The sequence below is a fragment of the Lissotriton vulgaris genome, chromosome 2_1, assembly GCF_964263255.1.
Source record: "Lissotriton vulgaris chromosome 2_1, aLisVul1.2, whole genome shotgun sequence".
Lineage (NCBI taxonomy): Eukaryota > Metazoa > Chordata > Amphibia > Caudata > Salamandridae > Lissotriton > Lissotriton vulgaris.
Genome location: NC_141687.1, coordinates 517,238,620 through 517,382,798, shown reverse-complemented (window position 1 = coordinate 517,382,798; position 144,179 = coordinate 517,238,620).

Below are 144,179 nucleotides of genomic sequence, written 5' to 3'. Positions count from 1 at the left end.
TTGGGGACTACACAGAGGGATGGTATACTGGGTTTCTGGAGGAGGTTGGGGTGACAGACCCCACAGTAGAGACCCGAGTGGTTCACTGATAAAATATCAACCCACAAAATATCCCCATACCAAAATATCATGACCAAAATATCCAAGTAAAAAATATTGTCATTGGGGGGCATGGCTTGCAGCCACTGAAGGAGGCCGCACTCTAGGCGAGCTGCGCTAACAGTCGGCTAATAATCACCCACATCCGTCACTATCCTGAGCAACCACGGCAGCCAGCGGTGTCGAAAGGCATCGGAAGACTGTGGGGTTCGCTAGAACCCTGAGGCGACCCCCCCGGAACACTCCAATGCTCATCCTCAGTGATTTGACCCGTCCGGCCGGCACGGCAAAATGGCGCCTGCCTGAGAGGCCGAAGATAGCAGGCCCGAGACCTGAGGAAGCTGTGTGCTGCACGGAGTTGACACTCCACTTCGGCGGTACGGGTGAGGGAGATGCCACTGACCGCGAGCTCCCTGCTGTCCCGCTAACGTCTGTGCACCAGAGGAGAGTGAGGCATCGGCCGGAGAAGTGCGCCCCGCAAACTAGCTCCGCCCATGAGGTCTTCAGGTGACGTGCCCCCTTGCTAAGGTACTGAGACAGGGGAGAAGGGCAATCGGGACCGGAATTGGTCCGAACTCAGCAATTAGTGGCTCCGGGCTGCAAGGGTCTGGTGCAAACCCGGGAGCGAGTGCCTTACGGATCGGCAGGGAAGGCGGGAGTGTTGCGGCTCACCTCGCGGCATTCTACATCCTGGGGATTCACCGAGAGTGGGGGCCTGAGAGAGACGGTGTGGCCCGGCCGGCCTGCGGGGGTATGCACACCGGGAGTGCATTAATAAGGGCGCACCAACAAGCCTATTTAGCGAGGAGGACGCAGAACACGTGAATTGGCAGTGTAGACCTACAAGGGAGCTGAGGAGATCAGCTCAGATTGGCTGAAGTGAAGTCATAGTAGATCTGCGATCAGCGCTGGAAGCGACCCCCCAGGGACTGGTGAACGGAGGCGGAGCCGGGGGCGCTCCGTATACCGCAAGAAAAAGGCCTGCTCATCCAGCTATGGGCCGCAACAGACCGCCAGGACAGGGCTAGACCAATCACATAGACAAGTACACTGTTGCCATGGGGAGAGATGATGGCCATACATCTGGCAGCCAACAAGGGGAGCAAGTTGACGACGACTCTGACCCGTCACTCAGAGACATCATGGGGGCCATCAGAGATCTGCGTGTAACCCTAGAGCCCAAACTGGACTCCGTGACGGAGGAAGTCAACCTCCTACGCGCCGACTTCCGGAAGATGTCCGAGAAGGTGGCAGTGGTGGAGACGGGGTTGCCAGTCTTCAGTCTAAAACAAAGAGGCTGGAGGATCAAGTGGCCGCCCCAACGAAAAACCAGATGGAGATCTATGCCCGGCTTGAGGACCAGGCGGGGCGGGCCAGGCATAACATCATCTGCGTAGTGGGGGTCCCGGAAGGCATGAAGGGGCCGTCCACAGACTGGTTCGTGGAGGACTTGATTCTCAACCATCTGAAGCCAAAGCGTCTGTCAAATTTCTTTTCAATCAAAAGAGCCCATCGTGCGCTGGGGGGCAAACCTAAGCCTTCTACCCCCACGTACTATCATTGCCCGGATCTTGAACTACCGAGATTGTGATGCTATACTACGGGCGTTGAGAGTATCTGGGGATCTCCAGCTTAACAATGCTACCATCCGATTCTTCCCGGACTTTCATGCGCAGAGGCAACGCAGATCCTTTGAAGGGGTAAAGAGGGCTCTCCAAGAACACAGTGTGAATTATATGATGCTCTTTCCGGCCTGCCTAAAGATCCTGGACAGGAGCATCTTACTTCTTTGAATCACCGGAGGAGGCAAGTGACTGCCTGGAGGGATCGCGGACGGAGGCCCACGCAGATTCGAACAGCGCCCACCGGGACAAGAGTGTGGGAGTGGACAGACGTGCTCCAGGCGGCCAAGGAAGTGTCCAGAATGGGTCCAGGTAATGAGAGTGGGCTGCGTGATTTGTCCAGAAAGATGAAATGACCAGAGGGGTTCCCTGTGACTGACAGCTGTATATGGCTGCCCTTGGATGTCCTGAGACATTGGACCCTGGGGTCTATGTTGGGCTTGACATTAATTCTCAGCTACAGTTCTCACATGGTCGATCTGTTACAGTATGAGGTGGGTGAGGGGGGGGGGGCTAGAGGAGTTGATTGTGAGTTGCTTGACTGCTTCTATTGTAATGGGTTGGACTTCCGTCAGATATGTATACCATCTTTTGCTTAGTGCTAGCGTACGCTTCTTTTTCAGGTTGATATTTATTTCTATTTAGGGAGTTTTGTAAAGCGCTTGGTGACGCACAACGGCGTGTCCCCGCGCTGAGGAGCAACTCTTACTGGAACCTATAGAAGCGGCATACCTTACTGAGCGAATAGTGCAGTTTTAAGTTTGGCTCTAAAAATTGATTCTGATGGCTCTAATCTCAATGCCATGGGTAGTTTGTTCCATCTTGAGGCTGCAAGGTACCTGAAAGATCTTCCGCCCATTCGAGCTCTAGACACCTTGGGAACGACCAGGAGTCCAGAGCCAGAGGATCTCAACGAGCGGGACGGCTCGTAAGTAGTCAGAAGTCCCTGCAGAGGAAAAGGAGATCTCCCATTGATGATCCGATGGCACGTACATAGGGCTTTAAATTCTACCCTGCTTCTGACCGGGAGCCAATGCAGAGATCGGAGGGCCGCGGCAGATGCGGTTCTTCTGGGTAGTTTAAGCACTAAGCGGGCAGCGGCATTCTGTAGGACCTGTAGGCGGTTGAGGTTCTTCTCCAAGGTCCCTAAATAGAGAAGATTGCCATAGTCCATCTTTGATGTAACTAGTGCATGCACCAAGGTTTGTCGGGCTCTCACAGGTAAAAACTTCAAAGTCTTCCTGAGACTTTTAAGGGTCCCAAAACATGATCCGACCACCTGATTGATCTGGGGGCTGAAGGTGAGGTCAGTGTCAAACCAGATGCCCAGATTCTTTGCTTTCTGGCACGGAGAGGGTGTTGGACCTAGGCAGGATGGCCACCATGCTGACGTCCACGCTGATTGGCAGCCCCCCACGACCAGCACCTCAGTCTTGCCTCCGTTGAGCTTGAGGCAATTGGCGGACATCCAGGCAGCTAGATCTTGCATGCAAGCTCTGAAGATGTCCGCCGAGAGACTGGGTGCACGCGACAGGGAGATCACCAACTGCGTGTCGTCGGCATAAGACACCAAACGGAGGCCGTGACTCTCTACTAAGGTGGCAATAGGAGCGACATAAAGGTTGAAAAGTGTTGGACTCAGGGACGAGCCCTGCGGCACCCCCTGGTCCAAAGAAATTCGCTCAGAGTAGTGGTCACCCTGCCTCACTTGGAAGCCTCGGCCAGTGAGAAATGAATAGATCCATTTCAACGCTGCCCCTCTCACCCCTCCTTTGTTCAGACACTGTAGCAGGATGGAATGTGCTACAGTGTCGAATGCAGCGCTGAGATCCAATAGGATTAGAGCCATGGTTTGTCCCTCGTCTGCACCCTGTCTGAGGGATTCGGTGGCCCTAAGAAGGGCAGATTCCGTAGAATGACGGGGCCGAAACCCAAATTGGGTAGGGTGAAGAATGTTGCCTTCCTCCACATACTTCATAAGCTGTTTATTTACCACCTTCTCCGCTACCTTAGAAAAATAAGGCAGCAGAGAGATGGGGCGTAGGTTATCCAACTTCTCAAAGCTAATGTTAGGCTTCTTGCGGAGGGGAAGCACCACAGCCTGTTTCCAGTCCTCAGGTATAGAGCTGGATCGGAAGGAGACATCCAGCACATGCCTGATATAGGGTTCAAGGGTCTCCAGACTGTCACTCAACCTTTTTGGGGATGCAGGGTCTCGGGGGGAGCCAGATTTAACAGATCTGCAGATTTTGACTAGCTCTACCGGTGAGGGGATGGTAAAGTTGAGAAGCAGATTTTGATCATCTTCCATCACTGCTAGGTCTGCAGGCTCTTCCGCTGCAGGAGGGATTTCGGGAAAAGCAGAATAAATTTTGGACACTTTATCTCCAAAGTAGTTAGCGATGCGGTTGCATGCTGCTACTGAGTAATCATCCTCTTGAGTAGAGGTTTTAGGGGTGGCCAAGGATTTATATATGCTGAACAGTTCCCTGGCAGAGTTCTCTGCCCCCTGAATTCTGTCTGCATAATATGTGGCTTTCTCTATCCAGATTTTGTTATGATAGGTGCGCCTCTTAATGAGATAGGCCTCTTTCATCCGGTCGTCGTATGCCACTCTCCATTGTCTCTCTGCTCGTTTGCATTCCCTTTTGGCGCAGCGCAACGCATCGCTAAACCAGGGAGCAGTTCTTTGTCTGTGGACATCTTTTGTTGGCCGGCCTAATGGGGCTGTGCAGTCCAGGGCAGCAGTGATGCGGTCATTGAGTAATTTGTTTGCCGTTGCCACATCATTGCCTCTTGGGGGCCCACCATCGATGAGAGCTTTGTTGAACTCTGGCAAGGAAAATCTTGCCCACCTGCGGCGGGGGTAGTTGAGAGGGGCAGGAGCAGTTACTTTATGCTTAGGCAGGTGTATAACAAATGGGACATAAAAGTGATCTGTCCAGGGTAGGGGTTCTGGGGAGGCAACCATGACATCCTCCCAATTGGCAAATATGGGATCTAACAGATGTCCACGGTTGTGTGTTGGGAGCTGCCCCTTGAGCTCTAGCTGTAGGGTGTGAAGTTCTTCCCGGAACTCCATCGCTCCTTTGTCTCGTGGATCTTCCAGATGTGTGTTTAAGTCACCCAGCAGCAGAAACTTGTCTCTTCTTATCGCTGTTTCAGTGACACACTCTAGAAGGTTGCCTTTAAATCTAGACATGGGTCCAGGTTGGCGATAGACAAGCAGACCTTTTATAGTCATGCTTCCGTCAATTGTTATGGTGAAAAAGCCCGCCTCACAATTTGCCAAACTAATTGGCTCTAGTTTGCAAGCCCAATGTCGTTTAAAGGCGATCGCAATTCCGCCTCCTCTGCCTATCGGTCTGTCCAGGCGCACCATCTGATAATCCTCTGGTAAGGCCTGTACGATATCTGGCTCGGAGTTGGTATCGAGCCAAGTTTCTGGGATGAACAGCAGATCAGGGTGTTTATCAATGAGAAGATCATATACATCATGTTTGTGACAGCTCAACGATCTAACATTGATAAGGCCACAAGACAGTGAAAGGTTGTTAATCTTGTTGTCTACTTTCGCTATGCTGAAGCGGAATTGGCAGTGACGACACCCTTCGTTCTCCCCTACTCTAACGCTGTGGAGCCCAGGGGTGCACACATTTGTAGCACAACTTAGTAGTACACTCCTGCTCCAGGTGAGTCTGCAGGCCGGGCCAGGGGTTGGGGTCCTGGGCCGTGTCCGGTCGCGGACGGGCGCAGACGGGCTTGGCTTAGGCGCGGCTTCGGCGCGCCCGCTGCCCCAGCCCGCTGCGCCGTCTGGCCGGAATGCACATTTTATAGAGTGTGAGGAGGGCGGGAGAGCGGCGCGACTAGAGCGCACCCCCAGCCCTACCTAAGATGGCGCCCGCCGCCGCCAACAGCAATTTACAAAAGACGGCTGGGCGAGGCAGGGATAAGAAAATTGAGCGTGAGAGAGAGGTGTCAGTGTGCCTGTAAAATTCCCCAATTTAAACTTGTATTTAGAACCCCCAAGTGCAATTCATAAAAAACGCTGTATTATCAGCTTAAAAACACAATTTCAACAGTTAAATATGCCAGCAGTTGAGTCCAGATAAAAGCGCTCGCAGCCCTAGTGCCTCTCGCTAGGGAGAGCTCTAAAACGGGCAGCGAGGATATCCAGTAGCAGCTCTAAATAGCCTGGGAGGGCGGGAGGGCGGCGCGACTAGAGCGCACCCCCAGCCCTACCTAAGATGGCGCCCGCCGCCGCCAACAGCAATTTACAAAAGACGGCTGGGCGAGGCAGGGATCAGAAAATTCAGTGGGAGAGAGAGGTGTCAGTGTGCCTGTAAAATTCCCCAATTTAAACTTGTATTTAGAACCCCCAAGTGCAATTCATAAAAAACGCTGTATTATCAGCTTAAAAACACAATTTCAACAGTTAAATATGCCAGCAGTTGAGTCCAGATAAAAGCGCTCGCAGCCCTAGTGCCTCTCGCTAGGGAGAGCTGTAAAACGGGCTGGATGGGACAACAGGCACTCTGCATGTATGGAATGTGGGAGGTTTGGGACCCACCACGCAGGGAGGCAGGGAGGGGGGAGTTGGACGGGGGAGGGGGGTTGTTTTTAACATGGGGGTACGTTCTGCTCATTATCGTTATTCTACTTTTGCATGTTGGGGTGTGACCGGATGAAGAGCAATGGGACGCCGACAAGCAGAAGTGGGGGAGGCAAGATATCTAGGTTGGGGGACCAGACAAGCATTAAAATATGGATGTGGAATGTGAATGGGTTAGGCAACAAGATTAATGCACATTGGTGCTACAATATCAGTAAAAGGCACTTGCAGGGAAACAGGTGTAAGGCCCTTGACAGATTTGGGTACAAAATTGGGCCCACTCGGGGTTCACATCGGACTCCAGGGGGGTGGGCATTTTAATCTGCAACTCCGTGCCGAAAGTAGTCTCCCGCACATGGACAGACAAAACTGGCTGTATGGTAGCAGAAGCTGGTAGATGGGAAGGGCGGACCATAGTTCTGGGCTCTTGCTAAATCCCGCCTGGTCTTCACTCTTCCACATACACACGACTGGGGTCCTTCCTGACTGATCTTCCATGGGGTACCCTCCTGTTGGGTGGGGACGTAAATGCTGTGATAAACGCTGATTTGGACCGGTCAGGTGGGCGGCGGGGATCCAGGGGGAAATATGGGCTGCATGACTTCGTTACAGCCCTGGGATTGAGTGACATCTGGCGTACGCACCACCCGACCCAGCGACAATACACCTTCTATTCGGCCAGACACGGGTCCTTCTCCAGCCTGGATCACTTCTTTGCGTGTAGTGATCAGCTGGGCCAATATATAGAACCTCACATCCTGGCCCGGGGAATTTCCGAACATTCCCTGGTTGGAGTCACGCTCAAGGGTCCAGTGACAAACAGGGCATCTTTCCCGAGGATTAATACATGGCGAATTCGGGATGATACCATAAGCGATAAACTCCGGTAGAGTTCCCAGTTGTATTTTGAAGAGAATAGGGGCTTGATGAAGTCTAATATCACTCTCTTGGAGGTTCTGATTGGGGCCCAAATGAAAGAGGAGTCTCTACGGATCAGTCAATTGGAGGATGAGATAGGAAAGATAGAACGAGAAGCCGGAATGGCGACATCCAACGATTTCCGGCATTCACTAGCACTTAAGCAGAAGAAGCTCAGGGCTCTGGCTGAGAGCGAAGCGCGTGCTTACTCCATTGCCACTAAACATAGGATCTATGACGTGGGGGACAAGGCCCTCAAGCTCCTGGCGTGGCTCGAGTGGCGAGACAAGGAGCGCTCATGGGTAGCCGAAGTAAGAGACAAGGCAGGCTCATTAGCCTAGTAGTGCAGATATAGCGGAAGCCTTCGCGTCCTACTATGAAGGGGTCTATATCCCGGTCTGCACCCGTTCGGAGCAAGATTGCTCGGGATTCTTACAGTATTTCACGCTGCCGACCCTATCTCAAGAACAAAGAGACCGTCTAGAGGCAGACCTTACAGGGGACGATATAAGAAGGGAACTCAACTCTCTCCAATCTGGGAAGGTGCAGGGGCCGAACGGACTCCCGGTGAAGCTCTTCAAGCACCAGGCCAACATTGTTACTGACCCTCTACTCCAGATGTATCTTGAAGCATGGGAAATGGGACGGCTTCCACCCAACCAAAGAGAGGCCACGATTGTCGTGAACCACAAAGCAGGGAAGCCAGCTGATCAATCTTCGTCCTATCGCCCAATCTCGTTAATCAACGTTGAGGCAAAGGTCCTAGCGAAGGCTCTAGTGGACAGACTGTTAGTGGTTCTGCCTGACTTGGTCCATGTCGATCAGTCTGGGTTTATGCCACGTAGGAGCACCCGACACAACCTACGCTGCCTCTATGGAGTGCTATACATGACAGAGGATGTGGGGACCGCCCAGACGGCATTGATGGTGCTGGACGCCTTAATGGCATTCAATAGTATCGAGTGGCCCTGCCTGTTCATGGTGCTTCAGCGAATGGGGTGTGGTCCGAAATTCTGCAGCTGGGTGAGAGTCAATGGCGCGGTGTCCAGGGTCTTCCCTTTGCGGAGGGGCACAAGACAGGGGTGCCCTTTGTCCCAGCTCCTGTTTGCACTAGCCTTGGAGCCATTGGCTCACTGGATAAGGAGGGGTGTGTCGTTTTGGGGCTTGGCGCTGAACGATGATTGGGAGGAGCGCAATTCCTTGTACGCGGACGATATTGTGCTATATATGGCCAGGCTGTATCAGTCGATAGCACAGGCCCTGCACCTTTTTGAATTGTTTGGTAGCTATTCGGGCTACACCATTAATTGGGCGAAGTCAGTTATCTTTCCACTCTCAGGACCTCCCCCGCGGATTCCGACCAGGTGTCCCGCTTCCATCGCCTTACACAGCTTTAAATACCTTGGGGTATACATAACGAGGGACAGGGTGGAGTTCTTTGCTAGGAACATAGAACCGCAATTGGCGCGCCCCCGAACCGACTTGAGCCATTGGAGGATGCTGCCGCTCTCCCTCATGGGCCGAGCAGCAATGTTTAAGATGCTGGCTTTGCCACGTTTGCTCTACATCCTGCAAAATAAGCCATACCCGATTCCAAATTAAATATTTGCTCAAATACAACATGCTCATCGGACACTTCTCTGGGATGGGGCAACCCTAGGATAGCACTCCGCAAGTTGACGAGAGGAGTTTACGATGGGAGGCTGGCCATCCCGGATGTCAAGCTATTTTATTGGGCATCACAGTTGCAAGTGGTGAATGATTGGGTTTACGCGGATCAGTCGGAACCTGCATATAGTGTAGACCGGCTGATTATGCCCGCTGGAAGTTGTGAGCCGCTTCTCTGTGCTCGGAGGTCAGGGAAAGATTGTCCGTCTCACACGGGTGTAGTGGTCCAGTGTTGGAGGGAGGCAAATAGATTTTTGGGATGGTCAGGCTCCCTGACTGGTAGAACCCCTTTGTGGCATGGAGATCAACTAAAGGAGGTGACTCGTTTGCCTTGTTCGGAGATTGGAAGCTTATATGCATTGAATACTTGGGGGATGTCTGGAGGGAGGATGCCCCACGATCCTTTGCCTATCTTCAACAAGAATATGATCTTCACGACTTCATGACTCACATTACCACTACATACGCCGCTCCCATGCCCTGCAGGCCCACATTTATGTGACGTCAATCCCGTAGTATTCCCCTATGGAAGACAGGTTGCTCCTGGACCCGATATCAGAGAAACCCACCTCTACAATATACCGCAAACTCAAATAATATGCTTACCCGCTGACATCATTGAGGGCATGGTGGGTGGAGGGCATCGGCGAATTAGAGGACGACGACTGGCAGGACGCCCTACAAAATGCATAAGAGATAGCTATACATTGTAGGTTCCGGTTGGTGCAGCTCAAGATCTTGCACCGGGTGTAGTACCCCAGCACTCACCTCTTCGCCTGGGGGTGAAGTTGGTCGGTCCTCTGTGCACGGGGATGCCAGGAGGAGGGCACCTTCTACCATATAATATGGGACTGCCTGGAGATAGTAACTTTTTGCACTAGGGTGGTAGACTCGATGCCGGCCGTGGTGGACTCACCGGTCCCACTTGAGCCCAGATGGCTACTACTGATGATTAGGCAAGATTCGGATTGGACTAGACATAAGGAGATCTGGCTGGCATTAGCGGCAGGGGTGGCCAAAAGAAACATTGCAAGTGACTGGGGATCGCCGACACCGCCACAATGGGACCAGTGGTTGCGTGATTTGGACTGGTGTCAAAAGGCTGGGGAAACTATTTATAAAAGCGGGGGATGCACTAAGAAATGGCCGAAAATATAGGGGCCATGGCGGAAGTACAGAGAGACGAGGGGTTGGTCAGGATTGTGATGTCAATCTTTGTTTGCCTCACCTGTACCATTGAAGATCCTGTGCCGTACTGTAGACTGCGATTCTACCACATGCACTATAATGATTGTCCTGCATTGTATGATGATATGAGCAAAGTGAATAAAAAGATTTGTAAACAAAATATATATATATATCGTCATTCTATACTTATAATGGTAAGTACAAACATATTGGGAAAAAAATATTGTTGTGTTAAATATTGTTTGTACATTTTTTATATATTAAAATAATAAATAGTAAATAGTAAAATTATTTAAAAAAATCTATTTAATATATATTTTAACAAATATAACAAACTCATTAATATATATTTACGTAAATCTACTTAAAAACAATTAAACTAATAATTTATAATATAATTTCAAAAAATATAACAGATATATATATGTATATATATAGATACCCATACACCAATAAAATTAAATCTTTAAAAAAACTAACATTAAGTTAAAATATTTTACATATTATAAACAGTAATAAATATAAATATTAAAATGTTAAATAAACGAAAAAATATATAAATTATAACAATATAAAATAAATTATAAAATATGTTATTTTTAATACATATGCTATTCCCTCTACAACGTATACAAAACTATGCAAACTATTATAGCAAATATATAAAACAATTGCTACTCCCTCTTCACGCAACCCCAAAAAAATTAAAACTGGGTAAAATTTACAAATCTTCGTCCAATAAATACAACAGTAGTGAAAGCATTAAATTGTGGATAGGTAGTACAACAGTAGAAAAACTGTTGAAGTTCTGAGGAGTAAAATCTGATAATCCCACTCCAATCAGTACAACAGTAGGGAAAGTATTGGATTCCGGAGGAGTAACATTTACTATTCCCACTACAGTCAGCACAACAGTAGGGAAAGTGTAGGATCACGGAGGGGTAAAATGTACTATTCCTACTCCAGTCAGTACAAGAGTAGAGAAAGTGTTGGATAGCGGAGGGACAAAATTTACTATTCCCACTCCAGTCAGTGCAACAATAAGGAAAGTGTTGGATTGCGGAAGGGTAACATTTACTGTTCCCACGCCAATGAGTGCAACAGTAGGGAAAGTGTTGGATTGCAGAGGGGTAAAATTCACTATTCTCACATCAGTCAGAGCAACATTAAAAATAAACCAAATATCTTGAACCAAAATAATTACTTAAAAAAACAAAGTAAATAAAATTCACAAATAAGTCTCATACAAATTAATGTTTTTATTTAGAAATTATTTATTAACGCAAGATATTTATTACATACATTTAATTTAGTTACTTTCCGTCCTAAAACCCCACAAAACCACAACCAGCACCTAAAACTTAACTTTAAAAAGCAAAATATTTATATTATTAATATAAAAATGTATTTACTTCCCACAATATACCCCCACAAAACACACAACACACTCATAAAATGTAACAGAAAATGATTTACACAATTAACATCATAAATTATCAATGTCATAATTAATATTATTTAAAATTAATAAATTACTTGCAATTAATTTACTCCCCACCCCATACTCAAACAAAACGCACAACCCACATCTAAAATCTTTAAAAATAAATTGTAATTGCACAATTAACATAATTAATTATCAATTATACAAATATTACACATTAAAAACAAATTATTATTTAATTTAATTAAAAGAATGACCATCCGACTAACGTTGCCATAGTGAGATTCTGACGACGAGTCCACGGTGTCTCCCCCGCTCTATTATGATGTATGCAGTTCTATTTTCCAACCGGGGAGGTGGACTGCGGCAGTCAAAAAGGCTGTAAATAGGGATTCTGACTCCACTAATGCATCTATAGTACTGCAGAGCAGATTATGATACTTCCAACATCTTGGCGGTTCTATGGCGGTTTGTAGGCCTCAAGCAAGTGTGCCTCTGAGCAATTAACGCTAAGCATCACAACACCAACCATAGTATGCATTGACAAAAAAACACAGCTGATGTCAATTTAAAGAGTAGACACACCTACCAATCCAACTATAAAAACATCCCGTACCAGATCATGATCCATTACTACCATACTTCAATAGACCAGGATTGACCGTGTCGCTTTCTTTAGTGTCACATCAGCCAGCCCTTACACACATTCATGCACTTTCATAGCACCATTCACTGCATATATTATTTATAATTAGTATCATGTACACTCCTTTCATTTCACACTCTCATTCACACTCACTAAGTCATCATCCTAGCAACAATAGCATTTGGAAACATCCTTAACTATGGGGAATAAATAGAGTAAGTAGTTACCAGGTATGTAATGCTAACCAGTTAATCAAGTAATCAGATCTGCCAAATGGAAAGGACTACAGGAAACAATGAGTCCATTACTGACACCATGCCAAATGTGTACGTCAAATCTCATAAATGCTGTGGGGTAAGGCTGTTATTCCAATGTGCCAGGTGATACATTGACACTGCACAGCATACAGGAATAACATCAACTAAATATTCTCTTTTGAAGTGTAAGTATGTCCTGAGTATAATTTGGAAATGTATTAATCCTCAAGTGTTGTCTACAGAGTGTCAGGTTCAAGTTACTGAGATTAGCTATATTCCATTCCATATTGTGAAAATAACCATAGCAGCCCAGATAAGGAGCAGGCCCATACTACTTATTGTGAAAGTGAGACAATATTTCATCTAATGAATACTAACATAATTGGAATAGGTGCTAATATTCCCATCTAAATCTGTGTTCTTATCCAGGCAATCATGTGTGTTTCTGTTGAGGTACATAGTAGACTTACATAATTAACTGTGTAATCTCTGTGCCAATAGGGCGCTCTGGTAACACATCATTGCAGAATGAGGAAAACACCAAGCCTCAGACTCCAACCCGGAATGAGCCCTCCAGCAATGATAGCTCTCCTGCAAACTTGACAGTGAAGGAGGAACCTGGCCCATCAGATTTGTCTGGGCAGACAAAACCAGTGAGTCCAGCTGGGTCCACTGCAACATCTCCCATCACAGCTGACCCCTACTGCAACAGCCACACAATCAAGCACAGCCCACAACATCTCCAGTGCACCACTGTCCACTTCAGAGTTGAGAATTTAAAAGCCACTCAGTGAGGATGGAGGAGCAGGTGCAAGTTTGCAGGCACAAAAAGTGCATGCTCAAGGGCGTAGGGGTGGTGGGAGGTCAAATGTGTTCCCATGTTGTCAAACAGCTAGCTGCACGAATGTCCAGACCAGCCTTGCCTGAGTCATGGATGTCTATGAGGAGTGAGAAACAGACAAAATCCGTGGGTCTATTATGTGTTAAGTATCAAAAATTGCCAAGGGGCACATTAGGATGGCCGACGCAAAAAGGGACCGTCCGCCATAAGGGCAGGGTCCCGTTTGGGCCATTAGGATCTGCCCGCCACAGTGGCGGGCGCATCCCGCATTTTCAACATTGCTGCGGGCGGTGCTTCGCAATGGTAAAAATGCATGTCATGCAGTTCAATGCACAATGTGACAAGCACTGCGCGGTTCCTGCCACGTTGTATATTGAAATGCAGGGGGGTACCATAGGTACCCCCCCCATGTGCACCCCTCACCCCCCAGAATCACTGGGGGCCCTCAACAGGCACCCACAAGGGATTCCCACATGCCTTTCCTTGGCAGCGTTTAAAGGATGTCTTTCCGTCCGCCGTGGTCCCCCCGCCATTGTAATATGGAGGGGGGAAATGGGTGGCAGGCGGATTGCCACCGCCATGCGGGCGGTGGCGATCTGCCCGACATTCTAATGGGGCCCCAAGTGTTTTAAGCCATAGACTAACCCCCACAGATCTAACTGTGGGGAAATCCCTTTTAAGGACGAAATCCCTCACTCACCAGAGGTGACATACTTCATCATTTGGGATTCTCTTCTCAAAGGAAAAACCTAGTTCATTTGAGGGATACAACCCCCTCTCTGAGAGGGAGGAGCTCGGGATGTTTTTAGACAAACAAAAAGGATACAAGAACCAGGCGTGTTCCGGTTTCCATTTATTCCAAAAAAGGTGAAATTACCCGCTATTGCTGGGTAAAGAACTCCACCTCAACCTGGAAACAGCTCAGGATGGGGGCACGCTCTATCCGTTGATACCCTAAGCTCTAGTTGAGCCTGTATCCTTTTTGTTTGTTCACCTGAGCACCGTAGCAGCAGCATCTTGTTAGGTCCTGGAGAAAGCCTTGCCTGATCCAGGGTATTCTAGGCTTAATCCATGTCGCTGGGGCACTGCTTTTAATCCTGGCAGAGGGTGTCATGAATAAAACATTTATTTGATGCACCCTAGCTAGTTATATCTACACTTCCTTCACATTTTGCATTTTCTTTGCGATGCGCCCTCGCTCACAACATTCTGCTCATCACATGAGGATTTAGAATATCCTAATTGAGTCTAAAAACATCCCTGAGTGGGATGTCACAATCATATGTCAGTGGTGTGGCACTAGCACTGTGTCATACAATGATGAGACACATCTACTGCTACATCCAGATCTCCCATATGGAGTATATAGGTAATGTGAAAGAGAACTTGCATGGTCTGTCGCCACAACCTCATTGTGTTGGAGCAAGAATAATTAATGTACTATTCCTACTCCATTATGTGCAACAGTAGGGAAAGCATTGGACAGCAAAAGGGTGAAATTTACTATTCCCACTCCAGTGTGTGCAACAAAAGGGAAAGCGTAGGGCTCAGGAGGGGTAATAGATACTGTTCCTACCCCAGTGTGTGCAACAGTAGGGGAAGCGTTGGACTGAGGAGGCGTTAACTTTACTCTTCCCACTCCACTGTGTGCAACAGTAGAGAAAGTGTTGGACTCAGAAGGGGTAACATTGACTATTCCCACTCCAGTATGTGCAATCTTAAGGGAAGTGTTGGACTCACGAAGGGTTACATTTACTATTCCCACTCCAGTACGTGCAATAGTAGGGAAAGTGTTGGACTCAGAAGGGGCAAACTTTACTAATACCAACTACATTCACTGGTGCAGTACAGAGAGAGTACTTCACTTCAAACAAATAGCATATTTCAACAACTTTACTAATAACCAAAAATATAAAATTCTAAATATACAAATTAAAAATCTGGCCACGGTCCCAACAGTTGGATAGAATGTTACATAAATTAATTATATTTGCATCTTTATCAATTAAATAATTATTATTTAAAAATTATTTCAATGAATTTTCTTCCCACCCTGTACCCCCTACAAACCCCACACCCTGCACTAAAAAGTTACTTAAAAAGTACATTAATTACTCAATGTAATAATTATCAATGAAAACATGAATAATAATTAGAAATAATTAGAAATATCGGCGGGGCACAAAGTGCCCATGCTTTTGCTATGTTAACCCTCCCAGGAGGGGGTTAATTCATAGACCTGAAATGCTTCAGCTGCAGTGGGAGGCAGGATGACTCCTCTGCTAAAACCTAAAGCAAACAAACAGACACGCTTTCGGTTTTAGCAGAGGAGGCTCCTTGCCTCCCACTGCAGCTGAAGCATTTCTGCTCTTATGAATTAACCCCCTCCTTGGAGAGTTACCTCTTCCCAAAGTTTCCAGGGACGTTTCAAGGCATGGGCGAGGTGGGTTCTGGGCAAGGTGGGCTCTGGCCCATGGCCCCAGCCTTTCAAAGGGGGAGGGGAGGGGTGGGTTTGGGGGGGGTTTGTACCCATGCCTGTATTGTTTCACGTTTTTGTCAGTAGTACTGTTGCAGGGCATCCCTTCTTTATGCATTTACTTTATGAGCCGATGGCCCTCACATGGGTTCATGTCACCTCTTTCAACTTTCTAAGATCTTCAACCATCATATCAGCCTTATTAGCCTGTGGATGATCACTCTTCCACAAGTATCTGCTTCAGTTTCCTTACTCAAGTAACAACATAATGGTGGATTTTTGGCTGAAAGAGCCAGCTCTGTTCTACAGAGTCTTGCCCTCATGACCTTGACATTTTTTTAAACACAATGTTGTAAATAGCGTTTTTCTATCATTAGTTTTCAATGAGTAAGAAACTATTACAGACATTTTGCAGACAAAATGTTTTTATGCATCATGCAACATCCATATCAAAAGTTTATTTTAGATCAATACAGGACCTCACATATGAGAAATGGGAGGGTGTGACAGAGATTATTTGCAGTAATATTAGTGAACTGCTGTTGTGTTACATACTGAAAACACACATCACTATCCTTGAATATCAGATGTACACACATTTAGTATTTGACCAAAGAAGCCATGAAAGAGCTGAGACTGGATCATAAAATCAAAGCTGGTCCGAACTGCGGCCCCCAAAATATATTTGGCCCAGGGCCCCCAAAATCCTTAAAACGTCCCTGAAAGTTTCTTTTAAAATTACACAGGCGGGCTCGCAAAATGCCAACCAGCCATGTGTTGCTTAAGCAGCCTGCAAATTGCCTGTCTTGACACTAAATAGTATGTATACATGGCCGGCTTTAGCGCTGGTGGCGCCTGGTGCAAGAATCGTTTTTGGTACCTCCACACCCCATGACTGCCTCCTTGGATTCTCTCACTACCAACAGGCATATGTGCCATTCATAAGTTATTGCTAAACACAGCGCCTCCCCATGAGGTCGGCGCTCCCTCCATAGGTCAGCGCCCAGTGCGGCGGCACCTGTTGCACTGCCCTAAAGCCGGCCCTGTACGTATTCATTTGTAATTTTACTTTTCTGTCTTTGTTCCCTTTTATTATCAGTCATGGATCATTCAGGCAGCTCTAGAAAACAATTAAAAGTTCTTTCTATTTAAATTTGCTTTTCAAAGTATGGACAGACAAGTGCTGAAAATTTAGCTTTAGGTGGCTGCTTATTTTTATACCATCTGTGACATCAAAATAATAAGCTGGGAACCCTAATCATAGGATTGGAAGTTTGTTGAGGGATGAGAACATTATTTTCTTCCACCACCCTGATCCCTGGTTACTGCCATAATAGCAATAGTTTAACACATTTGAAACCCTACACTGCCGTCAATAACATGCTGAGTTATTTCAAGTGTCTGGGATTGCACATTGCATCCAGACAACTTGCTCCTCATTCTAGCCATTCACTTTCACCCTCGCCCTGCACTCACACTGATCCACACTCACACCATTCACCCACTTACCCTCCACTCACAGGGATCACTCTGCACTCACAGCGATTACGATGCGCTCACACTGATCACAATACACTCACACCATTCACCCGCTCACCCTGCCCTCACACTGATCACCATGCACTCACATCATTCACCCCCTTACCCTATACTCACAGTGATCACTCTGCACTCACAATGTACTTGTGCTGTTCACCCTGTACCTCACCCTGCAGTCACACAACTCAACCTGCGCTCGTGACACTTCACTCACCTGTCCCCCTCACTGCTCAATCTGCAATCTCACTCAAATAAGCCCACCACTAACCATACATTGATTAGTCCCACACTGCACTAACATGCGTACCCAAATTCATATGGTGACCTCACTCACCCCTGTAGACAAGTATGGGAATGTTCTGCCCATCAAGGTTTTCGTCCTAAATTACAAAAGGAGACATCTAAATGCACTTCAATCCAGCCTTCCAGGGGCCCCTTGATAGAGACAGTTCTTTTTTTGCCCTGGTGACCTGGAATAATTCCTAAACAGATTCTTGCAAATACTGTTTTGTTTAATTTCTTTTTAATGTGATTGATGTGAGGGAGTCTATTACTATTTGCAGAGAAATGTGTTTGTTTCATGCAACAACCATAAAAAAGTTAGATCCAAGTGGGTCCTCACATATGAGAAATTGTAGGTTAAAACAGATATTATGCACTGTAAAATTAGTGCGCTGCTGCTTTGTTACAACAGTGAAAACACATCACTATCTCTGAATAATAGATGTAAACGCTTTTAAAATTTCGACTACAGTGCCTGTGCACCGTTAGTAGCCTGGCTAAATAGGATATGGCAGAGCTGAAAGTAAATCATTTAAACTCAAATCTGTACTGAACAGCGGCTCCCAAAATAGTTTTTGCACAGGGCACCCAAAATCCCAAACATGTCCATGCCATCACAAAGTCTGTCAGACAACATTGCTCTGAAGTAAAATAGACATCATTCATTTATTATTAGTTTTATTTTTTTTAAACATAAGCCTGACGTGTCCTAAACCCCCATTGCTTTAGGCAAGCAACTTATGGTACCACTAAGGAATTCTTAATTAGGTGTTCGTTCAGCACCCTCTCAGCGGACTTTCAAATGTCTTCGGATCCATAACTGGTTGGTGGGCAATTATCCCATTATAATGCTGCCTAAGACGCTTGTTAATGATTTCTAGAGATTTGTCTCTCGTGTATCAGCTCTGAGCTAGGGAGTGATTGAAAAATCTGACAACACTTTCTCTCTTACAGTCCCTGTCTTGGCTGAAAATATCTGCAGAATATTCAGCTTTGGGAAAAACTGCTATCAAAACTCTCTTGCCTTTCAACTCGTCCTATTTATGTGAGATTGGGTTCTCAGCACTTGCAATATTAAAGGCTAAGTACGGTTCAAGACTGGATGTGGAGCACAGCCTGAGGATGGCAGTAGCAAAAATCCATCCACAGATTGCCCATCTCTGAAAAACTGGCACACCTGTCACATTTATGTTGGTGGTGTTATTATCAATCTATGTCCTGTGTAAAACAAAGCATTCTAGTAAAAAAAATGTGCTCACATTTTATCATGGAAAGTGGTGTTTTGAGCTCTGTAATAAGCCTCTGTCATTTCACCACACCCACTCACAAACCTGCAGTTTACTAAACACTCTTATTGTATTGAACATTCTTTGCTGGATATGCCCGAATTATGCGCTTGGGGGTTGATTCCAGACATTTCCGTCAGGTGGTGGGGGGCCCAACATCTAAAAAAATTCAGCTGGTGGGGGCTTGACCACTTCCACACAGTACACTGTGGAGTCGGACAGAGCAGGAACAGTCAATGTAAGTTAGCTGCCTGGAAAAACAGCAGAAGACTGGGGTTGGCGCCCTTGAAATTGCTGATCAGTCATTGTGAAATAATACACACTATACCACCCTGAAGCGTAAAAGGCCACTTTCTTAGAAAAGGGTTGGAAACAGTCCCCTTCAACAACATAGCATAGCTTCAAAAGTTTTGAACTATCATGCCCATCTTCGCCCACTTTTCACATCATACCAAGCTTTACCAATTCCCCATACCATGCCTCCTTCTTTCCATTTCCATTCACTGACTTTCTTCCATTCCCCAATCTCTCTCTCTTAGTTCCCCTAACACACATCCTCAAATGAAGCCTCCTTGTCAAGTTCCAAGAATCCCCCCTGTCTTGCTTTGCCTGTGCTCTCCTCCACCTACTTCTCAACTACCACCATCCAGCAAAACCCTGTAGGGCTTTTGAGTGCGGCCCCTAACGTCTGTTTGTCAACAAGCTCTTTACTGATACACTCTTTTGTATCAAATCCAGTGGCATAGCTTGAACTTTAGCCGGCTGTCGCTGTCCCTGCATTTGCCTCCCCGCGACAGCCGTAGCTCAGAGCAGCGGGGGTGCTGGCGATCCCGCGCAGAGGCTACAGGTAGGAGCCGGGGTGGTGGCAATCCCTACGTTTGCCATAGGGGCCTCGGGTAAGAGCAGAGGGAAGACTACAATATGAGTTGCTTTTTATAAGTGGACCTGTCGATTCTTGTTACAAACACACCCGTTCAGTGCATTACATTTCTTTACACTCATTAGACCAGGAACAGTAGTAAACACAGGACATGTACAGTGACAAATGTGGTGAAAATTTGCAGTGGATGTAATTTCTAAACCATCATGATGTATTTGATCACATGAAATCTCAGATTCATTTGCGAGAATGATAACCAACATACCCCCATCACCCGGCTAAAAGGAAAGCAATCACTCACCGGAACATTTCCTGAGTGGGACTAGCCTGGATTGACCTCTCTCCGCCTCCAAAAGAAGAAGATACGAGGATCGGCGCAGCGTCACCCTCAGTCTGAAACGGACGCCCTAGGGATGTTGGGCGGCCTGCAGACCTCAAGCAATCCCAGGTCACCCATCTTGGACCACGCTGAGGGATCGCAGCCTATTCACAGGCTTCACTCAACTCCAGAAACCGGCCCCTCTCGATCTACCTGCATTGGACGACCGGCAAAGACTGCACTCATCTCCACTGTGTGCTGACCGGCGCAGGCAGCGCCCAAACCCTCAAGGAACCCGAGGGATGCAAGAGGGGACCATCGAAGGTGCAGCCTAGCCCCAGACTCGGACCGCTCCCATTACCAGATCATAGCAAAGTCTGCCACCCAAAAACGGAGCGGGAGCCCTCACGAAAGCTAACTAGTGCCTGACCCCAAAATGGCCGACCTTTTCGAGAAAGCGCTAATGAGAAGCTGTTGTTAACGGACTCCAGACATCTCAGGATCTCCCTGCAATGCTCCAGAGAAAGCCTCGACCCCTCCTAATACTCATTCTGTAAATTGTAAATTGTAAATTGATACTTGTATAGCACACTACTCACCCGCAAGGGTCTCAAGGCGCTTGTACGAATACCGCTGTGGAACCCATCCTGGCTTTCCCTGTGAGGCGTCCACTCCTGGGCACCCCCAAGGTGGAGGCCAGGCATCCTTAGCGTTGTGGGGGCCGTTGTGGAGATTAAGCAAGCTATTGCCCAGAGTTGCAGAGTGGGACTCCATGATTGGAGTAGGCACCGAGGCGAGGCTTATCAGGTCAGTGGAATTTTGAGCCCAAGACCCGCCGAGGCGGGGAATTGAACCCTGGTCCCGGGCTAGACCTCTGCATCAGGGTCTGCCGCTCTAATCATTGAGCCACACTTCTCCCCACTTCTGCCATAATGGGCACCGCAGGCAGCTCCATCGGAGCCACTGCAGAGCTCAGCACTGCCTGCCCTTGAAATGGCCGCCCCGCTTGCACCGAAGCAACGTAGTGCCTGACCCTGAAATGGCCAGGCACTCAGGACAGATCTGGAGATAACTCCCTACGAACGTTCTCCAGAGAGCGCAAAGGCATCCTGCTGCAGGCCAGAAAGAGCCCCAACCCTCCAGGTCACAGTAGCTGACATAATGGGGTCCGCATGCAGCGGCATAGGAGACACTGCTGAGTTATTCACTGCCTGCCCCTAAAATGGCCGCCTCGCCGACACAGCACCCGTGTTCCTGAGTGGAAGATACCCCCACGGCGAACGGACTGCAATCTAACTCAAGAGCATCCTGCTTTGGGCCAGAACCCATAAGCTGGCATGACGGTGACCGCTGCCAGTTGGATGGGAGCCACCTCAGACCTCTGCACTGCTTGCCCTTAAAATGGCCACCCCGCAGACACAGCTTCCGAGTTCATGAGCAAGGAAACCAAGGATTCGAAAGGCACACTCCCTAAGGTAACCTCTCAGCCTCTGAGTATCCAGACAGCCCCAAGCACAAATCATTCCCCTCCTAGTGTCCAACAATTTATAACAGCTATTAGAAAACCAGAGTGCAAGCCGCTCCAGAGTTACGCTTTCTCCAAAAATTGCCCCCCCTGTCTGATACTTCTCTCCAATCAGACATCGCACCTCCCCGGTCCATGTAAACTCCTCAGACAAGCCACCGACCAACCCTTAACTGTGGCCAGGCGCATAATTATCTAACACCTGTGCCAGCATTGATATTAAGGCAGCCCGCCGCATCCCCCCGCAGCAGCTCAGTTCTCATCCACTCACCTATTAAAGACTGGTGGTTCCCATAATCTCTGACTCCAACGTCAGAAACCAGATCATCTCAAGCCTCTCAGTTTCTCTCTCTCCCTACCCCTTCGGGCCTCATATTGAGCATCCACCCAACACAACCCACACAGAAGCGGTCCGACCTCGCTAGTAGTCCTGTCCCCCACTACAACACTTTGTCCCCTGTGCTACCATAACGCACCTAGTTTGCAAAGACCCCGACAGGAATCAGCCCAACCGATGTCTTAAACGACATGCCTTTCACCATGTCAACCTTCCCCAACCCCCTCACCTCACCCTACGTTAAACCGTACGGCCCGAACTCCTTCCTGATCAGTCTCCCCCCCAACCTCTCTCCCAAAGCGAAAAAAAACCTCAAACACAAACTGATCAGGCGATTCCCCAAATCACTCTTTGCTGACCTTTACCATTGTTCTACCAAAGGCCAAGTAAAAATGGACCTCATCTTTCACACGGAAAGCCCCGACAAGTGGAACTCCATCCCGAGAGCACAACTCCACATCTCCAAAACCATCAGTACTCCCTATAGCTGCAAACTATCTTTCTCCACCCATAACCGCAAGGCACGCTGTGGGAACACCTTTGTGACCATTTACTCCAATGGTACAGTCTTGATTCAAGCCAACAATATCAACCTGGAGTCATTCGATCTCCTCTTTCCCTCTCTGAGGACCACCCTCACCCACACACAGCCTCCCCTCCCATCGGTCCCCCCCTTCCTCGACAACTAGTCCCCCCCACCCGAACATCCACGCCATACCCTCACCCACCTCCACCAACCCTCACTCTCCGTCTTGATACACCTCCCACTCCTCTACCCTCAAGAACAAGACGCCCCCTCCTCCACTATTCCGGCCCCTTGAACTCCACCCCCAGCCATAACCCACTTCGAGCATTGCCGGGCGACCACAATACCCAAGCTAAGTCTCCCAAGCACCCCACCCTTATAAGAAACCAACCACCACATCATGACCCCACCCACCCTGCCTCCAATCCCACAACCCCGACCGACAACACAACAACCACCAAAAGTAAGCAAAACTCTGTCAGATCTTCACCCCTCCGTGAAGACCCCACCAAAATCCCCCCCACTCCTTCCCAAGCAGAGACAGGGTGCCGACACTCCCTGATTGAAAGTCAAGTGGATACTATAATACAGGACCTGAAAGTCATCCTAAGCAACCTGGCCACATGCCATAAGCCGTCCTTAAACCCCCACTTGACCCCTATTACCCCCAACCTCTCTCACCAAACCACTCCGAAGGTTCCGCGGCCCAGCTGGACCTCACTCCCCCTCCAGAACCGAACTACAAGACCCAATAGAACTATGGAAGCCATGTCGCCTGTCGAAGCGACCAAGCTGGCCTCCTCGTACACCACCCCATCTTTGCACATCCCCCAGTCCTCGATCCAAGTAATCACTGGACTCAGAAGTGATCACCCCATCCGGAAATCCCCTAGACCCCCACCCTCCCTCATCAACATCCCTACGACCCCCCTCACAAAGGAACCAAAAGAAGAGTCACCCCAGACCAACTGCATGCTCATTAACTGCAGGTCAGCTACTAAACATGCCATGGAGTTAGCGGAATCCATCCTCAACCATGACATTGATATAGCCTTCATCACAGAGACTTGGCGGAACGACACCTCTCCTCCAATCATGGATATGCTTATACCCCCGGGCTTCTCTATCATCAACAAAGATAGGACAGACCGGAAAGGTGGGAGACTAGCAATCATTCATACCAACAACCTATCTGTGACGGAAATTGACACGTTCAATTACAACTCCTTCGAATGCCTAGCCACCAACATTATCACCAGTAACAATAATTTACTACTCTGTCATCTCCTATACCACCCTCCTGGCAACACCCCCTCGTTCATGGAACACTTCTCAGACCTGGTCGCCCACTGCTCTCTCCGAGACAGCAGCAACCTAATTCTGGGAGACCTCAACATGCACTGGAATGATTTAAACAGCGCACCAATACAAAACCTGAATGAACTATTACAGAGCAACGACCTCACCCAGCACTGCTCAGAAGAAACCCACAACAAAGGTGCAATTCTGGATGCCATCATCGCCCAACATAACGTAATCACATTAGACCGCATCCTACCTGTCGACTGGTTAAACCACCACTTAATCTTATTCCGCATCTCCCAACCGATCATGCGCCAACCTCCCATCCAAGACCCTCCCACATGGACAAGAAACCTAACACAGATCAACATGGCTGACCTGGAAGAAAATATAACCACTCTCCTCCCCATCCCCCAGGTTGGTCTCTCAACAACAGACCTCACATCCCACTACAACACAACCATGTCCTCTATCCTAGACCAACTTGCCCCCCTGAAACTGAAAAAGTCCAGGATCATCCCCTACCAGATCCTGGTTCAACAAGAACATTAACGACGAAAGGAGGCAGCTTAGAGCCACAGAACGTCTATGGAGAAAGGATCCCTCTGATAACCTCTGCGAAAAACTCAAAACTGCAAGAAGAGTGTACAAAAAACATATCATTAAGGAAAAAAACAGGGGCATATTACCAACAACTAGCGATAATTATCGCTATGTTGGTTTAGTGGTGATATTTTTATCGCCAAGCTGCGGCAATTTTTATTGCTTAGGAACCTTGCTATTATCAAGGTTTATCTCCTAAGCGATAAAAATCGGTCGAAATGCATGAATATCGCTGAATAGTCTGTGATATTCATGCATTACCGAGCTAATGCTCTTAGCCATGTTATCAACCTACCATTGGATAACATGGCTAATAACTGCTGAGGGGCAGGTGTTAGCTTTTGGAGATATTTGCGCTTAGTGCGAATATCTCCAAAAGTTGGTAATAGGAGATAGCGATGTTAGCGACTGTTTCCAGTCGCTAACATCTTGACACGCCCACTTTGCATGTCATTAGTGATAAATATCACTGGCATGCAAAGCGGGGCCCAAGATGGTCGCTATCTCCTACTAGCTGTCGCTAACAGGTGTTAGCGACAGCTAGGTAATAGGGAGATAATTTTATCTCCGCTTTCTTGGCTTTTAAAGCCAAAAAAGCGGGGATAAACCCACTTGATAATATGCCCCACAGTTTCTTCTGCACCGCCCTCAACAATGCGAAAAACAGGCCAAAAGAACTCTTCAACATCATCAAGCAGCAAACCTCCAAACCCTCTCCAACCCCAGTCCAGGCCTCCAAAGTTCTATGCGACAACTTCGCAACCTTCTTCAACGAAAACATCAACAAGATCGAGCAATCACTCGGCACCATCCTCAATCAATCCTAGCAATCGAAATCACCTCTAGCTCGCGTCCCACTAAAACCTGGAGAACCTTCGACCTCGTACCTGAAGCTGAGATTCTCAATCTAATCTCCTCCTCCAAACCCTCTTCACACATCCTCGACCCTGTACCCTCTCAACTGACCAAAAAGCTGAATCTCTCCCTCGCACCATGATGGTGCGATATCATAAACAGTACCAGATTGCCTCAAAGTCGGCCAAGTCACACCATTACTCAAAAAGCCTGGCCTAGACCCCAACGACCTGAACAACTTCAGACCGGTTTCCAATCTCCCCTTCCTAGCCAAACTCCTCAAAAAATGCGTTCTCCAGCAACTGAAACGGCACTTGGACAATATCAACCTGCTAGACCAACACCAATCAGGCTTCAGAAAATGCTGTAGTACTGAAATTGCGATCCTTAACATTGTTGATGACAACCTCAAATCCCTTGAAACTGACCAATGTTGCCTACTCATTCTCCTAGACCTCTTGGCAGCCTTTGACACTGTGGATCACAATCTTATCACCAGGGCTCTCAAAGACCGAGTAGGTGCAGACGAGGTGGTCCTTCAATGGTTTTCTTCCTTCTTTCACGGTCGCTCCCAAAGGATAAAAATCAAATCCTTTACGTCCAACCTACTCGCCGTCAACAGAGGTGTCCCTCAAGGCTCAGTACTCTCTCCTCAGCTGTTCAACATATACATGGAACCCCTCACAACCATCCTAAAAAAAGCCAACATACCCTTCCACCTATTTGCTGACAACACCCAGATCTACCTGGAAACCTCCTCCATTAATGACATTCTAAGACTCAACAACACTCTCAAAGAAGTTCAACAATGGCTTGCCACTAACCACCTTAAACTCAATCAAGAAAAAACCGAAATCCTCCTTATCTCCAACAAAGATGAAAACCGGCAAATCATAGAGTGGCTGAAAGCTATCGATGCTCTCAACGGCAATCTCACCCTGGCTAACACAGTAAAATCGATTGGAATAACCCTCGACCAAAAACTAACCATGACAAATCACATTAAGACCTCTGCCAAGAGTGCCTTCCTTAATTTGAAGCTCCTCAACAAAATCAAACCTTTCATCCCGCCCACGGACCTCAAGCAAGACACCCAATCACTGATGTTATCTAGACTGGACTATGGGAACGCAGTTCTCTCCGGGACAGCTCTCTCCCGCCTAGCCCCACTCAAAACAACTCTCAACGCGGCTGTCAGAATGGTCACCGGAGTCAAAAAGTACGACCACCTATCTCCCGCACTCAGAGAACTAAAATGGCTCCCAGTGGAATTGCATGCCAGCTTCAGAACTGCCTGCCTTACTCACAAAGACTTACACATAGGGAAACCAGAATACCTGGCCTCCAAGCTCGAGAAAGCCAGCCAGTCAAGAAACCTTAGGAGTTCCAACACCCTCCTACTAATCCCTCTGAAAGCACGCAAGCGAAAAACTGCAGCTCGTTCTTTCGCAGGAAACGCACCCAAAATATGGAACTCCATCCCAGTTGACATCAGGACTACTCTCTCCTTCATAAAATTCAAAAGACTTCTAAAAGACTTATACCTCAACCATACCTTCCCTAACTGAAATCCGAAGTGCACAAGCTGACACCTTGCTGCCAACAGACAATTGCTCCATGTTAGACGGGACCTGGAGGGTCGGCCGAGGACAAGGGGAGAGGTCTCCGGGGAGAGCCGTCTCCAGCGATCGTACAGACAAGTAACTTCCCCCCCACAGATGTACACCACACAAGGATAAGGTTCAACGTTCTTTATAAGCAAAACTTCAAGTACGGTGAAATGGTACAAGGAGGTCTGGACTCAGGGGTCCCCTCTATTCTAGTCTCTTGGTTGGGGAAAGGGTAGCGGGACAGTCTCGTTACCAATCTGGTAGATGAAATAGCTCACAATCCTCGAGCTCGGCGTTCTAGATGGTCGGGCCGCGGCGGAGCCAGCAGGTCCCGGGATGGTTGAAGGTAGCGACGGTCCGCGGCCGAGCCAGCAGGTTCCGATGAAGGAGGTGGTTACAAACGGTCCGCGGCCACGCCAGCAGGTCCCGACGACGAGGAAGGTTTCAGAAGGTTGCGGCAGCACCAGCAGGCAGGTCGATAGTTCACAAGGCAGGGCTACGGCAGCGCCAGTAGTCCGTCAAGGATGAGTTCTTCACTGCGTTTCTCGACTCCAGGATACAACTGCCTTCCTGCTCTGGAGCTGCCCCAGTTATAGGTCTGGCGCCCTTTGATGTCCGGACCCTCGCACTTGGAGGTCGGGAGGTCCAGGATGAGGGAGTCCAGACACCCAGCAGGGGGGTGGAGCCAGCGCCCGGGGGAGCTGGGGCGATCGGCACCTGGCGGGGGAGAGCCATCGACACCTCTTTCTCCCATTGACCCGCCAAGTAGTCCGCTCACCTCCTGGGTGGATGGTGGTGCCGGGATGTCGGGGCCTGGCCAGGCCCAGGGTTGGGGTCGATCGGAGGCCATGCGGCCTCGTGGTGCTGTGTCCAAGATGGCGCCCAGGCCGGGCGAGAGGGCCGGTAGGGAATCGGGCCCATGATGGGGAGATGTCCAGGAGCAGGGGTCCCATATGAGACGGGAAACGGGGGGTTGTTGCGTGTAACACCTGAAGAGCCAGGCTCGGGCCTGGTCATGCGGGGAGGGAGCAAGCCTTTCACGTGGCCTGTCCAACATGCGTCCCCCCCAGCTGAAGGCGGGGAGAGTCACCCATCCTCTTGGGGACTCTCTTCGTCGAGGCGGAAAAAGCGTGACAGGCCATCTGCGTTGGCGTGGTCTTGCCCTGGTCGATGTTCCACAGTGAAGTCCATCCCCTGGAGGGAGATGGACCAACGCAAGAGTTTCGGGGTTTCCCCCCGCATCTGCATTAGCCACTGCAGGGGCCGATGATCGGTCTGTACCCGGAAGTGGGTACCGAAGAGATAAGGCCGGAGCTTTTTGAGGGCCCATACCACGGCAAAGGCCTCCCTCTCGATGGTGCTCCAGCGTTGCTCTCGGGCCAGGAGCCGTCTGCTGATGAAAGCCACTGGCTGGTCAAGTCCTTCGGGGTTCAGCTGGGAAAGGACTGCCCCAATGCCATGGTCGGAGGCGTCCGTTTGGACGATAAATTCCTGACTGTAGTCGGGGGCCTGGAGCACCGGGGCGGAGCACATGGCGGCCTTCAGCTTCTCGAAGGCCGCTTGACAGTCGGGGGTCCAGTTGACTTTCGTTGGTTGGTTTTTGGATGCGAGTTCCGTGAGGGGCCCCACAATGCTACCATAGTCCCTCACGAACCGCCGGTAGTAGCCTGTGAGTCCCAAGAAGGCGCGGACCTCGGTCTGGGTGATGGGGGGCTGCCAAGCCTGGATGGCAGCGATTTTGAGTTGCAGAGGGGCCACCAGACCGCTTCCCACCTGGTGCCCGAGATAGGTCACGGACCCCTGGCCAATTTGGCATTTGCTGGCCTTGATCGTGAGGCCAGCTCGTTGGAGGGCCTGTAGCACCTCTCGGAGGTGGTGGAGGTGGTCGGACCAGTGGCGGCTGTACACAGCGATATCGTCCAGCTAGGCGGCGCTGAATTCTTCGAGTCCCGCCAGGACCTGGTTTACTAGCCTCTGAAAGGTTGCTGGGGCATTCTTCATGCCGAATGGCATGACCTTGAAGTGGTAGTGGCCATCAGGGGTGGAGAAGGCAGATCGTTCTTGGGCCCGGGGTGTGAGGCCGATCTGCCAGTAGCCCGCTGTCAGGTCGAAGATGCTGAGGTAGCGGGCAGCTCCCATGCGGTCGATTAGTTCATCTGCTCGGGGAATGGGGTGTGCGTCTGTCCTGGTGACCGCATTCAAGCCCCGGTAGTCGACGCAGAACCGGAGTTCAGGCATGGTGCCGGGGGCGGCCGCTTTGGGGACCAGTACCACCGGGCTGGCCCAGGGGCTGTCGGAGGGCTCGATGACCCCGAGCGTGAGCATTTTGGCCACCTCCTCTTGGATGCAGGCCCGTACCCGATCTGGTACGCGGTAGGCCCGATGGCGGACAGGGGGGCTCTCTCCGGTGTCCACGTCATGTAAGCACCAGGGGGTAACCCCTGGGGTGAGGGAGAACAGGGTAGCGAACTGCAGCAGGAGGTCTCGGCAGCCTTGGCGCTGTTCCGGGGTGAGGGCCTCCGAGAGTCGGACCCCGTCCACGGAGCCGTCCTTCTCCTGAGTCCGTAGGAGGTCAGGAAGTGGTTCGGAGTCCTCCTCGGCTCCGCTGTCTGTTGCCATCAGGAGGCTGAGCTCCGAGCGCACAAAGTGGGGTTTCAGTCTATTGGCGTGGAGGACCCGGAGAGGGTTCCGTGAAGATTCCATATCGATGAGATAGGTGACAGGGCTCTTGCGCTCGACTACCTTGAAGGGCCCTGTCCATTTGTCTTGCAGGGCGCATGGTTCGGTGGGAGACATTACCCACACTTGTTGGCCAGGTTCAAATTCAATGGAGGAGGCATTTTGATCGTACCACCGTTTCATGTCTTCCTGACTGGCCTCCAAGTTTGCTTTTGCCATTTCCCTGAACCGTCTGGTCTGGTTGCGGAGGGTTAGGAGGTACTTGAAAACATCTGGAGGGTTCTTTAGAGGGGGCATTTCCCAGCCTTCTTTGACTAGGCTGAGCGGCCCACGCACCGGGTGTCCATACAAGAGTTCGAACGGGCTGAAGCCGAGGGACTTCTGGGGGACTTCTCGGTAGGCAAAGAGGAGGCACGGCAGTAGCACATCCCACTGGCGACGGAGGGGCTCTTCCAACCCCCCAATCATTCCTTTGAGCGTGCGGTTGAACCGCTCAACCAGTCCGTTTCCTTGGGGGTGATAGGGGGTCGTGAATCTGTAGGTGACCCCACACTGTTGCCAGAGGGACTTCATGTATTTTGAAATAAAGTTTGTGCCCCGGTCGCTGACGACTTCTCTGGGGAAGCCCACCCGGGAGAAGATCCCCATCAAGGCCCGGCCGACTACCGGGGCTGTCACAGTTCGCAGGGGAACAGCCTCGGGGTAGCGAGTGGCGTGGTCCACCAGTACCAGGATGAACCGATGTCCTTGGGCTGTACGGGGGTCCAGGGGCCCCACAATGTCTATCCCCACCCTCTCGAACGGGGTGGTGACCACCGGGAAAGGTTGCAGAGGTGCTTTAAGCTTGCGGCCGCTCTTCCCGCTGGCCTGGCACGTGGGGCAAGACCGGCAGTGCTGGAGTACGTCGTTCCTCATCTTGGGCCAGAAAAAGTGAGTCACCAGGCGGCTGTAGGTTTTGTCCTGACCCAGGTGGCCAGCCAGGGGGACATCGTGGGCCAGGTTTAGCAAGAAGTCTCTAAAGCGTAGGGGCACCACTAGCACTCGACTGGCCCCTAACTCTGCGATTCTCTGTTCGCTGTACAACAGGTCATTGTCCCAATAGACCCAATGGGTTCCGGAGGTATCCCCTGCACTCTGGGCGAGGGCTTGTTGGCGGAGTCCCTCGAGGGAGGGACAGGTCTTCTGCTCGTGGCGAAACTGTTCCTGGGTGGGCCCCCCCTCCTGACGCCACTGAGCCAGGCCGGGAAGGTCCTGAGGCGGAACGAGCCCCTCGGGAGTTTGCTCTGGGGGGACGGCACGGTCGGTATCTTCTACTGGAGCGACCGGGGGAGGAGGTGCCGGCCATTCATGTTCTTCGGGTCTGGGGGTGGCACGGGCAGCCATGGACCGGGTGGTTACGCACGCCCAGTCCGGGATGCCCAACATCCCCAGGTGCTCTCTCCTCTCTACGGCGGCCCACGGGGAACTCTCAAGATCATTTCCCAGGAGGCAGTCTACGGGGGCGTCATCTCGGACCGTCACCTTCAACATGCCGGAGACTCCTCCCCACTCGAAGGGGACGCAGGCCATCCGACATAGACTCTCCGAATTGTCGGCTGAACGGACAGGGCAGAGAACGTTCGGCAGGATCTGTTCTGGGGTCACCAGGTGACAGCGGACGGCCGTTACACTGGCCCCGGTGTCACGTAGGGCTTCGGCCCGGCGTCCATTAATGTTCACCCACTGACTGTACTTCCGGGTGTTGGTGGGTAGGGGGACCCGCGGGACCATGTCTCTTCCCCCTAGGCACGCTAGAACCATGGCGGCGGGTTCCCATTCTTGGTGTTCTTGCTCACATTCCACGTGTTCTTCGGAGATTTGTTCTTCCCCCAGGGCGGCGGCAGCCATCTGGCGGGGTCTCGGAGTCTGGCTCTGTGGACAATTTGGGTCGTTTGCGTAGTGGCCGACTCGCTGGCATCGGTGACAGGTGACATTGGCTCTGTATCCCGGCCGCGCCGGGGTGTTGCCCCGGTTGGCCGGGGGAGGGGTGCTGGTAACGGAAGCGGCCGGGGCGTTGTCTCTTCCTCGGCCCTGGCCCCCTCCTCCTCCTCGGGGACGGTGCTGACCGTGGTTGTTCCGGTTCTGTTCATGGGACCCATTTCGGCCCACTCGGGTAATTTCCCACCGGTCAGCCTCGGCGGCGAGCTGCCGCGGATCAGTCAATTTACTGTCGAGGAGGTGCTGCCTGAGCTCGATGAAGCAGTTGTTTGACAGATGCTCCCATACCATGAGATTGAAGAGTTGCTCGTAGGTCGTTACGTTGCTTCCCTTGATCCAACCCTCGAAGGCTCGGCTGAAATAGTTCACGTATTCCACCCAAGTTGTACCCGGGATCGATCGGAGGCCATGCGTCCTCGTGGTGCTGTGTCCAAGATGGCGCCCAGGCCGGGCGAGAGGGCCGGTAGGGAATCGGGCCCATGATGGCGAGATGTCCAGGAGCAGGGGTCCCATATGAGACGGGAAACGGGGGGTTGTTGCGTGTAACACCTGAAGAGCCAGGCTCGGGCCTGGTCGTGCGGGGAGGGAGCAAGCCTTTCACGTGGCCTGTCCAACACTCCAACATTCCCATACTCATCCACGCCCCTTAACCCCCTACTCTACTCCACTCCCGGAGGGAGATGGAGCTCAGGACTTTACCCGCGGATCGTAACTACCTCGGAACCACTCTACCTCAATGTTCTCCTCGGACGCACAGCACTCTGGAACTTTTGATCACTTACGCTTTCTTGTTCCTCTTTTATGTGTTTTTCTCCCCTACTTGCTGTAAAGCGCTCCGATACCTTCGGGTCTGGCTAGCGCTATGTAAAACCTCTTAAATAAATAAACACGATTCATTGTTTACCAATATGCACTTGTTTGTTTCACAGAAGCACATATAAAACTATTGGCACCTACATCGAGATGATCATTCCATGAAGTGTGGCTTTATACATAGAGAAGATCCATAGTGCCGCCCCTAACGGCACTATGGGCAGAGAGGCCTACTTTTGACAGTTTGGAAAATTTCTGAAACATCAGGAAGATCCGGGCAGGTACTCTGGAGCCAAATAAGTGTTGTACGGTAACACGTGTACCTGTAAGAGGGTGTGTGTTGAAGGATTGGTTTATATTGCATGGCTGGAAGAACTTGTGGGCCCAATAATCTGACTTTTTCTGAACAAAGAGAAGGTGCGGGAAGTAGCTGCATAACTACATAAAGGTATGAAGTTGTAGTAGGAGCATGGGGGCGTACCGGCGTGATTTTTATCTGGCAGAATTGTTTCTCTACAGGTAAGCTGTGTGGTTTCGTTCCCTGATCGGATAAATGCTGGAACTGTTTCTTATTCGTGAGTACACTTGACAGCTATGGTCACAAACGCAGGTGTCACAAGGGCTGGTGTATACCAGGAACCACAGCAGTGTTGATGGTGTTACACTGCAGCCTTGTGGTAGTTGGGACAACCGCCTTTTGGGTTGCACAATAAAATGGATTGACGGCAAAATGAACTATAGGAATATGGATTAAAAGGGAGCGAGTGTACAATGATATATATCAAATGAAGGAATAAATTCCAGCAGAGCATGTCCTTTCACACTGGCCTCCAGGCTTAAACTGCCAAACCACCTTCAAAACATGAATCCGAATGGCAATTAGTAAGCTCACTATGTACATTACAACAAATAACAATGTTGACAGCTTTATCTCTCACATGACAGCCCAAGGGAAAGTAATAACTCAATGAAGTATAATTGAGATAGTTAAAACACAATAAGGTATAGGAATAAGGGTTACACCACATCTCCTCACTTTGCATTTTTTGTAATCTTCAGTCCATAGATTCAACACTATGTTTCATGCCCAAACATGAATTAGACAATTCACAGACCATATCAGGCACATGTGATCAATCATCTTGAACAGTTTCCACATTCACACCACAAATATATGGAATATATTCCAAAATATGAAGCACAGCATCTCCAGAAAATAAACTCTTCAATTTTTGGATAATTTCTCACCAACTGAAACATGGGTTTAAGGACACCAGAAAGATATTGATTGTCACAAAGCAAATGTGGAGTAATACTTTTCTTCTGTTGATCAGTTACACATACCAAATTCGAGATAGATCACTATGTTCCATCCTCTTAAAATTGCAGAACTGCGTAAAGGTTTCTACATGAAAATGTTCTTGGTACTTAAAATTAGTTTTGTTTTGTTTGAATTTCTTATTAAGTAAAATGCAACTACTATTTATTGCTAGCTATGCCTTTGCACCACAACACTTTCCATCCTATATTGCATTTCTTCTACCTTACTTCAGTCCAATTCTATGCTTTCTGACTTCGCTAAATCAATCACAATCTCCTACACCCATGCAAGATTGAGGCTAGTTCGGGCACAACACACTAAACATAATACAAAAGGACTAATACCAGTGGTCGAATAAGGTGAGTTATGGTATGTTCAAGCTTTTTTTCCTATGCATTTTTCAACTTCGATGTAGTTAGAAAAGCAGTTTGCACACTTTCCTTCCGAATCCTACTTACCATTTATATAAGTCCATTGGTTTGTGAACTATACAGACAAATAGTATAATGCTTATCATATTCCTTCACAAATACTTGACACCATTGTCCAATACCAACTCTTAAGATAATTCCTCAAAGCAAAAACTGCTTCCCAAAAAGTCAATTACAACTCCTGTGATAGTGGAACTCAGAAATTTGTAATGAAATCACCTCGAATAATAATCTACTAATACAGTCAAAATAAATTTAGATAGAAGAAGCGCATGAAGATGTCTGTCAAAATCCATCACAGTAGTTCCCATTGTGTACTTGAAAACGTTTTGGTATTCCCCACTGTTTATTTGGGTGGTACTTCTTACAACCATTGGTGAAATCCTCAGTATTTCTATTGAAGGTCACCAAAACCTCTTCCTTAACAATTCTTTGTGGCACTACACCCAAGATGCCAACAGTTAGCTAATCTAACCAAGCGTGCTGTCAAAGTGGAAGGTGGAATACATTTCCCAGCCTTTAGTATAATACTATAAATACAAATAAAATAGATCAGTGTTTCCCAAACGTTTTAGAACCACAACCCACTTTTTAGAATGACAAACCTTCATGACAGCTCATTTTCCATTGAAATGACCGATAAATTTGCAGAGATATAATCAGTTTTACTGATTAAACTGTATTGCACACAAATCTTGACTTGTGGACATTTTTGTGAATATTTACTATTTGTGCATCACCAATTAAAGTGTCTTACTTTGTTCCGAACCTATTAAAATCTTTGTTTCCATCACACTACAGAATTAAAAATCAATGTGCTTCATTTTTGCTTTCCTAACAGCTGAACATGTACAGTTCATTTACAGGCATTTACATTTTGTTCTGTTTATGAAAAATATAACATTCTACAGCGTTTCCTTTCAGTCTTCATGTACCCTAGCAAGATTGTCACATAATTAATTTTACTTTTCTTTCTCTGACTGCAAGTGAGAGTAATTTGTAAACACATAAAAACACATAAAAACATAAGCAGCATTTTGTCAGGAAAAATTGCCTGTCGTTTGACCTCTGTGCAGCAAATGTGACAAGATAAATACAGAATTTAAAGACCTCTTTAGTTATTGACTGAACTTTCATGACCCACCAAAAATTGCCTCTGGCCTATAATTTAGAAAAACTGAAATATTCTGAGTTTGGATGTCATCTTGGCTAAACTATGAAATTGTCCTATAAAGAACATTAAATCAAACCATCCATCTGCACTACATTCGCATCCATTTTTCAAAACGGCATCCTCCTTCAATGCACCAATCCATTTACTAGAGCTGACAGCACCATCACTAATCTCAGTGATCTCAAGATCAGGCATCACACATTCACACTCAGTAGTATTGTTGCTTTTATCATCATAAATTAGCAATCTTGATTGTCAACCCTTAAATTAACATTGCCTGATACAAACCTCACTTCTTGGACCTTGGATAGAAGTCTAACCAAGCTGAAGCACTGGCAGTACCCTTATCGCACAAAACAAATGTGAGGGGTTTATTGCCAATGGACAGTTCAAATGTGTTCCCCAAAAGTACATTTTGAATTTCTCTTTACCCTTGTGCATGGCAACGCATACCATTCTATTGTACTGTATGTCTTCTCAGAATGTTTCAGAGTGTTTGAGACAAAAATAATTGTCTTTTACACAATCATGAGATTCTGGCACAAAACTGCCCCCATACTAATGGCGCTTGTACAGACAGTTACCACACATTGATAACCATTCATATACATATTCAGAGCAGGAAAATTAGATAAACCCTCTTTAATTTGCTCACTTGCATGTATTTTGCTTAGCCCCACCTTATTTGAACCTCTGTTTTCAAGCTTTCTTTTTAGGGGTTCCATTAGAATAGCATAATACTCAATGAACCTGGAATAATATTCCCTCAGGCCTACAAAGGAAGTGAGTAGATCCTTGTCCTGCAGGCCTGGCACATTCATTGCAGCTTTCACTAAATCTCCTTTTGATTACAGTCCTTCTGGTGATTCGGTGCCGCAGATAATCTACAAAGTCTGTAAAAAACTCTGTATTTGTCATTGCTCCCAGTCATGTCATACTGCTCCAGGGTGGACAAAACCTAAAAAAAAACTTTGTATAGACGCAAGGATGGCAGACGCCGGACTTTGCAGGGTCCGTGAGATTCGAAAGCTACGGTTACGGGTTCCGGCCATATGCAAGATCATGAGGCAAAGTGAACTGTCCCATTAGATAAGTGGGTGATCTGACCCGAAGAGGACCCCTGACTGGGTTTTGGAATATCCCTTTTAACAAACATTGGTTCAGGGACACAGTGGAGTGATCTAGATAATACAGAACCATTTTTGTGAACCATTAAAATAATATTGAACCATCACTTCACTGAGTCCTTTAGCACTGGTGTTTCAAAAATCAAAAATAATTGTTTGTTGAGATAACGAAAAGGAGAGCATTGAATCAAACTTGTGTCCTGAAGAAGGTAGCTTGATTGAGGCTATACCACCGAAACGCGTAGACGCTGGAAGTTGTGCTAAATTTGGCAATGACCGTAATAACACAAAGACAGGAAATTCATTCCCCTGTAGGGTGCTGTCTATTAATTCAAATTAACAACCATAATACAAATGTAACTGTTTTACTGTATTCCTTTCCAGGAGGTTAGAAATATAATGAAATTGTAAAATTGTGATATGCAATGGTTTTAAAATATTAGGAATGTATATTTTTTAATTTATTTTTACTCTGTACGTTTTTACTGAATTACTGTATGATTGTCTAATAAATACATTTATAGGTGCCTTAAACATCCAGAGTGGAGTATTAACCAGATATAGTGTGGCAGACTGTGAATGATTGGGTCGAATATTTGCGGTTGTATCGTTTTACAGTCTCTCCAAAGGGAAAATTACATTTCTTACTTTCAGACAAAACCTTAGCCAGGATAACATTATACTCTTCACAGGTTTCTGCATAGATCAAAATGTCATACTGGAAACCTATAACTACAGAAACATCCTTAAGAAAACTATGCATAAGTTTCTATATTTAAATACTTACAGTTGTTAGCCTTTAACTTTACTTGCACTTGAACTTTAACACTGATCCCAGAGGCAACGTACCACTTTCAGTGGTGAGATTGCAGTGGTCCTCCACAGATTTATTATTATTATTATATATGAGTTTATTCAGCGCGCAGCTACCCGTAGGTTTCCCGGCGCTAGGAAAGCAGAAGCAGAGGAGTGTGAAGGAAAAAGGTTACAAAGAAAACAGCCAGGTCTTCACTCCTTTGCGGAACTTGAGATAACAAGTTTCCGACCGCAAAGGGACGGGTAGCGAATTCCAGAGCGAGGGCGCCAAGTAGGAGAACGAGCGCCCACCAACTCTAGCCCGCTTGAAACGGGGAACACAGAATCTGCTTTGAGTTGAGGATCTGAGGGTGCGGGAGGGACAGTAGAGATGGACTAAGGAGGATAGATAGTGAGGGGATTTTCCCGCTTTGATGCGATGCATGAAGCATAGTGCTTTAAATTTGGACCTAGACTCTATGCGCAACCAATGCAGGCTGCGCAGGGAAGCAGAGACTGGGGCAGTTCTAGGCAGATTGCAGAGTAATCGGGCAGCCATGTTCTGGACCACTTGGAGCTTGCGGGTGACCTCTTTGCAGGCACCTAGTAGAAGTACATTCCCGTAGTCCAGCCGAGATGTCACTAAGGCCTGGACTACTGACCTCTGGGTGCCTGAGGGAAGCATCCATGTGATCTTCCTCAGCCACCTGATGATGGTAGTACAGGTGGCTAAGTCTTTGACCACATGTTGCCTCATAGATAACTGATTGTCAAAGAGGACCCCGAGATTGCGTGCTGTTGTTGCTGGGACTGGCAGCGGTCCCATTTGCTGAGGCCAATGTTGTGGGCCCCAGAGAGCGGAGTCCGGCCCAAACAAGAGCAGCTCCGTTTTATCGCCGTTCAGCTTCAGTTTGTTAGTCAGCATCCAATTGGCGATATCAATAAGCCCAGAACGAAGAGAAGATGAGGGAGAGTGTTGGTTGGAAGAGAGAGAAAAGATGATTTGAGTATCATCTGCGTAAGAAAAAATAGATAACCCAGATTGTTCAGCAAGAAAAGCAAGAGGTCTAACATAAAGGTTGAAAAACAGAGGACTAAGAATAGAACCTTGGGGAACACCATGAGGGGAATTATGAACAGAGGACACAGAGGAGGGGGAGAAAACCTGAAAAGTGCGATCTGAAAGAAAATTGGAAATCCAGGCAAGTGCGGAGCCACCGATACCAACAGACTTCAGGGCAGAAAGAAGGATGGAGTGGGAGACGGTGTTGAAAGCGGCACTCAGGTCCAAAAGGATGAGTGCCACCGTCTCCCCTCCATCTACCTGGCGTCTGACGGTCTCCGTGACTCCCAAGAGGGTGGACTCCGTAGAGAAGCCCGCCCTGAAACCTGACTGGGAAGGATGAAGGACGTTCGCCGATTCAATGTGAGATGTTAAGTGACGATTGATATGTTTCTCCAGCACTTTCGAGAGGCAGGGAAGCAAGGAGATGGGTCGAAAGTGGGCTGGGTTGCTGGGATCAGCATTAGCTTTTTTTAAGAGCGGGACCACCATTGCATGCTTCCAAACATTAGGGACAATAGCCTCAATGAGAGAGGCATTCAAGAGCGCCAAAATGGGATAGAGTGAGGAGGTGGCTAGGGTGCAGAGAATCTGGGGGGGCATAGGATCCATGGGAGAACCAGATTTGATCCCCGCCAGCAGATTCAGAAAAGAAGGCATAGAAATGAGTTCCCATTTATCTACCAGAGGAAATGAGGACCGTGCAGAGTCTTCCTGAAAAGGAAGTTGGTCTAGGCTCTGCATGCAGGAGCTGGATGAAACAGGTGGTATAGCTCCAAAGCCAGCGTAGATGTTGTCCATTTTCTCCGTAAAGAAGTCAGCCAAGGAATTACATTGCGTGGTGTCCAAGCAGGGGGCTTTGGGAGCGCATGACATTCCGGAAAGTTCCTGTACTGCTTTAAATAGGGCTTTGGGACGATTCTGGGCTTTCAGTATCGTGGAGTTGACATGATTGGCCCTGGCGGAGTTGACATGATTGGCCCTGGCAGTGTTGCATAAAGAATGGTATTTACGTAGTGCAAGTTTATAGTTTTCTTTATCTGTAGGGGAGTAGTTAGCCCTCCAGTTACGTTCCAATCTTTTGCAGCAAGATTTCTTTATTTTTAGCTGTTCGTTGAACCAGGGGGCAGGGGGGTGGAGAAAGTTTTGTTTGCATTTACGTGCCGGGAGACAAGAGTCGATTGCAGAGGTAAGCCAGGCACCATTCGTGCTCACATCATCAGTAGTGATGTCTAAGAGAGGAGGCAAGGTCTTCTCCAAACAGTTAATAAGTTGCTCCGGATTAAGTTTATTCCAGTTTCTACTGGTTCTAAGGGAGTGTGGATTGCCAGAGGGGCAAGGCGCAGTCTTAATGTGAAACTCCACAATAAAATGGTCAGACCAGATGATAGGTCTGGGAGGTAGGCAGGTTACAGTGTCCAGATTGGTAAAGATTGGGTCAAGTAAGTTGCCGCCTTTATGAGTTGGGCCGGAGTTGAGGAGGCTTAAATTGAGGGCAGCAAGGTCCTGAATAAGATGAGTACTAATTGGACACATAGTGTTATTGAAATGAATATTCAGGTCACCTAATAACAGAAAATTGGTGGATTCCAGCAAAAAAGGAGCAATTAGCTCAAGGAGAGCAGCTGCCCATGCACCAGCCGCCCCCGGAGGGCGATACAGAAGAGCACCGGACAGTGTAAAATTCGGAGATAATAATAACTTAAAACAACCTGCCTCGCAATTAGGGATGTCGAGGTCTTCCCACTTACAGGAATAGATCCTCTTATAAATAAAGGCAATGCCACCTCCCTCTTTGAGTGTTCTGTTACGCCCCACAAAGGTGTATTCATCAGGGAGGGCAGTGGCAATATCAGGGCCAGAACAGTCATTGAGCCAGGTCTCAGTAAGAAACAAGGCAGAAGGACTTGAGGATACTAGAAGGTCAAATATGTCCCTCTTGTGTTTAGGCAGAGATCTGCAATTAAGACTGATAAAACTAAGGTCAGGACGGGAATCTGATGAGTGTGCAGTCACTCGGCGAGGAGTGGTATTCCAAAAGGGAGAGGGTGGAATGCACAGCTCTGAGGGAAGAGATGTAAGAACCAGAGCGCATACGGGGCAGGACAAAGGAGCATCCTGACAGCGTATGCAAGAACAGTCAGTACCGGGCGAAGGTCGTAAGCTCCACAAGGAAGAACGGGAGTAGGAAAGTCTGGTGGAAATAAGGTCAGAAGCAGGGGGCGTGGCCCCTGGTCCCGTCCGGCCGCGGACGGGCGCAGACGGGCTTAAATGTTCATCCAGAGTTGTGAGTTGTTATGAATGCACACCACCTCTATAATACTATAAACTTTATAAATATATAAGCAGAAACTCAGAAGTCAAACGGTATAGTGTACAAATTAAATACACAAAACATTATATCATAAATTACAATATAATGGCAAAAATAGGCACCTGAATTGCATGTGCTATATACTGTTCCTAATCACTAAATAATTTAAAAGAGTCTGTACCATATTTTTACAATATGTATGTTGCACAATGGACATGCCAAACCTTTTCATGGATTGGCTCATGCATAGACTCTTAGAACTAAGACAGACCCTTGGCTCAATTCTATCACGGGATGCCCTATTAATTTGCTGGTGCGCCTACCTCTACTTGCAATGCTGGTTTAGTTCACAGGGCCATCACTCACTTGATAAGATGATTTGTAAAAGGTGAGAACTGGACACATGGAGACCTGCCTACATACACCAATTTAACAACTCTACCATAAAAGCTTCTCGTACCCGAGACGAAGAGAAGTGATTTGCAGTGAAAATTCATTTAAAATAAGTGATCCCAATGCAGGGACTCCAGGCCTTTTTGTTGTACGTGACAATAGTCATCAGTCCACAGGTAAAAACGTGCCAGGTCTAGGTGGGACTGGCATGGACGTAGTTTGGAGAGATTTTGGGGTGTAATGCCCCCGAAATCCATTCTTGGCTTATTAGTTGGGTATGGAGGCCCTGAGTCAAGGCTACTATGTTTATGTCCGTTTTTTCATAGTTCTCAATTCAATTTGTTCATTTAAATATATAAATAGTGACTGGATTAATAAAAGTAGTAAATCTGCACCTATAGAAGTACTCATTGAATGAGGGCAAATGTACTAATTTTTGGAATTCACGAACATTGGCAGTAGTATGCTTGGAAACCTGTGCCAATCTCAGGTTTACAGACTTACAACTGCCAATCAAACACCCAACTGGTGATAGGATGAATGCTTGCAAATAGTCTAACCACTAGTAATCACTCGGGTAACATTCCAAACCATAGCTGTACCACTCTAGACAGAGGCCCACCTAATGCAAATCAATACTGATCCTGTTCCTCATAAAAGCAGTGCATCTCGGCCCTTGTGTGGAAATTGCAGAAATTGCCATTCGCATAAGCTGAAGCCATTTTGTTGTGGCATCCATTTTGTTAAGCCATGTAATTCTGCCGTCTTCACTGTTGCCTGCCTTTCTATTCTGCTTGAGTCATCAACTGTAGTTAACTCCTTCAGTACTGAGCCAGAGCACTGTGTAAGCTCAAAGGCCTGTAGTTGCTAGAATGCACTTGTCTTAGAATGTAACTTTCAGGTTGCTTCAACCGACGTAAGCAGTTCTGTCTCCCCACCCACTCTGCTGATAAAGTGGTTTCTACCTGACCATGTTAGTCGATAGCTATTCCTGTGTATGCTTCTATCTTCTATTTGAGTCTCCATGCTTACTCCCCAACAAACAGGGTATAAAAGACCCTTGGTTTCTCTATTCATTATACTACCTCATGCAGTGCCCGAGGGTGTTGTATTGATGTAGTCCAACTCATGAGTGATTAATAAACTTGTTTTTCGATATTCCAGCTTTCGTGCCAATCTCTGTTTTGTTGGTTTAAGGACCAGTGGACAGATGAGGGGAACCCCTGCACCGGTGGGCCTCTAACAAGGCTCATTTCCACACTTGGTACAAAAGGGGGTGGTGATGGACGGAGCATCTGAACCAATCAAGCACTCACACCCAGTCCAACAGATCTGGGTTTAATCCATCATCGTTCTTTAGCCCACTCTGCCACCCCAGTTCAGACATGGCCACATGCAAATCAGTCTGACCCTGTGACTCATGGGAACAGTCCAGCCCGAACTGCCAAGCCATGCCTTCCCTGGACCGGAAACAAGCTACCGAGGACCGGTTTCTGGCATTACAGCCGTCTTCAGCCCGGCTTGCTTGAATCCAGTGGCTAAGTGAGCAAGGGACTCACGTCTGAACAAACCCTGCCAACTTATGGCGAACAAAGCGGTACAAAAGTGGGTGGTGATGGATGGAGCATCTGAACCAATCAAACACTCAGACCCAGTCCACAGATCTGAGTTTAATCCATCACAGTTCTTTAGCCCACTCTGCCACCCCTGTTCAGACATGGCCATATGCAAATCAGTCTGACCATGTGCCTCATGGGAACAGTGCAGCCCAAACTGCCAAGCCATGCCTTCCCTGGACCGGAAACAAGCTACCGAGGACCGGTTTCTGGCATTAAAGCCGTCTTCAGCCCAGCTTGCTTGAATCCAGTGGCAAAGTGAGCAAGGGACTCACGTCTGAGCAAACCCTGCCAACTTATGGTGAACAAAGCGGTGCAAAAGGGGGTGGTGATGGACGGAGCATCTGAACCAATCAAACACTCACACCCAGTCAACAGATCTGGGTTTAATTCATCACCGTTCTTTATCCCACTCTGCCACCCCAGTTCAGACCTGGCCATATTGAAATCAGTCTGACCCTGTGCCTCATAGGAACAATGCAGCCTGAACTGCCAAACCATGCCTTCCCTGGACCGGAAACAAGCTGCCGAGGACCGGTAGCTGGCATTACAGCCGTCTTCAGCCCGGCTTGCTTGAATCCAGTGTCAAAGTGAGCAAGGGACTCATGTCTGAAATGGGGTGGCAGAGTGGGCTAAAGAACGGTGATGGATTAAACCCAGATCTGTTGACTGGGTGTGAGTGTTTGATTTGCACTAAAGTTTTTCTTTTGTAAACATGTCATGTTCACCGCCGCCACTCTTCATCCTCTTCTTTACTCCCTGTCCTCTCTTCCTCACACCCTCCTCATTCTTTTCATCACTCCCTGGCCTCTCTCCCTCCCACTGGCCTTCCTCATTCTCTTTATCACTCACTGGCCTCTCTCCCTCAAACCCACCTCATTCTCTTCATCACTCTCCCCCTCACACATTCCTCATTCTCATCATCACCCCCTGGCTTCTTTCCCTGATATCGACCCTCCGCATTCTCTTTATCACTCCCTGGCCTCTATCCATCACACCGGCCTTCTTCATTCTTTTCATCACTCCCTGGCCTCTCTCCCTCACATGGTCCCCTTTATCACTCCCTGGCTTCTCTCCCTCATACCGACCCTTCTCATTCTTTTCATCACTCTCTCACCACTATCCCTCACACTGGCCCTCCTTGTTCTTTTCCTCACTTCCTGGTCTATCTCCCTCACACCAGCCGTCTTCATTCTTTTCATCACTCCCTGGACTCTCTCCCTCACACGGCCCTCTTCATCACTCCCTGGCATCTCTCCCTCACACCTGCCCTCCTCATTCTTTTCATCACTCCCTGGCTTCTCTGCCTCACACCGGCCTTCATCATTCTTTTCATCACTCCCTGGCCTCTCTCCCTCACACCCTCCTCATTCTCTTCATCACTTACTGGCCTCTCTCCCTCACACCGGCTCTCCTCATTCTTTTCTTCACTCCCTGGCCTCTCTCCCTCACATTGGCCCTCCTCATTCTCTTCATCACTCCCTGGCCTCTCTCCCTCACACCGGCCCTACTCATTCTCTTCATCACTCCCTGGCCTCTCTCCCTCACACCGGCCCTCCTCATTCTTGTCATCACTCCCAGCACCCCCCCCCCCATCCCCGCCCCAGGGGCGAAATCTAAGGGATAGCCCCCGGCACCACAAGCTCTAGCTACACCTCTGTTGATGACGTAGTGAGGGGAAGGGTCTGAAAGGGCCCTTGAGCAGATGGACTTCTTGATTGTGGCAGTTTCAGCTATGATGATGGTGTTTCATGTGTTCATAATACGTTCTTTTGTTTCTGAAAAAATCTGAGAGGTTGTTGCACAGTCCTTGAGATGATGCTGGTGATGGCTGCAGGTGAGGTGAAATCCTTGATAATGGAGTAAATTTGCTGCTATTGGAGCTGGTGTCAATGTGGTCTGCTAACGCATCTGCTTGGTGTTGCGGATTTGCTGGGGGTAACCTTCCAAGGCAGATTTGAAGGTGTCCCTGTTCATGGCTCCTTATCTCAGTTCCCACCTATGTTCCAGTTGCTAGCAGTGCCATTTGGTCATCCCGAGTTCTTCCCTGTACCATCTGGCTTGCAGTTGTGTTCTCACTGCCAGGGTGTCAGGTAAGACGTAGGGGTGGGCAGAGTTCGCGGAGTTGCACTACACGGAATTCCACGGAATTGCATAAAAACTCAGTGGAATTCTGCAGAGTTCCGCTCTGCCCTACTCCACTCCCCAAGCAACATGGCTGCCGCCCAGGAGAAATGAATGCGGCTGCAGAGCAGAAACTACAGCAACAGGCACACACTTCACACTAGTGTGATTTCCACATATTTGTATTTTCTCACGGCCGAATTTCAACAAAAATGCCCCTGAATTGTCATTCATAGAGAACAACCTCTTCCCATGAACCTGTACTATGATTAGTGGGCTGCTGAAGGGGCATGGGTGCTGCAGATGCAACAAAAGTCAGCATGCACTGTACGAACAGGACAGTCTGCCAGGCAGATAAAGTGCTCCCAAAACTCACTCACAGGCAAACATGCCCACACCAGGTAATGCTGAATAACGCCACAGAGGAACCCTGCCTCCTACACCTCCACCCACACGCTGTCCGGGCAGATAAGGGAGGACTGGGAAGGCTTTATAATGCCTTGCAGATTAAGGGGGGATTAAAGCACCAAGAAGCAGTTCTGCACGTGGTGCACAGCACACTGTATCGATGGCGGATTTACTGTTCCCGAGAAAAGAACCCTGCCTCCTACACCTCCACCCACACGCTGTCCTGGCAGATTAAAGGAGGACTGGGAAGGCTTTATAATGCCTTGCAGATTAAGGGGGGATTAAAGCACCAAGAAGCAGTTCTGCACGTGGTGCACAGCACACTGTATCGATGGCGGATTTACTGTTCCCGAGAAAAGACCCCTCGGCTCTTACCTTCATGTCATTGATGATGTTCTGGAAAAGACCCCCAGGGCGCAACATTCCTTGTCCACAGTCTTCGTGGTACACTTGAGGAGATCCGGGAGGTAGTGGAGAATAGATGCAGGGACTGCAAACAAAGCAACTGAAAAGACCAAATCAAAACCCAATGCACGGTGGGTGGAAGCAGGGGACATTTCGGCACTGGTCCATCAGGGTGTGGGCTGCTGGGTCTGAGGGGTGACTGTACAAGTCGCTCTGGATGGACCGTGATAGAGGCGGCACGTGATAGTCTCTAAGTCACCACACAGCTGCCCCCAGTTCCATGGAGGATGTTATCCTGGCTCCCAGAGCCATGTCCTGGGCCCCCAGCTACTCCTGGGAGTCGGCATTGGTGCAGCAGAGGACAGCATCCCGGAGCAGGTGGAGCGGGGTAGGTGTGCATCAGGAACAGGAGCTCAGCAGACGCAGACCCTCAGCTTTTTGCTGGCAGGCAGGAGGAAGTCAATGTGTAACGGGGAGTGCACTGACGGAGAAGGGTGATCAGTGGGAGGGTGGGGACGCAGTCCTTGGCGAGTGATGCCCGTGCAGTCCCAAGAGCCACGGGGAGGAAGAGATGCACAACTGTGCACCAGATGTGGGGGCTGGATGCGATCCCGGGGAGGCAGAGATGCTGCAAAGTAAGGGGGTGAGAAGAAACAAGGCCTGAACTGCAATGCCTGCCCTGGAATGGCAGAGTGCACCAAGTGGTGCTTTTCATCAGCAAGGACACAACCCGTGCACGCCCGTTTGGGCGGTGGGTTTTTAACACTTAAAGCTGTGAAACAACAAGAGCCCAATGGGACCTAATCTGAATTCTTGTGGCACCCTATTCTGGATCAATGCTGAACGTTTAGTGTTTGTCACAGAATGGCACATGGTGCATTCTCCCAGCGAAAAACATGGTTGGCAAAACTCTGCAAACTCCACTGGCACAGCGGAGTTCACGGCCCACCCCTAGTGTGATGGCCCCAGTCACTGAAGTTCTTACGGTCTGCAGGTAGGTTGCATGTGTGCTTGGGGTGGGGTATAGAGAGGGTGGAAGCCAAGTCCTTTTCTTTAATGGAGAGCTGAGACTGTAGCTGTAGGTCTTCTCTGCTGTGGGGAACTGATTTTGAAGCTGATGAGTTCAGTCCAAATGATGGGTCTTAGTTTGTTGATCATGAAGTCATTAAATGAGGTGAAAAGAAGCTCTGGAATGTGCCCAGCGATGTGGGTGGGGCCTGATACATGCTGAGCGAGACTGAGGTTTCCAAGGCATTCAAAGAGGAGACAGATCCTCTAAATAAAAGTTGAGACCTCCTAGGAGGATGAAGGCTCTAGAGTTGATGACTAGTTGCATGATGAAGTCCATTAGGTTGCTGGTGACACTGGTCCAGGGTTCTGGGATTCAGTAGACCGGGGAACCGGAAAGGGTGAATTTCACAGTAATTTGCAAATTGAACGACAGGACCTCCATGTAGTTGGTTTCAGTGTTCGTGGAGGCAGTGCAGCTGATGGTATTCTTGAAGATGATGGTGAATCTGGGTCTTTGTTGTTGATTTTTCCTGACAATCTTATATCAAGCTGGGTTGGCCATTGTAATGGCCGGACCCAATGCTGGGGTCAGAAATGTTTCCGTGAGACTTATTTGCTGAGCGAGTGGGTGTTGAGGAGTATGCACAAGAGTGAATCGTGGTGTGTGTGTGGAGGCTAGTTTGAGTGTGCTTTGGGTGGTGGGTTGCAGGGTGCTGTTTGTGCAGTTGTGGTGGGTGTTGGATTACTGAGTATGGAGTGGAGGTGGGTGTCAGGTGGACCAGGTGAAGGCCCCTCCCATGTTGTCTGGTGCAGCAGTGCAGTGAGTGATGGTTGGGATTGAAGACACAGAGAAGCACATTGGGAAAGCAGTGAGTCTGGACAGACCATGGTTCCTGGCACTGGGTGTGAGCTAGGCACAGATGGGTGTAGAAGATAGGCTTGGCGATTGTGCTCCTTCATCATGGCAGCAGTGCTCACACTGCACCTGCCCTCACTGTAGCTGCCATTAAATAGGTTCTGGGAAGATGGAGGAGCACAGGGGGTAAGGGGGGGGGGGAGTGAGGGGCATAGGAGACGGGAAGCAGGACAGCAAGGGAGTAGGAGGGTGGGAAAATGGTAGGGGGCTACGAAGCACAAGAAAATGGGCACATTAGTACAACAAGGGGTTTATAATAACAACAGACACAAAGGGCTGAAAAACAAGTGGGACATGCACAAAAAGGAGACACAAAGGAATCACAATAGCATTACAAATGTTTTACGGACAGAGGCAAAAAGGCACAAACAAGTTTGAAAAGCAGCAGAAGGAGAAAAGAAAAAGGAGTCAAAAAGCCTATGAGACTGAAAAGAAGAACAAAATGTGTTTGAAAGATGTTTAGATAGATATGAAAGAGTGAAAGCAGGCACAGACAGAGTCCAGCGAGGCACAGGAGTGAAAGTGAGAAAGAGAGCAAGAGAAAGATCCAAAAGGGAGCTTGAACAGTTGAAGAACAGGCACTCAGGGGGACATGGACTAACTAAATAAGTATTTGCCGGTCCTCTCTGAGGCAGCCATTAACCCTTTCGCTGCGGTGGCTATTCCGCCGCAGCGCTAAAGGGGCGGGGCGGCCGCATGCTGGTGACAGAACCGCTCCGTCACCAGCCGCGGTTGAGCTGTGCTGGTGACGGAGCGGTTCCGTCATGACCCGCCCCGCTCAATACAACTGCCGCGCAGGTGCGAAATCAGAGCCGCGCAGGCGCGGCGGCCGGGCAATGATGGAACCGCTCCGTCTTCAGCACAGCCCAACCGTAGCTGATGACGGAGCAGTTCCGTCATCAGCAGGGGAGGGGTTAAGTAGGTTCCGGAAGTTTTGGGAAGCAAAGAGGGCAGTGGCGGGCAGGGGGGGCAGGGAAGTCAGGAGAGCACAGTAACAACTAAGTGGCGCTTGGGGGGAGGAGGATGGGAGAAGGATGGGAAAACGTGTCAGTAGGATACGAGGCACAAGATATACAGGCACATAATTACAAGGTCAAAGAAACAGGTGATTAATGTGCCAAAAGAAGGCACAAAAGTGGCAGAATTGTTTTACAGAAAGAAGCAAAAAGGCTCAAACAAGTTTGAAAAGCAGGAGAAGGGGCACAGAAAAGGGAGGCAATAACAGGCTAAGAGCTGAAAAGGGGCACATGAATCAGTGTGAAAGATACATGTAGAGAAATGAACAAGACACAAGAGTGAAAGAAGGCAAGGGTAGAGTACAGCAAGGCACTGGAGTGAAAGAGATTGGGAGAGCAAGAGGTGCTGACGGGAGTGAGGTGGGACCCACAAGTGAAGAGCTTGGTCCAAAAGGGCCTTGACCGATCCCAGGGCTGGTCGCATAATAAAAGTCCTAGGGAGAGCTAGGGATAACTACCCGATGAATGGCTAGTTCGCTCTGAGGACGCCATTAAGTAGGCCCTGGGAGAGAGGGAGAGCACGGGCAGTGGGCAGGGTAAAAGTGGCACAGGAGGTGGAAGCGGGAAACAGAGGAAAATAGGTAATTGGCGGTGGAGGGAGGAGGGCAAGAGAATAGCAAAGGGCTACGAAGCACAAAATAAACAGACAAGGAGTACAACAAGGGGAGCAGAATAACAAGTACGAAAGGCAAAAAAACAAGGGGAAAATGCTCTAAAAAAACAGCAAAAATGTTTTAGAGGGAGAACTAAAAGAGCACAAACAAGTTTGAAAAATGGCAGAAGAGGCACAAAAAAGGGAGGCACTGAGAGGCCAAAAGCCTGAAAGAGTTTGCAAGATGCACAGAGAGGGATGAAAACGGCACAAGAGTAGAAAGAGCCACAACTCGAGTTTGAAAGGCGTACAGAAATAAATGAAAGAGGTACAAGATTGGCGGAGGCACAGGCAGAGTTAAGCGAGGCACAGGAGTGAAAGTTAGAGAAAGAGAGAAAGATTTGTTTTATTTGTTATTTTTGAAATTTTATACAACATGGACATGGCCCGAAGGCATCAGAGCACTTTACAACAAGAAGGATACATAGGTTACAGTGGGTTACAATACCATTTTTAAACTCATGTTGAGTGCAGGAGTTATCACAAGAAATAGTTATAGCAAATGAGCAGGGGAGATACGTAGTAAAAGCATTGATTTAGGTGGTGCGGTTGTATAAAGAGGGCAGGACAGATCGTAGTGGGGGTAGTATATAAGTCAGATCGAGGGTGAATTAACCAAAATGTCTGTCAAAAAGGAGGAGCTTGAGGTCCCTTATGAAGGTTACTCAGCAGGTGGTTAGACGAAGGGAAGCGGAGAGTTCCATATTCTATTGGCACTTCCAGACAAAGACTGGTTCTTGTATCGTTCTCAACTGAAGGTGGTGGGTTCCAGTAGCAGGGCTTGGCTAATTCTGGAGCCCCAATTTTCTCCAGAGGTTTTCCGTTTTTGTGTAGATAGGAGGGTGAGGAGGAGTGCTCCGCACTATAGGTAATGCAAGCAATTTTTAATTCGGCGTGTCCTTCAATAGGGAGCCAATGGAGGGCTAGCAGTGGAAGGAAAATGTGGTCAATTTTCTTGAGACGTAAAGCGAAGCACGTTGCAGCATGCAGTGTTGTTCTCAGTAAGCATAGGTGAAGCTTGGGAACGCCTGAGAGAAGGGCAATTCCATTGTCTAGTCTTGAGAGGACAGACTTAACCACTATTTGAGGTCTTGTTTCGGATTCAATTGTCTCATGCCCCAAAGCTACCCAAGTTTGTGGTGTGCACTGTTGGCCATGGCTGCAATGTGTCTGTGAAGATTGAGATGATTATCAAGGGTGATGTTGAGTTATCTGGGATTTTGAACAATGGCAGGGCAGCCATCCAAGGCAGTAAGTTTGTCCATCCATTCTAGTACTGGGGTTTTTGCTTTCAGAGGTGGGATCATAAGAAATACTGTTTTAGTTGGGTTGAGTTTTAAATGGTGGTTGGACATCCAGTTTTGAATCTTTAAGAGTGTTTTTGAAAGCAGGGCAACATGTTTCAAGGATGAGATTTTCCAGTATATTTGGGTGTCATCAATGTAGAGGTGAAAGAGAATTCCAGAGTATCTGAGAATCACACATAGAGGCTCTAGGTAGAGGTTAAAGAGTGTTGGGGAGAGGATCGAGACTTGAGGGACCCTTTGAGAACGCTGACAGGTCTCAAGAGCGAGTTGCCCAATTGAACAATTTGGAAGAGGTTGGATAGGAATAAGGTGAAACAGTTGAGGACAGTGCTTCCACATCCCATGCGCAGGTCAATAGTACAAAAGAGAGCTCAGGAGAGGAGCGGGAAGGAGTGGAGTAAGGCATGGGGCTCAATGGACAGATGGATCCAAAAGGGTCTTGACTGGTCGGAGGACCAGTCGCACGTAAATCCTATAGGGGGCTAGGGCTAATCACCTGATTATTGGCTGCATTACTTTGAAGCTGCAGTAAGTAGGTCCAGGGAGGAGAGAAGAGCACAGGGGGTGGAGGCAGAGGTGGCAGTTTGAAAAGTTTGAAAAGTGGAAGAACAAGCACAGAAAAGGGAGGCAAAAAGAGGCTAAGTGGCTGAATGAGTTTGAAAGATGTACACAGAGGGATGAAAGAGGCTCAAGAGTAAAACAAAGACACGTTTGAAAGATGTACAGTGAGCTATAAAAGAGTTACAGGGTGAAGGAGGCATAGACTGAGTACAGTGAGCCACAACTAAAGAGAGACCGAGTAAGAGAGAGAGAGAGCGGAGGAGCTAGCAGATCAGACAGGAGTAGAACTGAGCGTGGCGGGAGGATCAACAATCGGCCTTGACTGGTCAGAGGGCTGGTCGCAGGTAAGGTGTTTCCTGGGGCAGGGGGGCTAACCACCTGCCTAATGCATTATCCGCATGGATTTTGGACCTCAGTCACATACATGGACTTAAACTTAGTCACACCACGGTTACCTGTGGTTGGCAATTGCGAAACGACATATGACTGGCTGTTTTTCCAATTTTCATAGAGAACTGAGAAAAGGCCACTCTGGGAATTGATGTCAGGTGGCACAGATATTCACCCTATCAAACGGCCATTCCTTAAATGGAGCAGTATAAACCAAGTGCCCAATTCACAAAGTTACTTACTTGAAGTAAAGTTACAATTGCGGAGTCTGCGCACTCCACTGCAAGTGAGGAGACTCCACACTCATGGCACAATCTAAGCACTCAAGGAGGAATGTACACACGGTGCACTCTCTGCAATGCACCATGCAGAGATTCTGCAACAAGCGTGGAGACTTCGCCGCAAGTGAGGAGTCTTCGTACTCATAACAGAATCTCCGCATTCAAGGAGGAATCTCCACACCATGCACTCTATGCAATGCACCATGCAGAGATTCTGCCCCGAATGCAGAGATTCTACCACAAGCGTGGAGACTCCGCCGCTAGTGAGGATTTTCCGTACTCATGGCAGAATCTCCGCACTCAAGGAGGAATCTCCACACCGCGCTCTCTCTGCAATGCACCGTGCAGAGATTCTGCCCTGAGTGCAGAGATTTCGCCACAAGCGTGGAGACTCCGCCGCAAGCGAGGAGTCTCCGCACTCATGGCAGTATTTCCGCACTCAAGGAGGAATCTCCGCACAGCGCGCTCTCTGCAATGCACCGTGCAGAGATTCTGCTCCGAGTGCAGCGATTCCGCCACACAAGTGTGGAGACGCAGCCGCAAGTGAAGAATGTCCGTACTCATGGCAGAATCTCCGCACTCTAGGAGGAATCTCCGTACAACACACTCTCTGCAATGCACCGTGCAGAGATTCTGCCCCGAGTGCAGCGATTCCGCCACAAGTGTGGAGACGCAGCCGCAAGTGAAGAGACTCTGCACACATACCTTCATGAATCGGGTCCGTAATATACAGACTGGTGACTGCCAGTATGATGGGGAAGCCGTAGGTTGGATTCCTTGGGCAGTTTAAAGGAAATTCTGCTCTAGAATATATAGGACGTGGATTTTAAGGTCACCAGGACAATGTCTGGAAATCAGTCTTCTCCCAGATTGGGAGCTAAGTTTAGGTTTACTGGGAAAAGTGTGAAAGGAGGTTTACAGAAATCCTCTCCCCTGTTTGACCACTAGTGACCTCATGTTCAAATATAGATTACTGACGATTTGGCTCTAAGAACTGCATTTAAAATACAAGGGCTAGATTGCAAAATACTGCACACTTTAATAACGTATCTATGTGGGCAGGAATCGGTCAACAAAAATACTTAATTTAGAGGAACAAATTAGAGAAACATCTGAAACTGAACCAGCGAGCTTTAAAAAATGCACGATTGTATGTGCTAGAACAGTTATTTATACTTTCAAATACCATGATTGCCACATATACAACTTAAAAATGCATTCCCTTTCCTTTCATACCTCCCCCCGTTTCTATAGTGATGCCAAATGAGTACATGTTATTAACTAGCGTATAGATCAGGCACATCATTATTTTGGCATCTTAAACACAAATGAATACAAATGGAACGTCACTAATGAGTGGGATCATTTGGCGCGCAGAGCACGGACTCACTGGAACATTCTATTTTGAGTTTCAAAACATATTTGTCTCATTTACAGACAACCTAATTGGATGTTGAAGGGGGTGTTGGGTCCGGTGTCGGTCAGTGGCCTCCACATATCTAATAATGAGATTTCAACCAGGTTTGAGGCTTTAATGAGACATTCAAGTGCATTTTTCAGATCGTTGCAGCCCACTCTCTTTAAAGAAGAGACGGTGCCCTCATCTGAACCTGGCGCTAAAACCAATGTTTAGATGAGGGGCAATTTCAATCAAATGACCCTGTTGGCGTTCGGCCTTTTCTTGTATTTTTGCAGCCGCCATTAACCCCTGCAGGGCCAGTCCCTATAAACCAGGGGGCTTATTTACAAGCCACTTGCGCCGCCGGTGCGCCACTTTTTCCCATGTTAAAAGTGGGGCTGCTTTGATTCCCTTTGTATGTGAGGAGGCATGTAACTACACCGGGTCCTTCGTACCCGCTCCAAGATAGAAACCTCAATCTTGTCGAGGTTTAAAACCACAACAATGTTCCAGAGATACTGCTGTAGTAAACGCCACAGCCTCCTCAGTTGTTTAGATCTGTTCTACTACTTCTTTCTTTTTCTCTTTCTACCATGGTGCAGTCCCCAGTCCACGTAAGGCTGGGAAGGGTACTCAGGGAGTGCAATATTTGTGGTCAAGCAGCAGTTCAGTCTGTTGTCAGTTTTGCTGATTGACCCTCAACTGGCAGGACCCAAGAAATTCCATGTAAAACGTATCCTGGTACATCCAAGAGTAAGGTCTGTGAAAGAGGCTACGGTGGTTCTTTACTTCACAGAAGACCCTTTCCAAATGGTTTATCTATGCACTTTCTAGCGCTAAACCGGCTTAGCGCTGGAAAAGCACTTGAAAGTAACGCAAAGCAGTGCATAGCGCTGCTTTGCATTACTTAGTGCCACACGCGTCCCATGGGTGGTGCATGGGCATTCCCATGCAACCACCCAATTGTTTCTGACTCAAAAACCTATTTACTTAAAAAAGGAGACAGTGTTTTGCATCAGAAAATAGTGCCCACTTCAACCAGGCGCTACCCCTGAGAAATGCTTTCATTTCTCCTTTCTTTTCCAACTTTGCATGTGTGCTGCACAGTACAGCACACATGCAAAGTGGGAAAAGGTTTAAAGTTAGTCTAAGCATAGTATTTTGTACTGGAAGGCAACCCTTCCAGTGCAAAACCTATGGTAGGTTCATGGATACACACTTGCACTATTGTGCAAAGTTGTGTCCATGCATACGGCAACACTTTCTGCACCGGCGCAATGGAGAGGGGAGCATAGTCTCCTTTTCATGCATCGCAGCATTTGACGCTGCTACTTTGCGCAATAATTTAGTAAATCTTATGTAGGTTGGGGCTTTCATGTAATTTACAACGTACTGATTAATTGATTGATTGGGGTATGAAAACGAAAGGTTAAACAATTCCAGGCTTTCTATCAGTCACTGTAGCAAGCATGGGTGTCGATTCACCAAAAAGCCAAGGGTAGCAGAAGTGATATTACATGTCATTTAATGTAAAGAAATATTACTAAAATAAATGAAAAGTGCAAAATCAATAAAATGACAAATGCAATTGTATGCCTAAATACATCTACATATACTCAATTAAAACTTGTACTAGCTAGGCAATACAATCATATGCTCATGCATAGATTCACATGCCCAAGGACAATCTCAAATGTCCTGGTTGGACCCTCAGTGTCCTGGCGAGAGAACAGAGGTATCCATGAGGTCTCATACATTTTGCATCTTCAGTCTTTGCCCAGCAAAACTACCTCTAAGGTTAAGCAGATTTTACTGGCATACACTTCAGACAACTGGTCTATCCCTTAGGTTAAACAGATTCTACAGGCTGAAATTTGGTCCTCAAGTTTCCAAACCAAGCCTAAGACAGAAGATGTAGGCCTAAAGTTAAACAGATCTTGTAGGCTTCGGCCTCAGACAGCAGAGTTATCCATCGGGTACACAAAGTTTAGAGGCTCAAACCTCCAACAGTAGACATAATATTCAGGCTACAAGGATCTCACGTGTTGTAACAGAGCTAGCCATCAGGTAACACACGTGTTACAGTTTCAGGGTTCAGCAGCATGCTTTTTTATTTGGTTACACATATCTAAAAAGCTAAAACATTGACAGTATAACTACCCCTAAGGTTAAATAGATCTTACAGAATCACTCCTCACACAGCAGAACTCATCTTCAGGTTACACAGATACACAGCTTCACAAATTAGAAAGCATATAACTCCCTGACCTTTACACAGATATCAAAGGCTCAAACCTCAAATACCATTCATACATCAGATTGCAGAGACATAGCAGACTCATGCTTCTGACAGTAAACCTATCCTTCAAGTACTATAGATGTTACATCCTTTCATGTTCATACCTCTGACATCAGATCTATCTTACAGGTTGCATGACTCTTGTATTCTCGGGCATTAAGTAACTCTAAAGTCTGTGTAGTCCCTTGACAGATCCTATCATCATTTTAGGAACTACCCAATAATGTTTAGAGAAAAGTGAAAACTGTACAATTAAATTATGTACCACATACAATCAGTCTCTTGTCATGTGTGACAAATTCGGCAAGTAACAGGATACTTTGTACAATGAGATAATAAGGGTGATGCCTAAAATAAGAAAATAGGAAACTATGGGGCATATTTACGATCCCCTATTGCCACCACAACGTCTCTTTCAGTGATGTTGTGATGGCGATAGGGGCTTCGCCTTATTTACAATTTACAAGACTGCGTTAAGCCACTTAATGTGGCTTACGTGCCTTGTAAATCAGGCACCCTTTCATGCTGTATTCAGCGTGAAAGGGGAGGGCAATGGGTGTTGTGGTGGGCATTCCACAGCAACACCTTTTGATTTTGACGCTGCCCTCTATTTACAAGGGTGACGTAAATAGGAGGCAGCGCCAAAATTAAGACCAGAGAAAACCTGGTCTTAAACAGGCAAAACGAGAGGAAATGCTTTATTTCTCCTAGTTTTTACAGTTTCTGTGTTCTGCGTTGAGCAGCACGCATAGAAACAGCAAATTGCCATTGATTGTTTAAGTGCAGGAAGATGTCCCTTCCTGCACATAAACAATTTAAAAAATGACGTTTTGCTACTCATATGTGTGCCTCATTAGCAGCACACATAAAAGCTACAAAACGCCATTTGAAGATTGTTCATGTGTAGGAAGTGAGACCTTCCTGCACATAAGTAATCTTCGCCTCACCGCAGACACCCTGGCACTATGGTGCAAGGGTGCCTGTGTTGGCGCTAGGCTGCTAAGTTGAGCGCCAGGGCAGGGGGAAACGCAGGTCTGCACCATATTGTTGTAATATGGTGCAGCCCTGCATTTCTGAAGTGGCTATGCACGGTGTCAATCCAAGGAGGCTAACGTTGCTCTCCGCCACTTTGTTGTACATATGCCTCTCTGAATGCAAACTGCAGATGACTTAAAAAGCACAAATGTCTTAATGTGACGCTACTTGGTTGCACAAGGGTTCATTATATTAAAAATATAATAGTAGGTAACTAATTTACCAATTGATCACCTTTACTAAAGAAAACACAAAATAGGTCAACTTTTTGATTTCACAGTTTTGTTAAATGCAGTGTGGAAAATGTTGCAGTCCTTCCTCTTACAGTCTGTGGAAAAGTAATATTTTCATTGTAACAGAATAGAGTGGGTTAAGATTTCCATACATACTTGTATGTATATTAATCCGGAGGATTATGCATGTTTTAATCACTTAGAAAAACATAAATAAGTTATTCTCTTCCTTGATTGGTGATCAATAGGTTCTTACATATAATGTATTGTTAAAATGAGTATGTCGCACAATCATGTATTTGTAGTTCTCAAATTTGTAAAATCAGTTTTCATTTCAAAATTAGACCACATACATTGTGTCAATATCTCTTCTCAAGTAGAAATCAACGCAAATTCCACTGTGATTTTAGGAAATAGCAATTAAACGCACTTTCCAAGAACACATTTCCAAAGAAACTTTAGGCCCTCATTTAAATATTTCTCCTTGCTGGAAGTGTAATTCCCATGTTGATATGTTGACATGGCAGGTATGTGCTCTCCATCATCTCCAAAGGGAGTGCATTGTGTTGCCCCACACAAGCATGCAGCAGGCAGGACATCTGTGGCAAGGTTTTGTAGGCAGGGACGCTAATGACCGAAAAGGAACACATTTCTCAAAACACTACATTCTTGTCCTGGTGCTGTTTCTGCTATTTCTGAGGCCAGGGGTTGCAGGCACAGTAACAGGGGTCGCAGAGAGCAAGCCATGGGTCGCAGCTGTGACCTCTGACGACTCTAACTCACGTCCATGGTAGCAAGCAGAAAGGTAAGCAGTGGCAGAGAGAGAAGATTACCTGCCAGACTCATATTTTCATTCACTCAATCGAAACCAATTGAATTGGAGAAGGACACGCTTGATCGCAAAACAAGATGTCAGCCGCATGTTGAGGTATGGCCAATTTTCCCAGTTTTTAAACAAATAACGATGATTTTTGTGTCAGAAAACTTCAGATAATGAGGTTGCTGAGTTTTTGAAGTACATACCTGCGCTGTGAGGCTTTACCTGGTCTTTTCTTCGGTGGCAGTGGCATTTTGTCTCTTCCTGCTTCAGCTTCCATGCCTACTTTGAGGTAATGCCCAGCATCTCTGTCAGGGGAGCAGGGGTATGTGCTTAGAAGAGGGCATGGCTTTGGCCTAACCACTCCCACAGTTAGTTTTAGCTGCTGCACCTTTCATTTTCCCAAGCTTTTTCAACAATTCTCACTCAGACTTCAGTTTTTCTCAGAAATTATTACTTTTTTTTCTTAATTCTCCTAATTTTATAATCCTTGCAAATTCATTTATTGAAACAAAAGCATGGATCATAAGAATGCGCAAACACCTTATAACAAAAGGAAGCAACAAGTTTCACCTCCTCCTGTCAAATCTAAAGTGGTTGAGTCAAGTGAACCTTCTTTATCATTAATTCTTGATGAAATTCAAGCTCTTCGTGTCAACACACACTCAATTGCGTCAGAGATTAAAAATGTGCGCAAAGACATGGCTAGTATGTCAATGACAATTTCTGATAACTCAATTAAAATAAATGACAATAAAGTTAAAATCAACGCTTTTTCTCCTCTTGTGGCAAAAATCTCTCCTACGTCTGCTCACCTTCTGGATATGGAAAACCGTAATAGACAATACAATTTACGCATTTTTAACGTGCCAGAAGATGTTGAAGGTTCCAATTGCAGATTAAGAGCCTCATTATGATGGAGGATTTTCCGCCTCCTCCGGGCCGGCGGAAGCCACCTCCGGCCCGGAGGAGGCGGAAAATCCTCTGCGGACTCACCAAAGACCCACTGCCGCATTACGATGGCTGGTGGGTCTTGGTTTCTGTCCGCTGCTTTTCCTCCGCGGTCGGATTACAACCGCGGCGGAAAAGCTCTCATTTGGCTGGCAGTGTCTATCAGACACCGCAAGCCATATTAGGAAGAATTTGTAAACATGCTTTTCCGCGGCGGTTTTTCCGCCGTGGAAAAGCATGTGTACTTTTGATTTTGGGGGCCCGTTGCGGGCCCCCAGGGTGTTGGCGGGTGGGGGGTGCACATTTACATGCACAAAGCGGCAGGCACCGCGGTGCCTGCTGCTTTGTGCATGTAAATGTTAAACATGTTAAACATGCGGCAGGTGCTGCTTGAAGCAGCACCCGCCGCAATGTTAAATATCCAGGATGTGACCGCCAGGGTGGCGGTCACATCCTAATCGCACATGAGGGAACGCCGCAGCCCATGCGGACGTTCCCTCATCCTCTGGGGTCGCGGACGGACGCAAGTCCGTCCACGATCCTAATGAGGCCCTATATTTGGAGAATCTGATTCCTGGTCTTCTAAACCTCACATTTCCAGAAAATTTGAGATTGATAGGGAACATTGGATTCCATCACATGGTAATCCACGCCACACAAAACCTCGACAAATGATTTTTAAAGTTCTTCGGCAGCATCATTTGGTTTTGATAAGAAAAGCTGCACGAGAAATTCCTTCTTTGATGGTCAATGGAAATAAAAATGTTATTTAACAAGACTTTGCTAAGGAAACTGTTTCTATTCGCAAGGAATTTATTGCTCTTCGCCCTCAACTTAGAAGTCTTGGATTCATATATGGTCTTTTTGACCCATCAACAATGCGCATTGGGAAAGATACTTTTTCTAAATCCTTCCAATGATCTGATGAGGTAAAATTATTCCTGGATCTAACTCACAGCATTCAATCGATACTCATGGCTCTGCTACCTGAACACTAGTTGTAAGAGCTTTCCTGACAACTCTTATGGTTGTATTTTTAAAGGGCTCCAGCGGTTTCAGTCATGCTTGTAACGTTTGTGTGCATTTCATTCCTGTTATTAATGTTAAGTGTTTCTCGGTTTTTCTATCTTTTCTTGTTTTCTTTCTCTTTCCCCTCTCTTTTTTCATCATCTGTCTTGGAGTTACTATTTTATGTCTCCTCTTCTTGAACTTTTTTGTTCTTTTTCACAATGGCTAGTGTTCATAATATTAAGATAGTTTCTTTAAACGTTAAGGGGCTACGTCATCCTGGTAAACGTACGAACATTTTAGACTATTTGGGTAGTTGTAAAGCGGATATTTGCTTTATACCAGAAACTCATATTGATGACAACATTTTGGAGTATATGAAAAAAAAATGGGTTCATAGTATTGTTTCATCTCCTGCAAATGGCAAGAAAAATGGTGTTGCTATTTGTTTTGAAAAAAGATTACATTGTCAAATTCTAAATACATTTTCAGATACAGAGGGAAGATATGTTATCGCTAACATTAAAGTTCACGATTTGGTTATGTTTTTATTTAATATTTATAGACGTACTGCCGATGAACCTCACTTTTGGTCTGTCTTGGCAACTGAAGTTCTCAAACTAGGTAAAGTTCCTCTTATAGTTTGTGGAGATTCTAATGTTATATCAGACCCTCTATTAGATAAATTATCTATTACTAAATTTCAAACTCCTAAAGATTTTTTTTGCTTTTAAATTATTTCTTCAAACTACAAAGCTTGTTGACATTTAGAGATGACCTTTTTCCCACAGACAAAATGTTTACATTCTTTTCTAACCCACATAATTCTCATTCTAGGCTTGATTATCTATTAATATCCAGACAGCTAATTAACTCTGTGGTCACTCCTAATATTGGTAACATTGATATTTCGGATCATGGCTTAATTTCTTTTATTTTGAAATTGAACTTTAATGTTGTAACACAATCCAGATGGAGAATGAATACTAATAGTGTTCTTAATGAACAAAACAAACCTAAACTCTTAACTGCTACACATGATTACTTTTCGCTTAAACCTGAAGGCTCTACTTCTATGGTGAATAAATGGGACACTTTTAAAGCTTATATTAGATGTTACTATTTCTATTATGGCTCATCACAATAAAACTTTTAATGCAAATATTAAATCTTTAGAAAAACAAATTGCAAAATATGAGAGACTTTTTATCACGTCCACTGACCCTCAATACAGATTCAAATTACAGAAACTTAGATATGAGTTTATCTCAATCCTTAGCAAAAGAGCTGGTATTCAGCTTTCAAATGCTAAAGCCAAATTTGCTTTTAATGCGAATAGATCTGGAAGACTGTTAGCCAATTATTTACGCATAAAAAAGATAAAACACAAATAACTTAAATTCATGGCACTAATGGTAAAATTGCCATATCCCAAAATGATATTGTTAATGAATTTATGTTTTTTTTATACTACTCTATATAACAAACCTAATTTTGGTGATGCTTCCTTAATTGATTCTTTTTTATCAAAGTGTGACTTACCCAAGATTTCTCAATCATATGAAAATGAACTTGAAGTTACTCAAGATGAAATCCTATTAGCCATAAAACCTCTTAAAAAAATAAATCCCCTACTCCTAACGGTATTCCCTCTGAATTTTATAATGAATTTCAACTACAATGTATCCCTCATTTACTCCAGCTTTTAACTTTTTTTGGTACTACGGAAACTATCACTGGTTCTTTTACTGAAGCTCTAATTATTGTTTTACCCAATCCTAATAAAGACCCTACCCTTGTATCAAATTGTCGTCCTATCTCTTTAATAAACCAAGATTGTAAATTGTATGCCATAATACTTGCTTCTAGATTATACTCTGTATTAGATTCTATTATCCATCCAGATCAATCTGGTTTTATGAAAAATATATATTCAGCCAATAACACCTGTTAATATTTATGTATCATCCTAAATATGTATTATTTCAAATTTTCTACTGTTTTGTATAGTAATCCAGTATGTTAAGTTTTCGTAACTTTCTTTTGTTACTAATATAAAACATTTATAGTTACTCCCTTTCCCTCACCCTCTTTTCTGTTTTATACATCTTATATTCATTGGTTACCTATTGCAATTTAATTGATGTTTTCATGATTTGTCTATTACTATTGGGTATTTATTTGGTAATATTTTGTTAGTGTTTCTTGTTATTGTTGACTTATAAAAATTCAATAAACTATTTAGAACTTAAAAAAAAAGAAAACAATTGAATTATTTGAATAAGAGACTTGGCAGGATAAGGAAAAGCAGCCATTAGAAATCTGAAATGCAACGAGGCCTCAGAACAAGGCGATCTGAACACCAATGTTTCATCAACACCATTCACCCACGAATTAACTTGCACACTTCTAAAAAATTTTTAATCCCTTCTCAAAGATAGGCAAAGGCTAGCATGTCTTACTGGGGACAAACCGTTCTTACAGGCTTATTGCCTAAATACATTTTGGTGCAAAATTGTATACACCAAGGGCCGTATTATGAATCCGGTGCATGTTTGCGTCACGGCGCACCCTCAGACAGGTGCACTAGATGCAAACATGAACAATGCGGCTGATTACAATGAATGTGTTACCCTATGCGCAGCCGTGAAATCAGGGCTGCCCTGAGGGCAGTGCATTTAGGTGAAATACAGAGGGCTGCTTTAATCATCCGCTCCGTGTTTCATTGTGCAGGTTGCACTTTAGTGAGGAAACAGAGAAGTGACAGCACAAGAGTTTGCGACCCCTTCTGTAATGCAAAAGTGCCCTTGGGGTGGACAAAGCGGGCCATATGACCATTGCACCACTGGGCACTTTGTGTAATATGGTCCCAGTAGTTCTTAATCTTTTGACTTTTATGGACTCTCACTTAATAATTTCTCTATTCCAGGGACCCCACTGAATTATTTTGGGAATCTGGGGATCCCCACATGAGTTATTAATGAAAGCTGGGGATCACGGATTAGCAGTTCCGATGATCTGAATGTCCAAGAAAACACACAAGTATATAGAAACCAGCATTCATCAAACAAACATACAAATGATTAAATATTTCATTTAACCCGTTTAGCGCGTCGAACATTCCGCCCCAGTCCGGACGTTCGATCGCGCTAACGGGATTCGGACGTCCAACGGTCGTGCGCAGCACCAGCGAGGTAGTGCACGCGACGACCGTTGGACGTTCGCAGCACGGAAAGGGTTAATTAAGAAACAAAATAAAACACAAAGTTTTCATTTTAATGGGAATTTGAAACTTTTCTAAATGCAACTAAGGCCACCCGCCGTCTATACTATATTCTGTATGATTAATCTGCACTTCTCTCATGAATCAATGTGAGGACACCAACTTACATTTTAAACCACCAATTTTAAATGTTTCACATTTATGACACATTTAAAATATTTCGTTATTACATTTTATTTACTTTTTTTCCACTAACTTTATTAGTTTTTTTGATACATACATTACATACAACATCAGTGTTACTGCATAACATTTTTGGTCATATATTTCATTGTTTACATACATTTAATATCTCACATCTTGCAGCCCAGTAATATAAGTTTGGTCAATACCGAGTGCAGTAGTTATGCCATGTATTGTTTGTGTGTGTTAACTTACAACCCCTTATAGATGAACTATTTACCACCCCTCATCCTTACTTTGTGACCTCTTTGTGACCTCTTGTGTGTTAAACACAAGATGTAGACTGATTTTGTTATAGGATTAATGAACCTGCAAAGGGTTAAACAGGGCCTAGGACCTTTAGGACCTTATTGTAGGTGTCTATGTGGAATGTCCAGGACATAATTTTTTTATATAATACATCTTATCATCACTTCTTCAGCATCTCTCATTTACAGTATTATCAGTTAATGTCTTCCCAACGTTTGCAGGCTGTATCACTTATACAGAGGCTGGATGTGTAGAGTTCAAGTTGTCGGTGTATCCAAGGCCTTAAAAGATTCCAATAACATGTCCCATTCTGTTGCTATTGCTGTAGTTCCCTGTATTCCTCTCTGTGGAGTGTATTACTTTCTGCCCTCCTCCACTGGATACATTCAATACCGATTTCCATCTTCTAGTTATTAAGCGTTTTTCGCTGAGTAGTGCTAAATCTGCAAATATGGCCAGCACTTTTTGGATCAGTGGTATAAGCCTAATAAACAACTTTCTGCTGTACCCCAGTGCGCTCCTCCTGCCACTTTTCCTATTGTGTCCACAATGTGTGCTCAAAAGGGTGAGAGGACGGGACACACCCATAACATATGAGTCAGATCTGCATCTTGCACCGTACACCTTGGGCATGTTGCTGACTCTCCAGGAACATATTATGTAGTCTGTGCGGTGTCAGATAGGCTCTGAAGTAGTATGTATTGAATGAATTTAAATCTAGTGTTACGTGACACTTTCTTGGGAAAAGCTAGAAGAGCTTTCCACTCCTTATCTTGTATCACCCTGCCCAGGTCATGTCCCCACTTCTCTCTCAATTGTGTTAGGCGAATATGCCCTTCCACCTATACGCCGATGACACCCAGATCTATCCAGAAACCTCCTCCCCAAACGACATCCTCAGACTTAACAACACTCTAAAAGAAATTCAACGCTGGCTATCCCAAAATCACCTTAAACTCAATCAGGAAAAAACTGAGATCTTCCTCATCTCCACCAAAGAAGAAAACCCTCAAATCACAGAATGGCTTAAAGCTTTAGACGCACTAAATGATATTCTCACCCTGGCTAAATCTGTAAAATTCTTAGGAATCACCCTAGACCCCAAACTGGACATGACCAACCACATCAAAAACTCTGCAAAGACTGCCTTCCTCAACCTAAAGCTTCTATACAAAATCAAACCATTCATCCCTACTAAAGACCTCAAACAAGCCACCCAATCGCTGGTGCCATCCAGGCTCGATTATGTCAATGCAACCTTAACCTGCGCCACTAAATCCAACCTGGCTCCCTTCAAAACAACCCTGAAAGCAACAGCCAGAATGGTCACTGGATCAGGAAATATGAACACATTTCACCAGCACTGAGAGAACTAAAATGGTTCCCAGTTGAACAGCGAGCTAATTTCAGAACGGCATGCCTCACGCACAAAGCCCTCCACACTGGAAAACAGGATTATCTGGCTGCCAATCTCAAGAGGGCCGAGCAGACAAGAAACCTCAGGAGCTCGAACTCTCTCCTTCACATCCCCTTGAGAAAACACAAACACAAAACAGCCGTAAGTTCATTTGCTGGGACCGCACCAAAAATCTGGAACTCCATCCCAGCAGATATCAGAACTATTCCTTCCTTCACGAAATTCAAAAACACCTCAAAACCCTCCTCCTGAACTGCGCCCTCCCGAATCAATAGCCAAGCTATCCCTGACGCCAGTGCTCTCTGACTACACACTGCTCACATCCTCCTCAGCCCGCCTTAAGACTAATGTGCATTATATTAAGCTGCCTCAAGATCTTCGGTCTACCTCAATTTAGCATTCAACAAGGCTACCTCAGGACTCTACCACTACCTCTAGAAGCCTCAGCACTCTTGGACTGCTGAACTTTATGTTCAATACTGCTCTAATATGTTTAACTATCATGATAGAATGTTGTAAAGCGCTCCGATACCCCCTGGTAAGGCCAGCGCTATATAAAACTCCAGAAATAAATAAATAAAAATAAATGTTAGGGGTATTGCTAGATGCGTTCGCAGTCCCCGGTATAGCCGTCTAATTAGGTGTCGGACATTTCCCATTAGATATACAAAATTTGTGCACAGCGGGATCTGTGCCGTCTGGAGACCAGTGTGTTCTGATGTATTGTGTAATATTTGCGTGTATAAGGAACAAGGAGTCTAGCGGTGGCTCAAGAGTTTAGGGGCCCAGATGGTCCAGAGGGACGGTGGCTCCCATCCATGTGATGTCATTTATAATACTTCTGCAACATGTGCGGCTTGGCTCACTCACCGCCGAGGAACAGACGTTGCGGCAATGTTGGAACTGTAGTCAGCGTAGAGCCGGGATCATTCATCCGTACGCCCCGGAGATTCCTTTGGGCATGTGTACTGCTCTCCCGCATGGAGGGGACTGGTCGGCGCTGGGTGTCCAGGTAATGGGAGATTTATATGAGGACAGAGTATTACTGCCTTTTCAGACGCTGTGGGACAGGTATGACCTCCTGCGAGGGGACTTCTTGTTGCATGCAGCCCTGGTCTCGGCGATACAACGCCACTGGAGGGAAGGGTTGTCGGAACCGCGGACCTCTATGGCGTGCCAAAATGTGATAATGGCAGCGGGGACGTTTAACGCTGTTACTTGTATGTATCTACAGGTGGCTGATCACAGAAGGCCTGCAACCATTGCAAGGGGGTTAGAGGCGGCAGACCCGGAAGCTGAGATCGGCCCTGGACCAGGGTTCAATTCCCCGCCTCGGCGGGTCTTGGGCTAAAAATTCCACGGACTCGATAATTCTCGCTCCGGTGCCTTCTCGACTCACGGGTTCACACTCTGCGACTCTGGGCAATAGCTTGCTTAATCTCCACAACGGCCCCTCGCGGCGGGATGCCTGGCTTTCACCTTGTGGATACCCTGCCGGGGTTATCTCACAGGGGAATACCAGGACGGGTTCCCTAAGCAAGCGCCGGGAAACCCACTGCGGGTAGCTGTGCGCTATATAAGCTCAAATACATTTACATTTACATTTACAAGAATTACAGAGAAAGTGGGAGGCGGATCTCGGGAAGGAAATACCCGAAAAGACATGGGCGCAACTGGTTCCGAGGGCCTGGAAGAGTACTAGGAATGCTAGATTTCAATTAATACACTTCTTTATATTACATAGGACTTATTTACCCCGGCCAAGATTAATCGATATTTCCAAATAGATGCTGCCCAGTGCCCACGCTGCAATTTAGGGGGGTGGAGTTACACCACATGATGTGGAGCTGCGGCAGCTAGGAATGTACTGGGAGGAGGTAGTCGACTTGCATTGAGAAATTACGGAGCGCCAGAAAGAGACTGACATGGGCACCTGTTTACTGCACTGGCTTCCGCACACTCCTAAAACAAGAATCACAAGTAAGTTTCTGGATCTATGCCTACACCCGGCTAAAAGAGAGATCACGGCATAATGGAAGACAAGGCGAGGGCCTAGTGTAGAGAAGTGGAATCAGAGTTACTCAAATGGGCTAAGAGTGAGAGTGCAGTTAGATTGCAATAGGCTATACAGGCTAATAATGAGAAGGCGAATGAGGCAGGGAGGGTGTGGGAGACCATAGTAATTGCCTTACAGATGCCCAAAACTGACTCAGAGGCAAGCTCTGTTAGGGAGGCCCAAGTGGGATCACCTTGATTGATAAAAGCGCTGTGATGGTACTCATGGCCTAGCCCTGTGGTGCAATAAAAGGATAACGCAAGATGATTTAAGAACGGAAGGTATTGTCCCCAACTTATTTTGATTTAGGTTGAAAAGGAACTGATAATACTACAGATCTATGAGATCAGAAATTAGGACACACTAGCGGCAGAGGTAGGAGGGAGGGGGGAGGGTGTTTTGAGTTATCTGTTTAAAATTAAAGCTGGGACCGCCCCCAAATATCTCCAAGATCTTGCCAAACTCCACGTTCCCAATCGCAATCTTCGCTCAGCTACATCAGCGAAGTTTGCGGTTCCCAGGTACAAACGGGCCAGAATGGGCGGGAGATCGTTTTCATATCTGGGTCCAACCCTGTGGAACACATTGCCCATTCAAATACGTAAAGAGGAAAACTACAGGAACTTTAGAAAAAGTGTAAAGACCTGGTTGTTTGACATATAAGTACCCTTGGATTTTTCTAGCTGGGCTCGTGATACGCTTTTTCGGCGCCGGGAAACCCTTTGTGGGTAGCTGTGCGCCTTACAAATGCTATAAAATAAATAATAAATAAATTTGATTGAGTTGGCTTATTGTTATGTTTATAGATCACATTGTTAGGTATTGGAAATAAATGGTTGACAATGTGTTCAAGATAATGCACGAATAAGAACATTAGGATGTACAAAGTGAAGTGAACAATAATGGATCAACGATAAATCACCAGGGTGCTTGCGGGGGTAATAAGAATACTAGTACGATGTAATGTACGGATGTTAATTATGGATGTTCCACTACCACATGCTGTTTTGCAAAAAAAATAAAAAATAGATTAAAAAAAGGATCAAGGAGTCTGGGAGACCCTATTCATGAAAAAAGTCTGTATGGTTGAATATAATCTCGGGCCCAAATAATGACCCCACTGTCGTCACTCCTGCCTGCTCCCATGGGCGTAGTTGACAATTTGTCAGCTGGAGTGGGGAGACCTAGGAGAGGAATGTACGGGGTGCAGGGATTAGATCACCCTGTGTACTTCAGAGCTGATTTCCAGCATGTAAGAGCTATCTTTAGCAGTAATGGTGCCGTAATTGGGGTCCGTATCTGGGGAAAGAATAGTGTATGTAATTTCTTGTAGGTTGTGTCCTGCCAGCCAATACACTAGCCATTGCAACTGGCCCGCTAGACAGTATGCCCAGAAATCTGGTGCACCTAGACCTCCACTATAAGATGGTAACTGCAGCTTTGTTAGTCCCACCTATCTGCGGATGGACCCCGGGGCGTGGCTTGCACCCCAAGATTGTGGTCCCTTAGGCAATATGCTCCGGGCCAGGGCAACTCATCTGTGCATAATCCGACATTCATTCCTACATCCGAATACTGGAAGAGACGCAGGGAATAACTGCCCACAAGGCAGAATGCTGAATCAGACGATTGGCCAGAATGACCGGGAGTCCGAGGTTCGAGTTGCAATGGATTCCAGTGAAGCAATGGGCCTACGAAGTGGGAGGGACCTATAACGCAGCGGTCTATCCTGGGACTTGGCCGGGCCAGAGGAGCTTGGAGGCTGCTGGTGCACAAACTCGAGACCCCGGACCTGAGCCCAGCAGCCGGAACCTGTGCTCGTCCCCCGAAGAAACTCTGATGTACACTGCTGGGACTTGCAATGCCTAGTGTGAGTTGGGGTGCCCCTGGCACTGCGGTACAATTTTAGGGGGCATTGGGCAGCAAAGACAGGCCATTTGCCATGTGCATGGCAGTCTCTCCCCCCCTCAGTCTGCCTCACCTAATCCACCAGCAGTGGTACTGTCTCCGAGGGGAGTTGCTCGGACCACCACACTGGCGGAGTCTACCCATATTGCTGGTCCCCCCCCCCACAATGAACGTAACTTCAGAGTAGCGATTTAACATCCGTTGTTACCGTGTGGGGCCCCAGGAACTGTGTCTGGAGTGAGGACCTGCCGGGGGCACTTTATTGTGGACCAGGAGAAGCTGTGTAGCCGGTGGAGGCCCGAAATAATAAATACGGTGATACCGCGGAGGTCCCCAAGGCTGCCTCACTTTTCCTGCTTGCCCTCCTGTTAAACATAAAGATGCAGGTCAGTGGGGCCCCTCCATCTGTGATCGCTGACTGAACTGGGAACCCTTATTGAGACGGGCACCCTGGCGAAGCCTTAATGTGCTGCACCTGATCCCCCCCATATTAGACCTTGGAACCCATGTGGGGCCTGCTGGTAGAGTCTACAGAGCATTGCAATGATTGGGCCCGGCTGGGATATTCCCTATGCAGCAGAGGCGTATTGTGCTACCGTCTCCAGAAGGTGGAAATTCTGCAGTGCAGCTGCCAGTTGTTCCTTTCTTCCTGCCTGGGACCCCCTTCCCTGCTTGTGTTGGAGTTCCTTATGAAGGACAGTTTTACGGCCACACCGGGGTGCCGGCATACATACTTTATTTCACAACGGATTCACTGTCTGAGAATGGGCAGGACGCACTGCAGAGTCCACGCTGTGGCCCAGGGTGGTAATATCTGAGGAATAGGGTGATTGGGGCACTAGGCGGTGCAGGACCGGAGGCGTGGCTGAGTATAGGTGAGATCCGTAGGTGGAAGGGTCAGTGCGATGTACTGGTGGCAAGACAACGGATTTGTAGGACACATATAACTGAGGTGATGCCCTGAAGACAGTAAGGAAGCTGGGCATTGAAAATTTGAACGAACTGTACCGCCCTCCCCAGTGGCTAGCGCAAGGCGAAGTGACAACACTGAGGCATTAAACAAAAGGGACACCCCTGCTACGTGTAACAAGCGTTGGACTTTGGTGGGCTCTCACAAAGATCCACATCACCGTGAGCTCAATTGCAAATTAGAAATTTGGACTGAGGTGCTGACTACTTATCGTTGTCTTACAACGGAGGCCCTGCCCTCACTTGTACATAGGTTGAGCAAAGAGTAGAAGTGGAGATTGGTTTAAGCCATCGTATAATTAAGTACCTATCAATAACCCTGTTCCTTTGTAATCATGGGCAGAGGAAAATCGAGAACAGCCTCTAGATCTGGGAGGGCTGGATCGCACTTGCCGGACTCATCCGAACGTTCGTATCAAGCAGAATAGGGGGGCTGTATCCAATCCCCCAGTAGACAAACTGGACATGATCCTGAAAGAGATACGAGACCCGCGATCCATGATTGAAAATCAATTGGGCACGATCGCAGTGGAACTCAACTTGCTCAAGGACGATCATAGAAAATTAGCCGACAAATTTAAGTCCACCGAACAAACTTAGAACAGATAGCACCACAGGTAAAAGCTCAAGAGGAACAATTAAGCCAAATGTGCCCAGCAAATCGAATCTCTACAGGCTCGTGCGGATGATGCAGAAGGTTGGGCTCTTAACCTTAGAATCGTCCGCCTCCCAGAAGGATCAGAGGGCCCTAACCCGACAACCTACATAGAAGACTGGTTAAAAACTAGTATGGCCCCTGAGGTTCTGTCCACGCATTTTGCTCTCAAACGAGCCTGAGTCCCCACACGTCCACCAATACCTGGTGCAAACCCCCATCCAGTGTTGGCCAGGATTCTGAACTACAGAGATCGAGACCATTTATTGCAGGCGGCAAGAGACAGTGGGCCCCAACAGGTGGATAATGCTAAAGTCTCGATATTCCCCGACTGCACATTAGCTGTGCAGAGTAAACTCTCTCCATTCATGGAATTAAAAGCTCGGGTCCGAGCAGCGGGCCTCACATTTGCATTGTTTTTTCCAGCAAAATTAAAAATCATATATACCAACGTTCTTTATTTTTCGACACACCGGGCAGTGCTTGGGATTAGCTGTACAGGAACTTCCCAGATACATTGCCTGCCAGACGTCTAGAATCAACGCAGCTGAAGTCACAATGGGCCCCCGGGAGACGCAGGGGGGTTTCTTCACACAGGGTACAGGGTCCAGTCATCCGCCTCCTCAGCAGGTGATAGAAGGTAGACAGGAGGCCCTCCGATCCGCCTTGACCCTCCGTGCCTCTCGTCCACTTATTAGCACAAGTCCTTCAGATGAGGTCAATTCAGACTCGGGCAGAAGTGTTGCACTGTTCCCATCGGAGTCCATACAGCTCAGCAACAATCCCTTAGGGTGACATGACTGTGTACAACATGGAACATTGTCTCCAAACAGTTAGACTGCAATGTGTGGACCTTACATGTAGGCCATAACACTGACCCCACAGTCAGGCTAGACAGTATATACATTACTATGTAATATGCACATATTGTTTTGGACAAACAAAAGGGATGGATTGGTAAGTCCCCTGGCAAGGCCTGTTCTGAGCATTCCCACTCATTGAGTACTGTTTGAGTTTTGAATTGTATACGCAGCCTCCCCCGCAAGCGACAGCAACTGTTTACTGCGTATTATGTTGACTTTTCTTACACAGTTTGATCGAGCGAATTTAGATCGTTGGACTCAGTATTGGGATAAAGTTGTATTGTTTGTATTATTGCGCACTGTCTGATGTTGGGTTGGGGGTGGGGAAGAGGGTGTCAGGGTGGGATGGGAAGGAGGATTTTATATAAATGTGCCCTGATGATGTTGATTGCAAAATCTTATACTATAAAATACTGTAATGTCTGGGCAATGGGAACTATTCACAAGCAGCATAGAATAACCGCACAACTCTACCGCCGTAAAGCCCAAATAGTGTATCTCCAGGAGACACATCTACTACCATCAGAAACTATGAAGTTTGCCAGAGTGGCCAATTTCATGCAACAGCTTGTTCCGCCTTCTTTAGGGGGGGCTGCAATTCCCTTCTCCCTCAGTGAGAGTAAAATAGATGAGAAAGGATTATATGTGTTTAGACGGGGGGCATTGGATGGTAAACAGGTGGTGTTGGGTTCCATTTATGCTCTGAATGTGGACCAATATGCTTTTCTTTCACGGGTATCCAAGGCGCTCTCGGACTGGTCACAATACACATGGATAATAAGTGGGGACTTGAATGCAGTGTTTGATGCGTACCTAGACCACTCTCATGCTCCCTTGTCGAATACTAACGCTGACTCACAAGCTACAGCTTTGACTCGATGAGCACAAGGATGGAGATTATTTGATGTCTGCAGGTCAATGCATGCTAACATGTGGGAATATTCCTTTTATTACCTCCCACACAAGTTACATACCCGCTTAGACCACTTCCTTTGTACACCAGATTTATCCTTGACCATTAATCAGTGTACTTACCTAGGCGAAACCATATTGGATCATAATCCCATAGAGTTGATGCTAAATTGAGGCTGTTCTCCCTCACCTATCCCAACATGGCCAATACAGCCTCTACATTTAGAAGATCAGGTGTTCCAGGCCACATTGGCTACAGCTATATCCACATATTTTGTAGGAAATGACGGCACAGCCATGACCAGACCCTTAGAATGTGGGGCTTTTAAAGTAACAATATGGGGAGTCCGTGGTGGGATTCTGGAGAGAGACGGATAGAGACATAACAGAACTAGAAGGTATTTTGCAGGCAAAAGAGGTGCGGGTCAAGTAAGCGCAGACTGGGCAGAAAACTTACAGGAGGCCAAGATAAATTATGCAGAATTTTTAGAACGTTTAAGGATGATTGACTTGAACCATACACACTTTGCAGGCACGCTGAAGCTAGCACATTATTAGCACGATTGAGAAAACCCCAAACGAACCCCACTCCCATACGGGCAATAAATTATGCCCAGCGCACATTGATCACTTCCCAAGCTGAAATAAATAAAACCTTTCAGGAACACTACACAAATTTGTACACTGCCCCCTGCCTAGACATGACAGAAGCAACTTGAAGATATTGAATTTTCCACTATTACAGATTCAAACGCCAAGGAGTTGGCAGCTCCGATCACTGCAGCAGAGATTTGTATGGCTATAAAGGCATTAGCTTGTAATAAAACACTGGGCTGGGATGGCTCCCCATTGAATTTTATTCAACTTTTGCAGCAACATCAATTTCCAAATTATTACAACTTTCCACTACCTCACTTACTGAAGTCTCTCTACTTCCTACTACTAGAGAAGCATTAGTCGCATCCCTGTTAAAACCTGATAAGGCCCCGACTGAACTTACATCCTATAGCCTCTATCAATCCTTAATACTGAGTACAAAATACTTAGTAAAATCTTAGCATCTAGATTACTCCCCTTACTTCCCAAGTAGTACATATGGAACAATGTGGGTTTAGACCCAAACGTAGCACCTCACTAAATATTTACTGGCTGCATGCCCTGATGCATACAGTTGCGGCATCAGCGCTGTTAGCTGGATGTCTATCACTAAATATACGCCAAGATTTTGATACCCTGAGTTGGCCTTATATGCTGGCCGTATTTGCCAAATTTGGGGTACCCCCAGAATACTGCAATTGGGTAAAATTGTTCTACACCTACCCTACAACCTGTGCCAAGACTGGGACAACTATCTCACTCGTGTATCAAATCTATCATGGAACATGCAAGAATGCCCCCTGCCACCCTTATTATTTGTGCTAGCATTAGATCCCCTAGCACAACACCTGCGTCATAGTATGGTCCCATACGTTATTCCAATAGCTGAGACAATTCATTCTGTATCACCCTACGCAGATGATATGCTGCTGTATTTTAATGATTTGAACGAAGAAATGCACACAATAGCTGCTGTGTTTTCACGGCTCGTGGAATTATCCGGATTATATCCTAATACCTCGAAATCGGTGGTGTATTCCTTTTACGATACTTATAATGGACCCTATTTACAATTTGGCCAGATGCAGTTCAAATTGGAACCCACAACTTTCAAATATCTAGGAATACACATCTACAGGACCAGTACAGACACTATAGATGGGAATATGGTTTGAACGATTAATTTGCTCCGTTTCCAGATCTTGTTTTGGAATACTTTGCCATTGACAGTTGCGGGCCGCTTGGCAGTGTCTAAAATGTTAATGCTGCCCAGACTTCTCTATCGATTTGTAAACCTCCCTACATTGTTCTCATCTTTACTTTGGGGAATGGGCAGGCACAGGCTAGCGTTGGCCAAGATTCAGCTTCCAAGTACCTCTAGCTGGATGGGGGCTCCTGATTTTAAGGCATATTGCATAGTTGGGCAACTGTAATGGCTAGCAAACTGGTTGGCGGGCCATAACTTATTTGAAATAGGATATTCTGCTGACCGTTTGTGACACAGAACTCTAGTAGCTTTATGTCCTGGTGTTAAAAAGATAGAAGATCCCCCCCTTTCTTCTGCCGATGGCAATTTATTATTGGGAACAGGCACAAAAATGTACAAAAATACCTTTCCCATATGCCCCGAATATCTCACTCTGTGGCCTACCCACCAGACATGGAATATTATCAATGACTCGACTAACGAGTTGGACGCAAGCCGGTGCAGAAACGGTTGGTGGCCTATTCTTAGATGGTAACCTGATGCCCCATAATGAATTTGTGCGCACTTATGCAGTACCAGAAACCTTATTCCTCACATATGCAGCAATTACGCAGTTCATTCCGAAATATTGGTTGGTGGATCAGAAAGACCCTAAAACCTTTCAATTGTTGAAGACCATTCACATATTGGGGCATGGATGCCATCTTGTTAGGTGGCTATACCGAGGGTTACGGGAACATCTGAATACTCCACTACTGCCTCTTCGGCAAAAACAGGGAAACGGTACTAGTAAGGGAATTGGAGGACAGACAACGGGCCTTAGTATTGGAACACCCTTGGCGGGACTCCCGCAATTTCCGACTGAAAACAATACAACTATTAATATTACACAGGGCTTACCTCACCCCGTTGGCATACAGGAAATATACCCCACTGCCTCTTCTGACTTCCCAAGATGTTTTAATCATAATGCTGACTTTATTCACATGTTATGGTCCGGTCTTATATTGGGGGGGTTTTGGTCGGAGATTACTCAGAGCCTAGCATTACTAACGGAGCGCTCACCTTGGGATACTATAGATGCTTGCTTTCTGGGACTAGTCCCTCTTACCAAGAAGGCGACGTTACTACACCGCTTTGCGGGATTAGCCCTAATGCTTGCTAAATGATTGATCACACAGCGCTGGAAATCCCGCACAGCACAGTGAGAAGGTAAATGGAGAGAGGAAGTTATTTGATGGGCTCTGGCGGAAAGGGAAGCGCTTCAGCATGAGGAATATTGAGAACTGAGAAAAAGATCAATTTTCCTAGACTGGGCACAACTGGTACAGCGATTCAAAGCAGAAACGCAAGAGGTGTTGCAGGATCCCCGGGATACATTGGGTGACCATATCGATAATGCCTGATTCCCAATATTACAGTAGCTCTGACTTTTGTGGCTGTCTCCCTCCCCTCTTTCCCCCGTCTCCACCTTCTCACCCCCTCTCCCCTTACCCTTCCCTATCATATTGGACATGATTACCCTGTAGTACTATACACCTGCAAAGGGGTGATTAAACCATAGCGGCAAAGGTTTTTGAGAGAAACTGTTTGTGGGGTGGGCTATATAGTGGGAGCCGGGTGTTGGGAGGTTATAAAATTAATAGTTTAACACACTGCTGTCGATATTGAAATACAAACGGTTTATGCATGCATAACTACCATGGATCTAGATTGAGATATTCCAATGTAAAGTTAGAAAAGGCTATAAGTAAATGGAACAGTGAGAGGATATGTACACTGTGATATAAGAAATGTTAAAAAGAGTACCTTGAAATGTATAATGTGCATGAAACACTCAAAAAGCTTAATAAAGTTTGTGTTAAAAAAAATATCTGAGGATGGACCCCCAAATCAATTCCCTCTAGGAGTGTATTTAGAGCTGTAAAGCAGTGTGCTGGAATCCCTATAGGTAGGTTAGTGAAATAGTATAACACTCGTGGGAGCATGACCATTTTTGATATCACAAGGCGTCCAGTCACAGAAAGAGGAAGAGAGATCCAAAACATTACCTGTGTTTGTAGTGAGGATTTCGCTTTTGGAAAATACCTTCTAGTAAATATTGGGGACACCTATTTATTTGGATCCCCAAATATTTGAAAGGTGTAGGCGCAACTTCGAGCATCAGATCTCTGAATGCAAATAGAGTGGTCTGGGGGTCACTTTTGAAAAATAATGCATGTGACTTGTTTGCATTTACAGTGAGTCCTGAAACACGCTGAGTGGAAAAAAAATTGGCTATTGGACACAGATTATTGAGGAGGTTCCTAACATATAGTATTATATCATCTGCATAGATTGATAATGCATGGGTAATGGGACCAACTGGAATTCCTCAGTCTGCATGCACCATGGTGTCTTCTGACAACCCATCTGCTAAGGGTGGTTCCATAACTGGGAGAGCCGCAGCTGTTTGTATTGCCATCGTTGGCCCTCCAGTACTTGTTCCAGGGATGGAACCTTGTCTATTCACTATCGGGGTGTCTTGCCCACCGCCTTTTCCCTTTTAGTGTCCTTTGTGATCGCGAGGGAGTGCTCTGCTGCATCCCTTTGGGGATCCGGTCTGTGAAAACATCTTCTATCCAGGCACACACAGCATTTGGATTCTCGAAGAAGTGACTTATTTTCATCATGCATTACTTTAAGTCGGGTTGGGTAGAGCATGCCGTATATCAGGTTTAGTTTTCTGAAGGATGTTTTCACTTCTTTGTAGGAGGCCCTTTGGTGTTGTACCATTAATGTATAGTCCGGAAGTAGAGAGTTTTCCCTGGAGCTACAATGTAGAGTATTGCAATCTTTGTAGTTGAAGATGTGCTCAACATGGGGCGCTGCGTCGCACCCGGGAGCGGTCACTTTGATGGGACCCTATGTGCAGGTCTGCAAGGCCCTCTGGGGGCACCACTTCATGCAGCCATTTTTCAGCAAACTGAGTTGCGTTGGGGCCCTCCCTGTTTTCCAGCGGGCCAACAATTCATATGTTATTGCGTAGTGGACGCCCCTCTACGGCTTGCACTCGATCCTGTAGCGTGGTCACCTGGCGCTTGAGTTGTGCGATTTGATCAGTGTTTGTGATGTGGGACATTGTCCGCCAACTCTGCTCTGTTATTTTTAACTGTGTCCGCTAGTTTTGTGTGGTCGGCCTTGAGAAGTATGAGGTCTGTGTTTAGTGCCTCTAGTGGTTGCTCAATTTGCTCGCCATGAATTTCCTCTAATATTATATCAAGTTTATCAGGCGGTAGAGCCGTTGCCATAGGCGGTGATTGTCCGTTAGCATAGCAGAGGAGCCTCCTGGTCCCCCCGGCTGTGAATTGCCAGAGTCCACCGGGTCATTTGTTTTTCCTCTTGTGCAGCCCATGCTTTAGTTACTACTTTTTTGGGAGGATGACCTTGAGTTTCACCGGTGCAGAGGATTTGCAGCGTACTGTTATTGGCTAGGTATCCCTTCGTACCTATCTTCTCATCTCAGGCTTACCCAGCCCTCCCATGGATTACAGGGCTGGTTGTGGTGGAGAAGCACACCACTATGTTTATCCACCATATCAGTTACTATTCAGTACAGCATGCAGGTCCTGATGCAAGTGCCCACACACTGGATCAAGAATCAGATGGTGCATGGGGGGCTCTTTCACCACTCCTTTCAGGTGGTCAAAGGCCGGGTTCCAGGGTCAATTCAATTTCACCTAGAGGCTCCTTTGCTATTGTAGGTCATTGGTAATCAAGCAAGTCAAGAGTAGAGCCTGTAAACCTTCTCTTTCCAGCACACTCCCTTTGGCAGTTTTCAGAGATTCACGGTATCGCTCATACCTTGGAGTAGCAATGTTTGTTTGTCCCTGTTTCTACTTCGATCTGGGATTGTGATCTGTAGCCGAGCAGATCATGTTATGGGGGCCCTCTCCCTTCTCTGCTCAGTGCAGTTCAGTTTTCCCCAGCCAAGGATCATCGAGGTCTGCCCTATTTTGCTTGCATGCCACCAGGCCCCATTACCTCGCTTTTCCGAAAGCCCATCTCATAGTGAGGGGTGGGGAGGGCATCACTCACTTCAATCTGTGGCTGCAGGCTCAGAGGTTGCCTCTTATCTACTCTTGCTTGGTGCTCACGGTACTCCAAGTCACAGGCTGGTGGTGGGCCCCCACCACCAGCAACGCTCCTGCCCTCCCGCACCCCATGATATGAGCTTCAAGGATACACTGCGCCGCCCACACCCGGGAAGAGCTGCATCCAGCCACCACCACTCGAGCGTGGGTGCTCAGGGTCTTTGATACATGACCAAGCATCTAGGTACAAGGTGTCATGAATCCCTTTTCTAGGCAATGCCCAGAGCTTGATTCAGTAAGAAAACCCACCCCTTTCCCGTGCACCGGCACTACCTGTATGTGAGTGTGTTTATGATTACTTGTATTTCACTGTCACTGTTATTGGCTTTTTGACATGTACTCGTTTTTCTCCTTAGACCACTTTTGTGTATCATTTGGAAGTACCACGTTAGCCTAGCAGCCAAGTAACGAGTTTGCCATTTATTTCAGGTGGATGTGTTCAGAGCGCTCTCAGAAGCTGTGCGCAGGACGCGCTGAGAGTGAAAGCCGCTCCGAGTTGTCTGCCGCTTCTGAGAGCGCTCTCAGAAGCTGCGCGCGGGACGCGCTGAATGTTAAAGGCGCCTCGTGTGTTTTCCGTAGCGGAGGCGTTACGTGCGCACGTAATTATTTGGGTGCGGTTAACTATTTAAACCGCACCCAAGCTCGAGATATTGCTTTGCCTCGTGTTCCCTGCTACAGAGAGGCCGCGCTGAGGCAGCGCAGGAGACCTACCCCAAGGATTTCAACTGCAGAACGCCGACCTGCACCCGGAAACCTCTTGAAGGCATCGCAAGACCCTGCAAGGACAAGATAGAGATTAAGTTAAGTGACAAGTCTGATTTATAGGCGCCCATCGCAAGAAAGAGAGAGACTTTGAGAGTAACAGATTTCAAGAGATGCAGCATAAAAGATAGACATTGTAATTAGAGTTTGAAAAGGAGACTTTGAAAGAAAAGGTTTCTTGTGACGCAAAACAAGAATTGACATTGAACTGTAATATGGTTGTTTAGATAAATCCTTTGATTGGAAGTCCTAAAACTAGAGGAAAATATGTTTTAGTTTGGAAAGTGTTTTCTTGTCTTTTCTTTTGGAGTTGCTCAAATAGGTTTTACTTCACTGAAAGAATTCCCAGAACCCTCATATGTTACCTATTTTGAAAACATTTGCAAGTAAGTGTCACAGTCCAAGGAAGTGCTTAATTTATAGTTTTCTAGGAACAATCTCTAAGTTACTTTTCTTCATTTTTAGAAACTCATTACAACAAATCCAGACCCCAAAAGATCAACGCCAGGACAGATAAACAGACGACGATCCCGTCATCCCACCACTACAAGATAAAGAAATACTGGACAAAAACCAACTACTTCTGATCGCAGGTAGGAGCAACTTAAGTCCTATATCCCAACGTTAATCAGAGAGAGTAGGGTAATAGAGAAGAGATAGGTTCAAAGACCAGAGTTAACAAACCCCTTCCCATTTGTTGTTCGCAGGTCGACAGCAAGGAAAAGTCTACTCATCAACGTCCAGTACCGGCCCTCCTCCCATATTTCTAGTTCTATTCTTAGCTGTTAATATAGTCAGCAAGTTTATAGTTAGGGATTTGGGAAGTTGGTCACTTGCGTCTCTGCGGAAATCCTCTGCGTTGTCTTCGTCTACTCTGCTATATAAGGTAAGAGACAACGCAGTGAGAACTTGACAGAAGGCAAAGCCCACGAGTAACTTTTCGCCCAGACGCAATGGACCAAGTTTCCTTACAAGATATTGCCGCAGTTCTTAATGATTTAAGAGACGAGAATGCATCTCTTCGTAGAGATATGGCGGCCTTACAGACAGCTATACAGCAAAGACCAATCTTAAAACCCGCAACCTTTACAGGCCCGTCCTCCGAGACAGGAGCTCAGTCGCAGATCCAGGTAGTAACCCCTGTTCCCACGCCTTTGGCACAACCTGAAAGATTTTACGGAGATGTCAACAAATTCTCCATTTTTCTGCAGCAGTGCCATTTACACTTTCTGGCCAAAAAATCTGCTTTTCCCGATGATTCTTCTAAGGTGGCATTTATGTTATCTTATTTTGGAGGAGATGCAGCCCTTTGGTCAGTTCCTTTGGTAGAAAGTGATGATCCCATTTTATATAATTTTAACAATTTTGAGCGAGCTTTAAAGAAAATCTTTTCGAAACATGTTTTTGTTCAATCCTCCGATAACGAGTTACTCAATTTGAAGCAAGGGTCTTCTGATTTACTTCATTACATCTCTCAATTTAATCGCCTGGTCTTGGAAGCAAAGTGGCCTTATGATAAAAGAGTCTCGATATTTTATAGAGGCTTAAAAGACGAATTAAAGGACATGGTTACGCAAATTTTAGAACCACCAGAAGACATAAAGGATTTCATAGATTTGGTGGTAAAACTGAATCACCGTCTAGGTGAAAGAAAGGGAGAAAGAGGAAAGAGTGAACACAAGTTTCTTTTTGTAAAAGAAAAAGGTACCTCTTCCCGAGAAACAGCCCCCAAACTAGATTCTGTGGAACCTATGCAGATTGGTTCTATAAGAGGTCCCCTTTCAAGGGAGGAAAAGGACAAGAGACGTAAGTTAAATCAATGTCTTTACTGTGGAAAGTCAGGACATTTTGTTAAAGATTGTCCTACAAAACCCAATAAAGGAAGAACTAAAACTTCTGATGTGGCCTTGGTCCAAGAGCCTTCGGAAAACTAGTAAACTCGGTGAAGGTTGAGGTCAGTTCATCGAGTTCAATTCCCAGTTTGGCCTCTACTGTTCCCCCTATGGGATGTAAACATTTCTGTATTTTAGTGGAATTAAAGAGTTTAATTCCTTCCTCTCCAATTAGAAGAGTTGAAGCTGTAATTGATTCTGGCGCTACAGGTAATTTTGTTGACACTCATTACTTCTCCCAGTTAGGTTTTAAATCCATTCAGAAGGATCATCCTGAGATAGTAAGAGCAGTAGATGGCAAGGAACTGACTTCTGGTCCTATCAACAGACAATCAGAGTTATTGGAAATGGACTGTTCACCTATTCACAGAGAAAAGATTCATTTTGACATAATTGATGCCCCTCAATTCAAACTAATATTAGGTATACCTTGGTTAATACAACATAATCCGTTAATAGATTGGGCTTCTAAAACAGTGACTTTTAGGTCCTCTCATTGTGCCAATAACTGTTTTCGCTTGAATAAGACTAATGATACTATTCAAGGATTTGATTTTAGTTCAGACTCTTCTAGTGTTTTGGCTCTAGAGGGGGTCCCTTCTGTTTACTCCGATCTATTAGATGTATTTGACAAAAAAAAGGCCAACACCCTTCCTCCACACAGGGATTTTGACTGTCGAATTGATTTGGTTCCCGGAGCAACCCTACCCTGCAGTAGGATTTACGCCTTAACCGAAAAAGAAAACATACACCTTAGAGACTATCTGGATGAATATCTTGCAAATGGTTTCATTAGGCATTCTAGATCACCTGTGTCATCTTCTCTTTTTTTTATTCCGAAAAAGGGAGGTGAGTTGCGCACGTGTATTGACTATAGAGCCTTGAATAATGTGACAATCAAGAACAGGTACCCATTGCCTTTGATTCCTACTCTGTTAGATCAGGTTAAGAAGGCAACTATTTACACCAAGTTAGACCTACGCGGAGCTTATCATCTTGTAAGAGTCCGGGAAGGCGATGAATGGAAGACGGCCTTCCGCACAAAATTCGGCCTTTTCGAATATCAGGTCATGCCTTTCGGACTATGCAATGCTCCAGCAGCGTTTCAATTTTTCATCAACGAGGTGCTACATGAATTCATAGATGTTTGTTGTGTGGTTTATATCGATGACATTCTGATATTTTCTAATTCTGAAGAAGAACATGTGCAGCAGGTTCGCGCCATTCTTCTAAAACTACTTGCAAATTCCCTGTTTGTTAAATTAGAAAAAAGTCAATTTCATGTCACTAAAGTAGAGTTCCTGGGCTATGTCATCAGTCCAAAGGGGATTGAAATGGACCCAAAGAAGGTAGAAGCTGTAGACTCCTGGACCAGTCCCACAACGGTAAAACAAGTACAGAGTTTCTTAGGATTTGCAAATTTTTACCGTCGTTTTATTCAAGACTTTTCCCAAATAATTACTCCAATTACTAAACTTCTTCGAAAGGGAGTAAAATTCATTTGGTCAGATCAGGCTGAAAAGGCCTTCCAGGAATTAAAAAAGAAATTCATTTCAGCTCCTATACTAAGTCATCCTGATCCCAGCCAACCCTTTATTGTTGAAGCGGATGCTTCACAATATGCTTTAGGAGGTATTTTATCTCAAAGGGATAAAAACACAGGACAAATGCATCCTATAGCTTTTTATTCCAGAAAATTGTCTCAGGCAGAACTGAATTATGCTATAGCTGATAAGGAACTTTTGGCAATAAAAGCAGTTTTCGAAGAATGGCGCCATTACCTGCTAGGGGCTCGTCATCCAATAACAATTTACACTGATCATAGAAATCTCCAAGTGTTAAAATCCGTAAAAGCCCTAACTGCTAGACAACTCAGGTGGTCAATTTTCTTCAACGACTACAATTTTGTAATCACATACCGACCCGGAAAGGAAAATTTAAAGGCTGATGCTTTATCTAGAATGGGTTACATTCCCCCAGACTCTTCTTCAGAAGAAAGTCAACCGATCTTACCAGTGTCACGATTTCAAGCTTGCTTAACCTCTAATGATATCATAGTAGAAATCAAGAAGGAGTTGGACAAAAAAGGTTTTGATTATTGGAAGAAAGAGCTACCCTTTTTACAAGTAAGAGACGAATTATTGTACATGCATGATTTAATCTTTGTGCCTTCTGAGTCTATAAGAAGAGATATCCTTCATTACCATCATGACACTTCTCTTTCTGCCCATCCTAGTAAGATTAAGACTTATGAGCTCATAAAGAGAACCTTTTGGTGGCCATCTATGTTGAAGGAAGTTCAGTCCTTTGTGGAGACTTGTGGTGTTTGCATTCAGAATAAACCATCCCATCAAGCTCCAAGTGGATTATTGACTCCCCTTCCTATTCCACCTCATCCATGGCACACTATTTCTCTAGATTTTATAGTCGAACTTCCAAAAACCAAAAAAGGCTATTCGACTATTTTAACAATAGTTGACCAATTCTCTCGTATGGCCCATTTTATTCCTCTAAGGAAATTACCTACTGCATTGGAATTAGCTCAACTGTTGATTGTAAATATCATTCGATTACATGGAATCCCTTCAGTGGTAATTTCTGATAGGGGATCTCAATTTATTTCTCATGTTTGGAAGAGTTTGAGCTCTCTATTAAATATGGAAGTCCGATTATCCTCAAGCTATCACCCGCAAACAGATGGTCTAACTGAACGAACCAACCAGACCATAGAACAGTTTATTCGTTGTATGTTAACCTCAGAGGAAGGGGATTGGGCAGATTTGTTAAGTCAATTGGAGTTTGCTTACAACAATGTCGATCATACTTCCCTCGGTATGTCCCCTTTCTTTTGTAATTTTGGTTTTCATCCAAAAAGTTTTCCCAGTACTTCTAGAAAGGATTGTTCTGTGCCTACAGTTTCAGAATATGTTTCCAAATTATCCTCTATTCAAGATCAGGCAGCCTTTCATCTAGCTCAGGCCAAAGAAAGTCAAAAGAAATCTGCAGACAAACATAGAACAAAACAACCGGATTATGTTCCTGGAGATAAAGTCTGGTTAAGTACTAAGAACCTAAAACTTAAGGGCCAGCATAAATTTAATCCAAGGTTCATTGGTCCTTTCTCTATCGATAAGATAGTGAATCCTGTTTGTGTAAAGTTAACCCTTCCCAAGAAATATCGGATTCATCCAGTGTTTCACGTTTCTTTAGTGAAGCCCTTTAACCCACAAACTCGTTTCACCAAACCACCTGCATCTGTTATAATTGATGGAAACCCAGAATTTGAAGTGAAATCAATCTTGGACTCCAAAAGAGTTAGAGGAAAATTTTTCTATCTTGTTGACTGGAAAGGTTATGGTCCAGACGAAAGGTCGTGGGAGCCTTTAGAACACTTAAAGAATTCTCCTAGATTGGTTAAATCATTTCATGTAAGACATCCGAACAAACCTAAACCTATTGTACCAGTTTTGGGGGGGATCTTGAGGAGGGAGTACTGTCATGAATCCCTTTTCTAGGCAATGCCCAGAGCTTGATTCAGTAAGAAAACCCACCCCTTTCCCGTGCACCGGCACTACCTGTATGTGAGTGTGTTTATGATTACTTGTATTTCACTGTCACTGTTATTGGCTTTTTGACATGTACTCGTTTTTCTCCTTAGACCACTTTTGTGTATCATTTGGAAGTACCACGTTAGCCTAGCAGCCAAGTAACGAGTTTGCCATTTATTTCAGGTGGATGTGTTCAGAGCGCTCTCAGAAGCTGTGCGCAGGACGCGCTGAGAGTGAAAGCCGCTCCGAGTTGTCTGCCGCTTCTGAGAGCGCTCTCAGAAGCTGCGCGCGGGACGCGCTGAATGTTAAAGGCGCCTCGTGTGTTTTCCGTAGCGGAGGCGTTACGTGCGCACGTAATTATTTGGGTGCGGTTAACTATTTAAACCGCACCCAAGCTCGAGATATTGCTTTGCCTCGTGTTCCCTGCTACAGAGAGGCCGCGCTGAGGCAGCGCAGGAGACCTACCCCAAGGATTTCAACTGCAGAACGCCGACCTGCACCCGGAAACCTCTTGAAGGCATCGCAAGACCCTGCAAGGACAAGATAGAGATTAAGTTAAGTGACAAGTCTGATTTATAGGCGCCCATCGCAAGAAAGAGAGAGACTTTGAGAGTAACAGATTTCAAGAGATGCAGCATAAAAGATAGACATTGTAATTAGAGTTTGAAAAGGAGACTTTGAAAGAAAAGGTTTCTTGTGACGCAAAACAAGAATTGACATTGAACTGTAATATGGTTGTTTAGATAAATCCTTTGATTGGAAGTCCTAAAACTAGAGGAAAATATGTTTTAGTTTGGAAAGTGTTTTCTTGTCTTTTCTTTTGGAGTTGCTCAAATAGGTTTTACTTCACTGAAAGAATTCCCAGAACCCTCATATGTTACCTATTTTGAAAACATTTGCAAGTAAGTGTCACAGTCCAAGGAAGTGCTTAATTTATAGTTTTCTAGGAACAATCTCTAAGTTACTTTTCTTCATTTTTAGAAACTCATTACAACAAATCCAGACCCCAAAAGATCAACGCCAGGACAGATAAACAGACGACGATCCCGTCATCCCACCACTACAAGATAAAGAAATACTGGACAAAAACCAACTACTTCTGATCGCAGGTAGGAGCAACTTAAGTCCTATATCCCAACGTTAATCAGAGAGAGTAGGGTAATAGAGAAGAGATAGGTTCAAAGACCAGAGTTAACAAACCCCTTCCCATTTGTTGTTCGCAGGTCGACAGCAAGGAAAAGTCTACTCATCAACGTCCAGTACCGGCCCTCCTCCCATATTTCTAGTTCTATTCTTAGCTGTTAATATAGTCAGCAAGTTTATAGTTAGGGATTTGGGAAGTTGGTCACTTGCGTCTCTGCGGAAATCCTCTGCGTTGTCTTCGTCTACTCTGCTATATAAGGTAAGAGACAACGCAGTGAGAACTTGACACAAGGGGCCCTTCATCTCTAGGCCCAGCACAATTCTGCTCTCCCACCAGCCGGGCTCAGCCACCAGTCGCTCCGACACTCGTACAGTTACCTGGGATACTGCCCCACCCGTCTTAGTATCTCCCGGCTTCGTCGTTCCGTGGACCAATGGAATTGGGTCTCCACAGTGAGCGCTCTGTCTCCAGACAGAGGTCGCTTCCACAGGGACCGCCTCACGCCAGCTCCGCTTCGCCTACCTGATGTCAGCCAGACACAACCCAGTGGCTGGGCTCCATCTTTCCGCTGCCTTAGTTCCGGGGACCCTTCTGTTCCTCCAGTGGCTGATGGCGTCTTGCCTAACCGCACAACGATCCCTAGGCCGCTGCCATGGCTCAGCCACACACCACGCCGCACATATAGGCCACACTTCCTCGATGTCACAGTTCTGTGCCGCTCACTATCTGGAGGCTCCATCAATTTTTCAGCAACTGTACTTACGCTCTGTGGTGTCCCTTAGCGGAAGTAAATGGCTACCACAGTACATGGAAATGTCAGGATAATGCGCCTTAGTCGGGGAGCACTCTCACTGTGCATCTGCCATGCTCGGCGGTTGGCCACACCCCCATTACATTTTATTTAAATATACTTTATCAATGTATTACTATTATTTAATTCTCTATGTAGTCACAGACCCCCTGAGAAGGACCACAGGTTAAGAATCACTGGTATACACACATTCTGTCCAACAGGCTAGATAACCGTAGCAGACTATTATCTGTTACCAGCTGGTGTGGGAGCCAGTATTTTTTGTCAATCTGATTGCAGGGGTTCCATAGATTGTTGTTGTTTAAAGGTTCTGGAAGTTTGTCCGTTGGGAAACTACATATTTTCTGTGTGCATGTGGGTGACTTGTCTCCTCATTACTGGAATGATGGACACTTTGAAACTTCAGCTTCTGTGTCTCCCATGCCAGTTACTACAAAAAAATACTAACAGACCAGATACTTTCCGGTCAGTCTGGATACATGATCAATATGATGATAAAAGTGGGGCAGCATATCTGGCTGAAAAGACAAAGATCATGCTCTTTGCTCTCAATAATCATCAAGGAAAGATTCAGATTGGGCACTGAAATCACAGTTATATATTTTAAGGAGTGATGTTCACAAGATACAACTGTTCACTCATTATATGTTAGTGACTCTAGGCTTGCTCTCAAGTTCCATGCCTCCATCCTTAGCAGAGTTAGAAAACATCTGAGGAAAGTGTGTTGGCCTGATGTTGCTAAAATAGAAAAACTAAAAAATGTTGTGTATTATAGGTCAAAGGTAAGCGTACTGGGAGAAGGGCAAGGGAGCATCCCACTTTGAGTAGGACAAATAATTTACAGTGTGGTGCGAAAGAAGGGGGGACTAGTAATGGGTTTTTAGGAGTCAAGGAAGGGATGCATTAAGTGGTAGTAAGGGTTTGGTAGGGTTCAGGCATTGACAGCATTAAGGAGTAGTTAGGGGCAATTAGATCTCAGAGAAAGGTTACATTAAGGGTTTTTTATCATTTAGAGATGGATAGCATAAAAGTATAGTAAGGATTTTTTAAGATTCAGTGAAGAGTAGTGTAAACGGGAAGTAAGGATTTTTAGGGCTCAGGGAAGAGTAGCATTAAAAGGCAGAAAAGGGGTTTAAAGGGGTCAGGGAAGGTTGCTGTGAGGAAAGGGTGTATTATATGGTGTATTTGTGTGACCGCACCGTGTAATACACTTACTAACCACTTTAGGACCAGTAGGTTTCATTATACAAACCCTCGAGCTCAACCCTTGGTAACTGTGGCTCTGAGTAGCAAGACCCACACAGAGGAACAAGTGTAAAGCATTTAAACAGCACCAACACAATTGAAGAAGAAATACACAAGACACTCAAAAAAACCGTCACCAATTTATAAAGATAGGTTCTATTTTTAAATATATTTAGACACCAATACGAAAAAAAGACCCTCCAAAGGGTTCCAGGAGTATAGATTTCTCAAGGTACAGTAAATCTGCACTTTTTGCTCAGCTGTGAACATTCATTTGCCAATTCACCAAATGTGATACTTAGAATCTTTTTGATCCCAAACTTTTGACTATTTGTATTGCGGTCGGTTAGAGTTACTTTAGGCGACCAACTCCAACAAGGAGCGAGTCAGGGAAACCAGTTAGGCCCTCACAAACAGTTACTGCATCAGGTGAAGCAGTCTTCATTCAGTTCCAGGCACTTTTATCCTTTACTGTAGGTTCCTATGGAAGTGGTCCTGATGCAAGGGATACAGGATGTTAAAGTGCTCAAGGGTGCTGTGGATGGGATGCAGAAAATGGGGTCAATGGGGGTCTACCTGCGTCTACACTTTGGTTCATGGAGGGTGTGAGATGGTCCTGGCACCAGGGTCGTCATCCCTCAAAGTTCTCTCGATTCTGGCAGAAGTCCAATCACCACAGAACTACCAGTCATCTGATGTCACAGTCACAGCCAAATCCTTCCCTGGGCGATAACTCGTCTTCGTGTGACCAAGCTGCACTTCAACGACTCTCCTGGGTCCAGCAGACTTGGGTACAATTTTGGGCTTCGGGTCCTGGTGTCTGATGCTGCACAGCATCGGTTAGCAGCAGTATAAAGGTTGTGGGCTGGCAACTTGCCCCAGCAGACTTCTCGAGCTGTTGTGGCCCTGTGCAGCAAGCAGGAGGTTAGCCACCTGGCCCTTGGAGTCTCTTGCTTTTGCTGGGATACTTAGATGGTTTCTCCATCAACAGGACACAGCAGGGCCAGTACATTCTCCTTTCATAGCCAAGAAGTTCAGTAGGTGATGTCCACCTTAGTGCAGGCTCTCTTGCCGGGTCCACTGTGCAGCAGGGCACTCCATATTATGTCCTCCTTCCAGTCCACTTGAGATCTGAGTTTGGATGCCAGAGGTGCCCTTTTATGCTCTGGAAAGCCCTCAAGGTCGAATGTAGTTGGTAGCCAATGGACTACCAGGTTCCCTCCCTCCTGATGACTACTCCCTCGGAAGTTCAGCATCTGGCTATGCCAGATGCAGCGGTTGTATGACTAAACAACTACTGCCTTAACCACGACTGCCTTAACCACGAATGCTAAACAACGAGGATTGTTAAACCACTACTGTTTAAACAACGACTTCCTGAAGCACTAAACAGTCTTAACTTTTCTCTTTTTTTTCCAATTACGCCACTATGTTCTTTAATTTAATTATGTCCTTGTCGATTTATTTTTTGTTTATTAAAACTTACTATGTCAATTTAACCATACTTTTATTTCCCGGTCGTACTTTGAAATGTCAATTATTTAATCAAGGAGACACAAAATACCATTTCATCATCTTTTTTTTTCGAAGCTGTCTTCTTTGATCACTATATTAAAGTATTACAAAAATTGTATTATGCATTACCATAAATGTCCAAAAATATAACATCCAACTTTTTTCTAAAATAATTCCGCCTACCTTTTCGAAAACTGAGCTTTCCTAAACACGCTGTTCCCACGACCAAAGCATGACGTGTTCATACTGCTGTCTCACACTCCTTATAGTTCGCCAGCCTGGAGTCAACACTTCCGATTCAGAGTGGGTGGGTGCTTAGAGAATTCCTGATTACCCAACTTCCTGTTTGCAGCAAAGCGAATAATGCCAACTTCGTTTATTTTTCTTCTGTGAGCTATATGCTGTTCAGTGCATATGGATACTCAAACCTTTACTGCAAAATGTAAATGTACAGAAATGCAAGAAAACACTTCAGTACCTTCAGTTGCTTCAGACTGATGAGTTGTGTCACACCATCTACAGATTCATATCCGCAGCAAATAAGCATAGGGGCATTTTTGGAAAATGTATCTACACACACCCTGAGTACTTCTCCTTTGTGAATTTTAAATGGTAGTTGCCACCGATTAGTATCTATGTAACTCCACACTTACATGCTAAACCAGTCTGCCTGAAGGAGGGGAAACATGCTCCACTGTTCGTTCTTATTGCATTTAGCCAGTGCCGTAGAGTATGTCAGTTTGACCTGCTGAAATGAGATAACTTTCGTGAGGAATCTGCTTTATTGAGAACATTGCTTTGCTGGAAAATGTATGATGACGTGACTGTCTTACTCTGACTTCGAATGCCCGGAAGCAGTAGAATGAGAGACTCAGTCTTCTTCTTTGAGAAAGTCGTGGTTCAGGTATTCGTGGTTGGAATCTTCGTTGTTTCATATTCGTCATGTTTCAGAATTCGTTGTAATGGTAAGTCGTTGTTCCAGTTTCATTGTTCAGGATGTTTCCCAGATGCAGCATTTCGCCCATTTCCAACATGACAGCGCCCCTCTCTAGGCATCCAGAGCTCCCTACCTCAACCCAGAGGTGTGGCTACCAAGGGGGCTATATGCCCCTGAAAAAACAGTTTGGCAAGATGTTTCCCCTCTCCTGTCCCTAGAGCCGGCCTGTCTACCTAAACAATGGAGCAGCCCCTTTCCCAAGTATTAACCATTTGCCCTTCAAAGCCAAGCTTCCCCTTTGAAGTTCACATTTTGGTCCAACGCCTGTGTGCTACCTGCTGGAGGTGGGTAACACCTCTCTCCAGTGCAGGCTTCTATTGTCTCTTTTCTTGGGAGTCATTAGCATGTCTCCTCAGGAGGGTAGAAAGCTGTCTCAGGGACAGGCTCCTTGTGAAACCGTTTGAAGCACAGGAGACTAAAGGAAACAAAGTGTCTGCTTTGTAAAAGTTGCACACTACAACCTCTTGCATTACTTTCGACTAGAGAATCTAGTTGGGCTTAATGTAACAAGTTGTTTGATGCCTTGAAGTTTCAACTTTGGTCGCACAGTTCAAGAGTAAGCACAGTTTAGAGGTCAGCGTGTAACCCTGTACTTGCCAATTGGTCCATCAAGTTCTTCCACAGTAAAAATGACAGCTTTGTGCTTTTACTGTTAGAGCATGCAAAATACAGGCACCTGCCTGTGAAATATGCTGCTCGCTGCCTTAGGGCTGCAGGTGAAGGCTTGGCTTTGCCATTGCTTTAAATAGCAAAGTCAGGCTGGTTGTTCAAAACTACTCTTCCAGTCTGCAATGACAGACTAGGGGGCTCACTTTACCTGTGTCACACAGCTGTGTTCCGTCCAAATGGATGGATGGGCCATGCACTCCATCTTTTCCCCCCAACCAGAAGTGTGTCTCTCAGGCTGCAGAAAGGTCAGCCTGGGAGACACTCTTGTTGTTCAGGTCAGGCAACCAGGAGCTGGACATGTGCTAAATGTGCGGGCACCTGGCTGCCTAAGCTCAACTTAGCCAGGCTGAGGATTTCACAGCCCTGTGAGTATAATCTCCTAAGTCTGACAAAAGTGTCTGGAGGCCACCCCTCTCATAAAGTTTGTAGATTTATATAGCGCTGCTTATCACCCATGAGGGTATCCTGGTTCTGTTGATAGGCACGGGGGATTAGGTGATTTGCCTAGAATCACAGGATGTTGCGCCGATGCCAAGACTCGAACATGGATACCCAGCTCCCGAGTTGGCAACTCTGGCAGCTGCGCCACATCCACTCCCCTCATGATGAGAAGGAACGCCTCCGACCTGGGTGCTTCAGCCTTAAGCTCTGAAGTGCCCAGGGCTGAGTGTCAACCAGTGACACCTCATCACAGGGTGAGGTGCGGTCAGCAGTCTCACTCACCTCATGCCATTTTGTGATGAGCGAACGACTGCTGCTTTCCCTCATTGGGTGACCGAAGGACAACTAATGAATTAATGAAAAATGTATTGTTCAGTTACTAAAAACTTACTATTAAAACAACATTATACAATTCTTCTTACATTTCATACATTATTAAGACCACATAATTAAAAGAAACTTTTCATCAATGTATAAAACCAAATATAAATAAAACCATCCTCATTGTCCACAACTAATGAGGCAAGGCAGCAGTCCCAACCCTCCTGGGATCTGTAAGGCTTCACTCTCGAGCTGCAGGACAGGTATGTTTTTGATTGTTTGGTGCATGATTGTATGTATCAGTGGATGAATTTGTGAGAGAGTGTTATGAACGGATGTGCCTGTGTGTGAATGCATGGGTGTGAGTGAGTGTGTGTAGCCCCCGCCCATACCTACTGAAATTACCAACCACCACTGGTGTCACTTCCAGCGTGGCATAACCAATGCTATAATCAATCAGGTGACCTTCTAATTCACCTGACCTGGGTACCCTTGGTCCCATGTACTATGGGCTTACAAGTAAGTTAGCCTGTGCCAATCTGGTATAAGACAATTCAACATACACATTTTTGGGTCTGGGTTCTGTCACTAAGGTCTGATTACCAGGCCACAGTGCACTCTCAGAGTCAAAAAACCAGCAACATCAGTCCAAAAGATTGTGAGTGACCATACAGAATGAGTCATTTCCTTACAGTTGCTATTGAACTATTTCACAGCAAAATAATGAGTGTGGTTAATTTCTCAAACATTGCACGCTTCAACATCTGTGCCCCTTAGATCACACACTATAACCCTGGATGGAAAATTCCTGTGCAGGATATTGTTTGAATGGCACGAACTCTCTTAAAACAATCGTTGGAATAATGAAGATTCATTTCTTCTCATTGATCTGGAATGATGGGTTTTTTATGACAGGCGTCCAGTTGATTATTGTGCTGTAACATTTCACTGGTTTATGCATACTGTCCAAGCTCTTACGTATCTTGGGACTGAATGACTGCTCTACACTGAGGAAGGGCTTGGGCTTGAGTCACCTGCTACAAATCTGAATAAAGTGAAATTGCATATTTGAGTTATGTTTCTTGTCATTGTGAACCAAAACTTCAAAGCTTTGTATTTGTTTTTGTCTTGACTGGAATCAGGGTAAAAGACGCCACACGGTTTGCTCTGCGGCTCTAATTTACACTATGCTATGTAAAGGAAGAATATTTCTAAAAAACTTAATCTCTTTCTTGGTTCAATTAAGTCTTGTCAGACTTAACCCAGTTAAAGATGGAGATATGTCTTTTTCTGTGAGTTCTATGCCTGTTGAGTCAAAGAAAGGAACTAGAGGCGTATTTCCCATTCAAGGAGGAGTGGGTAGGTCCAGCATAAAGGAAGCCTCAGTAGATACAATACAAAAAAGGGTTTTATGCTGTTCCTCTCTTTAAAAGGTGCTAGTTGGAGACACAAAGTGGCTGGATCTCACTGTACCCTAGAAAGGGCATAAGTGGGGATCCATCCATATGTTGGATCATAATGCCCTCACAAACCCTTTCAGGTGTCATGCTTCATCATCTGAGCTGCTCCTCATTGGGGCGGTGGTGCAATCCCCACCGGGCTTCCTAAAAAGGGGCTCTTTGTTGGAGATTTGCCTGTTTTTATTATTATCTTTTGCCTCATGCGTATGTCTACACTACGGTACGCTCCTTATCTATTTACTCATGCATATATATTTTTGCCTTTCAGACATATCTTAAATCTCTCTTGGCCACGTTTTCTATCCGTAGTTTTACGACTCTAAAGAGCTGCTGTGATTGGTGCACCTGGACATTATTTTTGCTCGGGTGAGTTTATATAATTATCTACCCACTCTTCTCCCGATTCCGATCTTTAGTCTATAGAGAGAATTAACTGGCTAGGGTGCTATTTTATTAAAAGGAACCATTTTGTGGGATTTGTTCATATCCACTTGTATATCCCTTAGGTCTACTTTGTTGCTCGATTTTTTACGATATCAGTTCATTCTATTGTTATTTGACTATATTATATTTTTCTAGGTCTGGAAGGCTGTATACCTCTTCGCGTGCTTCATTACTAACAACTTATCCATTTACATTGTGTTCCATTCAACCATCTAGGTTTAATTGGCATATATTCATTTCTACTCTACTGTGATTATGGGGTCCATTATCATGTCCACAGACTTCGTTTACATCGAGGTCCTATCTTCACGATCTAATATGTTTGATTTATCTTGATCTCTCTTTTTCTTTATTACTCTATGTGCATTTCTAGCCTCCATTACTCCCCTCCTGGTTCACTTTATGTTTTCTACTTTTTTTCTATTTTGAGCCATTAATATATCTTTTAACTCTTAACTGGGTTATCTTTCTTCTCCTTTCTCCTTTCTTTTCCTGATATGTTCTGATGTCCTTTAGGGTTAATCCTTTGTATATATAGACGTAATTTTCTTTCATTTCACAGACTTGAGAAAGTCATGGAACAGACTGTGTACTGACAAAACACGTGTTGGCTGTTTCTTCTGTTATTTGGCTGTTGCTACTGAGATTTATGAATTAATGGAACAACATACATAAAAGGACTTTGACTTGTTTATCCTGTCTCGAGATGAACTTTGTTATTAAAATGTACAATGCTATGACTATTTCGAATATGGAATTGTAATGACTAATAATGTAATGTTCTTGACATAACATACAGGATAGTGCTTAATTGACCCTCTCTCTGTATCTTTGTATTTGCAAATCCTTTAGATTTGCTAAAGTCACTCTTGGTAGTGTGTGACAGTGGTCTCCCTAGCACTCTGATTAGATTATTAACATCTTGCATTACAGGTGTGTCCCAGAATACTATTCCTTTTTACACGTAGGTGAAGGTGCGGTTTTTCTCTTTCAGAGAACACCACTACCTATAATTGTGGTTACTGTTATTAGGTGTTTACCTGCACTCCAGTGGCAGCTGGTGACATTTTAAAGTGGTGACCGTAAACTTTGTGTGGGAGTGCACTGTGGCGAGCGAGCGCAGTGAGTGAGCCCGAACATATTAAGGAGAAAATATTGAAAAAAGAGTGGGCAAATGGTGCATTTTCAAGCAAAAGGAAGAAGGTTAATAAAGCAATTGTGAAAGTGCTTTTATTACATCAATAAAGGGATGTCATAACAACATGTAGACAGAAATGTTTCTGAAGCGAGGCCCTGCCACACAACTATAAGATTAAAAGATGACTCCATATAATCAAGATCAAAATATTCCAAGTTTTATTGCATCAACTCGGGTAAGCCAGAGCTACAACTCATAGAATGCATTTTGTTGTAATACAAAAATGCATGAAAGGAGGACTGTGCCCTTACTGTTGACCTTATTTGGCACTTTCATGACGATAGACATAGTGTCAATCCTACACTACCTATTTGTGTGGGGCAATCAGGTGTCCTGATTCCAGAGCTAACAAACTGACCACTCCAACACATCTTCGGAGTCGAGGCTACATGTTGCCGGTTTCAGCGGTGGATCAACACGCATTGCTGTGATGTGTTGTTGGTATTAATAATTAGCACTTGTATGCCACCAAATATATCATTGGTATGGTATTGATGGACAGATGAGAGGCAAACATGTTTATCTAGGGGAGGCCTCCTCATGCCCACACTAGGCCTGGAGGTAATGAAAGGAGGAACCCCTGTTGTTGACAGTACAGTTTAGGTAAAGATACCCCAAGAATGTCGACTACTCAGATCTCTGATCCATCCAGGAATAGCTCACCAAATCTAGACTTTTTCTTTGCATTCTTGGACCTGTTCTGTTTTTCTAATTATAAAAGCGAAACTACAAGTACCAGAAAAAAGAAAAGAAAAAAGCTTGCCTGGATTACCTCACTGCTTGCCCATAGACCTAGAAACACTGAGAGCTCTGAGACGACCGAGGCCAACAAACACAATTAGGCAAAAGAAAATCATTAAAGACCAAAACACGCCGAATAATACCACTGAAAATTCCACAAGGGTTGAAAAGCAAACTGGAACAAGTTATTTCAAAATTAAGAACTGTGAGATGTATGATAAATGATATACTACTGACCGTAGGTAGTCTTGTCTCCTTTGCTGGAAGTCTGTGATAGGATCCAGGGTGGATTTGGGGCAAAGAGGTTGTCTTTGGCCTGCTTCTTTCCAAACAGCTTAGTCGGGTCCCTGATTTGGAGTGGGTCTTCTTCATGGCATCGGGTGCTCTGACTGGACCTGGGGTGCCTGCTGCTCTAGCAGGGCATGCTGCGGTACTGGGGTGCACAGCAGCTGTTTCTGTATACTGACTGGCGCAGGTGCAACGCGCTTGGCCGGCCCACAGGGGGCAGGAGAGCCAGGGAACACTCAGACCTCTTCCTGCAAGACTGAAACTCGCACATGTTGGGCGCCTCTCTCTCCCAAGTATCTACCCTGCTCCAACATCTTCATTCTTTTCAACAAGTGGTGTCCTTCATCTCTCTCTCTCTCCTTTTCTGGACTAGAGCAGACTACAAGATCTGAAGAAACAAGTGGCTGCTGCTGTAGATAAAGCAGAATTCTTCCCAAGCTCGGGAGAAGCCGCTACTACTTGTCAGCGCGATATGCCACTGCAGACGCCACCTAGTCTTGATTTGCCATAAAACCTCCCTTGGCCAGAAGGGGCCTACGCTTTTGTGCTTGGGATTGGTTAGCAAGGCTTAAGGTACTCTCTCCATGACGGGGGAGATGGATCAGCTACTGCTCTCCCCGTGGAAAGGGGTACGGATGGCTTCCCAGACTCTTTCAGGACCCATCATTTGCCAGTATACTAGAAAGATTCCTTCAGCCCACCTCTGTGGGTGTGCGAAAGCTTACACTACTATGGAGAAAATTACCCTCCAGCGCACCAAAACAATTACATACATATGACGAACAAGTACAACTGCAAATGACAGAGACTAAAACACGGTGTCAACGCAGTTCCTCCCTCCCTCTAGCCTTAGAAACAAGCCCATAAAAAAAGCACAAAGAACTACTTACACAGACGGCTAGCGCTCTTGGTCCTATTTCTAAGAGGTTTTGTATCGTCAAGAGTTTTTGGGGAAAACAGTAAAAGGATAAATAATTGGAGGCTGGGTGAGACAGCAACAATGAGTGAATATTGTGGGGGTGAAATGAAACTGAGCACCTAAAGGCAGTTCGAGGGTTTTCAACCTCTATGGTATTTTGCTTCTATCACACGTACTTGGAAATCACAATTTCCCTGCCAAGATACCTCACATCAAGGGAATATACTGTAAAGTTGTGAATTTGTGGCATACGGGTCAATGGGTAGAATTAGTGAAGAGACTGTATTGTATGTTGCAGGGCATGTTCACAAGAGGGGTGTGAATAGAGTGCAGTTGGTGGGGAAGATCAAATATTTGTGGATAATTGTGGCCTACTATCTGTGCCACCTGGGTACAGTAACTTGACGGGCCTTGAATCAGGTCCTCAAGCACCTTTATGTGGAATGAAATGCTGCCTTTCTGGGGAGAATGTGAATGGCAGGATGCACGCCCGCTTGACCATGCCAGTTGGCATACAGAAGGGTGTCTGTTATACAGAAAAAGTGCGGAGATAATAGCATGACCTCAAGAAAAAAAAACATTCTTCAGAGGTGGCCTGCTTTCTGGGTGAATCACCCTTGTTTGACCATGGACTGTAATAACGCATAGGGGCATGCTGGCAGTGCCCTGCATGACGCAATAGTCCAGTAGAGCTCTTCTAACTGAGGCAAAATCATTCAGCTTGTAATTACCTGAGGCCTCGCCGGATTCAACGTGATTTCTCCTCCTCTTGATTACATTATCACTGTGCAGTAGGTGAGCCCAGTCAGAAGCAGCTAACGAAATGCAGGCCTTCTAATGAACTCGGAGTCATTCATTCTCACGGAGGAGGGGCCACACCACAAGCCATTTATTGGGAATCTCTTTTAGTATTTAACAAACGTGTGTTACAATATGGGTACAGTCCAGGCCGCACCAGCCCCATAATTTCACTTCCCTGCCGTGTCAAACAAACAGAAGTGCATTCAATGCATATCATTGCTAAAAATGTAAGAGGTGTTGTGCAGCAGTCCGGCCTCTCTGCTGTGCAGGACATTATTAGAGAAGGCACTTGTTAGCGTCTGTTTGCAGTCACTCCTGGCAGGCCGAGTGATGGATTGCCTGCCTACCTGCCTTCCCGAACACGACCGCTTTGGCCCGGATATATGTTGTTAAACTTGTAAAATGTATTACATCACTAAATACAATACAAAACATACTGCCCTGTTGTCGTGCCCAGACAATGGCACTATGACCCTGTGCACACAGGGTGGGGGACAGGGGACACCAGACACCACATCCGGTCAGGGGAAGGGACAGAGGTCACTAGAACCAGGACCTTGGGGTGAGCGGTCGCAGGAGGACTGTACTGCATGCATTCCTCCTGCCAAATGTACTGCATGCATTCCTCCTGCCAAATGTACATCGCGTCCTGAGTGTATTCTTGGGCTAAGGAATACGACATCTGGCGACAAAGGTGCGGGATCGGGATCGGGACACACCGACGAGCAAACATCGCGATTTTAAACAAGGATCCCACCCTGGATCGCATAGTGATGAGAAGAAGGAAGTGACATTCAGAGACGTGCAGCGACGTGGGAGCCCACCCCAAGCGCTGCAGGGAGAACACCAAGCAAACTGGTAAGCGCCGAGAAAAAGCGCGAAGACTGAAAGAAATCGGCGCGAGCTCTCGCGAGAGTTTCAACGGCCATCTTGGGAACAGGCGCGAGAGCCAATGAGAGCAGAGAATAAACAGGTGGCCATTTTTATGTCAGGCAGCGTCCCGATTGGACAGGAAACAGCGCGAGAACAACGGTGGCCATTTTAAAATCAGGCGCGAGAGCCAATAGAAAGCGAGAAAAGACACAAAAATAGGATTAAAGGCAAAAAGAAGCCACAGAAGTGACCAGAAGGGGCAGAAAAGGAGGAAATAAAAAGGAAAAAGGGCAAATAAAAGGAGGAAATAAAAAAGTGAAAGGAAATTGCAAAATAAATCAAAGGGGACTCAAAGAATAAAGAACCAATAAAAGAAAAAGAATGGCAGACCCCAAACCAAGCGCACAATACAGGAGACCACTACCATTTAGTCTCAATGAACCCCAAACTGGAATAAGATGGGAAAAGTGGGTCAGACGATTTGAGAACTACGTGGAAGCGACAGATGTAACGACAGCCAAGAAACGAGGGCTATTTCTGAACTTGGTAGGGGACGAAGTGGAAGACCTCCTAGTGACAATGCCAAAAGAAGAGATTGACACCTATGTGTGACGACCGGATTTTCGGACCAGATAGAATCAGCTCACAAAACACCACCAATCCAGACGAAACTTAACCCTCTCCCTCCTCAGGACCCGTTTATCCAGGCACCTGGGTACCTACCTGAGGATGGGGAATTAGCAATATACAAGCTCATATCATCAAAAACACCACTAAATCTATAGGATTACTAGGAATATTCACTGATTACTAAGGACGTCCATGCTTTACACCACACTCATACCTTATAGTCTTGCGGCAACTCAGACCCAGACTATGCTACCCTCCTACTCATAGTGAAGGGGGCAGTTCTGATAACTTACCATTACACACTGACCACAATCAGTGCTCACGCAAGCCACAATCCGGTGGGTATACACACTGATCACAATCAGTGCTCTCATTATTTCATACATACACAAGCCAAAATCCTGTGGGTATACACACTGACCACAATCAGTGCTCTCATTATTTCATACATACACAAGCCAAAATCCTGTGGGTATACACACTGACCACAATCAGTGCTCACTCAAGCCACAATCCTGTGGGTATACACATTGACCACAATCAATGCTCTCATTATTTCATACATACACAAGCCAAAATCCTGTGGGTATACACACTGACCACAATCAGTGCTCTCATTATTTCATACATACACAAGCCAAAATCCTGTGGGTATACACACTGACCACAATCAGTGCTCACTCAAGCCACAATCCTGTGGGTATACACATTGACCACAATCAATGCTCTCATTAACACCGCTACACAACGACGATCACTTTCCTATGAATACCTTCTGATCTCTCTCTCTCTGTTGGGAAGTTTCTCTCATACATCTAATATCTACTGGAGATGTCTCATATGCAATTGTTATATTTTATGTGGTACACAAGAATGGCCAAATCACAATATGCAAAGGTTATTATCAAATACAAGTACTCCTCTACTCCCTTGCTCAGTTACCATTTACCTGGACGGAAGATGCATCCGTTCACATAACAGCATCTGACTAGAAGAAAGGTTAACTTTATTATAAATAACAACAGTTACACAATGGTACTATATGCAAAGGTTATTCCTTGATTTAGGCGCTCCTTCTCCCTTTTGATCCATCAGTTACCATTACAGCATCTGGCTAGAAGAAAGGTTAACTTTATCATAGGGAATAATAATCGCACAACTGTTCACTAAGAACTGGGGTTCCTTTATTATTATAACATACATAGCCTGAAAAGTAACGGGGAATAGACACATACACAGATCAGCGGGGTCTCTTTATTATAATGGAAAGCTTTATTGCTAGCACATAACTGTAGATAGCTAAAAAAAAGGGAACTGGATTATAACAGATTGCACACCGCTGAAATTAAAAGGGGTTAGTAATACAGTAGGGAATCTAGCCTAGGAAATAAAAGACAATATTAATGTATATGGGCACTAATATAACAGGACAGATATCACCTGATTAGTATGAAGTCTTGCTCTAGCTGTCATCTGGGTTCCTCTCTCGTCTGTGCCTTGGCTCATCTCAGATTCTCCCCTGCACTCTTGGACACACATCTGCGCTGATCACTCTGCACTGGATTCCTCTCCCCCACGAACTGTCTTCATCTTCCAACTTCAGTCTAATGATATAGTTTCTGCCGCTCTGATAACCGTTCGCTCCACTAGCTTTTTCTCTCTGTCTGATTGCTCCAGCTCCAATGTCCAACTCACTCCAGCTGCTCCCACAGACTAATCCACAATATAACTTCAGTCTCTTCCAAAAGGCATCACTCCAGACTCCAGCTGTTAACTGCCTGTTCCAACTGATCACAACTCCTTCTGATAAGTAACTGCTTCTGACTGCTTTCTTCAGCTCCAAACATCATCTGATCGCAACTGCTTCTGACAACTCCAGCAACCAACTGACTGCTCTCTGTTCCAAACACCAACTGACTCGAACCATTCCAAAAACCGACTGACTACTCCGCCTCTTCTGCACTTCGCTAATATGGAATGCTCTCTCCTAGTGGAAAGTTCCAGCCTGTAGCCTCCTCCCACCGAATCCATGCACCAGCTCCCTGCTCCAGACGCCCCCACAGTGATCAGTTTCGTCTAGAGACTTGAGCCCAGGGACATTTCCTGATAAGATTCAGCTCCGGCCAGTTCTCTCCAGTTTGCAAAGAGCGAACAACACCTCATAACTAAAACATCACACTTGACCTACATGCATCTCAGTCTGCAGGGACAGAAAGCAAAATGGAGTCTCTCTGGTTCTGGGCCTTGCAGCCCCGAAAAGGATGAAATAGACACTTAACTCTGTCAGAGTACATACACAAACCATACCAATATGTAATATAAAGTCAAGAGTACAGGATCCACCCTCTACTATAGGTAGGATGATGAAAGGACACATAATTATGTCAAAGCCAATAGGCAATAGATGGATTAGAGTCAGGAATAAGGGATCTATCATCACATAAACCTGCTATCCTCTAGTTTATGCTTCTAGGTCTGAAAAGAGGCCTAAAAGGACCAAAACAAGCTAAGAATAGGGATCTAGGATGGTAGCAAGCTTAAAGTCACCATCACTCAGAAATAGAGCCAAAAACCAAGTCAGCACATTCCACCCTAGACTTTAAATTGCTAACATCCGTAAACAACAACCAACAAATAAACAAACATCAACATAATCTGTCAACAAAATCAAAAACAAAAAGAATCCCTAAAGTGAATGACAACTAAGGAAAATACCACCTAAAACTTGATGTAGGGAATGTAAATGTGACAACCAATTGAAAAACTAATCAAAGCACCCTTGACCTGAATGTTGAAATGTAACTAAGATTGATCTGATAACAACAGAAAGTAACCAAAGCCCCCTTGAACTAAATGTGCCTCAACTTCTAGTGATAACTCATGAAATATATTGATGTGGGGACATGTCTGTGGAATAAAAACAACAAAGGGCCTAAATGAGGCCTAACTACTTCGGTCAACTTAAGAAAGGATTTGGTAAAATCTGACAAATAAGCATAACAAAGGGTCCTCAAAGTCTGGGCAACTATTACAAATAGATCTAGGACATAACCTGACTAAAAGACACACCTCCCAGGATAACTTAAAGTCTAAGGTGACCACCCTTGGAACTAATCCCACTGTTCTAATTAAGAGTTGATGGATCAAAGTGATAGTCTAATAGTAGGAAAACAAAGATATCCCCATCTCTACAAAATAGCTGGTGTAGCACTATGCATATCAAGCAAGAAAATCATAGAAAGTTATCTAAGTGTGGTGCATATATTCTTCTAAAAGATGATTCAGACATAAATAGTCTGTCCAGAAATCCCTATAACTAAAATAGCTAAATCATAGATTTAAACTTGGGAAATTGAGTAATAGTAGACCATGCCAAAGGCAATAGTCAAAGGTCATAAGTCATCTAACTCAGGAAACAGTTTGCACCTAATCCCTCTGTATCAATTTGTGGAATACATGTGTGCATCATCATTCAAAACACTGCTTTCCTTTTATTGGCAAAACTGTTTTACAGAAAACAGGAAAACTATAAAATAGGTGAAAGATAGACAAGTGTAAAGTCAATCTGTATCAATAATGAAATGGCATAGCATACTAAAATCAAAATATCATGTATCACAGGGCATTAGATTATTAAAGCAGCTCACTAATTATATACTGCACCCTATGACTTTCAAACAATATCATTTGCATATATCAAAAGGAATCATTGAACCAAAGGCCTAGTCATTAATGTGGCACTGCATCTTTTAAACAGGAAAATCAAAACCATGAACAGGACTGAAAAATGAAGTTAACATTGGGGCTTGTATGTGGTAATTGCAAAAGTGGCATAATGTCCATCTGAAATAGAAACATGGGAAAAAATGCAAGACTCAAGAATGCAGGCCAAGGAATTACGTTGCAGATTCCTTTTGTGGGAAATATAATTATAATCAAATAAAAATGGGTTCTTTTAGATCATCACTTGCAAAAGTCAATTAATACAGTTTTTTTTCAAAAATAGAACTATTGGCTTTGTCAAAAAAAAATTTTTTAGGAAATCCAGATATGTTTGAGGCAGCCAACTGTAGATTGTAATACCAATTTTAAAAGTTCAGTCAATATATTTAAGTGAAAAAGTTCTCTTCTATAGAAATCCATCGTTGGTTTCTCCTTAGGAAAACAGTTCATTTGTGTAGGCCACGACCCTCCATCTTCTTCTGTATCATTTGCCAAGGAAGCACGCCCTCCAGTCTGGTCATCAGCTCCAGGCACATCAGCTTCCGGTCTGGGTCCACGCTCGGGTTTTTTTTGGGGAAGGGGCACTCACTCCGAAAATAAGAAAAACACACCACTCCAAAATAAGAAAATACATCACTCATACAGGGCCCCCACATATCAGCCATCTGAAACGAAAAACAAGCATCATCAATCTTGCAAAAACAAATTTTCCATTCAAAAAGCACCCCATTTGCTTTTCATTTCTGTAAGAAACCTCCTAATTCATAAAAGAACTCTTCTAAATTCAAGGAATGATTTAAACATTCTACCTATACCATATTCTCTAAATTTGTTTGGGCAAAATATAATTTTTTCTTACTCCTTTGAGAAGCAGCCCCCACCTCCAGAAAGATGTCCGCACTCAGAGTTTTGAATCAGCTCCAACCATAACAAGCAGGAGACGGGCTACACTGCGATCTAAAATTGAATCACTGCCAAATGCTGATCTCATTGCAGGAGCATAGCTCCTGCCAAGTTTTTTCTCTACACTGCCTTCCCCTCATCGTGATGTCACCCATGGGGCACCTTCACCCTTCAAAACTCTGTGAGCGAAGAGCTCCTGAATATGTGCCAAAAATCACAAGGCAAGGGCAAGTCTGCCTCCCTCCAAAAAGGGCCCCTCCTTCCAAAACGCTCCTGAGAGCCTGGCTGAGCTATCATATCAGCCAAGGTCAAAAAGCAAATTCCTTCTGACTACAAACATACCCGTTCTCAGGCTTCAGAGAAACCCTGCCTTTAATTTGAAACACTGCACAATTATTTCTAACTAATTTAAGCAAAGTAGACATGGTGAAAAGCATCCTGAAAACATGAATTAATAAAGACATTTTTGCAACCTAGACACATGCTAGCATTCTCAAGTAAGAACCAAAATAATTCTGTAACCTTATGAAAAACTAATCTAAAACAAACTATATACCATAATGTACTGTTACTTGCTGAAAAGGAAACACATTAAACAGCATTACATGCAGCAACATAAAAAATCACGACACATTTCTTAAAATAACATGTAAGACACCATCAATTTAAACAAGGGGAAAAAAAGTTATACATGTAATTTTGCACAGCATAACCAGGAATTCATAAATTTGTGCGCAAGCTTTTCTGTTCTAATTATTAAAAGGGTAATCATTTGCATTCGAACTTTAAACAAAAGGGGCAGCTTACTTTAGGGAAATAATCATATATTGTCTTCATTTGCAAAATACACTACAGAGCATTTTTTTTAAAAGCACACGGTTGCATTACAACTTTTTCAAGCACATTCTACATTGGATCTGTTTTATTTCCACAACCGGTGAACACTAATTCTAAAATACTGGTTTGCTTATCTCTCTGCACCATCCATGCTCAGCTGAAAACCCTCTCTTCTAATGCTCATTTTAAAACACCCCCTCGCAGTCTGACTGGTTGATTTATAACACACCGACTTCCGAGTCAGACACATTTAATCATGTGTTGAAAGGCAAACCCACACAGACTCGTGGACGCATATCAAACAGTATGTTTAATGAACACAGCTTTTTTTTTCTCCGTGCAAGATGTTACCCTTCCGTCAGCTAGCTGTCAAAGTATATAGGCGAACCCTGCAACTAATTAAAAAGTCAAATCAAACCATCCTTAATACAAATAGTCACAGACTGTTAGTGTCAGCTCTTGTAACCATGCATGTTAAACAACATATTGAAATAAACACTGCCGTCTCAATTCAAGATATTAACCCTTTGGCAGCTCAAACACAATCGTTCCCCGATGTCTGCAGATACATGGGGAATTCAAGAACTTATCTCTCCACGTTTTCACATAACAGTTGTGCACAATTTCTAAATATTTACTCTAATTACTTGAAAGAGATCCAGCTCTCTCCTGCCTAACGTAATGATAACATGCTATGTACAAGCCATATTCACAAGGCGCTATTCACAAGGAACACGCTATTTACAAGCCATATTCACAAGGCACTATTCACAAGGAATTCAACAAGTCATAATGATGACATGCTATTCACAAGCCATATTTACAAGGAGCTATTCACAAGGAACTCAACAAATCATGGTGGAGAAGTGTGGCTCACTGGTTAGAGCAGGCAGACCCTGAAGCAGAGGTCAGACCCGGGACCAGGGTTCGATTCCCGACGTGGCAGGGTGTTGAGCTCAAATGTCCACGGACTCGATAATTCTCGCTTCGGTGCCTGACCTAATCATGGGTTCACACTCTGCAACTCTGGGCATTAAGCTTGCTTAATCTCCACAACGGCCTCCCCGCGGCGGGATGCCTGGCTTTCACCTTGGGGATGCCCTGTAGGGGCTATCTCACAGGGAGAAACCAGGACGGGTTCCCAAGGCAAGCGCGGAGATACCCCTTCAGGGGTCGATTCTGGCGCTATATAAGAAAAGTAATAATAATAATAATAATATTACACTGAATACATTTCACATTTCACAGCATAAGCAAATGCAGCAAGCCATTTAATAGGCAATTTACACGCCTTTTTCATACACATATTTACAACTGCATCCTCACCAAGATGTAATTGGCTCCATCACGTGTTGTTACCCTTCAAGCCTGCCAGTTCAAACACCAAGATGAAAAGCATTTCTTCCACACTGCATAAGTCAGATGCCATGATGTACGACAATCTCCTTACGCTCCAACTGTTCAAGCCCATAGGTCAGGGACCACACCTCACCATGCAATTCACAGACTGTTCCCAGATGTCAAATTTTAAAGGGTTTTAAGTCCAAATACATGTCAAGGGCTCCCCCCTCTGCGCTTTATTCGAAACTGCCAGACTACGCCAAATGTTTCGACCGGATTTTTGGACCAGATAGAATCAGTTCACAAAACACCACCAATCCAGCCGAAACGTAACCATCTCCCTCCTCAGGACCCATTTATCCAGGCACCTGGGTACCTACCAGAGGATGGGGAATTAGCAATATACAAGCTCATATCATCAAAAACACCACTAAATCTATAGGATTACTAGGAATACTCACTGATTACTAAGGACGTCCATGCTTTACACCACACTCATACCTTATAGTCTCGCAGCAACTCAGACCCAGACTATGCTTCCCTCCTACTCATAGTGAAGGGGGCAGTTCTGATAACTTACCATTACACACTGACCACAATCAGTGCTCACGCAAGCCACCATCCGGTGAGTATACACACTGACCACAATCAGTGCTCTCGTTATTTCCTACATACACAAGCCACAATCCTGTGGATATACACACTGACCACAATCAGTGCTCTCATTATTTCATACATACACAAGCCACAATCCTGTGGGTATACACACTGACCACAATCAGTGCTCACTCAAGCCACAATCCTGTGGGTATACACATTGACCACAATCAATGCTCTCATTACCGCCGCTACACAACGACGATCACTTTCCTATGAATACCTTCTGCTCTCTCTCTCTGTTGGGAAGTTTCTCTCATACATCTAATATCTACTGGGGATGTCTCATATGCAATTGTTATATTTTATGAGGTACATAAGAATGGCCAAATCACAATATGCAAAGGTTATTATCAAATACAAGTGCTACTCTACTCTCTTGCTCAGTTACCATTTACCTGGACGGGAGATGCATCCGTTCACATAACAGCATCTGACTAGAAGAAAGGTTAACTTTATTATAAATAACAACAGTTACACAATGGTACTATATGCAAAGGTTATTCCTTGATTTAGGCGTTCCTTCTCCCTTTTAATCCATCAGTTACCATTACAGCATCTTGCTAGAAGAAAGGTTAACTTTATCATAGGGAATAATAATTGCACAACTGTTCACTAAGAACTGGGGTTCCTTTATTATTATAACATACATAGCCTGAAAAGTAAAGGGGAATAGACACATACACAGATCTGCGGAGTTTTTTTATTATAATGGAAAGCTTTATTACTAGCACATAACTGTAGATAGCTAAAAAAAAAGGGAACTGGATTATAACAGACTGCACACCGCTGAAAGAAAAGGGGTTAGTAATGCAGTAGGGAATCTAGCCATAGGAAATAAAAGACAAGATTAATGTATATGGGCACTAATATAACAGGACAGATATCACCTGATTAGTATGAAGTCTTGCTCTAGCTGTCATCTGGGTTCCTCTCTCATCTGTGCCTTGGCTCATCTCAGATTCTCCCCTGCACTCTTGGACACACATTTGCGCTGATCACTCTGCACTGGATTCCTCTCCCCCACGAACTGTCTTCATCTTCCAACTTCAGTCTAATGATATAGTTTCTGCCGCTCTGATAACCGTTCGCTCCACTAGCTTTTTCACTCTGTCTGATTGCTCCAGCTCCAATGTCCAACTCACTCCAGCTGCTCCCACAGACTAATCCACAATATAACTTCAGTCTCTTCCAAAAGGCATCACTCCAGACTCCAGCTGTTAACTGCCTGCTCCAACTGATCACAACTTCTTCTGACTGCTTTCTTCAGCTCCAAACATCATCTGATCACAACTGCTTCTGACAACTCCAGCAACCAACTGACTGCTCTCTGTTCCAAACACCAACTGACTCGAACCATTCCAAAAACCGACTGACTACTCCGCCTTTTCTGCGCTTCGCTAATATTGAATGCTCTCTCCTAGTGGAAAGTTCCAGCCTGTAGCCTCCTCCCTCCGAATCCATGCACCAGGCTCCCTGCTCCAGACGCCCCCACAGTGATCAACTGCTTGTTTCGTCTAGAGACTTGAGCCCAGGGACATTTCCTGATAAGATTCAGCTCCGGCCAGTTCTCTCCAGTTTGCAAAGAGCGAACAACACCTCATAACTAAAACATCACACTTGACCTACATGCATCTCAGTCTGCAGAGACAGAAAGCAAAATGGAGTCTCTCTGGTTCTGGGCCTTGTAGGCCCGAAAAGGATGAAATAGACACTTAACTCTATCAGAGTACATACACAAGCCATACCAATATGTAATATAAAGTCAGGACTACAGGATCCACCCTCTACTATAGGTAGGATGATGAAAGGACACATAATTACGTCAAAGCCAATAGGCAATAGATGGATTAGAGTCAGGAATAAGGGATCTATCATCATATAAAGCGGCTATCCTCTAGTTTATGCTTCTAGGTCTGAAAAGAGGCCTAAAAGGACAAAACAAGCTAAGAATAGGGATCCAGGATGGTAGCAAGCTTAAAGTCACCATCACTCAGAAATAGAGCCAAAAACCAGGTCAGCACACTATGACAAGCTAATGAAATGTCTAACAAACAAATTTGACCCCCAGAGAAATTTTGATTTTGAGCGATACACCTTCATGATCGTTCCAACAAGCAGATGAATCTCTGGACAATTTCGCAACAAGACTACGGAAACTGGTAACGCATTGTGAGTTTGACAAATTCGACAATGAGCAGGCGATAAGGTTGCGAATCATCGAAGGCTGTCGTGACATCGACTTCCGCACAAGAATACTAAAAGAACCAATATTACTGGAAAGCATACTGGCGCTAGGAAGGGCTGAAGCCAGAGCGACAGCGCATGCAAAGGAAATGGAATGAGGGAAAACTAGAGGCACAGAGCAGATACAACGAATGACGAACAACAACCGCCCAGGAGGCTGGAGAAAAGAAAAGAGTGAACAGACGGCGAGGAAGCAGCCAGAAGGAACATGCTACAGGTGCGCCCTAGAGTTTCCGCACAGAGGCCCATGCCCGGCTTTTGGCCAGACCTGCAGAAAATGCAATGGAAGAGACCACTATGCCAGCGTATGCCAATGGAGGCAATTTAGAAATGACCGAGGAAGACCAGGAAGAACTTGGATGCCAATAAACAAACACATCAGGCATGTCGAGGCAGGGTCAAGAAGCTCATCAATAGAGTCGGAAGAAGATGAAGAAGAAGAAAAAACTGAACGACTGTATCTCATGACAGACACTACGACAGAGTCAGAAAAGAAAGAGGAAGACGAAGAAAGAATATGCCTGATAGACAAAAAGACAATAAAGAAAACAGAATCGGTGAACATAAAGGTGGGGCCACATGAAGCAGAATTTGTCCTGGATAGCGGTGCAACATGCAACATCATGTGCATCTCTGAATATGAGAAAATGAAGAAAAAGCCTGTTCTAAGACCATATCGGGTCAGAGTATTCACGTGAGGGGCTGAAAGACCAGTAACAAATATGGGAAAATTCAAAGAAGAGCTGACATACAAAGGTCAAAGGACAACAGAAGAGATACATGTACTAAAAGGAGACATCCCGGCTCCATGCCTGCTGAGAAATATCACGGCTCAAGTAATGGGTCTCATGGCAATGACATACAACATGTCAGAAAAAAAGAACATTCTAAGAGAATAACCCAAGCAACTACAAGGACTAGGAAAGCTGAAAGGCCGACAAATCACGCTGCACATCGACAAGACAGTGAGGCCAGTCACACAGCACCACAGAAGAGTGCCAATACATCTACAGCCACAGGTAGAAGAAGAACTTGAAGCACTGCTAAAACAGGACATAATACAGCCGGCCGAAGGACTAACGCCCTGGGTGTCACCGATTGTGGCTGTTCCAAAGAAAGACACATCCAAAATAAGAATATGTGTAGACATGAGGATACCGAACAAGGCCATTGAACGTGAACGACATGCTGGGCCACACTTGGACGACATGATCAGTTTTCTCACAGGCACAAGGCGTTTCTCTAAATTGGATTTGTGTAAAGGATACCACCAATTAGAACTGGACCCCCAGTCTCGGTATATCACAACATTTTCCATCCACCTAGGTCTATTTAGATACAAACGTCTGAGCTTTGGGATCTCATCAGCCGCAGAGATATTTCAAGAAACAATAAGACAAATAATAAGCCAGTAAAAAACAGCTTAAACTATAGCGATGACATTCTAGTATTTGGCAAGTCAGACAAAGAACATGACAAAGCTCTAAGAGAAGTGTGCTCACACCTTGAGCAATCTGGGTTGACACTGAATGAAGATAAGTGCGAGCTGGGGAGAAATGAGCTGGTTTTCTTCGGCCACATCTTCTCAAAGAAAGGAATGCGGCCGGATCATAGCAAGGTGGAGACACTGGAAAGGGCAAAGAAGCCAGCGGATGTAGCAGAAGTAAGGTCATTCCTTGGGCTAGCAAGCTACTGCGCAAGGTACATAAAAGACTTTGCCACTGTAAGCGCACCATTAAGAGAGCTGACAAAACAAGGAGAGAGTTTCTTGTGGACCAATGAATGCAGCAAAGCGTTCGAAGAAATAAGACAGGCTGTGACAGCAGTGGATCACCTAGCATACTTCGACCCAAGACTGTGCACCGAATTAACAGTAGACGCGAGTCCAGTGGGACTAGGAGCAATACTGGCGCAGCACCAACCAGGGAGGGACTCTCCAAGAAACATAGTAGCATATGGAAGCAAGAGCCTGTCGGAGGTTGAAAAGGGATACTCACAACCAGAAAAGGAGAGTTTGGCAGTGGTGTGGGCCTGCGAACATTACCATATGTTCGTCTACGGGAAACCATTCACCATCATAACAGATCATCAGGCACTCACAACAATCTATGGAAACCCAAATGCAAAGATACCGCCCAGGATAGAGAGGTGGGGAATCAGGCTCATGGACTACAACTTTAAGATCATCCACAAACCAGGAAAGGAGCACAACCCGGCGGACTATGTGTCGCGACATACCCTGCCACAAGCTACACAGGCGACAACAATGGCTGAAAAATATCTCAATTTTGCGTTGAAGCTCAGCACACCTGAAACAATAACATTAGAAGAGCTAGAACGTGAAACAAAACAGGATGACACCCTGCAGGAGACCATGAAGATTACTAAGAAGCAACGATGGAGGCATGTAAATTGCAGCACCAGCGTGGAAAGAGGTGTAGACAAAGAAAAGCTACTGGCGTTCAAAAGGATAAATGAAGAACTGTCGGAGTGTGAAAACGGAATCGTAATGAGAGGCACAAGAATAGTAATGCCCAAGACACTGAGAAGAAGAACAGTTGAGCTGGCACATGAATCACACAGGGGAATGGTGGCGACTAAGAAAATGCTGCGAGAAAAGGTGTGGTTCCCAGGACTGGACAACATGGTAGAAGAAATAGTGACACACTGTCACGTGTGTCAGATAACAGGACCTCCGTCAAAGCCAGAACCACTACAAATGTCTCGACTACCAACGGCAGTGTGGACAGAGTTGGCAGCAGACTTCTATGGGCCCCTGGAAACAGGAAGCTACCTGTTGGTCCTCACTGATGAGTACTCAAGGTTCCCGATAGTGAGACCAGTGTCATCAACATCAGCCGCCGCAACAATGCCAGTATTAGATGACGTCTTTGCAGCATGGGGCTCACCACAAACACTGAAGACAGACAATAGCCCACCATTCTCCGGTGAAGAGTTCAAGAGATTCATGTCATACCTGGGAATAACCCACAGGAGAATCACACCACTGTGGCCGCAGGCAAATGGCACGACAGAACGGTTCATGAGAACGATCAAAAAAGCGATACAAAGGGCAAAGCTGACACAAATATCAACTGGACAAGCACTGTGTCAAGTACTAAGGGACTATCGAAATACCCCTCACAGCTCCACTGGAAGGTGCCCAGCCGAGCTGGTACTAGGGCGCTCAAGCAGAACCAGACTGCCCCAAATAAAAGAAGCAGAGAAAACGGGAAATAAAGAGATCGCTGCAAGAGACAAAGACCGGAAAGAGAAGATGAAGGCCTATGCAGACCAACAACGGCATGCGACAAGCACCAAAATAAAAGAAGGGGACACCGTGCTTGTGAAGCAGCGACAGGCGAGAAAGTCAGACAACGCTTTCTCAATGGATCCTCTGACAGTGACAGAAGTAAATGGACCAATGGTCACCGCATCAGTTGGCCGATACCACATTACAAGAAACAGCTCCCACTTCAAGGAACTGAAAACTAAAGAAGAAGATACACCAAAACAAGAGCAAGAAGGGGACACACCACAAGCAGAGTCCCCAACGGACATCAGAGAACAGCGACCAAGAAGAGAATGCAAAATGACAAAGAGACTGATCAAAGAGATATGAAGAGAGTGGGACATAGACACTGACATGTCAGGAGAGTGACTACCTCTCTATCTCTCTCTCTCTCTCTCTCTTTTTCTCTCTCTCTCCCTCTCTCTCTCTCTCTCTCTCTCTCGCTCTCGCTATTTTCTCACTATCACCAGTTAAAGGACACATGTCCAGAATATGTTTGTTCAGAACAAGGGGGGAGATGTCGTGCCCAGACGATGGCACTAGGACCCTGTGGACACAGGGTGGGGGACAGGGGACACCGAACACCACATCCGGTCACAGGAGGGGACAGGGGTCACTAGAACCAGGACCTTGGGGTGAGCGGTCGCAGGAGGACTATACTGCATGCATGTGCATATACAAAAGAATAAAGGTGCCTGCCAAATGTACATCACGTCCTGAGTGTGTTCTTGGGCTAAGGAATACAACACCTGTGACAGAGGCCCTCTTTTGTAGCGCTCTTTATCCCCGTCCCCCCCACCCCCAATGCCGCGCCGGTGGAGGCTGGGAACTGTTCTCCAGTCTGGCAGCAGCGTGGAAATATTATGGGAAGCCAAACATATGTGTATATTCAGCTTACTCCTGCATAGAATGTAGGCAGCGGGTCTGCAGCTCACTCTACCAGTACCTACGACTATTTTTATTTTAAATTCTCCTAATTAAAAGGGCGTTTTATAAGCATATAACGAGAAATATCCAGAATTATTTAGAAGACCTCATTGGTGATTTAAATTAAAGTACATTTACACGTGTCGAAAAACCACAACTATTGAAGTAAATAAGTATTACCAAAGGATGCTATATTAAAATATATAAATAAAACTTACCGTCAACCACCTCAGCTTCAGGATGGAACACGACTCCCGCTCCCGCCGTCCTGCGTTATTCCTGCAGCTCTCGTCATCAAGAGAAGGCAGCCTCCTGGCTCCCTCCATCCCCCCCACCAATCACAACGCTGCAATGGCAGCGTTATGATTGGTGGGGGCGCACCCCACCCGGGTAATTTTCTCTATGTAGGCTGCGAGAGTGTGCGGTCCTGCTTGAGGGCAGGGGGGAGTGGCTTGCCCACTGTTGTGGATATTGACTGTTTGGTCGGCCCCAGGGCACAACAGTGAGCAAGCCACTCCCCCCTGCCCTCAAGCAGGACCGCTCACCCCCAACCAGAAACTTCTGTTTTCTCGCCGTGCGAGAAGGATAGAAACATAAATGGTAGTTATTACCATTTATGTTTCTGCCTTTTCGCACGGTGAGAAAGCAGTGGGGGGACGCCCCCACACTCCAACGGGGGAGCCGCCACTGCTGCACTCACTTCCTTTGGGGACACGTTCTGGTCTTTAATTAGGTCAGTATAATTACTATATTTCCATCCATTATTATGGCACGATTTGATGATGACGGTGACAGGGTGTAGAATCCAACACAATCTCTACTACTGATAACGAGCCCCATGGACTGAAACAACTTTTCACCAAATTGGAGAGACTTCGAAAATCTGAACTCTCCAGAGGGTGGGATCTTACTACTTTAAAATAGTATATTGAACTTGAGCAAATTCCAAGAGGGTTGAGGGTCATTTACGGTGACATGCATCAATAAAACGTTTTGCGATTCCTTATTAGCGATTTTTAAGGAATCGCAAATAAGGAATCGCAAAACGGGATGCATGATTTAAATTGCATAAAATTTGCGATTCGGTAAAAATCGCAATTTATACTGAATCGCAAATATAATGCGAATTCCAATCTGCGAATTCGCAATTCCCATTGATTCCTATGGGCCAAAAGGCCCATAGGAATCAATGGGAATTGTGAATTCGCAATTTGGATTTCGCAAAATGTTGAAGCAAAATGTTGATGCATTCCATGGGTGCAGGGGTGCAGGGGGGGGTGCAAAGGACCCCCCCCCTGCACCCCTGAAATGTATTTTGGAGTGCATGTTTCAAACATACATGTCCTAAGGACATGTGTGTCTGTAACATGACAGTGTTTTTAAATGCAAATTCGAGCATTTTAACACATTTTTGCAAATTACCACGAGGTTCAACCTCGTGGTAATTTGCACCCCCCTAATTGCGAATTCGCAATTTTTAAATTAATCATGCATTAAATTTGCGATTCCTTAAAAGCAATCGCATTTTTGGAATTCGCTAAAAATAGCGATTTTTCCAAAAATGCATGATGCATCTCAAAACATGATTTTGCATTCGCAAACGGCCGATTTTTGCGAATCGCACCGTTTGCGCATGCAAAAATCGTTGATGCATGTGCCTGTTTATTTCCAACGTTCGAAGACCTTGACAATGACCTTCTTCAGGAATGGGAAACTCTCATCTCATCATCCTCATATGGGATGATGGACTTGTTAATTAGACATGCAGAGAGAAAGAGAGCCAAACTCCTTGATGAAATAGAGCAGATTGAATGTGAAATCAAAAAATTAGACTTACCTGATATCACTGAGAAGAATTTTAAAATTCTAAAAGAGGTCCTTAATGCTCATCAGTCCTACTTACGAGATAAGAAAATTCGCAAACTTAAGAGGGATGAAAGCGACTATAAAAATGGTCGCATATTCACATTTGCTAAAAAATACGATGATATCAAACCAAGAGCTGGGGTTAAAGATCTTAATCATCGAAAATTGGTGGAACAAATGACAGTCAGTGAATCTGATCTGTCTAGTTTGGCCAGTGATTACATTGACACTGGAAGTGTGACTCCTTCCACTTCTATACAAGAAAACACCGCCTCCAACACTTCATCGTCTTTTTTATCCGAACTAGAAAAATACAAGAAGGGCACAAGACTAGGGTTCAACAACCAGAGGTTGCCACTAAGAAAAGAATCAGGAGGGGAGGGCATAAACACAGACTCCACAGACAGCAAAAGTGTAACTAGATCCACCACGAAAAACCAGAAGAAGTGAGAGCAGTTCTTAATTCATTCAATACTGACAACACGGATGACAATATGATTGATGATGCGTCTATTGCCCCAACAGGTCTTAGATAAGAGTGAGATTAGGGTACTTAAAAAAGGTTTGAGTTTTTGTCTTCTTGTAAAACCTGATTTCACTCAAATCCATGTTGACCTATTCAAATTTGTACGCAGTTTGAAATTAAAAATGTTTTTTGCAAATCATTAGAAATTGTGTCCTATACCTGTATACAATGCTGCCAATAGTGGCCAGACTATAGCAGATATTTAAAATGTAAGAATGTTATTGTCTTTTGATGATACTGTAGATCAAGTTCCCAACATGGAAGAGCTCTTAGAGGACCTTAATATAACTAGCAACCTAGAGACTGACAGTAGTTTAAAAAGTAAATCATTATTCATTCCTACTCTCTCTCCTGGTAATATGGTGGACTGTTTTTACAGAGCCGTTACTTCTGATCTATATAAGCTGGAAGACAAACTACTGAGTAGACCATACAGAATCAAGGACAATCTCTCTGTTGAGGAAAGAACTGCTCTCACCCAACTCACCAAATACTCTCACTTAACAATCAAAGAAGCGGACAAAGGAGGGAACACTGTCCTTATGGACAATGATTTCTACTTAAATGAAATAGAGAGACAATTATCGGATGAGACATCATACACCAAAATGTCTTCTAATCCAACATCTAATACTAGTAATCTTATTGACAAAACGCTCAGATTCTGGGTAAGTGCAGGACTCCTATCCGATTTGGAATACAAATATTTGTTTAATCTTACTCCCAGGGCGGCATATATTTATGTACTCCCAAAGATACATAAACACATGACCAATCCCCCTGGAAGACCAATCATTTCAGGGATAGGTGGACACACAGAACACATATCTAAATATATATACATTTTTTAAAACCTATAGTGAAACAACTACCAGGCTTCATAGAAGACATGAAAGACTTGCTTAACAAGCTTGAACGCTTTCCTTGATCTGATGATTATACTTTGGTGACACTGGATGTCAGTGCACTGTATACCAGAATTCCACTCGAAAGAGGAATGTAGGCACTGACCTTTTTCTCGTCTAAACGGGATGTGACACTTTATGATCATTCTAGGATGCTACTGGAACTCACCAGACTCACACTTGAGAACAACTACTTTAAACGTCTTTTACCCTGGAACAGGCAACACTCAGGAGTTGCAATGGGGGCGAAATTTTCGCCATCGTTTGCCAACCTGTACATTGGTTATTATGAATTACATCATATCTGGAGAGACTGTCCCCCCAATCTAACCAAGAACATCATATATTGGGGCGCTTTATTGATGATGTGCTACTTATTTGGAATGGTCACAATGTATCATTAATTGATTTTGTCCATCACCTCAATACGAATGACTATAATCTGTCTTTTACTTACCATTCAGACAAACTCAACATCGACTTTTTGGATGTTACCTTATTTGTTAAAAATGAAGTCCTTGAGACCAGATTATTCCGTAAAACAACGGCTGCAAGCCACCAGTGCTCATCCTGTGACACAGATCCAGGCCATTCCCTTTGGTGAAATGACCCGGATCAGAAGAAATTGCAGTACGGAAAGTGACTTTTTAAATGCATTGACTAACCTAACCACTCGATTTCAGAAAAGGGGGTACGAATCTGAATTATTGGCCAAGGCTGCAACCAGAATTAAGAGATATAAACGGACTGATCTCTTAAAGGGCAACAAAAGAAAAAGGGGTGAATTCAACAACAAACATATAGCGCTCATCACACAATACCATACACACAGCAACGAGCTATACCGCACTCTACATAGACATCGGCATCTTCATCAACTTGATCGGGATCTGGATCCCTTCATCAAGAACAAGCCTCAGATTACATTTAGGAGGGGCCGGACACTAAAGGGCATATTGAGTTTCACGACCAGAAGCCCTTGCAGTGACACTATTCAGACTTGTCTACCTCCTAAGCCCAAGGGATTCTTTGAATGCCCTCTGTGTAACGTCTGACAGTTCGCCCTGAATAAAACTACCACCTTCGGTTACAATACTAAGAAGGTACACCATATACAGGACTCTATAAATTGCAATACTAAACATGTAGTATATTGCATAATATGTCAATGTAACAGCATCTATATAGGCAGCACGATTAGACTGCTTAAAGAGCATATACAAGAGCATGTGAGAGCCATAAGGAATAACAATCCCAACTATCCACTAGCAATTCATTACAATGCTGAACATAAATTATCTGAGATAATTAACATTAAAGTTCATGGCATTACAATTCTGAAAAATGATCCTAGGGGTGGAGACAAAACGTTATCATTAAGAAAACTTGAGGTACAGTTGTAAATTAGATTGTGATCAGTTGACTAGGGACTCAATACTGATAGAGAACTGCATGTATTCTTCCGTGAATAGTCCCTGTTCTTTTGTTTTCCACCTATATCTCAACTGTTTCTCTGATTGCATTGTTGATATTTTTGTTCTTAATGAATCTGTATGACATCCGAGTTCACTGTTCATGAAACATACCCTTGTGTTTGAATCTAATGTCATGCTGATGTGCAAAACATAGTTTGTCCATCAATCATTTGTACGAGATGATTCCTCCTGTTAATCCTAAAATCTTGGATTATGTGTTTATCCAACAATTGTTGGATTTCTACCTCGCTGTTATGCATATTATTGAATTTGATTCCAACCTATTCGCTCATGCATTTACCTATAAAATCGAAGTTGATGCCAAGCTTAACGATTCCTAGAAAGATTGTATGGCCATCAGATAGTACTTTTTCTTAAGCTTATTGTTTTTTATTCTATTACTTCTCTGCCTCCTGCTTGTATTCTCATCGGGTCATAACTACTAACATGGTGGTTTGTTTAACTTTTACATTTACGAAGTATTAGTTCATTAGGAATCATTGACTTGCCTCAGTGTTTCCCTATATATATACCGGCCTACTCCCCAAACTTTGACTAGGACAGATCGTAGTGACCTCTCTATATAATTACGTGCAAGCCCGACTGCATCCTAGCACGTCTAGGTAAATGTACAGCTCTTTGTTTTTTTCATGCATCGTTCGCAATATTTGGGTTGTATTTACCATTTTTCCAACTGCCATTTTTGGTTCTTTATTGTGATCCAAACTTTTTTATTTTCTTATAGGCAGTATTGCTCGAGTTTTTAAGACGTATATGTGTATGCATTACATTACACTTTCAATCTGTAGTCTATCTTCTATTTTGTTTCTTCTTGAGACTCGGCTCACGGCCCACATGACTCCACAATAGCTAATTATTGACTATTTAAGATGGCGGCTATATAGTATCAATTTTCAGTTGCGTAATCAAGCGGACTGATCACCGTAACTTTAGGTATGTCTATAATCGATCTGAAACTGTGTTCAATTATGCAGTCGCGTCTTGCCATCATCTTCTGTGGACATGCTCGCTTAACTTTTTACACATTTGATTTCATTTTTAGATTACTAATTTGATGCCTTAACACGACGTACAACGCATAATATCTTTCCCAGCTATTTCTTGTTCACTAAACGTACCGGAGTGACATATTTCCCAGATTCCCGGTATGCGGATTGGAGAGTGTATTTTTGGATTATTGACTTATGTTAATGATTTATTTTAATTATCCCTATCATTTATTATCATATTGGCTCATTTATTCTCAATATCCCTTTTTAACAGAGCCTCGATTACTTCATTCGATAGACTCTCTGATCCACCGCGCTAGACCTTGTGGGTGATTGTGTCTGGGGATAAAAAGAACAGGTCAGTCTTATAGTCTACAGAATGCTCTGATACTTTTTGTTTACCTTGCATGTCCTGTTTAACTGTATACGTATTTAGACAATCAATTAATTATAATGTCTCTACTGGAATTCTTATCCACTTTGTGTAGTTGACTGTTTATTACAAGCTCAGACCGACACTATTTTAGAATTTTGCATGAATATTAATACATACCTTTTTAAACTACCTCGGATTACTCATTATTAGTGGGATTTACTAGACATGGATATGGTTTGTTCGTTAAACCCACTTTAGAGAACGATTATACATCATACCCTTATTACATTTATAGCTGACCCCTCTCCACTTACCCTTTTCAACTGTTGTTGATTTACCTTTATTTTAGTTAGGTAGGGTCCACGACCCACTTATATTGAATATTTGGATTTGCCTGTTTTTATTATTATCTTTTGCCCCATGCGTATATCTACACTACCACACGCTCCTTATCTATTTACTCATGCATATATATTGCCTAATCGCCGCTCACCTGTGAAGGGGGTTCAGAGCCCTTCTACAACTTCTTGCCGCACCCGCTACGCGGGTGCCGCTACGCTGTGTGGGGACACCTGGAGCTGCTGGGAGCCGTCATTGCTCGCTGCTCTGCACGCTGGGGATTGTGGTGAAAGGAGAGGAGGCCTTTCGGAGCGGCGCTGCAGGGACTCGCTATACCAGGAGTCCCTGCTCGACAGTCCACCTGGTCCGCGCTACCTGCCTGCCACGCCCACAGGACCCAGTGTGGTTAAAGGGTCTGCGTTCAGCTTACATCTTGGGACACCTTGCCTTATCGCCACTCACCTGTGAAGGGGGTTCAGAGCCCTTCTACAACTTCTTGCCGCACCCGCTTCGCGGGTGCCGCTACGCTGTGTGGGGACATCTGGAGCTGCTGGGAGCCATCGTTGCTCGCTGCTCTGCATGCTGGGGATTGTCTTGAAAGAAGAGGAGGCCTTTCGGAGCGGCGCTGCAGGGACTGCTTTACCAGGAGTCCCTGCTCGGCAGTCCACCTGGTCCGCGCTGCCTGCCTGCCACGCCCACTGAACGATTATATAATTGAAGGAAAATCCCGCGGCGCAGGAGCGCGCTGGAGTGCGCCGGGCAAAGCCCGGGCCAAGGGCGGGCCCGTTTGAGCCCGTTAGAGACCGTTTGTGACCAGACCGGGCCCCCTCTCTTGGTTCCTGGTATTTGTTCCGCACCCGCTTGGGAAAGTTGACGTTTGTACGTTCTATTTTACCTATAAGGTACCAGCTGTTAATATGTCCAAAAGGGGAAGCAGAAGTAAAACTGCGGCGGGAGGAGGTCAGATAATTGGGCCATTGGATAACTTCATAACAAAGGTGAATGAAACTATAGATCAGAGCATCATTCTCCTTGAACGCAGAGTATCCCAAGACCTACAAATAGCTAGGCGCTAATCCTTGGGACCTCTCGCATTAGCAAGAACCCCAGCACAAACCCAGGATTCAGGTGCCTTGAATGATGTTAGAACAGAAAGATTTAGTTTGCCAAATATAGTTGACCTGTCTGCATCCCAACTCTTATCAAATTCCCAACTAAGGGGCTCATTATGATCGCGGACGGACTTGAGTCCGTCTGCGACCATAGAGGAGGAGGGAACCTCCGCATGGCCTGCGGAGTTCCCTCTTGTCAAATTAGGATGTGACCGCCACCCTGGTGGTCACATCCTCTATTTTTACCATTGCTGCGGGTGCGGCTTCAAACTGCACCCGCCGCAATGGTAAAAATGCATACATTTCATTTGTATGCAGAAAGCGGCAGGCACCGTGCGGTGCCTGCCGATTACTGCATACAAATGCAGGGGGGTACCATAGGTACCCCCCATGTGCACCCCCCACACCCCCTTCACCCAGGGGGCCCGCAACGGGCCCCCGCAGTGAAGTTACACATGCTTTTCCACGGCGGAAAAGCCGCTGTGGAAAGGCATCTGTTTTACACCATCCTAATGTGGCTGGCGGTGTCTAATAGACACCGCCAGCCACGTTACAGCTTTTCCGCCGCGGTTGTAAGTCAAACACGGCGGAAAAGCGGCGGACTGAAACCAGGACCCACCAGTCATCCTAATGTGGCGGTGGGTCTTTGGTGCGTCCGCAGAGGATTTTCCGCATCCTCCGGGCCGGCGGTGGCTTCCGCCGGCCCGGAGGATGCGGAAAATCCTCCATCATAATCAGCCCCTAAGTCTGGCTCTAGAAAAATCACCTGATTTACTTATTAATCACACGCCAGACGAAGTAGGGAATAGACAGTCACGGGGTAAGAGGGAGGGTGCCATACCAAAGCAAAAGAAACAAGCTAAAGCGGTATTGGCTAAGGAGAAAAATGCACCAACTAAAAAGTCTAGCAAAGTAAAAAAACACCAAACAAAAAATGGGAAAAGCAGATTAACCCCTGGTGAGACTACTGAGGATTTGGAATTAGGAAGTATAGAGACCCTTGTAGTAGGGGGGATACGCATAATTGTTGTGAAGCAACTAGCAGCCTGCTAGTAAAAATTGGGGAACTTTTTAGATCTTATTTTACCCCAATAGAGACCAGACTCTCAACTATCAAAAAACAACTAGCTGGGCTGCATGCTTCATCAAAAATTACCCTTAAGACTGCCACGAACACACCTAACCCCGGGCCCTCTTTAACAGGTGGGACTAAAACTAAAACTGGAAATAACAATACTGTAGGTCCAGGGCCCAAGAAGACCACAGCACAAGTGTTGAGTACTACCGTAACAACTAGTACATCAACAGCCCAAGTAAATAAAAACCCAGTGAAACCGACAAATGATTCTGCACCTCCCCAACCCACTTAACAAACAGATAGCCAAGTTAAGTCAACACCTCTGCCCCCGGATAAGGACCAAAAGAAAGAAGAAAAAGAGCATAGACGTACGGTTCACCTCCTTCCAGAGGCAAGCTTATTGGTAGTAGTCATGACCGGGGTTCCAGAGGTAGCTGATCATATCACTGAATCCAGTTGGTCTTTAAAAAATAAAGGACAACACTGGCTTAACGTCAACCGACCGGATGTATGACGTTAGAACGCATACATTTACAACGCGTACCTTTACAACGCGTTCGTAACAACGAAAGTTGTTACCACGCATTGCGCTGGGGGGGCGCAAAATTGAACAATTTAATTTACTATTCCAACACCAGTCCCCGTGGATAGTAGGGAAGGTGTTGGGATAGTAAATTAAATCATTTACTATCCTTGAGCGCCCCCCAGTGCAATGCGTGGTAACAACTTTCGTTGTTACGACCGCGTTGTAAAGGTATTCCGTTGTAATGCTTGCGTTCTAAACGCTGCATACCCAACCGACCATTACCTCTACACTACACTAGTAGGATTCTAACATTCGGCAGAGTACCCTGGATAGGAAAAGAGCGTAAAACTACCCAGGGCGACTGTGTTATAATTAACTTTGAGGATCCCCGTACTGTACACTACATATGCTCTTGGAATACACAAGGCTCCTATAAACATATAGAAACAAAACCACTCTCTTTTTTCTATCCTCCTAGGAGTCGTGTGTGGCCAGGCAATGATAGAAATTGGAGCAGATCGGGCTACCAAGACAGGGGTGAAGAATGGGGAAGCTGGGGAGGGAACTTGGGTAATTGGGGAAGAAATAGGGGAAGAGATGTTGGTCCCATGGATAATTTCATGGGGCTTCCTACCTACAACAGATATAGCTGTTTAGAGATGGTCGACTGACTGATACCAACCATCAACCCATATAAAGAACAGGGTGGTTATAGCAAGTACAACAGTAGAAATAATCAGCAGCTTAACGTCTATCAGACTCCCAACATCCCACCTACGAGGATAAATAATGACAAACAGGAAATAATAATTCCAACAACAAGTAGGAGCGAGGGTGTAGATAGCATGCCACCCGTAAGGGAAACCCCGCCAGAAAGGATCGTAATTGCCGAAAGCACCATAGATGTCAGTACTAACACACCTAACATACCAACCAAGTCTAATTCTTATCTAGCGATCCTTAGTTGGAATGTGGCCGGCCTGGAGCCAAGATTGTCTGACCTAAATTGGTTAGAGACTCTTTCTAACATAGACATAATTATGCTCCAGGAAACATGGGCCACTACTAACCTGCACATTGAGGGCTTCCATTGTAACAGTGTAGTTGCGGGCAAACCTGATTTTGGTAGACCGATGGGCGGATTGCTAACTGGCATCAGGGTTACTGCAGGCGGGAACATCAAGGTGATACCAACTAAAAGCCCTAATATTCAGATTATCGAATATAAAAGAAAGGTCCCCTTTTATATTATTAATTTTTATCATAATGATTTCTATTCAATCCCAAATACCAATTTCATCGAACTATCCAAAATTTTGAGCAGCTTAACTGAACCCCTAGAAAACACTATAAGTAAAAGGATTATACTAGCTGGGGATTTCAACGCTAAAATTTCTAATCTAGATAGACCAGGGGCAAATATTTGTAACGACCGAGCAGATAAAAGGGGGCAAGAATTGGACTTGCTTATCCGTGAACATATGTTAACCAACATCATGGATGCAAGCCCAACTCCTAATGATAACTATGTCCCCACATTCAGAGGTAGAGATTATTCCTCAGTTATAGACTATATTTTTATGTCACCCGAACTCATTGACAGCCTTACGATGGCCAAGGTCATTGAGACTGCATTCGGGGATCATAATGCACTGGTCGCGAATATCAGACTAGGGGCCCCGCCAGTGTTTAAAACCACTATGGGGGCCAGAGATATAACCCCCGCTACAAATAATTTAAGATTGAAATGGAGGAAGGTGGATAGCGGTAGTATAACTAACCAACTCACTACCAAACATCAAAATTTAATAGATTCATGTACAATTGCCGATGGGAATCACCAAAGGGTGATCTCAGATTTTACTAATCTGTGCTTAGTTATAAAAACAATTTTAACTGTCCCTAATCGTAAAATTAATACGGACCCTAAGTGGTTTGATAATAACTGCTCAGCCGCAAATAGGGCCCTACTTAATGCACTGAATGCTAAACCTAGATGTCAAATTAAGGTCAGGGAGGCAAGAAAGAGTTATAAAGCTGAAATAGGGAAACGTAAGGCAACTATTTTGTCAGAACGCTGGGAGGAACTATCAGACTCAGCCTCTGGGGAAAAAGGCACAATTTTCTGGGCCCCTGTAAAAAACCTGCGTAATATGGGCACACAAATGTCAGCAATAAGCTGTACCATTTCTAGCCATCAATGGGAAAACCATTTCTCTAAGGTGTATGCAACACCACCAAATGTTAACAATAACTTTGTATTAGGCGACTTGCGCCCCTTAGAGATTAGCCTGGGAGAGGTTATTGTCGGTATCAAACAAAGTCTCGGCAATAAAGCCCCAGGGCCGGACGGCCTCCCAATTGAAATTATTAAATGGAAACCAGAACTTTGGGCACCCATTCTGACAAACGTATTTAATAGCCTACCTTTAGTACCTATACCCGACACATGGTCTACAAGCATAATAGTGCCTATATATAAAAAAGGAGAGAGAACAGACCCTATGAACTATAGACCCATCTCCCTCCTAGATAATACTCTCAAAATTTTGGGAAGAGTATTATACAACAGAATTAATGAGTGGGCAGATGAAACAGGGACTTTAGACTCCTGCCAAATGGGGTTCAGGAGTGGGGTTGGAACAACCGAGCAGTGTTTAAATTTAAATGTAGTAATCGGTAAATATACTATTGCTCGGTATGCACCAATCTATTTAGCTTTTATGGACTTATAGTCCGCATTTGACCTAGTAAATAGGTCTAAATTGTGGGCGATTCTTTTAGAATATGGTCTGGATGAATCACTTGTTTATTTTTTTGCGTATTTGCACATTGACACAAGGGCACAAGTAAGGATTGGGATGGGGGGGGGGCAGAACCCATAAAAGTAGAAAGAGGAGTCAGGCAGGGGTTCGTTTTAGCAGCCCTGTTATTCATTATTTATATAAATGGACTAAACAAATCCCTAAAATCGATATCCCCAGATGTCCCGAAAATAAGGGGGAGACTGTTACTGACTCTGCTCTATGCAGATGACGCGGTGCTCATGGGTTTAACCCCGAATGTCCTGCGCAGCCTGGTAAAAGACTTTGTGCAATATATGGAAAAACTTGATCTTAAAGTAAATTTAAAAAAATATTTTATTATGTCTTGTGGCCCGGGTAAGAGACAATTAAGTGCTATCTCAGTGGGTGTTGATAAACTCTATTCTACCAACACCTTTCCCTATTTAGGAATGGTTTTTGCTGCAAGCGGCTCGTGGAGTGGACATTTAGCCCACGCCACGAGCAAGTTCTCAAAATCCATTAACTCTATTCTTAGCCTCCCGCGGCCTAGGAAAGTAGACGCTACAAAAGCCATTTTAAAAAATTTTAAATCACAATGTGTACCAGTAGCTACTTATGGGGCAGAGATCTGGGGCCAGGGAAAAACAACGAGCATCCAGATAGAGGAAAACCGCTTCTGTAGAAAAATCCTCGGAGCACCCATTTCCTCCATGGAATACATTTGCCACTGTGAACTGAATTTGTATTATATATCAGATTTTATTGCCTCCAGACCGGCAATGTTCTGGCTTGCTATCTGGAAAAATGACATGGCTGGCCTAACCCAGGACATCATAAAATACTGCCTCTATTGTGATAAAGGGATGTTAATCCCCTGGCTTTCTGGAGTGTTCAAAAAATTAAGTAGCGTAGGCAAAAGACACCTTTTTCTTGACCCTAGTAAAATTAACCTCGAAGATAAAAATAATTTAAAGTCTGCACTGTACGCACTTTATAGAGAAGAAAGATTGGCAATGGAAATAATTAAACCTACAATCCAGGCTTATGTGAACAAAGATCTGTATATACAACCAATCCCTCTGTACCTCACGCTTCCAATGACAAAGTGGGAGAGATCTTTGCTTTTCCGCCTCAGGGCAGGGACTGTGAGATTTTTATTATGTTTTCCACTAGGTTATACCTTTTTAAAATCTGGAAATAATTTGTGCCCATGCGATCTTACGAGCCCGCAAACTGATTTACATTTCTTTTTCTTTTGTAAATTTTATCAAAAATATTTTAAATGGTTTTTAGCATCTTATTTTAAAAAGCACAGACCACTTTATTTGGAGGAATCAAATTTGATGTTGTTGACTCTAAATAATCAAGAGTTGATATTCTGCACTAGCACTTTTCTAAGAGTTATTACCCGCGTTCGTAAAACGATGGAGAACCCTTAGTAAATCTGAGAATTACATTCATAATTGTTTTTTTATATTGCTGTCTTTTAACTACTGTAAATATGTTATTTGATCTGGGATTGTCTGTATTGCTTTTATGAATTTGCAAAAATTTGAATAAAGATTTTTGAATTGAATATATATTTGCCTTTCAGACATATCTTGAATCTCCCTTGGCCACATTTTTTATCCGTGATTTTACGACTGTCTAAAGGGCTACTGTGATTGGTGCACCTGGACATTATTTTTGCTTTGGGAGCTTATATAATTATCTACCCACTCTTCTCCCGATTCCGACCTTTAGTCTATAGAGAGAATTAGTTGGCTAGGGTGCTATTTTATTAAAAGGAACCATTTGTGGGCTTATACTATTGTTCGTCATTAGTCTTTTGCATATACATTTTTTGCAACGTGGGATTTGTTCACATCCACTTGTATGTCCCTTAGGTCTACTTTGTTGCTCGATTTTTTACGATATCAGTATATTGTTATTTGACTATATTATATTTTTCTACGTCTGGAAGGCTGTATACCTCTTCGCGTGTATCATTACTGACAACTTATCCATTTACATTGTGTTCCATTAAATCCTCTAGGTTTGATTGGCATATATTCATTTCTACTCTGCTGTGATTATGGGGTCCATTATCATGTCCACAGACTTAGTTTACATTGAGGTTCTATCTTCACGATCTAATATGGTTGATTTCTCTTGTTCTCTCTTTTTCTTTATTACTCTATGTGCACTTGTAGCATCCATTTCTCCCCTTCTGGTTCACATTATGTTTTCTACTTTTTTCTATTTTGAGCCATTAATATATCTTTTACCGGTTAACTGGGTTCTCTTTCTTCTCCTTTACCTTCACCACATACATCTGATGCATTTTACACTTTTGGGTGTTTTCTATCATGAGTTTTTATAACAGGATGTTTTCCTGATATGTTCTGATGCCCTTTAGGGTAATCATGTATATATATTGATGTAATTTTCTTTCATTTCACAGCCTTGAGAAAGTCATGGTACAGACTGTGTACTGACGAAACACGTGTTTGTCTGTTTCTTCTGTTGTTTGGCTGTTGCTTCTGAGATTTATGAATAAATGGAACAACATACATAAAAGAACTTTGACTTGATTATCCTGTCTCGAGACGAACTTTGTTTTTGAAATGTACAATGCTATGACTATTTCGAATATGGAATTGTATTGACTAATAGGTCATGTTCTTGACATAACATACAGGATAGTGCTTAATTGACCCCCCTCTCTGTAACTTTGGATTTGCTAAAGTCACTCTTGGTAGTGTGTGACAGTGGTCTCCCTAGCACTCCGACTAGATTATTAACATCTTGCATTAATGGTGTGTACCAGAATATTATTCCATTTTACACGTAGGTGAAGGTGCGGTTATTCTCTTTCAGGGAACACCACTACCTAAAATTGTTGTTAATCTTATGTATTGTATATGAATGGCTCCTACTTCTTTCAAGTTTCCTTTTTTTTGCCAAGAGATACAGAAGAGTACCTTAGTGCTGGAAGAAGTTTTGCTTCTAGCATCCGAGTTGTTTGATTGACTGCTCTACTTCCATATATGTGTGCAAACATCTTTACTGATTTGGTTGCATGTGTGGCTTTGTTCTTTAGCTATGCCAAATGCTGGGTTGCACTTACTTTTGAGTTGAGTGCCTAGCCTGGGTAGGCATATGTATCCACAGATTCAACTGGTTGTGTACATACTGTTCAATTGAATTGTCTTTTCTGCATGTCAAATCAGTGCTGTCTAAACGCATGGGCACGCTGGGCAGTTCCCTGGCGGTCCCACGAGCATAGGGGACCCATACAGACCAGAATTGAACACTCATTTTCCATTTAACAATGTTATTCCTGTGAGTGGTTGTGTAGGCAGAGCCCAGTGCACTGCTTTACTGGATGGCCTATAATGCTGTTAAGATGGCCCCATGTCAAATGGCAGTATATTTGTCTTGGTGATGTTAGCCGTCAGGTCGTTGCGTATATTAAAATAATTTAAGGCCCGCAGCTGTTTCCGGAATCCAATTGGTGTTTAGGAGCAGATGGTGAGTTCGTCGGCATAAGCCAGGTGACTTATGTGACAGGTGCCTAGTTTTGGTGGAGATAAGTTCAGGTTTTGGATATAAGAATGTATATCTGAAATGTGAAATGAGAAAAGGTGCTAGCACTCGCCCTGATTTGAGGCCATTCGATGCAGAATCTTTGGGTGAATTCCAGCAGTTTGTCAGTTATAGATTTAACCAAGTGTTAGTGTACAGTGCCATTAGGAGATGCAGCAGGCCTTTTTCTATTACTAAAGAATGGAGGCTTGTCCATACTTATTGTTGGTTCACTTTATCAAAAGCAGCCGAGTAGTTGACAAAGCAGACGTGTAAATCTTTCATTTTTGTTGAGCCTTTGTGACGAGTCGCATATGTTCATTGATTTTGTCAATAGTTGAGCATCTAGGACGGAAATCAGCTTGGAAGATTCAGAACAGGTTGTTATTGATTGCCCAGGGGGGCAAAATATTTAACAGGCGTTTCGCGAAAAGTTTCCCTTCTGCATCCAGAAGGGCTATAAGCCAAACGTTTGCAGTGTTATTTTTTTTTCTCTGCTGGATTATTGGACCTTTCCATGTCGGAGGTACTTGTCCGGAAGTGAGTGATTAAATAGAGGTTTCAATAGGTGGGTCCACAGTGGTGGGTTCAGTTTATTACCACAATTAGGATGCAATGGGCCCTGGTGAGCAGGAATTTCAGCGCTGATTGATCAAGGTTGTGATTTCTTCTCCCGTGATGGCTAAACCTATGTTGTTGAATGTCGAGGGAAATACTAGAATGGGATCAACTGTAAAAGCAGTATTCAATCACCTCTCCAACATAGGAGTACTTGGGGTAAAGGCGCCTCGATAAACGACATGACCCGACAACTGGCAATGACAGAAAAACTACAGGAAATCATTGAAGTGGGCTCTACAACTCCAACGAAAGGCGACCTGCACGACTCCTTCCACACAACACATGAACTAGTTTTACAGAAGGACAATTGAGCAAATCACACGTGACAAACAAGGCAAAAGGTGGACCAAGCTCCATAATGCTGTCAATACAAACAAATGCAAACAATTCTGGGCTGTGATTGGCGCAGGCACGACAACCTACAGATCAACAATATACTTTTTCATCCTGTGAGCCAACTGGAAAATACACCCGAAACACGTTTCCAGCCCAATTGCCTTTTGTGTAACAATTCAATATTCAGTGCTCTAGCTCTTTAGCATTGGAGCTCATGACCAGGTGGTCAGTTCGCTGTTGTAGCTTTGTGCTCAATTTCGGTGACCATATGAGTTTTTTATTGTTAAAGTAAGTATGATGCATCATGACTCGGGTAAAAGGCAGCACCACTGAAGATAAGAATGCTGAAGGTTAAGCGTGATCAGTTGAGGGTTATCTCTGGCCTTGGGATTAGTTCAAAACCTTTGCAGAGTGAGAAGCTTGAAAAATATATTAGGGTAAAGCCAATAATAGATTAAGCTGGTCTCATGACACGAGACACTTGTCGGTTGGTCTTTGGCAAGCACCCATTACGGCACCGCAATCCAACGTTTAAGAAGAATTTTTGGGACTTTTTTTTCAATACTGTATTGAGGTTGCTTTCATCAAGACAGACTTTTGCGAATAAATCCAGTTCATTTTCGTTGAAGTCACCGGTGATTACTGGGGGGCGCGGTGTTGTATTGATCGAGGATTGTATCAATTTCACCTGGGACCGCTTCTATTCGATCGTCTCTTTGAGGGCTGGGGGCCGATAAGGGTTGATCAATAGGAGTTGGCCTCTTGCTGTAGTTGTTATTAGTACTGTGAGAGTGTGTTCGGAGTTGGTTTCGATTAAATCGACCACCGATCCTTGCAGCATGATTTAAGGTGGTGCTTTGCACACTGTACACAACTAACAGGTGTCTGGATCCGTTTGGACGCAGCCGGCCTCGCTCACACCTCCCAGATGTTTTGCAGCCTCTTTGTTATTGCGTGGAGTAATTTGCTGTAAGAAGAAAACAATTATGCCAGAAAGTCTCTTCCGGCTTCGCATGGCCTATTAAATATCAAACTGCGCTAAATTATGCAGGTGTTTAGTGCGCGCGACCTGGAGGTGCAGGCACACTAATAATTTATCACTCTACATCATTAAGCGGCAGAGGAGAGCTGCCGCAACGTGCCTTTCTACAGCGGAACCCGATTAAAAGAACACAATGCCGAGAAAATGCTAACAAAACACGGCTGATCCGCGATAATGGCAATCCGGCTAATGTGTGCTTTGGCGCCGCACTTGTCCGGGAGAGGATAGACATTAACACCGCGGGTCTCTGGCGGGTAAAGGGAAATGGTAGTGTTTACAGGCTGAACAACTGCCTGACACTCAGTATACGTTTAAGATAAAAAAAGAATGACAAATAACAGAATGCAGCAAAATCGAGAACACTTTACAAAAAAAGTCGTAACATTCATATAAGAGGAAATAATCTTCTTCCTTCATTTTTAACTTCGATTGTGGCTTTTATGGTGTCCTGGGACAGGGCGGGTTGATTGGTGGGTGAAAGGATGGAATGACTGCATTTCAGGAAACGCCATTGTTTGTACCTTCCGCCTCTGCTAATCATCTTTGTACCATCTTTAAGCTCAGAGTGACGCACCTGCAGGTGTGATGCTCTTCCTACCTTTCCGGTTCATTTCCCACAATGAATTAATCCTATTGTTACATGAGCGTGAAAGACCGAAAGACTTCACAATATCACTCAGTCAGATTAGCTTTATTCGGTTTTTAGTTTGAAACCATAAAAGCAACAAAAAAATACATACATGCATAGATATCTCAACATTTCATTACAAGGTAAAAAACCAACTATTAAAACAAGATTAAATCAATGTGACGAGTCAACTAAACAATGTACGTGCATATTCAAGACTAATTTGAGGCTAGAGGGTTAATAGCGCAGGGTACACGGGAGCCCCTTTCACCAGGAATTATAGTTCATTGTTATTTGTCTTGGTAACGGATTATGTTGGAGGGCCGGGATAAAAATCATACAAGTCCCAAATGCAAATGGGGCTATCTCCTCCTTTGGGCTGGCAAGATCGTAGGTAGGGGACAATGTTCCTATTCTTAAATTTGATTAAAATCAAGTCCCCTGGGATGTCTTTGGGCAACGTACCTAGCCACCCCACCCTCCTGACACTCAGGATTCCACCATCTAGGGCAGGTGGCAACGGTCTGTTGTGTTTTAGCCAGAAGATGACTTTGTTTAGCAGGTCCTGGTGTGTTTCAAGTTTGCCCCGACTAAGTGCAGGGACCCCAGAGAGGACAGTCACGTATGGCGCGGCTTCGGGAGGTAGATTAATGCGATGCCTTCTTTCTAGAGCGATCCTGGGAGCTCTGTGAGGTACGAGTGCGGGATTAAAAGTAACGTTAGGGCCAGTTGGAATAGGTGTAGTAGGAGGGGATTCAAAAGTTTGGACTTTCCTACGTGCAGTGGACTTAGGCTTTTCGTTGTTAATGGAAGGATAAGGGCAAATAGGTATGGCAGTTTTTTCAGTTGATAGATAGTTCCTTTTAAGTGTTTTTTCAATACTGGTCAGCCTGTCCCCTAGATCATTAATTTTTGTGACCAGGGGTGATATTGCAGATATTAACAATTGCTCAAACTGAGCCAGTAAGGTCAATTGGGGGGGCGATACAGGGTCGTATATTTTATTCACAGCCTTATCCGAGATTAATATAGTTAGGTTAGAGAGGGATGATGAGGGGCTGGTGCACAAATTGTGAGCATTAGATTGATTCTCATTGTCATTATCTTTTTCCTCATCATGCTTCCTTTTACAGTTTAAACCCCGGGACAGTGTGTTGACTTGAGATTGGATTTTATTGGGAGATAGAGGTACGTTCCGTGGAGCGCAGTTTAGTTGGTCAGCGTCTCTACCCACTATAGGGGGGGTTGATGCGTCCGGGACATACTTTGTGCCACACAGGGCATTCAGCTCCTCCCAGATGGACATGGTTAATGAAAACAAAAACTCCAAAAGCGACAAAAGGCAGTACAATGCGAGATAAATAAATAAGGAGTTAAAGCGTCTCTATACCTCCTCCTTGGAAAGAGTCAAGTGGGGTGGCCCGTCCTCCTCTGGCCTCTGAGGGCCGTAGAGGGCCTGCCCTTTGCCCGGGCTTCGCCCGGCGTCCCGCGATGCGGAGCAGAGCGCAGTTTTAAGGCGCCTCCTGGGGCTCTCGTGATAGCAGCGCCGCCGCTGAGGCTGCCGGGAGATGAAGTCCAGGGGCGGCGGCGCTATGGACAGCAGACTTTGACTCCTGGCGGTGGCGGCTGCAGTGGGGGCCTCCTCGCCTCCCCCCTCCGATGTGGTAAGTGTCCCTCGCTCCGCCGAGCAGAGCGCAGTTTTAAGGCGCCTCCTGGCGCTCTCGTGATAGCAGCGCCGCCGCTGAGGCTGCCGGGAGATGAAGTCCCGGGGCGGCGGCGCTATGGACAGCAGACTTTGACTCCTGGCGGTGGCGGCTGCAGTGGGGGCCTCCTCGCCTCCCCCCTCCGATGTGGTAAGTGTCCCTATTCGTCCTTCCGCGGCGCCGGGGAAGGACGAATAGGTCCAAAGAGGAACTAGACTGCAATACTCGGTCTCTTTCTCTGCCAGGCGACCCATGAAGCTTTTTACAAGGCAAAACAGATCAAGCTTGAGGGAATCCCCCTCTAACAGTTATAGCGCCTTAGCATGCGCTTCACTCAGCCAAAAGACAACACAACCACTTAAATTTAAAATTACATTTTTTATTAGTTAATCTGCACATTTTTCACATATTAAAACGGTCCTGAGGAAAGTCAGTTTAAAATCTACAAGGCACTGGCTGAAACATTTAGACCACACTAGACGTTGGAGGTCATAACTAGCACTCCAATCTACGTCTACCTGCCTTTTTATCTGCTAACAGAGGCCCAGTTCATTAAAATAATTTACCCTCGGGTGCTGGGACCTACTGTATAGCTTTTAAACTTCACCTTTCTCACCTTTTTCACTGCACACTCAGCAACATACCAGCTCCGCAGTCACCTGGCGTTGAAGCACACCCGGGGCACATTTGGTGCCACTGTGGTGGGCCCGATGATGAAGCATGCCACCGACTAGGTCGGTGGGTGAGGGCTTTATAAGGAAAACAACGTTTCTCCTTATTTGACGTACTAACCTGAGTCTTCTACTTCCCTTAAACTAGCTAGTCCTTATTGATATACATACATAATCCTGGGGATACGGTCTAGCTTATCTAGTCCTCTCTCTCTCGTTGATTTAAGCAATCTATATAATTTGGCTTTCCTATATTCAGTTTCTATTCTGGTAGGATTTTTCAGTGTTTTCAAGTGATTTCAATGCCTTAAAAAGCAACGATTATCAGTGGTTCCACATTTTCGCGCCATTAAAAACAACAGAAACAGCGTTTTCCGGTGTTTATAGAATGTTTTGCTTTCATTATTGCAGGCTTTCTGCACTGATGGTGCATGATATATAGGCAGTGTTTGTACAGTGTGTATGAGGTCAAATTTATTTTATAAATCAAACCTATTGTAGTAGACCATACAATACTTTTTCAGTAAGTCTTTGGTCCTTCTGCCTCACTCTTTCTTTCCCATGTAAGCCCTCTCAACAATGGCACTTGAGACGGGCAACGCCAAAACAGCGAGTACACAATTTGCTAACTCTGGCCACCGACATAGCTTTCCATGCCAAAACTGGTGAAAAGTCCCTGATGCATGTCAATAAAACAGTTTCTGCAGTTCTTTTTAACCACTGCATGGGCTTTATATCACAACATCTGATTTGATATGCCAGGTGTCTATAGGAAGATGGAGTGCACCTCACTGCAGACAAGAGCAGGATCTTCCTTAGTAACATCAAGAAATGCATCCAGTTCTACATGTAACTGAACATTACACACTATAAACACAAAGGCTCTTGTCAGAGTCACCTCATTGCAACATTATGGGATTGATTCAGGTAAAAATCCCTTCTTTAAAAAATAATGCTGACACCTGTGAGAGTCTCGTGGGAGCACACAAACTCCTGCCCTAACTTGTATATTTTCCTCCGATTACCTGGAACTCAACTGGGCGGGGAGAGATCTGTGCTATTCCACCAAGTGGGAAGCACTGAAAGCGGTCGTCCGCGGAGCGTGCATGGGTCTATCGTATGGGGTCAGGAAACAGCTGCTATCTGACTTGCAGACTGCGGAGGCTGAGCTTCTGCGCGCTCAAACCCAGCCTGATCCGGACGCGTCGGATCAACGGGCGGAGGGCCTCGCCCTGGTATCGATCCACAACATTCTCACGCGGCTCGATAAATTCACACTGAGCCAATATAGACAGAGACTACACTGTGAGGGAGATAAGTCTGGACGCTTGTTGGCCTGGATACTTCGTTGGGAGTTCACGGCCGAACGTATAGTGGCCCTACGGACGCCCAGTGGCGATATGGTCCATTCGGAGGCCGATGTACTCGCAGTCCTGCAAGACCATCTACGTATCGTGTATGAGGCTGACCCGTCCATATCTGAGGATGTCTATCACTTATACCTTGAAGACCTCGGCCTGCGGACCCTGCCAGAGGCAGCGGCGAAGGAACTTGATGTCAAGCTGACGTTGGGTGAAATTACCGTGGCGATTGCCGCCCTCCCCGGGCCAAGACCCCTGGCAGGGATGGATTCCCTGCGGAGTTTTACCATGCGTTCGGGCATACCCTGGCCCCCCTCCTTCTACAGGTCTACAATGAAGCTTTGCGTACGGGCACCCTCCCACCCAACTTGAATCAGGGTGAGGTTTGTATGATTTTGAAGCCGGGTGGTGATAAAACAGACCCCGCAGCTTACCGTCCTATCACATTGATAAACTAAGACGCAAAAATCCTGACAAAGCTGCTGGCCAATCGCCTTGCCCCGCACGTGGCCCAGCTCGTCCACCCGGACCAGAGTGGCTTTGTCCCCGGTCGTAATACGGCGATGAATTTGCATCGCCTGAATCACATATTGCATGAGGTCCGGGGGCGAGAGGCTCCCCATGTGTTGGTCTCCGTTGACCTGGCTAAAGCCTTTGATACAGTGCATTGGGGTTATCTGATGCATGTGCTTTTGAAGATGGGATTTGGTCCGGGATTTCGAGACTGGATCCGGGTGCTCTACGGAGCGCCCCGGGCCAGGGTGTGCCTGGGATCAGCCCGCTCCGATGAATGGCCGTTGGGGAGGGGTACCCGGCAGGGTTGCCCTTTGTCCCCCCTTCTATTTGCTCTTGCAATTGAGCCCCTGGCCGTATCTGCCCGCAAGGATTTGCGTGACTGGGGTATCGTGGTGGGGGACACTACCAATATCATCTCCCTCTACGCCGACGATGCGCTCTTCTACCTGACTTCTCCGGTGGAGGCCCTCCCCGCTTTGTTGCAGCTTTTGGACCACTTTGGTGCAGCCTCTGGACTGTGCATGAATGTCAATAAGTCCCTGGTGTTCCCACTGACTCCTGTTGTCCTCGGCCCGGCTGCGGATTCTCACTATCTGGGCCTCCGGTGCGAACGTCTGGCGTTCCGATACCTGGATATTCAGGTGGCCGCCTCCGATGAGGCTCTCTTGACTCATAATATAGACAAAATTCTTGCGGCCCTCCGTAAATCTATTGCTTTTTGGAACACACTCCCTCTCTCCCTTATGGGGCGACTGGCAGTTGCCAAGATGGTGATGCTTCCTAGAGTCCTATATGTGCTGCAAAATACCCTATGCCCATTGCCTCCCCGGGTGTTTCGTACGCTGAACTCACTCCTCACATCCCTGCTCTGGGCGGGTCGACGCAGTAGGGTCGCGTTGCGTACGGTGATGCAGTGTTGGGATGAAGGCGGCCTAGAGGCCCCGAGGTTTGATCTGTACTACTATGCGGCGCAGCTTCACCCGGCAGCCAGGTGGTTTGCTGACGACAAGAACTGGGAATTGGCATTATTGGCGGGTGTGGCTTCGGACAAGGACCTACAGGAGGCTCTCATGCAAGGTCGGGGCGCTAATGACACTCTGCCCTATGTCGTCAGGCATACGGCTAACATTTGGCAGCGGTTCGTTGAGCGAGTTCTGCGTCGTGCGCCGTTTCACAGGGAGCTCTCCCTTTGGATCCTGGCCCGATACTCAAAATGGAGGCAAATATGTCCTTCCGAGAGTGGCGTCTGGGCGGTTGCGAGACCCTCGCAGATCTTTATCCCTGAAAACTACCCCAACCCCAAGCCCTGAAAACTACCCTGAATATCCCAGTTCTAAAAACTGCCCTAACTCCCCAGCCCTCAAAAGTACCCTGACCCCCCAGCCTCAAAAGTACCCTGACTCTCCCCAAAACTGTACAAACGAACCTCCTATAAAACCTGGCACCAGCTCAACTTACCTCACAGCATCCACCCGATCCTTCCTGCTTCCACCAGCCAGCAGCTAGACCACACCATGTCTTAACCACACACGTGTGGTTAAGGCAAATGCGTGATTAAGGCAAGCGTGGAAGCGCTTGCCAAGTTGGAACATGCGTAGCTCTGCCTGCGTTATACCAACTGTTTCCCTTTTTTTCTATCCCACAAGAGTCTCACAAGATTGTTAACTTTTTAGAGGAAGAATGTATACTTTCCTTTATTACAGTTTATTCCTTATGGAGAAGTGTGGCTCAATGCTTAGAGCGGCAGACCTTGATGCAGAATGCTGGCCAGGGACCAGGGTTCGATTCCAGCCTCGGCGGGTTTCGGGCTTAAATTCCTCTGACCGGATATTCTCGCCTCAGTGCTGATTCTAAGCATGGGTCCCACGCTGCAACTCTGGGCAATAGCTTGCTTAGTCTCCACAAAGGCCCCCTGATACACAAGGGATGCCTGGTTTCACCATGGGATGCCCAGGAGTGGACACCCCACAAGGAAAAGCTAGGAGGGGTTCCCTTGTGGTAGGAGTACAAGCGCCGGATTGCCTCCGGGTCACTGTTCGCGCTATACAAATACGCCACATTTACATAGTCCCCATTAGGGGAGAAAGTAGACTATCCAATGAGACCTATTCACAGTATGACAACAGGACCCAGTACAGTGTAGAGAGATACTGCAATATCACTATGGCCTCTTCAATGATACCTTCCATGAAGCTAACCAGTGTGTACTGTAGGGTGTAAAGGCACATTACCTCCCTACTCACACCTTTGCACAGGCTCTGAAGAATGCATAGTAGGGTGGTGAAGGTACACACCTAAGAACTTACTATTCTATTAGTAAGTATAACAAGTACTGTCCTCTCCACTGCGACATCTTCACATGAAAATAACCATATATATTAAGGATACACAGAAGTGTCTTGGAAGGGAGCAACCTGACCACTAACACATCTTACAAGAGTGAGAGGTGTCTGTAGTAGAGTTTGAGAAAATGTAATCTCTCTGCTCATGCTTCTTCCCATGCTGGCAGTTATGCATAGTAGGCTAAAGGGAGGAACTGCCCTGTTTGCTGATGCATCTCTCTTGCATGATAAGTCTGTGTAGTCGTGTGGGGAGAGACTTGCCTAGCTCTGTTGACCTGTGCCTTGGATGATAAGAGTGCAAGTTAGGTTGTGAAAGCAGGTTTACCTCTCTGGTCACAGCTCTCCCCAAGATGACAGATATAGAAGTAAAGTGTAGGGATGAAAGTACCTCTATGCTGAGAAGTCTGTCTTCAAAAACAACCATAGAGACTATGGTATGGAAACATGCTGCCCTGTTAACTTTTGCCCAAAACCAGGACTGCTCCCAAAATGAAGGAAAGAATATGAATAACAATCGGAGTCCACACGCAAGAAATATCATCGTGGTTCGAGATGGAGACAGTGAAACAACGAGCAATGAAAGACTGTTCTTTTAATATAATACACAAGCACGTTTATTTTTATTTTTATGTTCATTAAGGCGCTGGGGTTAATCTCGGTGTGTGATTATAGGGAGTTTCCACGGGCTTGACTGCATGGCAGTGTAACATGGGAAATGAAGTCTTTGAGTAACAGACATCAGTTGGAATCAATACTTACACGGACTAGAATGGTACCTTTTTTCGAAAATCTTTGGACCAATCAGGGTCATACGCACGGAGGTGAAATACAGGGAGGGATTGTGGGATGCAACAGGTTGGCGGAGTAAGCAGTGGCAGATTCTGTTTGTTAGCTTTTGAATGTGAATGGCAGGTATGTGATATTTGAGGGATTAGACCAACAAAGTCTTAAATGGAGGGAAAGGTTTTTTAACGTATGTTTGGCACTGTGAAAATAGCTTGGAAGGTTCTTATACTGCCAGTTGAAAAACTAGTCAAAAAACGAGTGAATGAAACGTGTCATTACATGGGGTTTCCGTTAGGGTAGTCAGGGGCACAGATAAACAGTTATTCCTTAACTTTTGAACAATATGTTGTCGTAGATACATAGAAATGTAAAATCTGCACGATGAGGAATTGGTGAAGGATACTAGCAAGAACTGGGTGGCATAGCACAATACTGACGTCGGGAAGGAAAGATCTTGAAAGGGAGGGTTAGAAATAAAGGTACATTACGTTGGTTTATTAGATAATTACAGCATAGTGGGGGGGGCGCTAGAGGGCGCACAAGCGGAATGGCTGCTTGAACACGCAGCTCCCGCTCCTTGGATCTTAATCCTTCAATTATCCTCCACCACGGAATGTAAATTCAACTGATTTCCCACTACTTTGCCGCAGGACACCTTTCTCCGCACTCGACCCAAGTTCGGTGGCGCTACAAGACTCGGGGCCGGAGCTACGACCCTTTGAAGTTTCTCCGGCTGTTGCCTGGGAGCAGTCGGGTGAACGCGGCCGGCTGCGGCGGACTACGCCATACCGGGGAAGACCACGAGGGACTAGGCCGCTTATCAACGCGACCGGTGGATCCCTGGACAGGGCTACTCTGGCGGGCTCTTAGCGGAGGTAGGAGGCTGCCTTTCTGCCAACGCGGGGCCCCCCCCACTGTTACTGCTACTCTCGCTGCTGGGACTGCGGACGGGCACTGTGCTCCTGTGTTGGGGAATGCCGTGGGGCGGACGGAACGTCCCCCGGGTCCCCGGAAGAAACTGTGGTCGCCTGGCGCTCTCGGGGGACAGCGCTGCTTTGTGTGCTGCCCGTGGGGGGGTCGGATATCGGGCCTGGGCCCCCGCGGCTGACGGCGCTACTACATCGGTCCTTGACCGACCCTGGGCTTCCACATTGCCCGCGACCCCGGAACGCCACTACCTGCTGCTGCACCGCCAAGATATGCATACGGCGGAGTCTGGGCCCCCCACCCATTCCTCCTCAACCTGCTCCGGCCCGATCCTCTCTCTGGTGGCTGTGCTGCGTGGAGGGAGCCCAGGACTACACCCCCGAGGAACGCACTCCACCTGAGGCACATTCCCCAACCGGGGCTTGGCCACTCCTTGAGCCTTCAGGTTTGAACCTTTTGAGACGCCATTGTCTCGCATAGCGGTGACGAGGAGTGGGGACCTGGGGTCGCCACCACCTGGGCATAGTCGCCCCCCCTGCCATCGAAACACATGAAGATTGTACTGACTCGCCGGATCCCCGTACCTCCCCATGCCGGGACCCTTGCTGATCTGCTGGAGCATCATCCTGTCTGGCACCTGCTGTGGCCCTGCTCCCTGGTGGTGGCATCCCTAAGTGGCGGTCCGTAGGGCTACTGCATCCCACAGTCCTCGGGTGCTGCGCCCCATCGCCACCATGGTGCGGCCTGAGAACCGCCAAACCAAGCTCAGTTTCGATGCCGCAAAAAAGGGCGTGAAATCGACGCAGCTGGACCCTGAACCTAGCGCGTCGTCCCCAAAGGCTACCGTCTCTCCTGCTAAAGACACTGACCTGACCAGCCTGATACAGGAGATGAGACAAGGCTTCGCCAAAGTTGTAGAGAAGGTTGATGGTGTCACTGCTCGACTGGACGCACTGGTGCACAAAGTTGACTGTCACGAAGAGCGCATTACGGCTGCGGAGCAACGTATCTCTGACACCTCGGATGTCGCCTCGACTCACACCACTCAATTGTCCAGGATGGACAATCTACTCAGGGTCATAGCGGCTAAAAATGAAGATTTGGAAGCCCGCAGCCGCCGGAACAACATACGAGTCACCAATGTGCCGGAATCCACGGATAAGGGTAGGATGGAGATATACGTCGAGAAATTGCTCAAGGGCTCCATTGGTGAGGACGCCTTCTCACCTCAGTTCATCGTTGAGAGGGCCCACCGCTCCCTGGCACCTATGCCCAAACCTGGACTACCACCGCGCCCAATTATTGCTCGGCTATTGAACTACCGAGACCGAGATACTGCACTCCGGGCGGCTCGGACTCAGAGGGCGCTGCAGTATAATGGTGTCACTTTCTCCATTTACCCAGACTTTACGCCAATGGTTCAGGAATAGCGGCGCAAATTCCTTCCAGTGAAGAAAAAGTTGCGAGAGGCCCAGATAGACTATGCGCTCCTGTACCCTGCAAAGCTGCGAGTCACCCACCAGGGTAAACAACGGTTCTTCACCAACCCACAGAAAGTAGAAGAGTTTCTCAAATCGCTCCGGAGGGCGCGCAGGGAGGACCGCGACACCGCAGAGGAGCGTGAAAATGCAGACTTGTCCCCGGCGCCACACGATGACTAACTGCCTACGCGTGTTACACTGCGCACATCATCTGCATTGGATAATGTTTTTCCTACAGAGTGGAGCACAGGCATGAGGGAACGAGTGGAAGATGGACCTGCACGGAATCTACAGTCCTGTGGTAACGTAAACCAAGGACCACTCTCCTAGCCCTAGTCTCCACTGAGGGCGGCACAGTAACGAGGCTGGGGACCGGGAAGTGGCTGTGCGTACTCTATGTCTTACCCCTACTGGGTGATCCCCTCTGACTTGCTGAAGTTTCAGCTGTTAATGTTGCTTGAGTTGGAGGGGGGGTATGGGTTGCTGGGTGGGGTTGCTTGGCTGCTGGCATGATTGGGATGCTGGGGTGGGTGGGGGGGAGGGTGTTTCAAGAGGCATTCATCTAATGGACTAAAAGCATGGGCTTTGTCTTGGTGTGTGCACCAATGCTGGTGGTGCGGAGGTACTAGGAGGAAGGGGTCCCAGTGTGAACAAGGAGCTTATAGTACAATTCAATGAATTAATCAAAAACAATTATTTTGATCCGCAAAGTTTTATTCACTTGTGGGATCCAGTGTAATGAATATACGTAGCAAACAATCAACTGTATTGAAGGTCATACAGTGCCCCAGGAAAGAGGAGGGAAGTGATGGTGGAGAGGTAAGGGAAGTGGTGGGATTGTGTGACAGTAAAATCAATCATTTAAATGAACTTTTCATGCTATAATTGGTATAGCAACAGCTGCCATGAGAGATGGCGACAATAATTTTAGAAAGGCATACAACACAAGGTACAATGTATATACAAAATATTGGCGTGAGGTTGCCGCAATTAGAAAAACAGTCGACGTTTCGACCCTCTGATAGTGCAGGAAAAGTTATCCTTGCTGCGGGGTCTTCATCAGGACCAGGGGGAGGGGCAGGGAACCTAATGAAAATGGGTATAACAAACTAAAGTTAGAGGGGTGCTATTCCAGCCTCCCATTATTATCACAGCAGTAGTTTTAAGCGTTGGTCAACACCCTAGTTAAAGGTATTTAGCTGAATGATTAAAAGGGGATTGTGAGTCAGTACACATCAAAGATAAAAAATTAACGTGATATGAACGTGTCCAAAGCTTGGAACAAGGTTTAAACACAATTAAGGGCGAGGGCCCGAGCGCCCGGGTAGGTAAACCGGCACGATTCTAGGCAACAAACCAATCGCAGGGTAAGGCATGTATTAATTGAATTACCTGAAAATAGAACATATACTAAAGTTCGGTCCCAAAGGATCATAGGAGAGCCTGAAATATAGTGAATGAGACTATCACAAGTTACTCTAATACATAATGACAACACAGTAAGTTAGAAACTAAGGAGAAAGACATACCATAGGGTAAGGAGTCCTCCGTGTGGTCTATGATTAATTAGGGCAACGTCAGTAGTAGAGCTGCACCTAAAATAATCTGCATACACTGATTACAGGTCTGCATAGAGGAGGACAGTCGAAGAGAGTCACAGCAATATCCAAATGGATACAGACTAGTAATGCTTACCGATAGCGGCGTCAAGCACTCAGTCGGTGCTAGATACATTAAGGCATCGTGGGGAATTGATCCAAAGTTCGTCTGATGAGTCAAAACAATGGGACCATGAGAGAGCAAATCAATATTAAAGGATTTAAGACGGGTGGCGGAACAGGAGGGAGTCATACTCACTAGGTTAGATTTAATCAGGGAGCTCCGTACGAGGGCAGCCGATGTGTGCTGCGTTTCCTGGTTTAGTGAAATAGTCATGGCAACGTATCACGTGGTGATCGGCAGAGCCGTGGAACGAGAAGAAAGACTATCAGTCCCGTCAATGATGTTAGTGGAACTGAAGGGGCCAGGCAGTTGAGAAGTGTTACAGAACACGTTTAACATGTCATGAATCCACAATATTGCCGTGAGAGAATAAGCAAATGCGAGACAGCATTCGGAGCATTAAGTCAAACGAAGAACAATTGTGATATCAGTGACATCTCAAATCAACCAATTAGTATTTGTAGGGCGTACCTCTCGAACATGAGGGTAAGGCCCGTAGCGCAGTCAATCAACACATACATTCACAGACTGTGTAATAATCACCAATGGAATAGTAGCGTACCTCTCGAACATGAGGGTAAGGCCACCTTGCTAAGACTAAGCAATAGTTGGAAGAAATTTACTGGGAAAGGGAACCCTACTCAGGATGGTCAAAAGAGGCAGGTTCAAGCATATTCAATGATGAGAAATTTAAAGCATAACTGAGCAGAGAGACCCATCATGGAAGTGTGGCCAATTGGGAAAATGAACTATCAAGTTCATTGAGGCCAGTTTCAATTGAATTAAAAAAGTAGATCCATTTCAATTCTCGGGTGTTTAGAATGTCAGAGGTATTTCCACCTCGTGGTCCCAGCGTTGCCTTTTCAATGACCAGCCATCGTAGACTTTCAGGGGGATGGGAATTCAACTTGAAATGTTCCACTAGTGGTGCGCCAGGGACATCACATTGGATTCGGCTCATGTGTTGTAAAATCTGGGCGTTTACTTTTTGTTGAGTCTGGCCAATGTAGATTTTTTGGCATGGGCAAACGATGGCGTAGTTGATGTTATTTGAGTTGCAGTTGCTGAAGGATTTGAGTTTGACTGTAAGGTGGAGATGCAGAAATTCTTTGGTCTGAATAGCAGAATCGCAGGCCTTACAATGGCCACATTTGAAATGACCAATAACTGGTGGTAAGTTCCACATGGAGGTAATCGTAGGTTGACTGTCTGTGGATAAGAAGGAGCAAACCGCATAGTCCTTAATGCTCTTAGCCTTCTAAAACGCATGAAGTGGTGTCTCAGGTTGTTTGATATCATCAGATACCAAGTGCCAGTGCTGGTTGATAATCCGTTTGATGCTATTGCTTTTGGTATTGAAGGTGGTGACGCAAACAATACAGCTCTCTTCACGGTTGGTTTTGTCTTGTGGAGATAGTAGTTCTTCGCGGGGATAGAACCACGCACGCTTGCGTGCTTTTTTTATCAGGCGTCTTGGGTATCCCCGGCTTAGCAAGCGGTTTGAAAGATCCTCTGATTCAGAGAAATAATGGTCTTTACTTGACCAATTCCTTCGTATCCTTAGAAACTGCCCAAAGGGCAGGTTATCGCGGAGAGCTCGGGGATGATGACTATTGTAAGCCAGTAGAGAATTTCTCTCAAATGGTTTGCGATATAATTTAGTGCAAAGTGATCCAGAATGATGGTAAATCGTGACATCCAGAAAATCGATGGTGTTGCTGTCCGATTGGATAGTAAACTTGACAAATTGAGATTGTTGGTTTAGCCAAGTAAAGAAACTGCTTAATAGGTCATGACTGCCGTTCCAAACTAGCAAAATGTCATCAATATACCTCATCCAGAGACCAATCTGGTCTCTGAATGGGTTCAGTTGATTGAGGACTGTATCTTCTTCAAAGGCTGCCATGTAGAGTATGGCTACATCGGGAGCGAAGGGAGCACCCATGGCTACACCAGAAGTTTGGAGGTAGAAGTTATTGTCAAACAAGAAGAAGTTTCGGGTCATCGCTATTTTGAGCAAAGCTACAATGAACTCAGAAGGAACTTGAACAGGAGCAGGACGTTTCTG